General features: G+C 45.3%; 2 protein-coding genes and 1 pseudogene across 6 annotated transcripts; all 3 read left to right on the forward strand.

The window, feature by feature from the left end:
* Positions 1–25,769: 25,769 nt before the first annotated feature.
* GGTA1 (glycoprotein alpha-galactosyltransferase 1 (inactive)) lies at positions 25,770–92,782 on the forward strand. Of its 5 annotated transcripts, none has more exons than XM_060101443.1 (8): positions 25,771–26,105; positions 60,903–61,018; positions 70,602–70,690; positions 76,815–76,850; positions 78,599–78,664; positions 79,354–79,455; positions 85,773–85,910; positions 90,227–92,782. In XM_060101443.1, exons 3-8 carry the CDS (start codon positions 70,611–70,613, stop codon positions 90,918–90,920), a joined length of 1,116 nt encoding a protein of 371 aa, XP_059957426.1. In that variant the 5' UTR covers positions 25,771–26,105; positions 60,903–61,018; positions 70,602–70,610; the 3' UTR covers positions 90,921–92,782. The 5 variants fall into 5 exon arrangements, with proteins under 5 accessions (XP_059957427.1, XP_059957426.1, XP_059957425.1 ...); XM_060101440.1 differs by lacking the exon at positions 25,771–26,105 and adding an exon at positions 39,994–40,046; XM_060101444.1 differs by lacking the exon at positions 60,903–61,018 and having other exon boundaries at positions 25,770–26,105.
* Positions 92,783–107,103: 14,321 nt separating this feature from the next.
* LOC132491589 (N-acetyllactosaminide alpha-1,3-galactosyltransferase-like) lies at positions 107,104–120,256 on the forward strand. The gene is made up of 3 exons (XM_060100454.1): positions 107,104–107,153; positions 114,868–115,005; positions 119,563–120,256. Exons 1-3 carry the CDS (start codon positions 107,104–107,106, stop codon positions 120,254–120,256), a joined length of 882 nt encoding a protein of 293 aa, XP_059956437.1.
* A 21,824-nt stretch (positions 120,257–142,080) lies between these two features.
* LOC132491905 (kunitz-type protease inhibitor 2-like) lies at positions 142,081–142,878 on the forward strand (annotated as a pseudogene).
* The last annotated feature ends 1,301 nt before the right edge of the window (positions 142,879–144,179 follow it).

Here is a 144,179-nt window from a genome sequence, read left to right on the forward strand (position 1 = left end):
CCCCAGCCCGGCGAAAACAAAGCTCAAGTTAAGGTCTCCCTATGGTCTTCATGCCAATGATGGCATCCACAGCCCGTGGCCGGTCCCCACCCCCGCCCCTGAGAGGTGGGGTTTATGAATCCACTTTGGAGATAGACCAGCTCTTCCATAATGGACTTCATCATAATCAGAAAGGCTGTCACTTGCGAAGTGCCCAAGAAACACCTCTTACGTGTGACCCACATCTCAGATGGCACTGCCCATCCTGGAGATCTGTGAAAATGTGTCCAGCGCCCTCCACCCCAACTCTCCACCCCGATTTCGTAGTGCTTGGAGGTCTAAACCTCCTGCAAGCTTACTGTTTTGAGTAGGCTAAACTTCTTTAGCCATTAGACCCAGAATGTAGTGACCTAACACAATGGAAGTTTATTTTTTTCTCTCATGATAAGATCTAGGAGGTTTGTTCCAGGTTGTTGGGATGGACATGGGGCCCAGGCTGATGATGGATCTGCCATTGTCAACACAGGGCCCCCAAGGTCAACCCACACACAGGAAGGGGATGAGCAGGGTGGGGCTGGGATGGGAGGTTTTCGGGGCCAGGCCTGGAAGTGGCACTCATCACATCCTACCGGCTCCAACGCCATCATTTGGCCAAATCTAACCTCGAGGAGGCTGGGGAATGTAGCGAGCTGTGAGCTCACTACACAGGAGAAAGTGGGTGTCCATGGGCCCAGTGGTCTCTGCCAAACCAAGCTTTCTCAGATCCTTAGCTTTTTCTTCCTTGCATATGATCTCTGTTTTGTACTGCCTTGCCTCAAACAGGAAACTTAGCTCTCTCTGAGTTACACACACACACACACACACACACACACACACACACACTCTTTGTATCAAGCACTCGTGGGACGGGCAGATGTTACTGATGATTTGTAGGTAGAGAGGGGACGGTGTTACAAACAACTTCTGGGGAAGAGTGGAGAAGCATCGTCATTCTAAAACTCTCCTTCGGCCACTCCTGCTTGCCTGGAAGTCTGGCTGGTCCCCCCTCCTTGGTGCTGGCTTTCTCCATCTTGCTGGGTCTTCTGTTTGCCCCTTCCGCTCCCTTCCCCCAGCCCATCTCTTATTCTCCCTTTCAGGAACTCCCACCTCAAACAAAGCCTTTCCTTGTGTCTTATCACCCCCAGCCTCATGAGTCTCTCCAGGAAGTTTATCAAGGTATTTTCCCCAAAGATAGTTCCCAGCTCTTAAGATAAGAGCTTTGTTCACATTTCCAGTAACCCCTCATGAACTTGACCTCTGACACCAAGAGAAGGAAAGAACTTGCTTAATTAAAGAGCTGGTAAGTAACAGACTCCCCACCCACTTGGCTAATAGACCTGACTCTTGGACTGCAGGCTATGGGCTAGGTGTGGCTAAAGAAGGGCCCTGACATTTCTTAGGTGCTCTTCACAGTTCTAGGCCTTGACGTTTCTTATCTGACCTGGAAGTTCTCCTCATTTCACAGATAAAGAAAGTGAGCATCAGACACAGAGAAGCCACTTGCCTGAAGTCAGCGGTGGGCTGGGCCGCTCTCTCCTGCCCAGGTCCCTACCTGGGGACAGAAGCCTAGAAACCTGGGTCTCAGCTCCAGCTCTTCTGTTTTCTCTGTGACCTTGGCTGTATCCCTTCCCAGAGTTGAACCAGTCCGGTTGGACTGAGCAGTTCCTCCCAGCACTGATGTTTAGGAGGCCAGGATTCTACCTCTATCGACTCTGCTGATGCTTCTTTAGCCCAGAGACTCCCCCGCCTTTTGCAGGCTCTGTGGCTCCCAGTTTCGACCCCAGGTTGCAGGCTTGTGATGGACTTTGTAGGAAAGCAAACGGTATTCCCTGCCACCCCTGACCTCACACTTCCTCCTACCACCGTTCTAGGTGCAGCCAGCAAGCCCTGAGCTCTGCTGGCCCCAAATTGCTTTCCAAATAACCCAGAGGGCTGAGTTCCTGAGGAAGGAAGAAATTAGACAAATAAAGCCAATCCAAAAACTTTCTTCTTATTCTGGTCTTGGGGAGTAGCGTAAGTTCAGTGCTTCAGGATGTCCCCTCCCTGGCTTCTCAGTGCCTCTCCCATCTTTAAACAGCCAGAGCACTTTTCCAAAGGTAACCAACGCGTTCCAGTTTGCCTGGGACTTACCCCGGTTTTCAAACTGAAAGGCTACCGTTCCAAGAACCCCCGCTCAGTCTTAGGCAAACCGGGAGGTCGGTCACCCCACGGTCACCTTTAATATTTTCTACCTTAAGAATTGCTTAGTGATTAAGACTGCAGTCTCTGGAGTCAGCTAGACCAGGGTTGAGTCCTGCCTCTGCCCCTATGAGCTGTGCATCACTGGGCAAGAGACCACTCTTCCTGGAGTCTTAGTTTCCTCCATTATTGTAAAATAGAGACAATAAAAGCATTTTGCTTCAGAGGGTTGGTGTGAAGGTTGACCGAGATGATGTTTAGTAGCATCTAGTCCCTTGGGTCACAGAGATGATACAGATCCAGCCTCACACGTGAGCATCGAATAGATGTGAGGTGGCTGATGGAGGCTGGTACTCAGTGTCCCTGGGGCATGGAGGAGGGGTTGATGAAGCCGGCCCATGGGTGACAGGAGACACTTGTGGGCTGGAGAGCCGTTTGGGTGGGGCCTTGATAGATAAGTAGGAGTTACTCAGCAGGAGAATGGAGAACATTCTCAGCAGAGGAAACAGGATGGGGAAGTGTGTGTCTGGTCAAATTCAGCTGAGCTGGAACTACGTTTCTGGAATTATCTCTGGGTTGGGGTTGGCCATAAGAAAAATCCGCATGAGGCTTGGAAAGTGGAAGTGAATGTTGGAAGTGGCCGTGGTGTTTATGGTCAGATGATGAGTACAGACATTGTTGCAGCTCATGCATGCTGGCATACCTCTACAGGGTCTCCTTCTCTCTCTCTCTTTTTTTTTTTTTGGTGTGATGTAGCAGCCAGACCCACACCTGCTTCAGCTCCCATTGGATTTTCTCCTTCAGTTTCTTCTTCTTCTTGTTTTTTGTTCTTGTTTTTTGGTTTGGTTTTTGGAGGGTTCTTATTTATTTTCTTAGGAGGTAATTGAAAGCAGGTTATCTCAGAGTCACTTTTGTGATTTAGCTAAGAAACTACTACCAGAACATAGAGTGAAAATTTTCTTCTTATTTTTTTCTTTTCTTTTTTTAAAAAAATTGAAGCATAGTTGCTTTACAATGTTTTGTTAATTACTGCTATGCAGCAAAGTGATTCAGTTATACACATATATATACATCCTTTTTTAATATATTCTTTTCCATTATGGTTCATCATCGGATATTGGATACAGTTGTCTGTGCGATACAGTAGGACCTTGTTGTTTTCCTTCCATTTCTTCTTCATCTCTTGGATCAATTTCTTCAATGAAGGCTCCACTTCTGCCGGTCAACCCCTTGATGGAAGCTACAGGTTCGGACACAAGGAGAGACAGCGTGGGTTCCAGTTCATTTCCGTAAGCACCAGCTTGCCCTTGCTCTCCCCAACTCCTGACCATTTTCCCTCTCTAGTGCCTGCCCTGCTGGCCTCTGGTGCAGCACTAGATACAGTGACCACAGCTATGTGTAAACAACTGATGCGCTGTTACACTCCCATAATCGCATCAAGTCAGCTCCCTGTAAGATATCCCAATTCTCTCCCACGCCTAGTGGTTCTTCTCCCAATGGACCCAGACTGATTCACTGAGTCCTGTGTGACTGGGGGCTGGAGAACCGGCAACACGGGGGCAGTGGGAATGGTGGAAAATGAGGATAGAGAGGCGGGCTGGAGCCCCAGGAGCTGAAAGGCATGCATGTCTGGGCAAGGGGCTTGCAAATTTTCCTGCCATTAATGAGGAGCCATGGGGATTTTTGAGCAAGGAAGTGACGTGGCCGGATTCCAGATGTTCTTCCCCACCCTAACATTCTTGATTCCTATGATTATATGTTTATGATAAGCCAAGCCCCAGGCTGGGTCCTGGGAGAGACACAGAGAGGGTCAGACATGGGTCTTGCCCCCAGGGGCTCATAGGCACATAAGAGTTATTTCTCTCACTTGAAGAAGGACTTCAAAGCAAAGAGTGGTCAGAACAACAGGAGGAGACCTGGCAAGATAGTGCATTTCCTCAGCTAGAATATGACTTTCTTAGACCACATTTCTTCAGTACTTCCCCTTCCAGGGTTGACTAAATAGCAGTGGCTCCTTGCATTGACTTGAAAACTGCTGGTTCTCTCTTTATCAGAAGGAGACCAAAAAAAACAAACAAACAAAAACTTAGGGGTTTATACTTAACAAACAGAGGTTTCAAAAATTGTCTTTTCTTTCCTTGTCTTCATTTACCTAAAAGGGTGGGTGAATCTGGTTATTAACAGGGGATGGGACAGGGAGACCATCAACCCTGTGTCCTGGGGGTCCTGACTGATCAGAGCTGGGATTCAGACCCCTTAGTACGTGTGCCCACTCAGGCAACATCTTCCACCCACCCTCACGCTGTTGTACCCACTGATTTACACAGGGCTGAGGGGCAACCTGGGAGGGATATCTGTGTTCACAATCAAGGTTCAGACGTGTACGAGTGTGTGTGTGGCAGAGCGGGGGCGGAGGAGGGAGGGACCGGCTGGCAAGGCATTCAAGGGCAAGGGATCTGGTGTGGTGTAGCAGACTCAGCCCCAAGGCCAGGGAGGGGGACACAGGGGATTAGTGGCTGCTGTTGGAAACTGCCCTCATCCTAGTGGTCCTGGGGGGAATGTTGGAGCCGCCTCTGTAAACTCTGTAACACGTGAGGGCCCAAGCAGCCCCGCTGTGGGTCTCTGAGACAGCGTGCAGCCCAGAGAGGAAAGAGCCTTCTGTTTTACAGCCACATGACAAGCTGTGGTGGCTCTCTGAGGTCTGTGAGTGTGGGCGGCGGTGCTACAGACTGAATCGTGGTGGCGGAGCCCTGGAGAGGATAGGGGTGGCTGTGTCGGATGATGGCTTCTGCTCAGCTAGTGGCAGTGTCACCATCGGCATTAGTCTCTTTCTACTCCCGAGAGCCTTGGCCGTGGCGGTGACATAGAGTGGCAGCCAGGACTCTTAAGTGACTGTATCACACTCCTTGGGACTGGAGTTCCTGTGTGAGCAGGTAGAAGGTTTCCAACTTGCAGAACTGAAGGTTCACTGTTAGCGGGACATTGCTCATACCCAGAGTTGGCCAGATCTGGGAACATTGGGTTACACTAAAATAAGGACGGAGGTGGCGAAAGGATAGCAAGCAGATGGGGAGAGAACTGGAACTCACGTCTTGGGTGCGGGAGGAAGAGGTAGGATTTGGTGGAGCCTGGGGAGCGGAAGCAGATACATAGGTTGGGGTAGGGGTGGGGGAGAGCCATCACTCTCTTGGTATAGAAGGTGCAGGCATTCTACAGCACCCAGGGTGTGGGGAGGAGTTGGAAGCAATGAGAGAAAGCCATGGGGAGGCAGATTCTCCTTCAACTCAAGGAAGAACTTTTGAGACCCCAGATGCCTTCAGGTTACAGTGGGTACCTGGCCCCACAGGATTCTAGCAGAGGCGGGACGACTGAATGATGAGGATGCTGAGGACCCGCAGACCCAAGCTCCGGGTCTCATAAAATTTAAAACATTATTCTTGGTATCAACCTAAGTTTAACACCAAACAAGGGAGGAAGAACATACACATAGGTTTTCCCAAGAGAAGATTTATCAATCATATACCAAGGAGGGAAAAAAACAAAAGGGAAGAAAACATAATTTATGTATCCAGTTTCTGTTCCACAAGGGACTATTATAAAGCAGTGAATATGAAGGAATTACAACTGGAAACAGCAGCATGGATGAGCCTTAGAAACATAATATCAAAGGGGAAAGAAGAATCACAGAAGACATACAACATGATACCATGTGTATAAAAGTTTCAGCGTGAAGCAAAACCAAAGAATATATAGTTTAGGGATGGACACATCTGTGGGAAAGCTATTTTTGAAAAGCAAAGGTATCAGAAGCACAACTTTAGGTCGTGGTTACAGTGGGGTGGGGAGGAAGCTGGGGTCTGGGATGGGGGAGCACACAGGTGGCACTGACAGTATCAGCAACTTCTAGGGTCTAATGCATGTGGTTGAAGGACAGACACTTGCTTCGTTGCAATGCTTCGTGACTTCATAAAGTGACGTACGTTTTCATCTGTGTAACATTTGCAATACAAATTAGAAAAAAGCAAAAACAAAGGATATATGCAGACGTACACAAAAATGAGTATATGTATTATTAAACTTTTTTTTGGTACTTTCACGTTTGCTAGTGCTTTTGGTAGTAACGATTTTAAAGAATTGTTTTAGACACAGAATTCTTTCCACTTGGGCATTGACATGGACAGTGACACAGAAACAAAGCTCGAATGTCCAACTTGTTCTAGAACTTCTACTTTTGTCAGTCCTTTTCATCAATTCAGTGTCGCGTGGGTATGCGGATGCCCTTTTGCTCACTCGTGCAAACGCAGGAAATTGAGGAGCCATAGCTCTGGCTGGCAGAGCTGGCAGGAAGCGGGCCACAGGGCTGGCTGGGGACGCTGTGCAAGGTGAAAATGTGAACCCAACTTGAAATTTGGAAACCATGGTGGTGGAAAGGAAGAGAGCAGTGAGGAAGGAGCAAGGGGAGGGGATTGCTGAATGACCTTCAGGGAGGTGCTCTTAGAGCCGGGGCAGAGTCCACATTGTGTGCCGGTCCTCCTCCAGCTGTGCCCTCTCTGTGGAGTGAGGAGTCTCTGAGGCCAAGGGGTGTCTTCTTGGAACCCTATCCTGGGTACCTGGAACCCTGGAATTCTCTGCCCGGTGGTCCCCCTGAGGGCAGAACACACTAGCCCATGTGCCAGCGTGCACAGGCCTAGGCCCATGGTGGCTGTGCAGGGAGCAGGTGTGGACACGGCTGAGACCACCTGAGGCTGCACATGCACGTAGGCAAGACCCCTGTCGTGGTAGGGAGAGGGGGAGGGGCGAGGGCTGGGGACCGTCACTGGTACTCCTGGCCCAGCTCCACAGCTCTTAAGAGGGGGCTTGTCCAAAACTGTCTTAATTTCTAATAGTGGCCCCATGTCTGGGAGCCAGTCCCAATAGCTGAAGGCAGGAGGTTGGATTGAGAGATCGCTCAGGCCAACATGCCCATGTCAGAAGCTTCAGGGGGCAGAGATCGGGATGTTCCACGTGCTTGCGTTAGCTCCTGTCCACAGGACAGGACAACTTAGGTGTGAGCTGTTCTGTAGGTCCCAGCCAGACGTGGGTCAAGGGCCCTGAGCTCTGGGTTCTCCCTGACTCTGTCAGCAACAAGCTTGGACATGTCTGTTGCCTTCTCTATACAAGGAAGGTGTAAGATGGCAGGAGCTCCAGCGGGTGCCAGGGAAGCGTTTCAGTGGGGGAACTGCTGTCCACCCAGGTGTCACCCCTCTGCAGCCACCCGTCTCTCACTCGGGTCTGCCCTGTCCCCTTCCAAGATGGCTGCCCCCAGCGAGCTGAGCCCATTGCCCTCTTTACACCCCGTCTCAGCACCATCCCGAAGAAATATTTCAGCAGCAACGATTAGATGGCTGTAGCAGACAGCCTCTAAGAGGACCCCCAAGAATTCCCACCTCTAGTATCCATTTCCTCATGCAATCCTCCCTCTGAGCGTGAGCTGCACCTAGGAACTCGCTTCTAGTGACCGGAATATGGAAAAAGTGATGGATGTTCATCTGAGATTAGATTTCAAAACACCTGTGGCTTCCATCGCTCTCCCATTAGGGACGACAGACCCAGCCAACACCTCAATTCCAGCCTCCAGAGAGATCTGAGCCAGAGGCACCAGTTAAGCTGCTCCTGGCTTTCTGAGTCTAGAAACTGTGAGATAATTAATGTTTGTCATTTTAAGCCACTAAATGTTGGGATAATTTTTAAGCAACAATAGATAACCGATCCAATGGCTTTTTCTGTCCCTTTCCAACACTGATGGCCCCTGGTCTTCTACTTTGCTTACCGTCATCAGAGCAGTTCTCCAGACATCTGTCCCTCTATTTTCTGGGCTCTTCTGGGTCAGGGTCAGAACCTGTCTATCCAACATGGTCTGTCTGTGCCAGCCTCTGACTCTGGGGCATCCTACTTTGATGGAGGGTGACAGCCCAGCCCAGAGTTGGGTGGTGGGAGGGTGCTAGTTCTGAAAACCTCTGCAGGTTTGCTGTGTAATGCTGGGTGCCCTCCATCCAGCTCCCTCCCTCTGGGTGGCAGGATTGCCTGATTACTCTCTCATTACCATTGCAACAGTGAGCACAGGAGTGTCCACAGCTTCTCCCTGGGTCACTGGTCTCCTGGGCCACCTGCTTCCACTGTTGCCACGGGAAGCAAGGATTATCACGGGAAGCTCAGGGAAGTAGCCAAGTTGTGGGGCATGGGGATGATACGGCCAGAGGCCAGCCTCCTCTTTTTGACCTGCAAAGCTAAGTGCCTGTTCCTCATTGCCTCAGAAATGCTCCTCTGAGACCACCTCCGTCTCATTTCTCTTCCACCGTCTTCACTGTTCCTAGTGCAGGGTCTACCTCAGAGTAGAAGGACCTTTGGAAAGAAAGGAGGGAAGATATTAGGAGAAAAGGACCCTGGATTTAGAGTCAGACCTGGGTTCAAATCCCAACTCTGCTATTCTCTAGCTGTATGATACTGGGCAAGTCAATCAATCTCTTTGAGCCTCAGCTTCCTCATCTGTAAAATGGGGTGAATCATCTCTGCTTTAGGGTTTTTAAATTTTGTATTGTGGTAAAATATATGTAACACAAATTTACCATTTTAGCCATTTTTAAGTGCACAATTCATTGACATTAGTACATTCACACTGTTGTACAACAATCTCCATCCTCTATCTCTGGAACTTTTTCATCATCCCAAACCCTGTACCCATTAAATAATAATTCTCATTCCCCCTTCCTGTCACCCCTGGTAACCACCATTGCTACTTTCTCCCTCTGTGAATTTGACTCTTCTGGGTACTTTATATAAGTAGAATCATACAATATTGGTCCTCTGTATCTAGCTTATTTCACTGAACTCCTTTAGGGTGTTTTGAGGGATCATTGAAAACTATGTGTGTGGGACTTCACTGGTGGCACAGTAGTTAAGACTCCATGCTCCCAACGCAGGGGGCCTGGGTTCGATCCTTGGTCAGGGAACTAGATCTCACATGCATGCCGCAACTAAGAGGTCGCAGGCCGCAACTAAGAGATTGCATGCCGCAACTAAGACCCGGTACAACCAAATAAATAAATAAATAAATAAATAAATATTTAGGGGGGAAAAAGAATAAAACTGGCTAATTAGCTTTAAAAGAAAAATGAAAAAAAAAAAAGAAAACGTGTATGTGACAACTCCGACTGGGGGTCAGCACATTACAAGTGCTTAGAGACATTTGTGGATGAATAACTGTTATGACTATCACATCTGTCTCCTGTGTCTCCAGGCAGAAGGAAGAGGACTGGAAGAGGGAGGAACCCACCCTACATGTGGGGAATCCAAGCCCTGGGAAGGGAAGCCCAGCTGCCCAGGGATAGCCCTGTCCCAAGGAGGCCACGTGGTTGATGATAAAACCAGGGAGGTCTCTCATGCATTCGGCTCCACTGCCTGATACTCTGCCATCATTGTTCTGGGTCTTAATGGGGTTTGATTCCCAGCTTGCTCACATCTGTTTCTCCTCCTGCCTAGAAGCTCTTCAAAAGCTGGGGCCCTCGTTTCTTCACCACCGTGTCTCTGAAATCTTCAGGGCAATGCCGTGATCAGTACCTACCAGCATTAACCGGTGTGGACATTGACCTTATAGGATGCAAGTACTCCTGGGACTGGCCTATGTCCATTTGGGGCCCCTAGAGCAGTGCCTCTTCAAAACCAGAGGCCTCTTTCACCAATCCTTCTTCTGCCTGGGCTGGAGAGGTGTATTCCTACAGCCAAGCTGGGCTGGGCACTGCACCAGAGTTATCAGGGCTCTTGTGGGTTTGTTTTCTACTGCTGCTGAAACAATTACCAAACACTTACTGGCTTAAAACACACACATCTATTAGCCTATGATCCTGATGTCCAATATCTGATGCAGGTCTCACTGGGTTAAGATCAAGGTATCGGCAAGACTGTGTTGCTTTCCAGAAGCTCTAGGGGACAATCTGTTTCCTTGCCTTTTCCAGTTCCAGAGGCTGCCAGCATCCCTTGACTGGTGGCCTCTTTCCACCCTCAGATCAGAGATGAGGGTTTGAATCCTTGCATCTCATCACCCCAACCTCTGCTTCCTCCTCAGCCCCTCTTCTGCCTCTGTCTTCCACTTTTAAATATTCTTGTCTTGGGCTCACCCAGGTAGTCCAGAATTTTTACATTTTATTTTTAAGGTCAGCTGATTAGCAACTCTAATTCCATTCACTACCTCCGTTCCCTCTTTTCTTTTTCTTTCTTTTTTTTTTTTTTTTGAGGTATGCGGGCCTCTCACTGTTGTGGCCTCTCCCATTGCGGAGCACAGGCTCCGGACGCACAAGCTCAGCGGCCATGGCTCACAGGCCCAGCCACTCCGCGGCATGTGGGATCTTCCCGGACCGGGGCACGAACCCATGTCCCCTGCATCAGCAGGCGGACTCTCAACCACTGTGCCACCAAGGAAGCCCCCCACTTTTCTTTTCTTTTTTTTTTTTTTTTGGTATGATAGAATTTTATTGAAATTTTGCTTGAGACAAATGGAATTACTCTGTTAGGAACCTAATTAGAAATAAACTTTGAGAGAGTCAAAGATTATAGATAGTTTGTACTTTAAAAAATGCCCATCTCCCCAAATAAAATTATTACATTGTCTTTCTAAGAAAATGTAATCTTTACATAAACCCTTATGTGACATTTTCCAGAAATCAGAAGGAAAAAAGTTGAGCCACAAGAAGTGAGTTGAGAATTTGCTGTGAAAGTTGAAAATGAGACTGTAAAAATAAATGAAAATTTTCTATAATCTAAAACTAGGTTGTAAAATATCTTAAATGATAAAACCATGCAGATTGGCTTTCCTTTACCTTTATTTTTAGAGTTTTTGTTCGTTTCTTTCTTTCTTTGTCAGATATGTTGCATGCATTTGGGGGCAGTCTGTTTTCATTTTATAGTGAGTTTATGATTTTCAAATTATTTTTGCCAAGTCATATTTATTTTTACAACCTCCATTCCTTTGTCATGTAATGTAACACACTCACAGCTTCGGGGATTAGGACGTGGATGTCATCAGGGGCCGAGATTCTGCTTCCACACCACACCTTGCTGCGTTGCAGACTCCTGGGCCCCGCTGCAGACATGGATGGAATCACAGGCTCAGGAGTCTGTGTTTTACACCCAGGCAGTGGGAAGGCAGGAGGTATGGACGTGGGAGAAAGCAGACCGGGTGGAACTGATGTGGGGGGCTTCCTGGTTCCATTCGCCTCCAGTGAGCCTCCTTCCCTGCCCAGAGATGGCCAGGGCAGGCCACGTGGTGTGTCAATTAAAACCCAGGCCTTCTGTGTGTCTATGTTTTCACATGGGAGGTGGGTCATGGAGAGACAGACAGGGCGCCCAAGAGGAGAACCCCAGGCTTCTCAGGTGGGTTCTTCTGACTCCCGGAAACTTGCTTTTGTGTTCCCAGACCCAGCATCACCCTGGTCTCCTTCAGGCTGTTGAAGAGACCTTGGTCTTTGATGCAGCTTATGGCGGCAACAGTCATTTCTAGGTGTGTCTCTCTGAGATCTCGAGATGCCTGTGCTCTGAGTCACGCAGGGGTGGTGAGGAGAGCCTGCAAGGGGCCTGCTGGAGCAGGTGGAGGAATCCCGGTGGTAGAGGGGATGTTGCAACCAGGTGGAAAGGAGTCATTTTGTCATGAGAAGAATTGGAGGACAAGACTGATGATCTGAATGAGGAGGGCCCTGCCTAAAACCCTCAGGCCTTGATGTCAGAAGGGGTCAGCCTTGATGTCAGGTGTCCCATTGTGCCATCAAGGAAGTGGAAGCTTGGAGACTTTCAGTGACCTGTCCAAAGCCTCCCAGTTCAGCCAAGGGTGGAAGCTGAACTTGAATCCAGGTTGTCTGCCTCCAAATCTCTTGCCCTGTTCAATCCTGCTCTGGATGCTGAGGCTCCCCTGGCGGGGGAAGGGACTGGTCAGCAGGGGGATCTGGGAGCACCACGGGATGGGGCACAAGAGGGGCTCCCTCCTTGGGGCAAGAGCCATGGTGTTTCCTCCAGACCCTCGGCATCAGGGTGTCAACCAGCCTCAGTGGAGCTCTTGCAGGCTCACGCCTTCTGGTTCCCACAAAGGAAGTCCAAATAGGCAGGTGAGTGAGAGCTGTTAAGAGGCTACCCTGAGCCCCCACTGAAATGAAAAGGGAACCGACTGATGGTACAAACCACAGGCATTTCCTGACTGGGGGGAGGGAAATCAAGCCCAGGGCTACCAGGGTCCCTGTACATGTGGGTGCCTAGGTGCACCCCCCCTCACAGCACACACGCATGCACACGCACATATAGCCATACACCAAGACGCTTGCTCAGGCACCACCCTTGCAGGCAAGCTCACGACTGCACACAAGCACACACTCCCTGACACTCAGCCCTGCGGCCGAACACACTGAAACACACACTCACCCTTCAAAGGCACCCACACACTTATGTGTGCAGACACACAGCTACAACACACATCCAGACACCAATATGCATCCCTGTCTCACCTCCATCCCAGGCACGAACGGGCACGTTCAGAAGGACATACAGAAATGCACAGGCAGCCACACATACGCCTGACTATCAGAGCCACTCAAGGAGTCACACACGTACTCTCGGGCATATTTGTTCAATGATCAGAACCAGAGAGGAGTTAACGTGTGCCCGGCACCGTCTAGGCCTGCGGAGACGTGGACTCACAGACCCACATTCAAACGTATCCGTGCACATACACATGCATACTCAAGCATACACACAGTCTCAAAGGCAGACACGTATATGCACACTCACACACACGTAGACAACAAATACACACAACTGTTCTCCAGGCACACAGCCAGGTTTTCTTTTCTCCCCCAGCTTTATTGAGATATAATTGGTCACACACAGTTTGATTTTTCAGTGAGTGAAAATAACAAGGGGTGTTGTTTCTTGAGATGTCTTGCCTTGGTGGCCTCTTCTTGCCGCCCCCTCCCTCATCCTTTCTCCCTTTCCTGCTCTCCCTTCCCCTTTCATTCCTCCTCTCCTTTCTTCTCCCAAAATCTGTCTCCTATTTTAGTCAGGAGATGGGTGGCTACAACCCTGTTACAGTTATAAGAAATTCAACCTGAAAATCTGTGGGCTTGGATTTCTTTCTTCCCTGGCATTGCTCCAACACTTTTTCTTTCCTTTTTTTACTGAAGTATCGTTGATTTACAATATTGTGTTAGTTTCAGGTGTACAGCAAAGTGATTCAGTTACACATACATTTTTTTCAGATTCTTTTGCATTTTAGGTTATTACAAGATATTGAATATAGTCCCCTGTGCTATACAGTAGGTCCTAGTTGATTACCTCTTTTATATATAGTAGTGTTTATATGTTAATCCTAAGCTCCTAATCTATCTCTCCCGCTCCCTCTCCCTCTCCCCTTTGGTAACTGTAAGTTTGTTTTCTATGTCTGTGAGTCTGTTTCTGTTCTGTAAATAAATTCATTTGTATCATTTTTTAGAGCCCACATATAAGTGATACCATATGATATTTGTCTTTCTCTGTCTGACCCACTTCACTCAGTATGACAATCTCTAGGTCCATCCATGCTGCTACAAATAGCAATATTTCATTCTTTTTTATGGCTGAGTAATATTCCATCTCACACACACACACACACACACACACACACACACACCATCTTCTTTATCCATTAGTCTGTTGGTAGATACTTCACCAAACCTTTTTTTGTTCCGATCAACCTGACTGCTTTTAGCTGAGGGTAGGGCCAGATGCTGATGACATCCTGGAAAAAAAAAAAAAAAGTAAAATCTGTCCTGGAACCAAAAATTTGAAGAATTTGGTTGGAAAGCTAGAAGAACGAGAAAAGGATCTAATCTTTGGCCACAGGGTACACCCTTTGCCCCAACTGTCAGACCCAATTCCCTCACTTTAGGAAGAAAGGATTGAGGCTGTGGAAGACACAGAAACTTTGCTTAAGCAAGGGCTTGTACCCAGGTGTCTCTGTATCCTGTTCTGAGCAATTTTCCTCACACCAGGCATACCAACCAACAGTCTAATGAGGCTGGATGATGAGGAGGATGGTGGTGATGCTGATGATGGTGATGTTGATAATGGTGATGTTGATGATGGTGATGTTGATAATGGTGATGGCAGTGATGCTGGTGATAATGATGATGATGGTATTAGTGGTGGTGATGAGGGTATCAACTCGCATATAGTATCTACTTCATGCCGGGCTCTCTTCTACACTCTTTAGTAAATTATGACTCACATTTTGCAGATGAGGTAGCTAAAGCACAGAGATGCCATCACTTGCTCAGGATCACATAACTAGTAATAACGGCTGGCACATTCAGAGAAGGTATTGCCTTGACTCATAAATGCTCCCTAGGCAGGACGCTAGAGCAGAGAGGGCCTGGAGAGACCGTCCCACTCCATGGGGTCGCTGTACAGACGGGGCGTCTGGAGTCCAGGGGAAGGGACTTCCTCAGGTCACACAGTAAGACAGCAGCAGAGTCTGTTTCAGGGAGAGTTCCAGTGCTGACACTCAACAAAGCCAGGACTCTTCAAGATGGACAGTCCCACTTTACAGAAAAAAGAAAGCCATAGTTATAGTCAACTCCAGTCTGGATGAAAGCATTGACATCCTCTAAAAATGACCCATGATCAAGGCAGCCGTTCAGTTTTGTCCAGAACCCCAGCAAGTGCCGTGTACAGCATGGGGAGAGACCAGTTGCCATAGTGAGCATTCAAAATGAGGGACTTCCCTGGCGGTCCAGGGGTTAAGACTGCGCACTTCCTTGCAGGGGGCGCCGGTAGGATCCCATGTGCTGCAAAGCGTGGCCAGAAAAAAAAATGGAGGTCATCCCCCCACCTTCTGTGCAAAAAGAGACACAGGACTGGATTCTTGGGTACCTTGGTTTTGCCTACGGTTATGATTTGAGATGACCCAAGGATGCCCATCCACCCCCTGTATCTTCCCAACCGCCCCTTCTAATTCCTGACGTTCCACCATTTAAGGTTCATTCCTCTGTGTCCTGATAACCATCACAGCCACCATACACTGCCAGGTGCCTCACATACCTCATCTCATTGGATCCTGGGAGGGAGGATTCCTCATTACACAAATACAGAGACTGAGGCCCTGAAAAGGGCTACATCTTGATCAAAGACTCCAGCTAGTAATGGTCAAGCTAAGATGGGGGCCCAGGTTTGTTAGAATTCAGGAGTTTCTCTCTTTACTGGGGCAGCCACTGGTAACTTGGGGTCCTCCTGGGTATGACTTCTGCCTCTAGAAGTAGGGTGGCATGGAACATTCGTGTGGGATGCCTCCAGGTGTGTGTGAGTCTGGGGACATGACGAATGGGAAGATAGAAGGTGAAGCCCTGGAGGAACTAGGAAGCTGCCTAATGGGGACATACAGAATCAGGCGCAGAGCCTCAGGGCAGGGACCTCCTGACAGTGTTGCAAATCAGAAAAACAAACCAGGTTCCCAGTGCGTCTTTCTTTGACAGCCATAGATCAAAAGCCAGGACCAATGGAGACAGATTTTAATCAACTTTTTTAGCTAAAGAAGTGTTTGTGTTTGGTTTTTAATAAAAAAAAAATCTAAGGGCTTCCCTGGTGGCGCAGTGGTTGAGGATCCACCTGCCGATGCAGGGTACGCGGGTTCGTACCTCGGTCCGGGAGGATCCCACATGCCGCGGAGCGGCTGGGCCCGTGAGCCATGGCCGCTGAGCCTGCGCGTCCGGAGCCTGTGCTCCGCAACGGGAGAGGCCACAACGGTGAGAGGCCCGCGTAACGCAAAAAAAAAAAAAAAAAAAAAAAAATCTAAGAAATACATGCTTACATTAAGTAGTGAAGTGACTATGGGTGGGGGGAGCATCCCAGGCAGAGGAAACAGCAGATGCAAAGGCCCAGGTTTGGACTGTACTTGACCTGTTTGAGGGACAGCACAGAGGAGAGTGTGGCTGGAGCCTAGGGGGCCCAAGAAGAGTGGTGGGAGGTGAGGGACCAGGCAGCCAGGTTGTGCCTGAGCTGAGATCTACAGGGTGAGGAGGGGTTAACAAGTTGCAGAGGGAATAGCATGACCGGGGGGTGGGGGGACCTCATTCCCACTGGGTTTAGTGATCCAAGATTTCAAAGAAAAACTTTATATAATTGATGATAGGAGCTCACATTTCTTTGGTGCCTTATTATATTTAGAACCTCTTTTGCAAGAACACACTTTATCTCATTTTTTATCTTAACATACCCCTGGGAGGTAGAGATAATTATCCCCATTTTATAGATAAGATAACTGAGGCTCAGGAAGTTGAAGTGGTTTTTTTTCCCCTCAAGGTCACCCGGCTTGTGGAATTGCAGGAACAAAGCTTGAAGCTGAGCTGATCCCAGGCTTGTTGTACTACAAATTTTACTTTTTAATTTATTTTTAAATTTATTTTGGCTGCTCTGGGTCTTAGTTGCAGCATGCGGGATCTAGTTCCCCGACCAGGGATCGAATCCAGGCCCCCTGCATTGGGAATGCGGAGTCTTAGCCACTGGACCACCAGGGAAGTCCCTACAAATTTTATTTCTAACGCCCAGAAGGTAACATTCAAACCCTTGAGAAGACCCAGGACATTAGCTTAAGTTGTGTTTTTATTTTATTTATGTGCTTAATTTTTAAAAATAGAGGAGAATTCCCTGGTAGTCCAGCGGTTAGGAATCTGTGCTCCCACTGCAGGGGGCATGGGTTCTATCTTTGGTTGGGGAACTAAGATCCTGCATGCCATGGTGTGCCAAAAAATTTTTTTTCTTAATAAAATAAACTATTAAAAAAATAAAAAAATAGATAAGACATTCTCAGGGCATAACAATCCAGAAGTATAAAAGGGTTTACAGTAAAAGTGTCTTCCCACCCCCTGCCCTTTGCTCAAGTGGATTATTTCTTTGATCTTTTTCGAAGGTTGAGAGGAACATACTTTTAACACTGGTGAAATGTAGCTTTATAAGTTTTGGTTGCAAAGGTAAAATTTTATTTCAACTGGTAGAATTCTTTGGCCCTGGAAGCACTAACGGTTTTCCGAAATGAACCCAAGAGCCTTAAAATATTTGGCTTTCTCCCTGTTTCTGCCTTTTGAAATTAGATGTATGTAAATGCCAGAGGTGGAATTTAATATCATTAGAAAACAAATGACTTCCAAGTACAAAATGAAGTAAAAAGGATATTTCCTCTCCTGGAGATGATGATTTTTAATAGCATTTCCTTGGATCAATAAAGGCTGGAGAAGCTGATGGGCCTGTAAGGAGCCAAGTCAGCCTCTGCTCTCCTGGGCTTGTCAATTCCTCCCACCCTATTTATTGTCAATTCCTCCCATCTTATTTATTGTCAAACTGGAAGAAGCAATTATCTGTTGCGAGTCCCAAGTCAGAAAGCCTTTCTTTCCTTCCCTCTCTCCCTCCCTCCCTCCTTCCTCTCCCACCCACTTCCTTCCCTCAGCAGGGGAGGAAAACACTTTTCCTTTACCCTCTTATGTGCTGTTCGTGCAGCCTGCAAATTAAACTGACAACGATTAACAGGAGAAAAAGGCATATGTTCCTTCATTGATGCTAATAGTTTTACGTGTGCGGGGGCTTCACAGGAAAAAAGGTGAAGACCCAAAGAAGTGGTTAGACTTGGGGGACTTATCCACCATTTTAACACAGGACAATAAATGGTGGTGAAGTGACTAGACAAAAGAAAAGGAGTTGGGGCTACTAAGGGTGGTAAACTGTGGGAAGGTAAATATATCTGGGGGAAGCTAATGGAAAATAAGGGTCATTTCAATCAGGTTCGTTTATGCAGACTCACCTTGATCTCTGCTGATAAAGGTTGTTATCCTCTTCCTGGTATGAGTTGGAGGTGGGGAGGTGGGGTACCTCACAAGGAGAATTCATGTCACCTTTACGAAAGGAAATTTATGCCCTGCTTTTAGACAGAAAGATAAGGGGGGAGGTGGTATCAGAGTCTTTCCTGTGTCTGCTGCTTCTCACTTGCCTTCAGCTCAAAATAATCTTTATGCCAAAGTGGCATATTTTTGAGGGTGGCATATTCTGATTACCTTAACTAACTTCCTTTCTCCCTCCCTTCCTTCTTTCCTTCCCTCTTTCCTTTCTGGCTCCTGCTCTCTCCTTCCTTCCCTTGTGACCTTATTTTTCAGTGACTGTGACAGCCCTGGTGGGACTATCCCTTCAGAGACAACCTCCGTCATGCCACCCTCCCTTCCCAGGGGTACTCCAGAGGCTCCCTTCTCGGGAAAGGGTAAAAGGCGAATCCCTGGTCTTCCCCTTCCAAGCTTCTCTGCTTCAGCCCCTCAGCCCCAGGCTGGTGGCCCCGTGGCCCCCAGGGTGGACCTTGCCTGTCCCGTCCTCAGACCTTTGCACAAGCCGCTCTCCGCTCTCCTCCCAGCTGCCGTCCCGCATCCCCGCTTCCTCAGTGCTCAGGGTCGCCTACTTCTCCTGACTAGCTCAACCACTTCTGGAAGCTGCTTTAAAACGTTTTCCCACTCTGGCCCTGGGAGTTTCCCCTCCTGTCTGGGGCTGAGCAGCATGTGAGAGAATCAGGAATGAAACCCAGCTCTGAAAAGTTCTACTTAGTGATTTTGAGGAAGCCGCTCCCCCATCTGAATCTCATTTCCTCATCTGTAAATTGAGCCGTGTGACTGGCCATCTCCTGGGGCGCCAGGGCCCTGGGTGTCTCTGGTTCTGAGGAAGCTTCGCATTTCCTGGAGCTGGGATTCCTGTGGGAAGGGCTCACCAGACTCTGCGGACCCTGGTCCTCCCCACCAGACCACCCTCGCTGATAGGCTCTTCTCCACAAAAACCTCAAGGAGGTAATTTTCCTTCCACCGAGAACCTTCTGGATTCACATTCCAAACCCTGCCTGCCAGAGGTCACCTCGCCTCAGTGTTTCTGACACGGAGAATCTGAGGAAGAAAGGGACCTCTTGCTGACCGTGTGGATGAGGCAGCGTATGAAGACTCTAGTTAAGTGTTCTTCATCCATCTGGGCACCCGTCTCTCCACTCAGTCAGCACGTGCCCCTCACACGTGTCTTGTGTGCCAGGTATGTGCTGGGGGTACGAAGTCACAGGATAGATGTGGCCAGGGATGGATGGGGCATGCAGCCAGATGGAAAGTTCTGTTCATACAGTGATGATAAGTGACACAGAGGGGTCACCTGGGAACCCTGACCCAGTGACATTTCACTCAGGACCTTAACCAGGTGTGAAAATTGAAGAAGAAGATGTGTCTTTTCCTGTTTATTTGCAGGGGTTCCTTGTAGACTCTGGATACCAATCCTTTTCTGTTTTCTATGGTGCAAACATCTTCTCCCGGTCTCTGGTTTGCCCATTAATTCATTGTGGTATCTTTCCTGTATGTTTTGTATTTTAATGTAGTCATGTATCCATATTATTCTTTAAGGTCAGCACACTGTGTGTGTGTGTGTGTGTGTGTGTTTAAATAAACTCTTACCTGAGGTAATAATGATACTTTCCTCTGAAAGTTTTAAAGTTTCTCTTTTCTTTTAGATCAGTTACTCATCTGTTAGGTGGCCTGTGTGTGTGTGTGTGTGTGTGTGTGTGTGTGTGTTAGGAATCTGATTTTATTTTACTTTTTGTGTGGATAGCCAGTTGCTCAGAAACACTTTTTAAAATCGTGATAAAATTTATATAACATAAAATTCACATTTCAAATGGGTAAGCCATGTTTACGTGCACAGGTCAGTGGCATTTAATGCATTCACCGTCTTGTGCCAGCCTCACTACTATCTAGTTCCACAGTCCAGGAGGAAACCATGTATCCATTCAGCAGTCACTCCCACTCTCCCTCCCCAGCTCCCGGCAACCTCTTCTTTGCTTTCTGTCTCTGTGAATTTGCCTCTTTTGGATATTTCCTATAAACGGAGTCATACAATACATGGCCTTTCGTGTCTGGCTTCTTTCACTCAGCATAATGTTTTCAAGGTCCATCCATGTGGTAGTGTGAATCAGTATTTCATTCCTTTTTATGCCGAATCATATTCCATTGCGTGGATGTACCACGTTTTATTTATCCAGTCATTGCTTGAAGGACACTTGGGTTGTTTCCACTTTTGTGCTACTATACATAGCGACGCTATGAACATTCCTGTACAAATTTTTCTTTGCACACCTGTTTCCAATTCTTTTGGGTCCAGCAACACTTTCTGAAGTCTGTTCTTCCCCTGCTGATCTGCAGTCCCACTTCTGGTCGACACTGAGTTTCCACATGTGGGTGGGTCTCTTTCTATGCTCCCTATTCTGTTCCCTTGGTCCAATAATCCATCCTGGCACCAACCCTATACTGTTAGAGTTTCATGGTACGTCTTGATATGTGGTCAAGCAAGAGCCCTTCTCTCCCCCCCTGCATTGTCAAGACTGTCTTGGTTACACTTGGCCCTTTGCTCTTCCATTCAGATTTTAAGAGCTTCTCCTCATCAAGTTCCACAAAAACCCTGTTGGCATTTGTTTTGAGTGTATAGGTTGATTTTTTCGGAGAATGGCTTATCTTTGAGATGCTGAAGCTTTCCAGCACATACTCATGGCTCTTTTTCCTCCCACCTAAAGACTTTTGCACATGGCTCTGCTTGGGTCACTCTCGCCCAAGTCTTCACCTAGCCAACTCCTCCCTCTCCTGGTCTCAAGGTCCTCTGCACCCTGTATTTATCCCTCAGAGCCCTGATCACAATGGTCCTGAAATCACTGATTGGGTGGGTCTTGGTTTAATGTCTGGGCTGCAGACTCCTCCAGGGCTATCATGCTGTCTCGCTTGTTTGCCTGGATGTCCTCAGCTTGAAGAACAGGGGCTGACAGAGAGTAGGGTCCCAATAAGTATTTGTTAAAAGAAGGAAGGAAGGAAGGGAGGAAGGTCTTCTGGACCCAGAGCACTTTGGTCATACCTAGAGAGAAGGTTGAACAAAATTACTTAAATCACCTGCGCCTCGGCTTTCTTCCCTGGAAAATGGGGATGTGATTAGGGTGTGCAGAGGATGAAGTGAGCTCAGGTGTGTTCGAGGCGCCTGGAGCAAAGCCTAGCAAGTGATCAGAGCTACCTGTGTTTACCTGGCCCCCGCTTCCCCTCCGTGAACTCCTGTGATGATCCTGTAGGCTCTAAAGGCTTTTCTCCAAACAGTTATCCCATTTTGATTTTGCCCCTCCCATGAACTAGTCATCTTATTCCCGTTCAGTATGTGATGCAAAGGAGTCTCAGAAGGGAAGAATGACTCATCTAAGGCCTTACACCTAGAAACCCTGATCCCAAAGCTAACGTATGTAATCTTGAAGGTGTTTTCCAGCTCAGCGATCCAGTCACTGGAATTGCCAGTTAGATTTTGAGGACTATATATAGCTCCTCCCAAAACAAAACAAGACCAAACAGCAACAACAACAACAACAAAAAACCCTTCCAGATCCATAGTATTGACTTCAATTATTTTTATTTTATTGTTACCGAAATAGGTATCAACCTAAAATGAAGCAGGAAGTCCTCATGCTCAGAGCTCTATAAACAAACCATAAAACCAAAACAACACTTCTAAGTAGATACAAACACAACCTCAAAACCAATAAAATCCAAACTAACAGCATTAAATTAATGTGACTGACGATGTGTTGCTGAAATCAAATCTCTTGCATCAAGTTTAATGGGAGCAGAGTGATGTTTTTACATCTCATCTCCTGTGTCATCATCTTTTTTTTTTTTAACATCTTCATTGGAGTATAACTGTTTACATTGTTGTGTTAGTTGCTGCTGTATAACAAAGTGAATCAGCTATACGTATACATATATCCCCATATCTCCTGCCTCTTGTGTCTCCCTCCCACCCTCCCTATCCCACCCCTCTAGGTGGTCACAAAGCACCGAGCTGATCTCCCTGTGCTACACGGCTGCTTCCCACTAGCTATCTATTTTACATTTGGTAGTGTATATATGTCCATGCCACTCTCACTTAGTCCCAGCTTACCCTTCCCCCTCCCCGTGTCCTCAAGTCCATTCTCTATGTCCGCATCTTTATTCCTGTCCTGCCCCTAGGTTCTTCAGAACAATGTTTTCTTTTTTTTTTAAGCAACAAGGATATATTGTATAGCATGGGGAATTACAGCATTTTTTTTAACATCTTTATTGGAGTATAACTGCTTTACAATGGTGTGTTAGCTTCTGCTCTATGACAAAGTGAATCAGCTATACATATACATATACCCCCATATCCCCTCCCTCTTGCATCTCCCTCCCACCCTCCCTATCCCACCCACCTAGGTGGTCACAAAGCACTGAGCTGATGATCTCCCTGTGCTATGCAGCTGCTTCCCACTAACTATTTATTTTACATTGGTAGTGTATATATGTCCATGCCACTCTCTCACTTCTTCCCAGCTTACCCTTCCCCCTCACCATGTCCTCAAGTCCATTTTCTACATCTGCATCTTTATTCCTGTCCTAGGTTCTTCAGAACCTTTTTTTTTTTAGATTCCATATATATGTGTTAGCATACGGTATTTGTTTTTCTCTTTCTGACTTACTTCACTCTGTATGACAGTCTTCACTCTGTATGACAGTCTCTAGGTCCATCCACCTCACTACAAACATCTCAATTTCGTTTCTTTTTATGGCTGAGTAATATTCCATTGTATATATGTGCCATGTCTTCTTTATCCATTCATCTGCCTATGGACACTTAGGTTGCTTCCATGTCCTGGCTATTGTAAATAGAGCTCCAATGAACATTGTGGTACATGATTCTTTTTGAATTATGGTTTTCTCAGGGTATATGCCCAGTAGTGGGATTGCTGGGTCGTATGGTAGTTCTATTTTTAGTTTTCTAAGGAACCTCCAAACTGTTCTCCATAGTGGCTGTATCAATTTACATTCCCACCAACAGTGCAAGAGGGTTCCCTTTTCTCCACACCCTCTCCAGCATTTATTGTTTGCAGATTTTTTGATGATGGCCATTCAGACCAGTGTGAGGTGATACCTCATTGTAGTTTTGATTTGCATTTCTTTAATGATTAGTGATGTTGAGCATCCTTTCATGTGTTTGTTGGCAATCTGTATATCTTCTTCGGAAAAATGTCTATTTAGGTCTTCTGCCCATTTTTGGATTGGGTTGTTTGTTTTTTTGATATTGAGCTGCATGAGCTGCTTGTAAATTTTGGAGATTAAACCTTCATCAGTTGCTTCGTTGGCAAATATTTTCTCCCATTCTGAGAGTTGTCTTTTTGTCTTGCTTATGGTTTCCTCTGCTGTGCAAAAGATTTTAAGTTTCATTAGGTCCCATTTATTTTTGTTTTTATTTTCATTTCTCTAGGAGGTGGGTCAAAAAGGATCGTGCTGTGATTTATGTCATAGAGTGTTCTGCCTAAGTTTTCCGCTAAGAGTCTTATAGTGTCTGGCCTTACATTTAGGTCTTTAATCCATTTTGAGTTTATTTTTGTGCATGGTGTTAGGGAGTGTTCTAATTTCATTCTTTTACATGTAGCTGTCCAGTTTTCCCAGCACCACTTATTGAAGAGGATGTCTTTTCTCCATTGTATATTCTTGCCTCCTTTATCAAAGATAAGTTGACCATATGTGTGTAGTTTTATCTCTGGGCTTTCTATCCTGTTCCATTGATCTATATTTCTGTTTTTGTGTCAGTACCGTACTCTCTTGATTACTGTAGCTTTGTAGTATAGTCTGAAGTCAGGGAGCCTGATTCCTCCAGCTCCGTTTTTCTTTTTCAAGATTGCTTTGGCTATTCAGGGTCCTTTGTGTTTCCATACAAATTGTGAAATTTTTTGTTCTAGTTCTGTGAAAAATGCCAGTGGTAGTTTAATAGGGATTGCATTGAATCTGTAGATTGCTTTGGGTAGTACAGTCATTTTCACAATGTTCATTCTTCCAATCCAAGAACATGGTATATCTCTCCATCTGTTTGTATCAACTTTAATTTCTTTCATCAGTGTCTTATAGTTTTCTACATACAGGTCTTTTGTCTCCTTAGGTAGGTTTATTCCTAGGTATTTTATTCTTTTTGTTGCAGTGGTAAATGGGAGTGTTTCCTTAATTTCTCTTTCAGATTTTTCATCATTAGTGTATAGGAATGCAAGAGATTTCTGTGCATTAATTTTGTATCCTGCTACTTTACCAAATTCATTGATTAGCTCTAGTAGTTTCCTGGTAGCATCTTTAGGATTAGAATTACTGTCATAGTTTCCTTTAAAAAAAAAAAAAACTCATTTATTATCCAGTTTGGTCGGCTGAGCAATTTAAACAATGCATTCTCGAATGCAATAATGAAAATTGGGAAATAATGCATTTGGTATAACATCACTCATTGTATATTTACTGTGATACTCACCACTAATGAACTATTACAAGTGACTTCTCCAAAGACAATAATGGAGCATTTTATGCTTTTGCAAAGTATTTATTGTACTGATTGCCATGGAACTCCTCCTTGCTGAGCCACTGTGTGGGGTTGATGATTCAATTCTCCCACTGTTTACTCCACTGCGCCCATCAGGAAACTTTGTTCTCCCAAGCTCCAAGACCTCACCTGGCCCCCTGCAGCCTCTGTGTATCCTTCAAGTATTCAATCAGGCCTTGTTCTTTTCTCATTAGCACAAAACAATTAAAATTATACACCACACCCAGGCTCTGTGCCATCTTCATGGTGTCAAATTATAGTTCCAATGCATTAAAGTACTTGAGAAGCTAATTTCTTAGTGTCTGAAATTGAAGTTCAATGGCAAATGATCCTGGCAAAAGAAAATGTTGAGTTTTGCACCAGCAAAATAGATGGTCTGGGAGCCCAAGAAGTGAGGTGACCGTCGTGGTTGCCAGTGTAGGACTAAGTGAGCCGGATGTACCTGCATCAACTCACCAAAGTGAATGGTTGTCATACTGGCCACAGAAGCACAAACTCTGAAATAGATTTTTTTTTCTTTAGTTCCCTTCTAAAATAATTCTAGTAGAGACCCCCAGGGCGTGTGTAGAGTTCTGTGTGAGAAACTCTGGGCCCAAAGACCACTAAGTCTGCGAACAAACCTGGGCAGGGGCCGCGCTAGGTGCCCACTGACCAGCCCCTGCAGTCGGGATCTCAGGACTTGGAGGACTTGGGTCGGGGGGAGCTCAGAACTTGGCGGGGGGGTGGGGAGGTCCGGCGAGAACAGCTCCAGCCCGCAGGCCTGTCGCTGTCTACCTCTGCGCCCTTCCTTCCCCAGGAAACAAATGGTGGATCAGACCTCCCAGGCTCTCCGCTCCCCCGTGTTTGGCGGGGCGCCAGGGCACCGGGGCCTCTCCCTGCGGTAAGGGGAGACAGACCCCACCCCACCCTCCGATGATCCGGGTCCCCGCCACCCCTCCCCCACCCCTCCCCACCCTTCCCCCACCACGTGCAGGCCCGGGAAGGCAAAGAGGCCCAGCCACCGTCACCAGGGATTTTCTTTTCTTTTTTTGCTGGTTTCAGGCTTTTTTCTGCCTGAGTGAAAATGAAACAAACACCCCCTGCGCCTCCCCGCCACCAGACACACACGCGCACCGGCAGTCGCGCACTCGCGCGCCCGGCCTCCCAGCCGCCGTGTCCGGGGCGGGACCCTCTCTGCACAAACAACCGCGGGCCGGGCCGAGCGGGGAGCTCGCCGCCCGCTGCCCAGCGCCCGCCCGCTTCCTCGCGCCCCTGCCCGCCGCGCGCTTCCCGCCGCCCCGGAGGAGCGCCCGGTGGCCGGCCGGCCCGAGCGCAGGCGGCACACCCCGCCCCGGCACGCCCCGCCGGGCTCGGGCAGAGGCAGCGCGCCGACTGTTCGGGCAGCCGAGGACGACGCCGGGGCCGGGATCCGAGGCGCAGGTCAGCCCCGAGCGCGCCCAGCTTCTGCGGATCAGGTGGGTCCCGCGGGGCGCCGCCCGAGCCCCCAGGGGCCGCGAGCCCGGCCCGGCCCGGGGCGGCGGGCGCCGAGTGAGGGCGGCGCGGGGAGAGGACGGGCCACCGCGCCGGCCCTGCCCTGTTGCTGCCCTGCCTGTGTCCCCGCTTTTGTTCTTGTCGCTACCACTGCGCCCAACTCCGACCCCGTCTCTGTCCCCATCCTGTCCCTGTCGCTGCTTCTGCCCAGCCTTCCAGACTCGGGCCTGAAGGGCCGCGGGGAGGGCTTCCCACGGGGTTCGCGAGGTGGAGGCGGGAGAGGGCAGGCTCAGGGGGCGCGGGGCCGGACCACCGAGGAAGTCTCGAAAGGAGAGAGGGTTCTGCCCCCGTGTATGGAGCAGGATGGGGGAAGGGCTCCATCGCCCAGGACCAGATGGGAAGAGGATGCCTCCGGGAAGGGGGAGCCTGGGAGGGTGAAGTGAGGGGCGCAGGAACCCCCGAGAGCCGGGGCACGGAGCGGGAGAGGTCGGGGAGCTCAGAGAGCCGAGGATCAACCCAACACCCAGCACCGGGAAAGTTTCAAACATTTTAACTTTGGCAGCTACCAGGCCTGCTGCATCGGGGTGATGGGAGGCGAAGCCCTTCAGGTCTTCAAACCACCACGTTCCCACTCAAAGGGACACCACTCCGCGTTTGAAAATGGCAGAAAAACAGCTAAACAGAATGATTGCACACACTCTTGAAAGGCGTCCAAGAAACAGTAAAGTGGAAAAAAATGTCAGCGCGCGAAGAGAGAAAGCAGAGCGACTTGAGATTCCCCGATCTTCCCGCGGGCCAGGGAGGGAGGGAGGCGTGGAGGCTGTCTGCGAGCGCGCTCCTCCCCCAGGAAAGACCCGAGACCCCGGCGGCTGCGTTTGTAGCTCTGCTTGTCGTTTGCGCTCCTTCTGGCCCCTGAGCAGGCCTTGCTGCCTCCTTCATTTACTTAGAAATAGGTGGGTCTCAGGAGGCAGGATGTACGGGGTGAGGGAGGGGGTAGCCCTGGCCTCGCCGCCTCCTAGCTGGGAAACCCTTTCCCAGGGAGAGCCTCAGTTTCCATAACTACGAAATAGAGATACTGCAGTGAGTAAGGAAATGCCAAGTGCCAAGGGGCTGTGTATGTGCGTGTGTGTGGGCGCGCGTGTGTACGTAGGGGAAGGATGTGGATGTTCTGTTGTACTTCTGCGCTTCTTTGGCTACACTCAGCACTTTCTACCTTGCTCGGAGTTAATTCTGGGTGTACCTTGCCTCCTCTACCAGGCTTGGGGGGCAGGTGCAGATTCCCAGTTATTGTTACATGTAACAGGTGCGCAATGACTGAATAAGACAGAGCTGAAAAAGACCCTAGGGTTTACCTGGTCAGGGAGATTTCAAACTTTGTCCCTGGGAAGCCTAGGGTCCTGGCTCAAGGGGCACCATGGTGGGGGAGGGGAGCCTAGGCAGCAGGGCTCTGGTCCTTCCCTTCCTTCTTTCAGACAGAACCGGTTCAGTTCTGCCTTTGCCTCTTCTATATATTAGGAAACCCCAGAGGCTGTTTTTGGTATCAGATTCTTCAGATCCAGTCTGATCTGGCCATCTTTGGTGGAGAAACTAAATCTAGAGGTGTGCACAGTGATTTGGGCAAGGTCCGCCAGTGGCCAAGCCTAGCCAGGAAACCTGTCTCCTTAGTCCTAGGTCAGCAACGCCTTTTCCTGGCCCTGGTGGCTCTGAGGCACCGGCTCACCTCTTAGCACCAACCAGCCTAAACCCTAACTCCAGGGCCCCAGGGCTGCCTCCCTACCCTTGAGGGAGAAGAAGCCCAGGAGTCTCATCCTCTGAGCTTTTCCAGGCCTTCAGTGGGCCTTTCACATGCAAGTTGGTTTCACAGGCTGAGGTCAAAAGAATTAGGTTCCCCAGAAACTAATCAGCACACTGCCCCTTTCTTAGCCCAGCCCAACAGGTATCATCAACCTCCTTTATAGTTGGGGAAATGAAGGTGTGGAGAGGCCAAGTAACATGCCCGTGGGCACTCAGCTCCTAAATTGCAGCCGGGATTTGAAAGCAGCTCTGTCTGGCTCTAAGGCTTCTGCTCTTTGCATTACATCATCTCTCATGATGGCTAGAGAACGGTTAATGGACAGATGTCATTGAGATGGGGGCAAGGGTGAGGGGAGAATGGCTGAAAGGGGGGCTGGGTTAAGGGGGAGGCTGGACATGAATATAGGTGCATTCACAGCATAAATATAATTATTGATATATTTGAACTGAATGTATTTTCCACCCTGTACATTGTCTTTATTTTAGCTTTTATTTTCTAGACACTTTAGAATTATTTTCTTTTCCTAATTTTTAACTGAAGTATAATTTCCATGTGATAAAATCCACAGATGGTTAAGTATTGGGTTCAACAAGTTTTGAAAGTTGTTTGCACCTATGTAACCACCACCCAAAATGAGATATGAAATATTTGCATCATCTTAGAAAGTTCCCATTTCCAATGAATTTTTCTTCTGCCCTTCCAAGCAGCCATTTTCTGATTTTCCTCGCCATTGATTAATTTTGTCTGCTCCTGGACTCCACATAAATGGAATCATACTGTGTGTCTCTTTCACGTCTGGCTTATTTCATTCAATGTGATGTTTGTTAAATTCACCTGTGTTATTGTGTATATGAGTAGTTTGTTCCTTTTTAGTGCTGAGTCGTATTCCATTTTATGGATATACTATCATTTGCATATTTATTCTCCTGTTGATGAATATTTGGGTTATTTCCAATCTGGGCTATTCTTTCTTTCTTTCTTTCTTTTTTATTTTTGGCTGCATTGGGTCTTCGTTGCTGCGTGCAGGCTTTCTCTAGTTTTGCCGAGCAGGGACTACTCTTCATTGAGGTACACAGGCTTCTCACTGCAGTGTCTTCTCTTGTTGCGGAGCACGGGCTCTAGACATGCGAGCTCAGTAGTCGTAGCGCATGGGCTTAGTTGCTCCGCAGCATGTGGGATCTTCCCGGACCAGGGATCAAACCCGTGTCCCCTGCACTGGCAGGCAGATTCTTAACCACTGTGCCACCAGGGAAGTCCCTGGACTATTATTTCTCGTAGAAATCTTTTGTGGTCATTTGTTATCACTTAGAAGTGAAATTGTTGGGTCATAGAGTATACCATTTTACATCCCCACAGCGATGTATAAGACATAATTATTCCACATCCTTGACAGTATTTGGTATTGTCTGTCTTTTTTATTTTAGCCACTTTAGTGCCTGGGTAATGGTGTCTTATACCTTCTGGGTTTTTTTGGGTTTTTTTTGCGGTACGCTGGCCTCTCACTGTTGTGGCCTCTCCCGTTGCGGAGCATAGGCTCCGGACGTGCAGGCTCAGCGGCCACGGCTCACGGGCCCAGCCGCTCCGCGGCACGTGGGGTCTTCCTGGACTGGGGCACGAACCCGTGTCCCCTGCATCGGCAGACGGACTCTTAACCACTGCGCCACCAGGGAAGCCCCCCAAATCACATGTTTAAGTGCCCTTTGGGTATCTCTTCTTGGATGTCTCAAAGGCACTGCAGACTGGACAAATCCAGAACAGAATTCATTATCTCCTGTTGGCTTTTTGTCATGGGTCATTGGATGGTGCCACTAGCTGAGAAAATATGGAAAGAGGAATGTCTGAGGTTGGGCAGGGAGATACTGAATTTAGTTCCAAGCTAAATGGTGTGGAGCAATCAAGGAAGATAAAGACTGGATTGCACTGGGCAATTAGGAGATTACTGAAATATACTGGGAGTGGTTTTGGTGGAGTGGAGGGCACTAGGTTGCTAGTAGGTGAGAGAGAAAGAACTGGAGATGGTGAGTAGAGTCAACTCTTTGAAGAAGTTTGTTTGAGAAAGTCAGAGGAGGGATTGAGCTATAGTTGGAGGAAGACAGGGTGAAGAAAAGGACTTTAGGATGGAAAAGATAAGGGAGATATAGGCTCAGGGGAAGGATTTAGTCCAGGAGAGGGAAGGGATGGCCAATACAGCAAGGTGCTGGGAGGAGTAGGAGGGAGTGGGGAGGGTTGGCTTTGAAAATAGATGGAGAAGCTTCATCAACTACCAAATTCTCTGTTGACTCTCCATGTGGACAACTCCTAATCATGACGTGTGAGGTTCTTCACCACCTGCTTCCATCTCATCTCATATATAGAGTGTATATCAGTTAGCTTTTGCTGCATAACAAACATCCCCCCCAACTCGTAGTTTATGACCACAAAGGTTTATTTATTACTCACACTACACGTCAGTTGGAGGGCAGTCGCAACTGCATGGTTTTGTAGATCTGCTCTGGGTGCCAGCCAGACAGAATATCTGCTCCCTGTATCTTCTCCTCCCAGGACCCAGGCTGAAGCTGCTGCTTCTACCTGGTATATGTTATTTTATGGTGAGAGCTAGAGGAAGAAAGAGATGATTTGATGCTTCTTAAAGTCTCTGAACTGGCTCATGATCACTTCTACCCATATTCCTTTGGTCAAAGCCAGTCATATGACCAAGTCCAAAGTCAATGGGACAGAGATATATGTCCTCTACCTATTGGCCTGGAATGGATACTTGGGAACAGCAATCCAGTTGACCACATATATTTGTTAGAAACTCCCTCACACAGGTCCCCACCTATCTTTATCTCTCCAAACTAATCCCCATCACACTGCTCTTTGGTACCATTGTTCCCCTTTCCTCAAGCATGGCAATGGCCTTTCAAGTCTCTATATCCCTCTATCTAGGCGTCATCACCCCCCGCCCCTGACCCAGCTGTGCCTGCTGAGTCGGCGTGCAGCTCGTTCATCCTGGACCTTGCTGCTTTGTGCTCCCTGTTCTCTGCTCCAGACTCGCACCCTCCCGCACACCCTCTCCTTGCAGCCCAAGTGCTCTTTCTAGACACCAAATTGATCGGCATTTTCCATCTTTCCAAGGCTCCCCTCTGCTCTCAGGATAAAGCACATATCCCTTTAGGTGACATCCAAGGTCTTTGAAATTCTCATCCCTCACCTCCCCACCCCTTGGAACTTCTGCTCCAGCCCGAGGGAACGACTGCAATTCCTGAAACCCGCTCTGGGCTTTTCCCCATGCTGCTCCCTCTGCTTAGAACACCCTCCCCGCCTCCCCCGCAAGCCCACTCACAGACTCCCACTCATCCTTCAAGACCCGGCTTAACCATCACCCTCTCTGAGATGGCAGTCTCTTCATCCTGCCCCCCATGAATTAGGCATTCCCCTTCCTCCCCCCAAGTCTCTGGGCACCCTGCAGTACACACCCCAGATACATTCTGTCGCATGTCATCATTCCTCCCCTCCTCGACTCTAAGCTGCTGGAGCGCACTGTGCACGTGACCACAGTGCTCTTTACCTGACCCACGCTGCTGGCTGAGAGTGGCCTCTGGAGGCCCACTGCCTGAGTTTGCACCCTTAATGCCTGTCAGACCCAGGGCAAAATACCTCCCCTCTCAGCCTGGGCTGAAAGGTCTGCTGATAAAAGCTTCACCCTCAGTCCTGCGAGAGGGAGGCCATGTAGGCCAGTCTGGGAAATCAAAAAGTAATGTACATTTGGACTGCGGACTGAAGGCAAAGGGGTCATCATTTAGTATACTTAACTCAGAATTATTTACAAAAGTCCTTGCAGGGACTTCCCTGGCAGTCCAGTGGTTAAGACTTTGCCTTCCAATGCAGGGGGTGCGGGTTCGATCCCTGGTCGGGGAGCTAAGATCCCACATGCCTCACGGCCAAAAAACCAAAACAAAAAACAGAAGCAATAAGAAGAAGAAGAAAAAAAAAAAGAAGCAATATTGTAACAAATTCAATAAAGACTTTGAAAATGGTCCACATCAAAAAAAAAAAACTAAATAAATAAATAAATAAAAGTCCTTGCAGTTCTAAAAAAGGGAAGTAAAAATATGTCATTGAAATCTCCAGCCAAGGAACTAATCTGCTCACTTTGTCTCAACACTGGTGTGGAGGCCACAGACCTCAGCTGCCTACGGTCAGGCTGCGGCTCTTGCCAGGACTTGGGCTCTGGCTTTATTGCCAAACAGAGTCTCCTAAAGGAGAGGCGGCGAGGGCAGCAGGGTGGAGACCCGAGGCAGTGTGCTTACATTTTGTGTCCCAGGGGAAACCGAACCCAGGCGTTCTCCGGGGAGCTGGTGTAGGGCCTGTCCTTCCTGCAGTGCCTGTCTCAGGCCGTGTGGGGTGGGCAGAAGTGGAGGGCAGGAGAAAGCATGGAGCTGCTGCTTGGGCCAGGTCCTAACTGGAGAGTGAGTGGTCTGAGACAGAAGGAGCACATCTGGGAAGGCAGAGGGAGAAAGGATTTCTAGAAGCATGTGGTCAAGAGGGTTGCATGGCTGAGAGGATGGATAGAGGATTGGGCTCTGGAAGAGGTCGGCTGGTTATGGGTTGATCGCAAGACCCTGGAGGGAACGGAAAAATACTGTAGAGTTGTTCTCACTAGAGGTCCCTACACTAGTGGACAGTTAGACAAGTGAGATCGTATATCCACCTTGCTTGAGGCTCACAGAAGCCCTGTGAAGTCGGCAAAGCAGGAATTATTTCCCCCATTTTACATGTGGGGAAACTGAGGCTTAGAGTTTTGATCTTTTGGCCAAAGTCTCTCAAGAACGAAGTAGCAGAACTAAGGCATGAAAGCCCAGTCTTGACTCCACACCTAGTTTGGCTTGGAGACTCTGGTGGGCTGTGGGCGGGGGGGGGTGAAGGTGATTCTGAAGAGGGGCCAGGGGGCTGGGCCACAGATCCATGCCCAGCCCAGCTGAGGGCTCCTGCCTGGCTCAGCCCGAAATTAGCCAGAGAGAGTGAAAAGTAGCAGCTGGAAGAGGTTGGAGAGAGAGAGGTAAGGTCTTGTAATTAGTTTTATTTATTTATTTATTTATTTGGCTGTGCCGGGTTTTAGTTGTGGCATGCAGACTCTTAGTTGCGGCGTGCGAACTCTTAGCTGTGGCATGCGTGTGGGATCTAGTTCCCCGACCAGGGATCGAACCCGGGCCCCCTGCATTGGGAGCACGGAGTCTGGACCACCAGGGAAGTCCCTTATGATTAGCTCCCTCTTTTTTTTTTTTTTTTTTTTGCGGTACGCGGGCCTCTCACTGTTGTGGCCTCTCCCGTTGTGGAGCACAAGCTCCGGACGCGCAGGCTCAGCGGCCACGGCTCACGGGCCCAGCCACTCCGCGGCATGTGGGATCTTCCCGGACCGGGGCGCGGACCCGTGTCCCCTGCATCGGCAGGCGGACTCTCAACCACTGCGCCACCAGGGATGCCCATGATTAGTTCTTAATAAAAGTTTCAAACTCCGTCCCAGTCTGGGTGTTCTTATCTTCTGTAGACTTGCTTCACGTGCCCTGGACTTGGCCCCATATGGGGGGTGGGAGGGACACTAAAAAGAGCTTTGGGCTGAAGGTGAGCTCGTCTTGCCCCACTGAAGCTGGTGCCGCCAGCCCCAGGAGCTGTCGGAGCCTCATTTTCTCTGTCAACAAAATGATACAAGGCTATATGATCTGGCAAACTTCTCTCTGAGCAATATCTGCTGTTAAACAAAACGCAGAAAAGTCCAAACCAACAGGAAATGAACATGCAAACTAAAAATGTGCAAGGGAGAAGCAGCTGCTTTGGGCAGAGGGATCAAGTTTTGAGCCCCCATTTGTGAGTTTGGGTACCAGGAACTGTGGTTCTAAAAGATACACCTCTTGCCAAGACTCATGCTTTGAATCACATATTCATTCAACATTCACTGAGCTGCCAGAACTTCATTCTCTCATTGTTAAAGCATCCAGAATTTATTGAGCGTCTGCTACGTGCCCTGCTAGACACCTGAGATTAGCAGTGAATAGAGAGGTACAATCCCTGCCCGTGCAGCGGTAGAATTTAGCTTGGGAGACAGTCATTAAACAGCCAAGTGCACAGAGAGAGCCAAGAAGGAGAAGTACAGGGTGGAGGGTCACAGGGGCCTGTAGCTGTCGGGGCAAGTAGTCAGGAAGGGCTTCCCTGAGGAAGTGACCTTCAAACTGCAGCCTGCAGGAGATAGAGGCTGAAGAGGGAAGAGTATTTCAGGCACGCACGGGGAAGAGGCTCTGAGAAGCAATCATCCTGATCTTCCCCCTGGCTGTTCCAGAATCCAGATGGCCCTGGTGTCTGAAGCGACACCGAGGAGGGAGCGAGCCTGGGGCAATGGGTCAGCTGCCCAGCGGGGTGAGGTTGTGTTTGGTAGCATCTGCATGCAGAAGCGCAGCTATCCTTTCTCCTCCGTCAGGGAAACCACGAGTCCTCAAGTGGCTGGCCAGCTGTCTCCGAGAGGAACTTGCCTGGCATCTGTGGGGAACGACAAGACACTTTGCAAAATCAAGGGCGGGGTTTTCTCTAAGGGGAATATGGCTCCCGGAGAGCAGGGACTGGGTCTGGATTTGCTCTCGGTTGATCGATGGTGGTTTGTAGGTTGGTATTTTTATTGCGAACTCTATTTTCATATGTTAACCAGAGCTGTGCAGAGGAAGGGGGAATTCATAGTCTCATGTGCAAACTGAGTGCTTAGGAATTCATTCCCTGGCATGAAAAGGCTTAGTAAATGTTTGCGGCTGGTATATTAAGAAGCACCTGAGAAGAGGTACCGGTCAGAAGTCATGGCTGCAAGCAGCCGAGGGAGATTATAGCTCGCTGGGGCGGAGGAGGCACACATTGGAAGAATTTTTTGTTATTGCTCACAGTATCCCTGGGGAAGCTGGAAAAGCAAGCTGCGCAGAACCAGTAGAGGTTGGACAACAGACAACACAGTTAGGGTCTCCCAACAGGAGCTAATTGTCACTTTTGCTGCCACTGGAGCTGCTGTAACATTTCACTGGCATCTGAACCTTAGCGCTACTTCTTTAGGACGCAAAGCTGCCCAGGCCTGGGTCACTCTCCTGCATTCCAGGTGCAGATGAATGACCAGGGGGAGTGTTTGGTTCGTTCTGCTCTGGTGGTGGAAGAGGGTTCCTGACGCTAAGCTGAGAAGTCACAGAATCCTCCAAAGTCACCAGAGATAGGGGGTCCAGTAGTGTCACAGAATCCTGCAGGTCTAAGGAGAGTCACAGGACCACAGCTATGGGAGGGAAAGGTGTTCTGGGGAACTTCCAGAGGGGCAGCCTGGCCTTAGTCAAGTTATTGAACCCCTGAACCTCAACATTCTCATGTGTAAAATGGGTTGGTGTGGATTTAAGAGATAACCTGTGTGTCTAGTGCCTGACATGGTGCTAGTCAATGGCAGCTACTGTTATCATTATTATTGGTAGAAGTAATAGTAACTTCACTCCGCCGTTATCAGAACAGTTATGTTCTCGAAGGAAGAAACCCAACGTACGAAAATCTAGAGGAATTCAGAAGTGACCACACACATTTACACAAACAGATTCTCTGCAGGGTGTTCCTTTAAATGTTTACCTCCCCAGTATACTTAGGATAGGATTTAACTTATCAAAAATAAACCAGAGGAGTGAATGAATCACCATCTTACAGGCCCTCATTAAATACTGTTGAAGAGAGCAGTTCTTTTACAGGAATTGACAGATCTGTTTAGAGATCCCAGACTCGCTTCCTCGCTGTGGAAGCCTTAAAAAAGGAAGAGGGAAGTTCACGGCCATAGGACTGTAGCCACTGCCCTCACACACAGCCCCAAGAGGGTTGGGCTGCACCACCATACACTCTCCCCAGAAAAACAGACTCCCACAAACACAGAAGGCCTGGATTAGAGCTGAAGGCCATGGTATGCTAGTAAATGTTTCATGACCAGCTCTTTGAAAAATGAAAGCCCAGGGACTTCCCTGGTGGTCGAGTGGTTAGGACTCTACGCTTCCACTGCAGGGGGCACAGGTTTGATCCCTGATCAGGGAACGAAGATCCCTGCAAGCCGCACGGCCAGGCCAAAAAAAAAAAAAAAAGAAAGCCCTGATACTACATGGTATTTGCCAATTCCCATAGTATAGATATTTCCACTGTGACCAGTTTCAAGCTACCACTGGAGGAGCTGGGAGCATGCTGCTGTAAAGTATTTGTAAAGTATTTTCCACTATGTCTAGATACAGCAGATGTAAATAACCTCAAGGGTATAGCATGTAGTAAAACAATTAGGAAGTGATGAGTTTTGATTCCTTTTTTTTTTTTTTTTTTTTTTTTGCGGTATGCGGGCTTCTCACTGTTGTGGCCTCTCCTGTTGCGGAGCATAGGCTCCGGACGCGCAGGCTCAGCCGCCATGGCTCATGTGTCCAGCTGCTCCGCGGCATATGGGATCTTCCCAGACTGAGGCATGAACCCGTGTCCCCTGCATCGGCAGGCGGACTCTCAATCAGTGCGCCACCAGGGAAGCCCTGATGATTACCTTTGATCTTACTGTAATTCACTTAGTTGTGAGTTTATAGAATTTAATTTTTAATAATGGCTGTGTTTAACAACTTGCTCGCCAAGTTGCTAAAAATTTAACAGCTGGCTCTTGCAAGTCAGCATGAGCCAGCTCCAGGATGCTACTGGCTTGGGAGGTCCTTGGGGACTCCAGAGGACCCAGTGAAAATAGGCCATCCCGCCAAACAGCAGCTTCCCCTACCCTCAGGCAGTCTCTAACATGCCAGCCTTTTTATTGGCTTTATTACCCTTTTCCCCACCTGAAATTATGTCTTTAATGACTTGTTAATTATAATTATTGATTTTGTGTATTTGTTTACCAACTAGAATGTGAGCTCTGTGAGAACAGAAGACTTTCCTGGGTGGTTCGTCGCCAAATCCCCAGTGCTTAGAACACTGCGTGCGTGTAGTTGACCCTCAATAACCATGGATCAACTGCTCAAGCAGAGGCAGGGCTAGGACCCTTCGAGGGTTCAAATCCTGCCTCTGCTATGAAGTGCATCTTTTTTTTTTTAATTGAAATAGAGTTGATTTACAATTGTGTTAGTTTCAGGTGTACAGCAAAGTGATTCATATATATATATGGTTTTTTTCCTTATAAGTTGTTGAAAGCTATTGCATGTAGTTCCCTGTGCTATTCAGCAGGTCCTTGTCAGTTATCTGTTTTACATACAGCAGTGTGTATATATTAATCCCAAAACGGTGCATGTTTCCTTGAGCCTCTTCATCTGTAAAAGAAAAGAGTTTGAGCAGAGACCCCTAGGGTTCCCTTCAGGTATAAAAAGTCTCTGTACCTGATAAAGGCGTCCCTTCCCCACAGTGCAGCCAAACAGGGATTCTCAACTGAGCAGCCTCAAGGGTAAAAGCCAGTGCACTGGTTGTTAGGACCGTCGGTTTTATTCTTTTCCTCCGAGGACGGCTTTCAGCACTGAGTCCTTGAGCTGCCATGACTGGCCCCATCCAGCCCAGCCTTCTGGGCTGTGCAGAGAGAGAGCCAGGGCCTGCCTGTTCAGGGGCAGCAGATATTTTGAGGCCTGTGGCATTTGCAGCTGGGTGAAATGCTCTAGGGTGAAGGAGAGAAGTCTGCCTGGGTGAGTCGTTCCAGCAGGATGGGCGCCCACAGCTCCACCTGGAACACAGAGCCCGCTGGAGCCAAGTGGGGCAGCCCTAGGAGGGAGGCAGAACAGGGACCCTACGTGTCTCCTGCATCATGCTTTACATCTTAGGACAGTGAGGTAAAAGACCGGTCCTTTCTTTCTTCCTTTATTTCTGGTCTGCCGTGGACCGGCCCTTTGGTAAAATACCATAAACGTGAATTACTCTCAATTTCTGTCCCTCCTCGTGGAGGAACAAACAGCATCTGTCAGCAGCCCCACTTTGAGACTCACAGCAGCTGGTGGAAACAGGTGTTGGAGTCTCCTCCCTTTGCAGGTGAGAACACTGAGGCCAGGCGGGGTTCAGGACCCTCCCTGGGTCCCTGAGGAGTGGAGGGAGATGGTGAGGCCCACACCTCCATGTCCCCACGGGAGAGGCCACCAGCGCTGTCTGAGGGAATCATCCTCATCCCTTCTCTGTTCCCTGTTCCCCTTGAGGCTGAGATGACTGAATCCAGCCTCCTCTTCCCTGGGAGGCTCCGGGCAGAAGCCGCATCTTCTTCTGCATCTCATTGCCCTCCTCCACAAGGTCGTCCCCCTCCAGGGCAAGGTGGAGATGGGCGGGGACCCTCCCTCTACTACTGACTCTGGGTGCAGCTGGAGATCTTCTCTGGTGCGCAGCAGCCCCAGGGAGCAGCCTATGCCCCCAATGCATCTGCTTTGGACAGGCATCTGCCTTTCCCTGCATAGTTCCCTTTTCCTACGGTGCGTGGCTCACACTGAGACTCAGGTTGGCTTTCCCTGAGGGATGGGGCTTGGACGTGGACTGCCACTGCCGGGCAAGTAGGGCTGTCTAGGTTCTGCCTGCCCCCTCTACAGTCAGCACACTGGGAAGAGGAGCGATTCAGAAACCAGAGATACCATCAAACAGGAACAACTCAACGCTTCCTGAGCACTTACTCCAGACGCTGTTCTAGTAGCTTTACAGGAGCCCTGCCTTTTCATCACCCAGAAACCTGTTTTTTTATAAATGAGGCAAGGAAGCACAGAAAGATTTAGCGATTTCCCAGGGCCACATGGTAGGGGAGAGATCTGGGACTCAGGTACGGGTGAGATGATGGGACCCTTCATCAGGGCCGCGTACTGCCTTCATAAAGAAGATGTCAGAGCAAGCAGGGAGCTGGCATAGCCCCCAATCCAGCCCTCTCACTCAACTGGATGGGGAAACCCAGGCCCAGAGAGGGGTGGGGACTTCCCTAAGGTCACACAGGGCCTGCGCTGGAGCCCAGGAGTCCTACACACCACCTTGGGCTCTGTCCTGAGGTTTTACCACCTTGGGTCAAGCATCAGAGTAACAATTACAAGGTAACATCGCCAAGAAGGCTCATCTGCTGGTTCTGTGCTGCGGGGGGGCCCCCTGTGGTTACGTGGGGGCCGGAAGGGCATGGGAGGCCCAGCCAGACCCCAACAGCGCCCTCTGCCTACACTGCTTGAGAAAGGTCTCGGGCATGGAGTCCCGGCGTTAGTTGGAAAAGTTCAGAGACTCTTTGCTCCCCCGCCAGCCCCCCATGCTGTAGAGAAACAAGCGGCCCATCCGCTCCTGGATGTCACATTTCCTGTTTGTGAGCCTGGATTGAGGTAGAGTCCATGGTGAAGGGCAAGGGGAGGGCGGGGCCTTCCTTTTGGGAATTAGAATAGCTGGAGGTAGAAAGAGCTGGAAGATTTTGCCTAAATGCTTCATTTTGTCGATAGGGACACTGAGGCCCCCCAGATGTAGGAACCTGGCCTAGGTCATAGAGGATGCTGGAATCACGCTGGCTTTTGGTTTTTGGTTTTAGGGTTTGGTTTGGCTTAGGTTTTTTTGTTTTGTTTTGTTTTTTCTTTTTGAGACAACGCAATCATAGAATGTGTGAGCTGAGCTGGCAGAGATCTATTTAGTCGGTGCCCCAGTTCACCTCTCCAGGTTGCTTAGGTGAGAACCTGAGACTGGGGTGGAGGTGGGTGGGGATGGAAGAGTACTTCCTTTTTTTTTTTTTTTAACTGTGTAATGCTTTATTGTATAAATGTTTTCATAATATATTTAATAATTACTTTATTGTTGAAAATTTGGGCCACTTAAGAAACTATTGGGTTGGCCAAAAGGTTCATTTGGGTTTTTCCATAACATCTTACAGAAAAACACGAATGAACTTTTTGGGCAATCAAATATAATTTTTAAAATTATTTTTTATTGGATTATAGTTGATTTACAATGTTGTGTTTCTGCTGTACAGCAAAGTGACTCAGTTATACATATATAATACATATATCCCCTCTTTTTAGAGCACTTTCTTAAGATCCTAGAGCTGGCTGCTGGCAGAGCCCTGAGGAGAACTGGTTTTTTGAATCAACGTACAACAAATACCATTGAATGCCACCTCTCAGCCTGATGCTGATTAGCAAAGAACTTTCCATCTGGTGGGGAGGTGGGTATTAATCAAACAATCTTGCATATTTGTCCAAAGAGTGTTCCCTGCCCTCAAGGAAAAGAACAGGAAGCTACAAGGAGAATAAGACTCTTCCCTTAGGAAGTGACATTGGAGCTGAGACCTAAAGGACACGGAGGGAGGGGGTAGACGGGTGTGAGGGGGGTGGGAAAAGGTGTCCCAGGCAGCGGGAAGAACACGTGCAAAGGTCCCAAGGCAGGAAGTGCCTCATTTTATAAATGAAAAAACCGAAGCCCAGAGATTGGAGACCGATCTAGCTTAGTGCCCCAGAGAATCTTTCTCTTCCCCCACCCCCAAGTTCTTTAAAACTTTTTTAAAGGAAAGAGACAGAAGATAAACAACTAACTAAACAAGTGAGTCAGTGGCAGAGCTGAAAGTACTGGGACCCACCCCCCTTTGCCTTCACGCCAAGGGAATTTTAGAAAACCCTCAGACTGGCTGTTTACGAACTGTGGGACCTTGACTAAGACAGTTAGCCTCTTTGAGCCCCTGTTTCTCCATTTGTAATATGGAGCCCACCTACCTGCTCTGTGGATCCCACACAGACTTCTTGTGAAAGGGCTCTGTGCTGGCCAGTCAATGTGGGAGGGAGACCCAGGACAGCGGGACTGCTGGTTCCCCTCCCATGTCTCCTCCAGGGCTGGCCCTGGGCCCCAGATCTGAAGGAGCCTCTCTCCGCCCCATCATTTGACTGTAATCCTATAATCCACCAGTCAGCATTAATCACATATGGTACCAATGCTCCACCAAGACACATACGTGCCTTGGACAGTGAACTTATAGGAAATAAAGGAGGAAGCTTGGGAGCACCTGTTATGCATCCAGCATCTCAGCAGACACTCCACACAAGCAGCACTGTTTAACCCTCCTAGCAACCCTGCAAGGGTTCTGCCTATTGGCTAGGGAAGGACACTGAATCTCTAAAGGACACTGCCTAAGGTCACATAGCCAGGGAAGGGCCACTCCAGGGGTAGCCCCAGCCGGCTCATCTTGGAGGCTACCTTCTGGTCTGTCTGCCCTTGAGCCAGCCCGGAGCAGAGGGCCCAGGCACCAGGAAGGTGGACCCACGCGACCTAGGGCAGAGGGCACCCTGGCCGGCAGACACATTGGCTGTCCTTCAAACCAATAGTCTTTATATCTTTGTTCGACATTTATCTGGGGTGAAAGGTGCTGGAGGAAGTGGATTTGCAGTGATGCAGATGGCGAGCCTCTCCTGGATTCTGAATTCATTCTACACGAGAACGTTTTCCAGAAACAGAAGGGATAGAAATCCACTGACAAAGTCACTTTCCCAGCTGCAGTGAGTTAGTGTCCTAAAAAAACACCAGCTGTTCCCCATTTTTCTTTCTCTCTTCAGTTTGCAGTTTGAGCTTTTCCAAGCCAGACAGCTTCTTGGGAGGCTCGTTAGAGGATTTGTTTTGGTTCCTTTTTTATTTGAAATTTATTTAAATATAGACAAGAACAACTAGCCTTAGAAAGGGGGACTGCTCTGCCTGTCGTTTATTTTGACTGAGCAGCTTGGTGTATTCTTTAGATGGCATCCTTGAACTTGGCTGCTTTTATTAAGTACAGAAAGTATTGCTTACATTTACATAAAAGACAACAATGCATCTTGGGAAAGTACCAGAGAACCACTAGTTTTATTTAATTAAATTGCTCTTCATCTGGCTTTGTTTTTTTTTGTTTTTGGTTTTTTATGGGGGCCACACTGCTCGGCATGCAGGATCTTAGTTCCCCGGGCAGGGTTCCGCCAGGGATCGAACCCGTCCCCCCTGCAGTGGAAGCATGGAGTCTTAACCACTGGACTGCCAGGGAAGCCCCTGCTTTTTGGGTTTTAAAAATAACGTATTCTCATTGTAGCACATTTGAAAAATGCAGAGAAGTGGAAAGAATAAAGTGATCACTTTGCCATAATCTCACCGCGCAGAATTCACCGCTTTTACCACATGAAGCTAGGTTTTGTTTTTGTGGTAAGCATAAACATAAACCATTTTAACACTTTTTGAGTGTACAATTCAGTAGCACTAAGTACATTTACAAGTTGGACAACCATCACCAGTGTCCATCTCCAGAACTTTTCCATCATCTCAAACCAATTAAGCAAATAATTTCCCATTTCCCACTCCTTGCAGCCCCTGGTAACTGCTATTCTACTTTCTGTCTCCATGAATTCAACTACTCTAGGTACCTCATCTAAGTAAAATCATACAATATTTGTCCTTTTGTGTCTGGCTTATTTCACTTAGCATAATGTTTTCAAGTTTTGTCCATGTTGAAGCATGTGTCAGAATTTCATCCCTTTTTAAGGCCAAATAACATTCCACTGTGTGTCTAGACCACATTTGTTTATCCATTCACTCATGGATGGACATTTGAGTCGTTTCCATCCTTTTGGCTATTGTGAATAATGCTGCTTGAACATCGGTGTACAGGTATCTCTTTGAGTCCCTGCTTTCAGTTCTTTTGGGTGTATAACCAGAAGTAGGACTGCTGAGTCATATGGTAACTCTGTGTTTAATTTTTTGAGAAGTTCCCCTACATGTCCAGTAATTCTGATGTGTAAGATCCATAGTGTAAATCATAGTCTCTGTGCAATTTTGTATCTGATTTTCTCACTTCATTTTCCATTGTATCAACTATTCCTCAACAACGTTTTTTAAAGGTTGCATAATATTCCACTGGGTTGTTATACCACATTTCCTTTTTCTCCACTCATTGATTTCTGGGCCACAGCAAAAGATTTTAAAATACAATGATAAAATAAATAACTTGCTTCTGATAAAACAGCCTTATGTTCTGTTCGTACTTGTTCAAGAAATACTCACCAAAGATACGTTGCTGCCCTCAAGAAATTTTTTAATTTCTCCTTGGGAATTCTTGGGGATCATCCAATTCAGTGGTTTTAAAAGTTCTTTGAAGCCAAGGAACCTTTACTACAAACAAAACAGCAAAGAGATAAAAGGAGAGATGATCTAGAGGAGGGTGGGTGGGGCTCAGACTCCTGTCCTCTCAGCCTCTCCAGCTCCTCTCTGTCTCTGAGGGACTTTGGGAGATTCTGGGGTTTTTTTGGAACACAGTTTGAGAACCACCAGGCTGATCCAGCACCTTTATTTGAACAAAGGGTAGGCATCTTGAGAGAGGAAGGGACTTGGCTGAAGTCAAGTTCATTTTTTAATTCATTCATTCATTCATTTCATTCATTCATATTTTTTCTCAACCCTTAACACCTGCTGCACGCATGTCAGTATCACTTAGGGAGCTTGTTAGAAATACAGGTTCCGGGGGCTTCCCTGGTGGCGCAGTCGTTGAGAGTCCGCCTGCTGATGCAGGGGACACGGGTTCGTGCCCCAGTCCGGGAGGATCCCACATGCCGCAGAGCAGCTGGGCCTGTAAGCCATGGCCGCTGAGCCTGCGCGTCCGGAGCCTGTGCTCCGCAACGGGAGAGGCCACAACAGTGAGAGGCCCGCGTACCGCAAAAAAAAAAAAAAAAAAAAAACAGGTTCCCAGGACTCTTCCTTCCAGACTCCAAAGCAGTAGATGTATGGAGAGACCAGGACTGGAAACCCAGCTCCACAGTCCACACTGCGCTCCACTGGGGGTCTTCCCCTTCCAGCCCCTGCCTTTGCAGATGCTGGCTCTTCGACCCAAGTGCCCTTCCCCACCCACCAGACTCCTACTCACCCTCTGAGGCCCAGTTCAAATGTATCCTCTTCCTCTTTGAAGCCTTGCTACACAGCCCGTACACCATGGCTTAGTCCTTCCTCTGTGGCCCCAGAACACAACACGGGGCCTCCATCCCCACTCAGCCACTCACACATCTTTCTGTCGTGCATAATAGTTAATTGCTTCCAGGCCTGGCTCCCTGACTAGAACGTCAGCTCCTTAGGGAGTCTGTATAATCTCTGCATTCCCCACAGTACCAGGCATAGAGTGGGTGCTTTGTTATTGTTTATTGGCTGGACTTGGATCTAGTACAGACCCATATTTGGAGGGTAAGAAAACCGAGGCCCAGATGGAGCCTGCAGTTTATGGAAGGTCATACAGCCCATGGGGGCAGTGCTCGACTGCCACCCGGGTGTCCTGAGGCTCAGCACTCAGACCTGGCCAGCTGGCCAGGAGGGCAACTAGCCGTCTGCTCTGGGCAGAGAGCACTGGCCCCACTACCTTATCCCTGACTCCTATAATAGCCCTGGTTTTCGGAAATCCAGAGAGCTCTGCCTTGCTTGTGATTCAAGTGTACGTGTTTGGATGCCTGGAATTAAGTAAATTCTAGTTTCAAAAAGTTTTATAAAGTATAAAACTTCAACATATACAGTGTGGGATATTATGTGAGTGCTGCTTGGACCAAGCCAGTGCTCAGAAGCTAAGAAAGCAAATCTAATAGGGACTGTCTGGGGGTAGGGCCAGCCAGCATTCTATCCAGAGGTGGCTCCTACAAAGCCCTCCTGTTGTCCTAATTTGTGATCAACAACTGCTGCTTTTCTAATTAGCACGCGGGATGCTAAAAATAGTTTTTTTTAAATTGGGGAAACATGCCTTGTTTATTATGATGAATGTTGTACACAGGCTCACACTGCTGAAATCAAAGTAGTTATGTTATGTATGTATTTATGCTGTGGGGATGGGATAAAGTAACTTCTATTCACTCCCCACTGTTGCATGAAGATGGTATAGGGTTCCTTACCCCATCCCAGCCAGGAACTCTGGGTTCTATGGGACAATGTGGGACAGAACCCAGCCTCTGGAATCCTGCCATCTGCCTCTGCAGGGGTTCTTAACCTTTATTGTGCTCCTTTATGGACTCCTTTGGCATCTGGGGGAGCCTATAGACTCCTTCTGGGAATGTTTTAAATGTGAAAAATAAAATGAATACGATTATAGAGAGAATGACTCAAATTGAACTGTAGTTATTAAAATATTGGGCTGGCCAAAAAGTTTTTCCATACCATCTTACCGCAAACCCATACGAACTTTTTGGCCAACCCAATATTAATATTAGGGATTGATTTTCAGCTCAACCAAACTGAGATGCTTCCTCATCTGTAAAATGGGGATGATTCCAGTACCTGTCTCTCAGAGAGCTTAGTGAGAATTGAATAATGAGTGTAAAGTGCTTAGAACCCAGCTCAGCATTCAAGAAATAGTAGCATATGCTGCTGTTCCTGCTTTGTTGCTGTTGTTATTATTATTATTATATAAGGTACAGATTCCTGCTCTTCAGAAACTCACAGCCTGGACTGGGATATATATAATTATATGTAAGTAATTAAAGGTAGAAGTAAAGGTGCAGAAAAGAAGCCTGATCAGGGGCTAAGGGGAGCTCAGAGGGAGTGCAATGTCTTCCGGCTGAAAGAGCACTGGGTGGTGGCTAAGCTTTTGTGTCAGCCAGACTTGGATTAGTTCTGGCTCTGATCCTTAGCTTGAGCAAGAGATATCACCTTTCTGAGCCTTGGTTATCCTCCCTGGGAATACCAGTAGAATCTACAGGGATGCTGTGAGCGCCACCTCCTTCCCTCCCGTGATCAACCAGTTAAATCACACATCCTTCATTGCCTTGAACCACATGCCCTCCTTGTCTTTCTAGCCACCCTCACTGCCGCCTACCCTGGCCAGACAGCCCCTAACTGGGGAGGAATCCAGCCAGTTGCCGTCCCTGCCACTGTCCTTGGGCTGGTGTGGCTCGCTTGGTTACAACCCCAGCAGGGTTGCAGAGCTGCTTGACACCCTATGTTCTCATTCCTGGTCAGTGTCCTCTCCCAGTGCCCAAGGCATCTGCTCCTAACCTGGGTGGCTGTCACATTGCAAGCCTGCAAGACATTCTCATGAGTGACCTAGCTTCCTTATCTCATAGGAAAGGGAAGCCACAGAAGACAACCCGCTGAACTTCCTTCTCATTCCTTTCAAATGTAGCTGAATCTTCAGCCATCTTTGAAACCTAAGGAGGAAAAAATTTCTATAGGACACTGGAGAGACGCTCTTGCCTCCACTTCATTTTCCTTTGTTTATGCAAGGCTCTCATTGAAGAGGAGGGTAAAGATTTTTTTTTTTTTTTTTTTTTTTTTTTTTTTTTGCGGTACGCAGGCCTCTCACTGTTGTGGCCTCTCTCGTTGCGGAGCACAGGCTCCGGACGTGCAGGCTCAGCGGCCATGACTCACGGGCCCAGCCACTCCGCGGCATGTGGGATCTTACCAGACCAGGGCACGAACCCGTGTCCCCTGCATCGGCAGGCGGACTCTCAACCACTGCGCCACCAGGGAAGCCCGGGTAAAGATTTTTATAGGGAAGAGGGCAGACTAATATCTAGAGAATATCCTACTCTGTGTGAGATGGGCAGTGTATTAGTCAGGATGGAGTACGGTACGCTGCAGTAACAAACAACCCTTGAATCTTAGGGGCCAAACCCATAAAGGTGGTTTGTCTTTTTTTTTTTTTTTTGGCTGTGCCTCCCAGCTTGTGGGATCTTAGTTCCCCAACCAGAGATTGAACCGGGGCCCTCAGCAGTGAGAGCACAGAGTTCCAACCACTGGACCGCCAGGGAATTCCCTAAAGGTTTATTTCTTACTCTAGTTAATATGAGCATCTTGGGTCAGCTTGGGGCTGTGTTCCTCATTCAAGGAATCGGGCTGATGGAGCAGTTACCTCCTTGAATGTACTTCATGGCACTGAGAAAGAGAGCCCTAGAGGGTCTTCCACTGGCAGTTAAATGCTTGGGCCATCTCACATCTTATTGATCAGACTAGTCACATGGCCCTACTCAACCACAAGGGGACCAGGAAATGAAAGCCTACCATGAAGGTGGAGAGCAGGAACTATTTAGTAGAACAGCGTTAATGAATACCCCAGGTGGGCCACTCCTTTCTTTGTTTAGCTGCTAGGTCAACTCTGCAAGCTGAGACAACCAGGCAGATGGCACAAACAGAGTGGGCTGTAGGCTCTTCTTTGTGAGTGCTAGGAAACCACACCCAGAGAGAAAAAACCCCAAAGGCACTTCTTAGCCCCAAGTGCTAAGCAGAACAAAAAGACACATGCAGCTGCCAGCCTCTCTGGGGGAATAAAAAGCAGAAGCTCAGTGAAGAAGGCAGCGGCCCTGAAGAGGGCAGGTGATACCTGCTGGGAGCTCCAGGTGCTAAACGCACAGGGAAGGCAGAGGCAATGGTATTGAACTGGGGTTCGCAAACCACATTCTTCATCACAGACCCATATGACGTTTTGTAAGTGTCGCACATATTTAGGCGTTCTCCCTCCATTTCTGAGCTATTTGATGTTTATGAGAGGGATGTTCCTTCTGAATTGGGTGCCTCACTTGTCTCCAGTCCACACACGGTGCTCACCTTTTCCCTACGATGCTCACCTTGTCCCAGCTGCATTTCTGTGTCCCATCGTGGCATCCAAAATCATTCAAGGGCAGTGAGGGTGGAAGGGGGAGGGAAGGACAGAGACATGGCCATCCCTGGCAGAGGCTTTTGGGGTTTTCTTGGGCATAAATAAGGAAACTCTGGGAGAAGACTATCGACTGCAGCCCTCAGCCCCTCCCTGAGTTCTTGATTTCCTGTGCTTTGTTAGGAGGCTTCTCGTCCTTGTCCTGGAGAGATGCCGGCCACCTGGGTACTAGCCCCAGCCTCCTCACTTCATTGCTGAGGGGCCCTGGATAAGTTATTTCCCTGCCTTGGTGCCTCCGTTTTCTTATCTAGAAAATGAAGCAGCTCAGAAGACTGAGGCCAGGCCTGAAAGGAGAGTGACCCTGGGTGGCGGGGGTGTTCCTGTAGCCACGTGGGCAAAGAGGCAGGTGAGACTGCTCTCTGAGTCAGCCAGAAGTCCGTGGAGCCTAGAGTAAGGGGGTGACTCATTGCTGTCACAGGACACTCACCGCGGTTGCAGGATGTATATGGTGGCATGAGAGTTGGATTCTTGGCTCCACTTCCCACTACACGGAGCTCCGTGAGAGGGAGGCTGTATCGGCTAATCCTTGTCGACCTAGCAGCCTGGACAGTGCCTAGCACTTGGTAGGTTGCCAAGGTTGACATTAAATAAATACTTGCTTAATGAATGAATGAACAAACGAGCACATCATTCCCTTCAACTCTGAATCAGTGATTTGCAGACTTCCTTTGGGACAGGAGGAGGTTGAAGAAATTCTGGGCTCTACCCAAACCCAGCTTCCCACCTTGGGCAAGTCACCAGACTCCCTCTGTATGCAGGGACCCATCCTGCCTCACGGGCTGTGTCAGAGGCTTCAGCAAGCAGGAGGCCTCCTAAGTGCCCCGTGCAAAGGAAGAGCTGGTTGTTTTTAGGACATGAGGACAAGTCCTTGTTTGACACAGAGCAGGTGGTGCTGGAGCCTGTGAGGTGGAGAGTTCTGGAATAATCATCATTAGGAATTGAGTAGCTACCGTCTATTGGGCACTTGCTCCAACATCAGGCCTTATGCCAAGCACTTGATGTGCACTATCTCATTTAAGATGGTCTAAGAGAGACATGGTTATTCTCGTTTTACAGAGGAGAGAAATCAAGTCCCAGGAGGTCAAGTGACTCACCCAAGGCCACACACTTAGTCAATGCCCAGGCTGGGTTCACTCAAGTGCAGGCTCTAACCTCTATGCTCTACGGCCTCCTGCTGCTATGATGAGGTAGGGACAGTGCTTGTCTCTTAGGAACCAGTGATAATAATACAAGTTGCCTTTTCCTAAGTGCCTATGAGGTACCAGGAACTTTACAGATGTTATTGTTCATCCTTTCAACAACTCAAGGAGTAAGGAATTATTATCCCTATTTTACAGATGAGTAAACCAAGGCTCAGAGTGTGAAGTGACATTTCCAGGGCCACACAGCAAGAAAGTAGGGAGCGGGGCTGGAATTTGAACTCAGGACTGGCTCATCCCAAGAACAGGCAGAGAAAAAGTCATCTCCATTGTGGGCTCCATTAAGAGATTGTTTTTTGGTTTTGTAGCTGTTGTTGTTTTTTAGCTTCCCACTTTAGGTTCCTAGAACGTCATCATTAGAGATTATTTCTTGGAAGGCCTTTTAGGCTCAACTTATTACAAGAAAAAAATCTAGTGGAGGGGAAAAAAAAGAAGCCCGAGGCAAAAACAACCTCAGGATTTTTCAGTAAATTCTTAGACTCTTAATACCTCCTAGCCTACACAGGGGAAGCAGGGTGAGCTGAGATGATCCCAGCCGCAGGCGCTAAGGGGGACAAGTTGGGGGTGGGGGCAGAAATGCGTCTGGAGGGACTGGGTTTGTACCACCTCTTGTACCACAAGCGGCCTCAGAAAAGAGTCTGGCTGCTGAAGCGGGTATCCTAAGGCACCGGTTGATAGTAAACACAAGCTCTGCATCCTAGAGGGTCCGAGGGGACTTCGTTGAACCCTCTTTATTTTATTGAACAGTTTTTACATAGAGTGACCCTATGATTTATCGCCCAGACCTGCACACCTTTGAGAGTGAAAGGGGGCACTAAAACATTGACCTGAAAACTGATCCACGACAAGCATAAATCAGAACTGTCCTAGGGAAAGCACCTTGATTTTACAGGCTCTGAGAAACTACCCACACCAGGAAGGGTTGCTGTGAAAAGGCAAAGCCCAGATGTCAAAAACAGGAGGATGGTAGGGCCTCCCTGGTGGCGCAAGTGGTTGAGAGTCCGCCTGCCGATGCAGGGGATACGGGTTCGTGCCCCGGTCTGGGAGGATCCCATATGCCGCGGAGCGGCTGGGCCCGTGAGCCATGGCCGCTGAGCCTGCGCGTCCGGAGCCTGCGCGTCCGGAGCCTGTGCTCCGCAACGGGGGAGGCCACAACAGTGAGAGGCCCGCATACCGCAAAAAAAAAAAAAAAAAAAACAAAACAGGAGGATGGTAAAACAAAACAGAAGAACAAGACAAGGGGTAGAGAGGAGCAGTGACTTCCGCCAGGGGACACCTATGCAGCCCCGGCTCTGTGCCAGCACCAGCCTGGTTAACACAATGGCAGTAGCTGAGGTCCACAGAGAGCACTTGGCATTTGTGGGCACACATGTCCCTCTCACCAGACCTGGGCTTGACAAGTGCAGGCAGTGGATGTGATTCATTCTGTGCCCACCCCAGTCCCAGCAGTCCCAGGACTGAGTAAATGTCCTCCAAGTGTTTACTGATGGAATAAATGCTTGTGGGCACGGCTTTCCTGAAGTGTGCCAGGGAAGATGATGTTTTGCTTGGAGAGGAAAGAGCCAAGGGTCCTATCTCTGAGGAGCCGTTAGGGTGAATGGGAAAGGCAAGGCTACACGGACAGGTAGAACTTATTGGTTCTGCTATCTGCTGGTCTGTGTTACTCAACCTCTGAGCCTCAGATTCCCTGTCTGGGGAATGGAGGGCTCATTAGTGATTGTAGAAAGGATTAAATGAGATGGTGTACGTAAATGAAAGGCAGTCCTTTTTTTTTTTGGTACGCGGGCCTCTCACTGTTGTGGCCTCTCCCGTTGCGGAGCACAGGCTCCGGACGCGCAGGCTCAGCGGCCATGGCTCACGGGCCCAGCCGCTCCGCGACATGTGGGATCCTCCCGGACCGGGGCACGAACCCGTGTCCCCTGCATCGGCAGGCGGACTCTCAACCACTGAGCCACCGGGGAAGCCCAGTCCTTATTATTAATAATAACATTCTGGGAAGCAGAGCTCAGTTCCACACTGAAAAGATGTGTCTTACAATCAGAAAAGTCCAGAGATGAACTAGACGACTCGGGTGGGTGGTGAGTTCCCCCTCACTAGAAGGCTTCAGGCAGAGGCTGTCCGGCATGGATGCTGTAAATGGTGTGACCACCTTTAGGCGGGAGGCTGGGCTAGCAGGACACCGGGAGAGGCAAGCTGACAGATTACCACTGGCGTCAAAGCCTGAGGGACTTGAACTCCTTTGGATGAGAGTGACTTGTTTATGTCACTGTTCATGTCACCTGGAAGACTGTGCTGTCGGCCAGCCAGGGGAGCAAACGGGGGCAACAGGCTGCGACTGGGAGCTGGCCCCTTGAGAGGGGGGATCTCCTTCTAGGAGGGAGAAAAGTTTTTAGAGGTCCCTGAAAACTTTCACTTCCTCCCACATGAAACGGCCCCTTGCTGGTTCCAGGGCCTCCCATTTTGGCTGAGGGGGAAGGAGTCTTCTTTAGACCTTGACTGCTCAGCTGTTCTGATGGGAACCAGGTAGAGCTTTGGATTCATCACGCCTGTTGGCTCGGGCTCCCGGCTCCCTCCCCAGGGTGCCCTCCCTCCACCCAAAGGCTGTGATCTCCCCTCTGACTCTGGTTTCTGGAGCCTCATCACATGCTCTGAACGCACCAACTGCTCCTCTGGGGGGGGGGGGTCATTCGCTGAGAGCCTGTGGCTGGGCATGAGGGGTGCCGTGAGCCCCCAGAGCTGTCAGGCATGCGATGCAGAGTCTGAGACACCAGCCCCACCTTTTCATCTGATTGGGAGGAGGGTGGGAAACAGCGAGGCACACACACACGGAGTTGCTCAGAGTTGGAGGCACAGCAGGCGACAGGATCTCTGTCTGTTGCCACCCTTCATTTGCCTGGCAAACCCACTCCTTGGGATTCTCAGGCAGCAGCACCCTTGCCCGGGGAACACAACCCTCCCTCCACAGCCTTCCCTCTTCCGGGGGCAAGTGAGGCCAGAGGCAGCCAGAGGAGTGTCAGCGGGCTGAGTTGAGCTGAGAATTCAGATGGGGCTAATCCCAGCATTTTTTTTTTTTTTTTTTTTTTGCGGTACGCGGGCCTCTCACTGCTGTGGCCTCTCCCGCTGCGGAGCACAGGCTCCGGACGCGCAGGCTCAGCGGCCATGGCTCACGGGCCCAGCCGCTCTGCTGCATGTGGGATCCTCCCGGACCGGGGCACGAACCCGTGTCCCCTGCATCGGCAGGCTGACTCTCAACCACTGCGACACCAGGGAAGCCCCCAGCATTTCTTTTTTAACATCTTTATTGCAGCATAATTGCTTTACAATGGTGTGTTAGTTTCTGCTGTATTTTAACAAACTGAATCAGCTGTGCATATACATATATCCCTGTATCCCCTCCCTCTTGCATCTCCCTCCCACCCTCCCTATCCCACCCCTCTAGGTGGTCACAAAGCACCGAGGTGATCTCCCTGTGCTACACGGCCGCTTCCCACTAGCTGTCTGTTTTACGTTTGGCAGTGTATATGTGTCCATGCCACTCTCTCGCTTCCAGCATCGTTGACGACTTTTGCGCCTGGCTCTCCTCCTGCCTCTCTGCTCTGTCCCCCAGGCTTCAGGGCGGTGTCCGTTAAGGCTGCCCTGCTCTGTTCTCAATGCTCCCCTCCCTCGGCGCACAGCAGACCTGCCTGCTCTTGCCTGACGCTGGCAGCTCCCAAATCGGGCTCTGCCCAGGCTCTCTGTCTAGGACAGCATTACTGAGCTGACTTCTGAAGGTTCTTCAAACTCAGCGCTTCCAGAACAGAACTCACCAGCTCCCCCTCCTCCCAACCCCTCCACTTTATTTTTCAGGCAACCATCCACTCTCCTGCTAGACCTCTTGCAGACAAATTCCTGGGCCACACCCTGGGCATCCTGATGCCTTAGGGCTGGGTTGACCTGATGCCCTGCATTTCTAACAAGCTCCCAAGTGATGCTTGGTGCTGCTGGTTGTTTGATCCACACTTTGATACAATACGAAAGTAATTGTAAATCCGGGACAGTCTCTCCAAGAAGGTGACATTGAAGCAAAATTTGAAAGAGAATTTAGTTCCTGTAACCCAAGGTCTCAAGATGCCACTTCTTTCTTGTCTTCCAGCTCACCCCATGGCGTCAGGTTTCCACTCTTTCCCCTGGACATTGGCCAGCAGCCTCCTGGCTGGGCACCCTGGCTGGAGATTTAACTTCTCCCACCCACCCTCACCCTGCAGCCAAGGAATTCTTCTAAAAAGCAAATCATGTACCTCTCTTTGCTTAATGGCATCCAAGGATTCCCCAGCACCTTCGGGAGGAAATGCAGATTCCTCAGGTACAAGGCGCGGGGTGACAGGATTCTGCACGGCCCTCCCGCTTCTCTGTGCCCCTCCCCCAACCCCACTTCAGCTGCTCTGGATTGGAGCTTGTCAACTTCCCACTTTATCCCCCCACGGTACCAACTCGCCCATCCTGTCTTCTCACTTTTTTAGTCATTAATTAATTTTTATTTTTGGCCGCGTTGGGTCTTCCTTGCTGCACCGGGCTTTCTATAGTTGCGGCGAGCGAGGGCTGCTCTTCGTTGCGGTGCGCGGGCTTCTCTCTGCGGTGGCTTCTCCTGTTGCGGAGCACAGGCTCTAGGCGTGCGGGCTCGGCATTTGTGGCTCGTGGGCTCTAGAGCGCAGGCTCAGTAGTTGTGGCGCACGGGGTTAGTTGCTCCGCGGCATGTGGGATCTTCCCGGACCAGGGCTCGAACCCGTGTCCCCTGCATTGGCAGGCGGATTCTTAACCATTGCGCCACCAAGGAAATCCCCTGTCTCCTCACTTTTTTGCACAAGGGGAAGCACCTTCTGCCTGTCTTGGTGGCATCCCCACCCCCATCCTCCCTGAAGGGATGCTCTTCAGCACCTGTCCTTTCCCTCCTCTGAACCTTCAAACCCTCCTCTCCATGGCTCTGTCTTATCAGGGGTTTCCCATCGTCTGCAGTGTACTCAGGAGTATTTCCCTTTTTCTCCATGGCTTCTCTCACTGGACCCTCTCTCCAGCCCTTCCCAATGCAAGCTGCTGGCAAGAGGTCCTTGCCCTCACTGACGTCACTTCCTCGCCTGAGGTTCTTTCCTCAACACACTGCAACCTGGTACCCGGCTCCAAGCTTCCGTGGGTTTCTGATGCCAGCTGCCCCCGGGGGCCCCCTCTTCTATCACATCCTTCCTCTCCTAGGGTGATCTTACCCACTCACATCCCTATGTTGCCCAGAACTGAATATTGGCTGACCTGCAGCATCTCTACTGGCCATCCCACAGAGCCTGTCTCAGGGAGGCATTTCTCTTCTTCTTATAATCCTGATCAAATAGAGATGCTCTAAGGATTCCATCCACTTTCCTCTCTCTCAAGACCACCTCCACGTCCCCACCCACCTCCGGCCTTTTGCTCTCAGCTCTGTAATTGTACGCAGGTGGTTCTGCGAGTGTTTATAGGCTTCCAGCCAATAGCTATTTGGATAACTGTCTCTAGTGGGTAGAACTGTGTCTACCAGAAAGATGTGTTCAAGTCCTCACGCCCGATGCCTATGAATATGAGTTTTTTTGGAAATAGATTCTTTGCAGATGACTCAAGCTAAGATGAGGTCACACTGGATTTGGGAGGGCTCCAATCCAGTGACTGGTGTCCTTATAAGAAGAGGGAAACTTCGACACAGACACACACGGAGAACACTGTGTGGCGCTGTAGAGCATTGGGTTATGCTGTCGCGAGGAACATGCCAAGGGTTGCTGGCAGCCACCAGAAGCTAGGAGAGAGGCATGATGGGTTCTCTCTCATGACCTTCAGAGGGAACCAGCTCTGCCAACACCTTGACTTTGGACTTCTGGCCTCCAGAATTGTGAGAGAATAAACTTCTGTGGTGTTAAGCCACCCAGTGTGTGGTACTTTCTTGCGGAAGCCTTAGCAAGCCAATATACCATCCATCTGTCCATCCATGCACCGATCCTCAGGACCGCCTCTGTACTGGACCCTGTATGAGGACCACCAGAGACCTTGAGTTAAAGCAGAGCTCCCTGCTGTCCTTGAGAGCTTGCATGTGGAGGGCGAGATGGACACTTGCACAGCAACCTGTGCTCCAGGTAGGCTGCACAAGGGCAGTGGGAATTTGGGAGAGAGAATCAGCTCCAGCCGGGAAGCAGATCTCAGAGGAGGTGACGTTGAACTCTGAAGGCTGCACATTCATCAGACAGGTTTGCAGAACGAGTGAGAACAGGCTCTTCACAGCCACCAAGCCCACGTGGGTCCCCTCCAAGGAGCCATAGGGATCCTTGGAAAGTTCTGCTTCAGCTTGGTCAGCGCCCACATGGGGTGTAGGGCCCAGATGGGGAAAAGGATGTGCCTGGAGCCACATGGCCTGTGGAAGCAGGTCATTGGATTTAGAAAGCACTTTCTTGGGCTTTCTTTTATCTGGTTGTATTATTAGTCTTCAATTTTTAAAACATTTTCTTCACTGCAATCCATCCCCTTCCACAGGCTCTTTGGAAAGAGATGCTTCTGGGGCTGGGCTGGGCTGAGTGGGGCAGGCCTGCCTTTCCTCCTTACCTTCACAGTTGCTTGAGTCCTCACCCCGGCCTTGCAGTGAGCCAGGTTGGGAGAAAGTTCTCTGTGGCTCTGCCAGACTCGGAGTCCCCTCTCTCAAAAAGCTGGTTTCCCCTCTCTTTGCTTGGCTGAGTTTCTGTTTTGTGGCCAGAATTGTGCCCCATTTCCTCTTTTCTTTCAGCGGTGTGTTTGGGGCCTCTTTTGGGAGGGTTCAGCAGGGCTCCTGAGTGGCCTGGAGGTTCTGTGGCATCCTGGCCCCTGCCTCCAAAAGCCAAAAGGTTCATAAGATGACCCCCCACAGGACCTCCTGGGGGGACCGGTCCTGAGCAGAAGAGGATTTACAAATCCTGAAGTCGGCGGGGGGGGGAGCTGCCTGCCAGCCTGTCTTTAGTGAGAAGGAAGAGAGGGGTGAAGGCCTGTGCAGACAGACATGCCAGGTCCCTGGGAGGCAGAAGCCCACCTAAAAAGGTCCAGTCACATCACCTCCTCCATGAAGGCTTCTGAGATTCTCCTGGTCAGATTTCTATAGGAGCCTGATTCACAGCTGTACCCCCAGATTCGGGCTCAGGCAGGGCAGAGTGGAATTGGGAGGGACCCTCCACTCCACAGATGAGAAAACAGAGGCACAGAGAAGGGAACTGGACATGGCTGCATCACACAGGCTGGTGATAACGGAGCAGGGGTTCAAATAGTACTTTTAATTTCTGGTACAAAATGATTTCCCTTAAAAAAGGAGTCATCTGTGGCCAGTATATCACATTCCGTAATCAGAGAAGTGCTGTTTAGGTGCAGTTATTTTTCTCTTATTATAATTATTTTTTTATTTTTTATTTTTGGCCGCACTGGGCAGCTTGCAGGATCGTAGTTCCCCGACCAGGGATCGAACACGGGCCCCCTGTAGTGGAAGCGCAGAGTTCTAACCACTGGACCACCAGGGAATTCCCAATTTTTTTTTTTCTTCTTAAAATCTGATTTCGATCTGATTTGGGCAGAAGTACCCCAGTTTACCACAGACCCCATCACTCCCTATTGCATTATACCTGGTCAAATTCACACAATTCTGCTGCCCACCTGGCTCCTGGCTTTCACTCAGCATTCATTCAACATATATCTATTGAGCATCTAATAGGTGCCAGGTACTGTTCCAGGTACTGGGAAAACCCAGAAGTGACCAAGATGGAAGACAAGCACCCCCCGCCCCCCAATAGCACTTGGGTTCCAGTGGCATTTGGTTCACAGCCCCCGCCTTGTTCTACATCCATTAGCATCCCCAGTTTGCTCTGGCTTCACCACCATTGGGGGTCTAAGAGGTTAAGGTGGGATAGAATCATGGAAAAACCCTAAACTTGTCTTCCATTCCAGGGTTAATGACTCAGATCATACACTTCTGTAAGGTTCTTCCTTTATCTTCAGTTCCCTTCTTTATAACTTGGGACTGTACTCTTCACCCTACTTACCCTCCTAGGGTTGTGTAGAAGTATATGGGTCGTTGTAGACAGCAGTGGCTCTAAACAGGGCATGACTGTGACCTTGAGGGACGCTGAGCTTCTCACCTGTTCAGGAAGTAGTTCTGCTCTGAGGTAGGGCACTGGCCTACTGGCTTCAAGCCTCTCTCCATTCAGGGAAGGGTGAGAATTTCTAGGGGAGTCGAGGGCACCCCCTGGCACCCACCGCCCGATTGTGATAAGAACCACCAGGTGCCTCTTTTTCACCTCCATCTGGGGCCACCAGCCTGAGGCAGCAGTGAGAGGAACCAAGGGAGGGTAGAGGGGGAGGGGAGACTCCTTGGTTGGGGAAATCCAGCCACCTGTATTGGGGGCTCAAGCCCAGGCTGTCCTCAGAACCCAGTCCTTGCCCCTCGGTGGGAGCTCCTCATACCTTCCAAGCTGTCAACAAAAACAGCATCTTCCTTCTCTAGAAAGAGTCTGACCTACAGCATGAAGAACCAAGGTTAGCCCCAGGAAGGGTCTTCCTGGCACAAGGGGTGTGGCTGAGGCTCAGGATGGAAGCTTGTGGAAGCAGGGGGAGCGCTCCAGCATGGCTTTGGTGCAGTCTGTCCTGGAGTTAGGTGGGATGGAGGCACATCTCAAGAAGGTTTGCTCTGTGTTGCTTGGAAAGAGTCATCATGATTTCATTTTTCCAGCTCTTCTCAAGGAAATAGACTTAGAGGTGCAGACTCTCCTCAGTGCAGTTATTTACTGCATGGGCTTTCACCAAGATCATTTCAGCACTGATGCTCACAGGTGTGTGGCAGTACTTAATGGTAATGGAAACATTGGCTGGAACCTCTCCTTCCCCACGTTTCCCCAACCTGCAGGAATACATGATCAAAATTTTTATTTCATACACCAATGTAAAATCGAGGGAACGGCCACCTTGGATTAATTGAACACTAGAGAGTATCAGTGATTGAGAACCTCAAGCACTTTTCAAGGAGTATCTCCTTAATTCTTGCAATAATGGGTAATATGTATCTCTATACCCTTACCATGTGCCAGCTACCATACAAGTACTATTATCCCCATTTTATAGCTGTAGAAACAGAGACACAGAGAAGTAAATTGCCCAGGATTGCATAGCATACAGGGCAGAGCCAGAACTCAAACCCAGGCAGCCTAGGCCCAGAGTCCAAATTCAGAACCACCATGCTCTAAGCTCCTCGCCTACCCTGAGAGGTGGGGATTATGATTATCCCCAACACAGAGAAGAGGAAACCAACCACATTGCTCCATCACTCATGAGCATCAGCAAGAATGTCTTTTATAGGGCTTCCCTGGTGGCGCAGTGGTTGAGAGTCCACCTGCCGATGCAGGGGACACGGGTTCGTGCCCCGGTCCGGGAAGATCCCACAGGCCGTGGAGCAGCTGGGCCCGTGAGCCGTGGCCTCTGAGCCTGCGCGTCCGGAGCCTGTGCTCCGCAACGGGAGAGGCCGCAACAGTGAGAGGCCCGCGTACCACAAAAAAAAAAAGAATGTCTTTTATAACTGCCCTGAACACATTCAGGATTCAACAAACAGTGACAGCCTGACACTTTTGTGTCTGTAGCATTCTTTGCCAAGAACACTTGATCCTCACACTTCCACAGAGGTAAGCAGGGTGGGGATCTGACCCTTCGTGATTCCCAGCCGGAAGGGGTCTGGGATGTGAAGCCAGGGCATCTCCACACCTGGGCTACAGCTACCTTGGCTGCAGCTCTGACGCTGTGTGATCCTCTGACTCGGGGTGTGGCAGACAGACAGGCACTGAATGCTGGTTGTCATCTGACAGGCCCGTGGACTGTTAGGGCTGGAAGGGACCTTGGTGACCATCGAGTGATGAGATCAGTCAGCCCAGCTGGGATGCCAGGTTCTCAACCTGGACAGCCTCTGGCCTCCTTTGATCAGGAGAGCAACGTGGCCTGAGGCTCCCTTGCTCCAGTTCCCCACCTCTCAATTAAACACTGACCACAAGTATATGCTCCCTTGTTTTGAGAGTCTGTGCTTCAGAGAAGGAGGAATTTCATGTTGGATCCTCTGGAAGTTGAATTTTCTGCCTTCCAGGTTTGCATGCTCTGTCGAGCTGTGGGTAACCAACCTGGAGCTTCTGATTCCACTAACCTGTAGAGTGTCCCCCGGGGGCAGCTCAGGAGGAAAGGCAGCATCAGACCCACCAGCTGGTGACCTCGAGCAAGTCACCTTGACCACTGGGTGGGTGAGCCTGAGGATTCACTGAGATAAAGGAGAGAGGCTGCTTCGTAAACTGTAAAATGGAAGACCCTCGTGATCAGTGCTTGCTTGTTGAAAGGACCGGTTTATCTTAGCGCAGCTCCTTAGCCTCCAAATGCTGTTATCTTTCCCTTCCCTGTTGACCGCAGTACAGACGCCTGGATCCTTTAATGCAACAGATCTTCCCTGAGCCCATAGTGAGGTGCTCCGTGGTGCTCGGTATTGGGGTGTCCACCCCAAGAGAAGGAAAAAAGCAGGGTCTATCCATGACCCTGTGTCCTGAGAGCCAGAGTCAGGGAAAGACAGAATGCCCCAGAGAATGCAGTTTCCAGCAGGAGGGTTTCTGTTCACTTTTGCTCTTAACATACACACAGAGAAGGGACATTTGTGATGAATTTTCACAAAGTAGACACACCTGGGTAACCACTACCTGGCTCAAGAAACAACATGGACCTCCCCCGGGGCCCCTTCCCAGTCTCTACCACCCCCCTCTCTGACTTCTAGCACCACAAGTTGGTTTTGCCTATTTTTGAACGCTCAATGAATGGAATCATCCAGGCCTTCTTTTGCTCAGTGAGAAAGAAGTGTGTGTGAGGTTCATCCTGCTGATGTCAGTGGCTGTAGCTGATTCCTTCTCGTTGATATACGTGGACTCCCATGCTCGATCACATCCGATCTGTCTGATGGTGGGCCTTGGGGTCGTTGCCAATTTTTGGTGCACTGTGAATGTTCCAGTCCGTGTCTCTGTGTGAGCTTATGTGTATTTTCTTTGAGGTATAGACCTGGGTGGAATAACTGGGTTGTAAGGTGTGGCTGGTTTAGCTGTAGTAGATGCCGGCGGGAAGGATTTTAGGAAGTAGTTAAGCAGGACTTCCAGACCCTGGAGACTGTGGTCGACTAGCTCATGCCCCCAGAGGAGGGGGCTGTGAAAGCTCTGGAGAACAAGAGGAAGAGGCTGGATTAGGCATCCCTTGGAGGCTGGGGGGCAGTCCTTGGCCCCTTTCTGTCTGGTTTTGGTCCCGTCTCCTTGGTCTGTCTGGGGTTTCCAGTCTGTACTCCCAAGGAGGTGTCCAGGGCCACTTGGGAGGGATGGGTAGGGGGGCTTTAGGCTTCATTTCCCTGCATCACCCACAGCTCCCTGTGTCCTCTGTTTCACATAGGGGTTCTGGGAATGACTTCATGTGCTTTTTTTTTTTTTTTTTTTTTAAAGCTTTCGCTGTTTCAACATTTGAAAATCCACCGCTGTGAGGTCCCTTCCAGCTGGGAAGTTCTATTTTGGGACCAGGAGGTGGGTGTGGGAAGGGTTAAGCATTATTCAGCCAAAGAGCAGGGTTGGGCCTCAGTGACCTTTTAAAGTTCTTATAGCTCGGCTTGCAATGCGGGCGATCTCAGAACATTCTATAAAAATAGCGCTCAAACAAAACAACTTCTGAAGCCTAAAGGATGTGGATGAGAGGCTCGATGTGGAGGAACGTTTAGGTGGCATTTCAACAGGAGTCTTGAGGACTCTCTCCTTCAGGCACCCCTCTCCATTTTTTTCCCCTTCCTTTTTAATTCTCCATCGGCTGTTCCTGGTAGCTGTCACTTGAGGTTGTTTGGGTTCAGAACGGTTCTCATTTTCGCCCAGGAGTGGGTGACGCAGGTGGCCGGTACGTCTCTCCCAAGGGTGGTGGCCTTCCCTCCTCCAACACCAGCCCTAGTTTGGACCTGTAGTTTCGCTTGGTGAGGGAGGCCGGGCCGTTCCTGGGCCCAGAGAGGAACGTCTCTGCCTTGGCATGCAGCTCTGAGTCAACAGGCCTGATAAACGGCCCACTTCCCAGGGCCAGCAAGGAACAAAGCCCTGACTGCTGCTGCGGGATCCGTCTGCCCCCCTCTTCCTGAAACAGCTGTTTATTCTTTTGACAGGAGTTGGAACGGAGCACCTTCCCTTCCTCCCAGCCCGGCCTCCTTCTGCAGAACGGAGCTCAATAGAACTTTGTTGTTTTGCCTTTTACTCTGGGGGGAGAGAAGCAGACGATGAGGTACGTGACATGTTGAAATGATTTACCTCTGCCTTGTCGGGGTCACTGGGGGTTTTGTGAGCCGGCTGCGGCGTGCATGCCCCTGGGGGAGGAACCCCGCTCTCCCCCTAACTGCTTGCTGGTCCCCTCGGTAGTTCTAGAAGAAGACAGAGTCCTCCTCTCCCCAGCGTCGGATCAAGAAGTGGGTGCTGGCGGGATGCTGGTCCAGTCCCTGTTAGTTTGCTGCCCCTGGCAGGACCTCACAGGGCGTGACTGCAGCCTGGGGTTTTCTGTGCAGGACTCAAAGTGCCATTGCAGGGGCAGGAGGGCGAGTCTTGGGGCCCAGGACCTGCGTTGCGGGTGGATGCAGAGCCCTCTCAGGGCAGCGCTGACCCTTCGTTTACCTCCCCTTATTTCTCTTGGAAAAACTCTTGCACACTGATTTCTGGGCCAGGCAGCAAGGAAAAGCTGGCTGGATCCAGGTTTCAGATTTCCTGAAGGGGATTCAAGAAAGGGCACTACAAGACGTCCCTCCGAGAACAGGTTGTTCCATCTGTGATGGCTGGAGCGACAGCTAGTTGTATATTTAGTCTGAAGCTTGTCTCTTATTTTCCTCCGTCTGTGTTTACTTTGACCCTTATAATGAAAAACATAACTGGAAACAGCCCTCCATGCACGAATTATAACATGTTTCTTCCAACAGGGAGCATTTCCCCATAATGCCCACTAATTTAGAGAGGTTTTAGGATAAAGCAGCATTCTCCCTCCTCACCCCCAGCACCAACCCCCTGCCAAGAGCTGGGCCTGGAAGGCAGAGGGTCTGCTTTTCAAACACACCACCCACCTTGTGGGTGAGCCCAGTGATCTCAGCCTTTGCTAAAGCTCAGTTTCCTCAGCTAAAAGCCGCTGCGCTGACCAGGATCAGGGATGAACAGGATGGAGTGAGTGCAGAAGGCTCCCACACCAGGCACACAGGAGGCACCTGGAAATGGCAGAGGAGTTGAGCCAGTGCTCACCAGCTGGTCCAAGGAGAAGCTAGCCGCTCAGTGAGTCTAGCCTGTGATTAGCTGGCTTTGGGTCAATTGCTAAGTGGTAATCATGAAAGGCAAAATGAGAGGATGTCGCAAAGAGACATGGGTGGTTAGTCCATGGGTAAGCCTGCATGTTTACTGAGAACAAAAGAGTTAAAAGGGTGGGCACTGGAGGCCAACTCTCTGGACCTGAATCCTGGCTCCACCACTTTATGCTGTGTGGCACTGGGCAAGTCACTTAACCTTTCCGAGCCTCCATGTTCACATCCGTAAAATGAGGATGATACTAGAATGACTTCACAGGGTCGTAGTGAGGCTTACCTGAGAGATTACTGGTAAAGCATTTAGCCCGGGGCCTGGCCTGGTTCAGTTGGGGGGCATCCAAGTGTTGCAGGGCCAGAAGCTTATTCAATTTTCAGGGTCCGCTTTAAGAAAAAGAATGCAAAGTTGCAAGTATAATATTAGGGTGGAAGTGAACGCAGTCGTCCCTCGGGGTATCCACAGGGGATTGGTTCCAGGACCTCACAGATACCAAAATCTGAAGATGCTCAAGTCCCTTACATAAAACGGCATAGTATTTGCATATAACCTACACACATCCTCCTGTTTACTTTAAATCACCTGGAGATCACTTACAATACCTAGTATGATGTAAATGCTATGTAAATAGTTGCGTGTACGCAGCAAATTCAAGTTTTGCTTTTTGGAACTTCCTGGAATTTTTTGTTTTTTAACATTTTTGATCCGTGGTTAGTTGAATCCGTGGATGTGAAACCCATGGTTATGGAAAACTATTTAGAATGTGAGGAGACATCCCAACAAATAACAAAAATTGACAAATACTCTACATAGGACAAAATCCAGAAAACATCCTCATAAAATGTGAAAGTAATATCAAAATGATCAGTATTACTCAGCTGTCTGATGCACCTGTCATATTTTGGCTGCCTACTCCTGGATTGCCTCTTTGTCTGATGATTTTGTAGTATCATTTTTAATAGAGGCAAAAGGAAGACAAATCAGTTTTGCCTCTAGCATGGTTAGTCAATGGTTGCTTTTTATAACTGCCGAGTTTAGAAGTTTCTTTCAGCTTTACAACTTGTTATCGGTGATGCCACGGCTGTGAATCTTTTGGCAGTTTCCTGCTCAGGGGGCTCCAGCCAGATCTCTGAAGAACTTAGCTCTTCGATCCTGGATGGCGGGAGGTGGGTGTGGGTACCAGGTGGCTGTGAGGTATGGATCACTGGGACCCCTGAGCAGGGAGCAGAACAGCAGCTAGTTCAGCTCCTTCTGTTGTGGATCTAAGTGGGAGGCTCCTGGGAGCTCAGCAAGGCCTACCTGGAGCAGGTTGTTACTGGGACCCAGGTAGGTCTGCAGGGAGTGGGGTCAGGATTCAGGCCCCACCTGCAGCCCTGGGACAGGCACCCAGGCTGGAGTGATTCCCCCAGGCAGGAGCAGCGCCTTGCCTCGGAGCAGCATTTGGGCCTTCCCCACTCTCCACCCCAATGGGAGAGCAGGCCCAGTCTTGCCCGGGGTCCTGACTCAGAGGTTTCATAAGCTTCTGGATTAGTTGGCCTGTGGGCTCAACATGAGTTGGTTGGCCATCCTCTCTCTTGATCATCACTTCCAGGAAGCTGCGGGCCGTTGCAGCAAAACGAGCTCCATGTGGCTGAGTGAACTTGTCCTCATAAAATGAGACTTCCAGCCCTGTGGCTGATTTCTCATCCAGGTCCTCGGTCAATCAGGAAAGCCTGTCATGGAAAGTTAAGTCCACAGGACTTGTTTCAAGGCCGGGGAGACTGAGGCCAGAGGAACCCGTGACCCTGGTTCCCAAAGCCGCTCTGTGTGGGAGCTGGGGTGATGTTTGAGCCGCCGCTTCCTTCCCTGGCCATGGTGAGCCATGGGGGCAAAGGCCATGCGCAGCGGGACCCCGAGCTGGGGGGCGGTGGGGAGCCGAGCTGACTGTCACAGCAGTCACAGCGTGGCCCGGAGGGCTCTCCCTTGACTCTTCTGTGTGGTGCTGCCCTGGAGGGCCAAGACTCCTCTCAGAGGGAACCACAGCTCTGCCCTCAGAGCCACGCATTTCTGAATCTCTCCCCTGAGAAAGCATCATCCTTTTACCACTGCCATTGGTGGAGCATTTACTGACCACCAGGCACAATGTGCTGTGTAAACATGTCTCCTTTTGTCCTTTCAAGAACCCTAGAGGAGGGTGTTTGAAGCTCCATCTTGTCTATGTAAATAGAGGCTCAGAGCCAGAGAACTTGCCCGGGGTTGTGCATATAGGACTGCACATTCGCCCGGCCTAATTTCTGCCTGGAATGCTGGATCTAAGTGTTACAATGGAGGATGTGGAAGGTGAAAGATTAGGAGTTTTGTGCAGGGTGACTAATGCCCAGTCAGCTCCTGAGCCCTCTCCCCACCCCCTTTAGCTGCTTTGTTTTGTTTGCAGCACTTGTGGGTTCCAGGGGCAGGGGGAAGAATCACGGGCAGAGAGGAAGATTCTTCAGCCTACAGGAAGGTTTGGTTTCCTCTGCCACTGCTGTTCCCATTCTCTCCCAAGATAATGGCTTTTCCAGGGCTTCTGAGTGCCTGTGATTCAGCTGAGATGCTCACCTTTTCCCCTGACACGGGATGGAGAGAACAAGGGCCACTAGAAATCCTTTCAGAGAGGAATTCTGTTTGGAAGGAATACCTTGACTTAGATCAGTTGGGGTGAAACTATAAGATTCTCTGACGTCGTGGGTGTGTGTATCATTCTGTGTGGAAGAATTAATTTATGGGCCACATGGAAACATCTGACACTCCAGGCAAACAGAAGCGGAAGAGGAGGCGGGGGTGGGGAGGGGGCGAGGACGGCGGAGGAACGACAGGCTTACAGTGTGACCCTGCCTTGCGAAATGCACCCAGGTTTTTAGCACAGTCTGCACCTGTTGCAGGAGTGGGGACGGTTTCCTGTGGAAACCGTTGCAGGGACTGAGTTCTGGGAGTGGCCCAGGAGCAGCCCGTGTCGGTGTTGGGATGGATTCAGAGGGAAATCGCAAACACCATGACAAGAGGGCCTGGGAGATGCTGGGAGGGCTCAGGTGGAACTGGGCCTGGCTGGGCTCACATGATCCTCTGAGGGGTGGGGTCCAGGTGACTCAGCTAGTTACACTCTCCCATATAAGGCAGGGTGTTAGTATTCTGTAGGTCCTAATTCTGTGCTCAACCCCTTAAATGGGATATTTGTGGGGGGGTTTTGGGTTTTTTTTTTTTTTTTTTTTGCGGTACGCGGGCCTCTCACTGTTGTGGCCTCTCCCGGGCCCAGCCGCTCTGCAACATGTGGGATCTTCCTGGACCAGGGCACGAACCCGTGTCCCCTGCATCGGCAAGCAGACTCTCAACCACTGCGCCACCAGGGAAGCCCTAAATGGGATATTTGGAAGCAACCCCAACTTTCCTACTTGGTGGGTAAGAGAGTCAACCACGAATCTTCAGAATGACACAGTTTTGAAAATTCTGAGAGACAAACACATCAGCGAAGGGCTTTTAGGCCGCATTGGCTGCCAAATGCCTCATTTTATCCAGAGAGAAAAATAAAAATGTTTTAAAAGACCCGCTGGCCACCCTGCCAACCCTTCTGTCCCCAGAGACTTGGGTTCCAGATTCCAGGAAGCGTGTATACACCCGTTTCCAGTGCTTTGCTAAAGGATGTGAGATTGGCTCATTTGCACAGCTTCCAACTGCAAGTTTCCAACAAGAGTGATGCCTGGCCACAGCAAAAAGTAAGCAGAGTCAAGTCATTTATAGAGTCCAGAAAGAAATGGGCTTCAAGAGTTGCCTCTGAGGCTAATTTCTGAAATTAAAAAATCAAACAGCTGCATTTGGAGAGGGGATTAGGGGGTGTGTCTGATTTTATATCAGGCTCTCCCTGATGTAAGCGTCAATGTTCTCTACCATGAGAGCTTGCGCGTTTCTCTATTTAATGTTTCTTACACCAGGAGAAAATTTGCGTTTGATCCTCAGCAGATGGGGTTGATCAAGCTTCGGATGGCCTGGGCTTGATCAAAGAAAATCAAAGTCGCCTGGCATTGCCAAGGAGCTCTTAATCAGGCTGCAGCACAGAACAGATGGATAAACTTTTAGAGTCCCTAATTTGCATCCGTTTGCACTTTATTGTTTAACATGTTCTTATTCCAAAACCCTTATTCTTTTCTCTCAAATATGCTTTGAGCTCTTGCTAACTACCAGGCACTGTGCTATCTTCATTGGATCCTCCCAACAGCCTGTTTTATGGATACCAGTAATAAGAACTAGCATTGTTTGAGCATTTATATGGTGCCAGGCACAATGCTAAATATTTTATGGATGCCAACTCTTACAGTCATCACCATTTTTAACCCCATTTTAGAGACGAGGAAACCCACCTAAATGTGATCCGTTACAGGTCCACCATCCCTTTTCTGAATCCCTAGGGCCAGATATGTTGGAATTCAGAATTTTTTAGATGCAGAGTATTTATCATATTATGTAATGCACCCAGTGCAGCAGCAGCAAGCACATAACAAAATACATCAATATTTATGCAAAGAAACATTTAAACAGTCTCACTAAGTGGGATAAAGTTTATAAATAGCCTCATGTCAGTTAGGGCCTGGGTGCCAATTGAATTATAAACAGGCTTTTGGTTTTCAGAGCTTGGAGTTGGGTGAGGGTCTGAAAAGATGCTTACATGTTCGGAGTTACCCATTTTCGTGTGTCTCAAATCCCCGCCTCATTCCCAAGCTCCTGTGTTCTATCACCATCCACACTTCTCTGGGAGTGAAGACAGTGGCAGAGAGAGATGGCCACAGTCTCAATCCAGATCTGTTTGCTTCCACACCCAGGCCTTTCCTTGCACTCAGTGCTAATGCTGTTGACATAGAAATCAAGTGGCTTTTTCCAACAGCGGGGCCGAGTTGCATGCAGCCCTCTGCATTTCGTAACTTTGCTGTGGGCCCTGGGCTGTCTGTGCCAGCTCACGAGGTATTCACAGGGAAGAAGCTTGAGACCGAGGTTTCCCTGTGGCCCAGCAGGCTCATATTCTCACGGTCTCTGGAACACCACCGATCAGTTGTATCTGAAAGCTGGAGGTTGAGTTATGACCTCGAGTTCAGCCCTGGCTTTTCCATTTCCAAACAGAACACACCTTCTAAGCAAGAAGGAATAGAGTGTCATGGCTGATCCCATACTTTTTCTTCTTTTTTTTTTTTTTTTGTGGTGCGCGGGCCTCTCACTGTTGTGGCCTCTCCCATTGCGGAGCACAGGCTCCGGACACGCAAGCTCAGCAGCCATGGCTCACAGGCCCAGCTGCTCCGCGGCATGTGGGATCTTCCCGGATCGGGGCACGAACCTGTGTCCCCTACATCGGCAGGCAGACTCTCAACCACTGCGCCACCAGGGAAGCCCCTTTTTCTTCTTTAACTGGATTTAATAATAAAGGTGATGGAGCATGTGAGATCCAAGCCGGGAATCATCTCAGAACGTTCTTTGAAAAGAATTGGAGAATAACCTGTCCCCTGAAAGGACACATCTCAGTGCCATTCTCATTTTATTTCATGTGCTCACCAGACATTTATTGACAGCCCCCTCTGCTGTCTGTGGGGCACTGGGGATTCAGGGTTGAATAAGAAGACATCCTTCCTGGGACTTGCCTGGCAGTCCAGTGTTTAAGATTCCATGCTTCCAGTGCAGGGGACATGGGTTCCATCCCTAGTCAGGGAACTAAGATCCCACATGCCACGTGGTGTGGCCAAAAAAAAAAAAAAGAAGAAGAAGACATCCTCTTGGCCCTCAGGAAGCTCAAATGAATGATTAGGAGAGACAGAGCCAAACGTGAGCTGCCTCCCAAGGTGATGTGTACAGCAACGTAAACAAAGTGATGGGGGGTGCTTCCCTGGTGGCGCAGTGGTTGAGAGTCTGCCTGCCGATGCAGGGGACACGGGTTCGTGCCCCGGTCTGGGACGATCCCACATGCCGCGGAGCGGCTGGGCCTGTGAGCCATGGCCGCTGAGCCTGCGCGTCCGGAGCCTGTGCTCCGCAATGGGAGAGGCCACAACAGTGAGAGGCCCACGTACCGCAAAAAAAAAAAAAAAAAAAAAAAAAGAAAGTGATGGGGAGCTGGAGAAGAGAAAGGGGGCTTCGCTGGTGGTCAGGGTGGAGTGGGAAGTGGCTTCACAGAGGCGGTGACATTGGCTCCCACGTGTCCACGCTTGTGTTTTCTCCACCTCCTGGTCCTCTCCTTCTCGCCCCCTCCTCTATCCTACCTCTAAGTGTCGGCATCTTCAAGCTTCAGCCCAGGGCCCTCCTTCCTTTTTTTCTCTCTACATTCTCTCCTTGGTAATCGAATTCATTCCCTTCATGTTAAATACTGTCCTGGGTCCGTGGACAGCTCCTCCAACTGCACAGCCCGCCCACATCTCTCCCATGAACTTCAGACTCGGAAGTCCACTTGCCTACCTGTCTCCATTCAGGTGTTCACACACTCCTCGAAATACACACATCCAAAGGGCAATTCATGATCATTATCCTCCAAGCCTGTCCCTCCAACCCATTTGAGGAAATGCTACAACCCACCTGCTTAAGCAGAAACCTTGTTTCTTCCCTCATCCCTGATGACTAAATTACCAGCCAAATCCTATTAATTCTGTCTCCAAAGTATATTTTGAATGAAGCCACCCTTTGGGGCAGGCCACCTCCTCTTTGTGGCCATTAAAATAGTCTGCTCTTGTCCTCTTATCTGTTCTGCATACCCAGCGCTCAGATGGGTCTCTCTGAATGAAGTTGGATGAAGTGATTCTTCAGCTTCGGATGCTTTGGTGGGTCCCCACCCACTTTCCATGCCTTTCCAGGCTCTGACTGCCCCTGCCCACCCTCTGGCTGCCTCCTACCACCACCCCGCCCTCGTTCCAGCCACTCAGGTGGGACAACTTCACTGTTTTTTTCTTGTCCAGGTTTTTTGCTTTTGTGTTATTCCAAACACAAGAAGCTTTTTCTCGGTCAGCCTGGTATAGATGCTGTTTCTGAAATATTCTCACCCTTTCTCATGGCACTTTCCATCCTTTTCCATCCTATCTTCATCCCATGGGAAGCTTTAAAATCACCTCCCCAGTGAGGCCTTCCCCGACCACCCAAATTAAGGTACTTCCCAAAGTGTTATTCCACACCCATCACCCCTTCCCCCTTCAATCACCATTTCATGCAGCAATCAAGAAATATTTATATACCTACTGTGTGTCGATTGTGTGGGTGTGGTGGAGAAAAGCTGGCTGGGAAGTGGTTGATTGTAAAAGACCAGAGCGTTTTCCCCTCTGAGGATGGGCATATAGGCAGTATATCAAGGGCAGCAGAGCTCAGGAATGGATGGTTCCCCAAAATCACATGCCAAGAGGTGGGGCGATCTGAGTCAGAGGCAGCTGACATCCATGGGAAACATTAGCTAGACCCTCACTCTAGAAAAATGGTACAGATGAACTTATTTGCAAAGCAGAAATAGAGTCACAGATGTAGGAAATAAACTTATGGTTACCAAGGGGGTAAGGGGGGATGGGATGAAGTGGGAGATTGGGATTGACATGTATACACTACTATGTATAAAATAGATAACTAATGAGAACCTACTATATAGTACAGGGAACTCTACTCAGTGCTCTGTGGTGACCTAAATGGGAAGGAAATCCAAAAAAGGGGATATATGTATACAGATAACTGATTCACTTTGCTGTACAGCAGAAACTAACACATCATTGTAAAGCAACTATACTACAATAAAAATAAGTAAATAAATAAATAAATAAACAAACAACCCCCCACTCTCCCACGTCCATGGTGAACCTTGTGATCAATTAGGATACTTTCCCTCTGAGCCTCCAAGTGGCCTTAGCGTCCTTCCCAACCCAACCAGCCCCGTCAATTCATTGAACTGGCTAATCTGCCAACACAGGCCTATGCAGTTTAAGGTAGAACCTGCTCCTTAGCTCTCATTAAATATTCATCAACTTTTCCTTTTAGAAAGGATATGGGTAGAAGCATTTCTTTTTTTTTTCTATTTTTTTTTTTTTTTTTTTTCTTTTTGCGGTATGCGGGCCTCTCACTGCCGTGGCCCCTCCCGTTGCGGAGCACAGGCTCCGGATGCGCAGGCCCAGCGGCCATGGCTCACGGGCCCAGCCGCTCCGCGGCATATGGGATCCTCCCAGACCGGGGCACGAACCCGTATCCCCTGCATCGGCAGGCGGACTCTCAACCACTGCGCCACCAGGGAGGCCCAGAAGCATTTCTTAAAAACCATATCCCGGGACTTCCCTGGTGGTCCAGTGGTTGAGACTTCGCCTTCCAATGCAGGGGGTGCAGGTTCGATCCCTGGTTGGGGAGCTAAGATCCCACATGCCTCACAGCCAAAAACCCAAAACATAGAACAGAAACAATATTCTAACAAATTCAATAAAGACTTTAAAAAAAAAGGACCACATCAAAAAAATCTTTAAAAAAAAAAAAAACTATATCCCATTCTCAATATTTAATCTATTTTTCCCCCTCTTCTTTTCTTTTCCCAGGAGAAAATAATGAATGTCAAAGGAAAAGTGATTCTGTCAATGCTGGTTGTCTCAACTGTAATTGTTGTGTTTTGGGAATATATCAACAGGTAATTATGAAACATGATAAAGCAATGTTAATGAAAGTCTCCTCTAATCTCCAGGTATCAGCCAAGTCAGCAGGTTGAATTAAAATTAGGATTAACTGACACCATAAAGAAGGGATTCCATCTTTCCTGTATCCCTGAGCCCTAGACTGTCTTTAAAATCATTAGATCCTTTTTTTTCTTTTTTTAAAGATTTATTTATTTTACTTTTGGCTGCGCTGGGTCTTCGTTGCTATGCACAGGCTTTCTCTAATTGCGGCGAGCAGGGGCTACTCTTCGTTGTGGTGTGCGGGCTTCTCATTGCGGTGGCTTCTCGTTGCGGAGCACGGGCTCTAGGCGCGTGGGCTTCAGCAGTTGTGGCACGCGAGCTTAGTCGCTCTGCAGCATGTGGGATCTTCCCCGACCAGGGCTTGAACCCATGTCCCCTGCATTGGCAGGCGGATTCCTAACCACTGCGCCACCAGGGAAGCCCAAAATCATAAGATCTTCATGCACCTTCTAAGTAATTAATTATCTTCCTTCCTGCCATGTTCCTAATGTCTTGATTTTTATACTTTTGCGGTTCTGGATAAGAGTAAGGTCATATTAAGACCAAAATGTCATATTAAATTATTTATATGACCAGATATGGAAATTACCTTAAGAAATTTCAGACAGGAATTCCATGAGAAATCCACCCTGATTTTTGCAGTCCTAAAATATTTGCAAAGTTTAAAGGAACAACTCAAGCTTGTTGACTTTGGTGCAAAATACACTCTGAATTGCTGGTGATTCATTTGTGCCTGGCAAAACTTTGGGGTATTTTGTCTTTCTTTTAACCCTGGAAAGCAAAATGAATTAAATATTTCTGAGTTTTCAAGTTCATCCGTGGATTCACCCCAAATATTTGAGCTGCTTCTGTGTTTTTGGAAACTACCAATGCCTCGGAGATTCCAGCTGCAGAGGCCTCTGACAGAAAGGAATCTCCGCAAGTGGCTACAAAAATGCACGATGGTTTTGACTTAAGAGGCATTGGTACAGCTCAGCCTTTCTTTCAAAAAGGCCACCTTAGGGCTTCCCTGGTGGCTGGCGCAGTGGTTGAGAATCTGCCTGCCAGTGCAGGGACACGGGTTCGGGCCCTGGTCTGGGAAGATCCCACATGCCGCAGAGCAACTAAGCCCATGAGCCACAACTACTGAGCCTGCGCCTCTGGAGCTTGTGCTCCATGACAAGAGAGGCCGCGACAGTGAGAGGCCCGCGCACTGCGATGAAGAGTGGCCCCCGCTCGCCGCAACTAGAGAAAGCCCTCGCACAGAAACGAAGACCCAACACAGCCAAAAATAAAATAAATTTTAAAAAGGCCATCTTACAATTCTGGGCCAGGAGAGCTGTCTCGTCACCACTGATATTTTCATGGTGAAGTGTCTTAGAAGCCTCCCAAGTTCAAGATGATGGCCTGGATGAACATTAGAATGTCTCTTTCAATTCTTAAATTCTAAGATTGGATGAGCCAGCAGGACAATCTTGGCCACTTATAAAGGAACTGCACCTTCAGGTACATCAGTAGAAGGAGGATTCTCTAGACTCCAGAGCTGTTATTCCCCGGGGTGCTGCATAGATCTCACGGCTTCTGGAGTGTTATCCTGTTTCATTCTGAACAAATTTTAAGAAAAACAAGATAAGCTAGAGAGTGACCCTGTTGAAGTGGTCTATAAACCAGGTCTTTTGAATTGAAACTGGGTACTTAGTCCAAAGAAAAGATGACTCAGTGTTGGATGCAGGGACCCTGGGGCTTCCTTAGATACTTGAGGGCTGAGGAAATATCCTCACTGGAGTCTGGAGCTAGGCTGCCTGGGGCTGGTCCTGTGCCACCACTTACCCCCTCTGTGACTTTGGGTAAGTTACTCAGCCACTCTGTTCCTCAGTTTCCCTATCTTTAAAAATGGGAGAACAAACTTATGGTTACCGGGGGGAAGGGTGGGGGGAGGGATAGTTAGGGAGTTTGGGATTGACGTGTACACACTGCTGTATTTAAAATGGATAACCAACAAGGACCTACTGTATAGCACAGGGAACTCTGCTCGGTATTATGTAACAACCTAAATGGAAAAAGAATTTGTAAAAGAACAGATACACGTATATGTATAACTGAATCACTGTGCTCTACACCTGAAGCTCTCACAACATTGTTAATCAACTATACTCCAATATAAAATAATAAGTTAAAAAAAAAAAAGAAACGACCGATGAATAGGGGGCTCTTCTCCCTGTCTTAGTGAGTGTATTTGTGGAGCAGACCAGTTTGCATACCTGTAAAAGCTTTAGTAAACCTGGATTATTTTTTTTTAAATGGGCATAACAGTAGTACCTGCTTCATAGGGTTGGTGGATTAAATAAGTTATTGTGTATAAAGCGCTTAGGGCAACACACTCAGTAAATGCTAGCTGCTATCACCATTATCATCATCATCATTACCGCCATCCTCATCATCTGCTCAGAGGGGAGAATAGGACAGGGGATTTTGGCAAATAATAGAAGGAAGAGCTCTAGCAGTTGGAAGAATCCAGCAGAAGAGCAAGCACCCTTTGGGTTCCTCCCCTGAATTGAGTTGCTTGTGTCGGTAACCTTCAAGCTCTGAGCGCTTGGTTGGATAACCTTGGTGTTTTGAATTGCAGCCAGAGTCATACTTCCATATTTTGGGTACTTCACAAAATTAAATTATGGGAGCCAAAGGCCCAAATGTGCATCTTGGCACTGGCCTCTCATAAAGAGGGTTATTTTGCAGTGCTGGGCACACTGTTCTCTGCACAGTAACTGGAGTAGGTTCTGGCTGCTCTTCAGGGCCATAGTCTGGCACCCAGACTGCAGCCACATAATTCTTCAATGTGAGGAATCTATTTGAATGTCTGCAAGAGGTTTAAAAGGGAGCAGATTCTTCGCCACCCTGTGAATTGGCCATGTGATGATCTGAGGTGAGCTGAGGGCACTAACCTTAGACAGGTGGGCAGCACTGTAGCTAAAAAGGGTTGTAAAATAACTCAGTTGAACACATCAACTGATTAGGAAAGAGAACTATTGTCAGTAGAGCATCCTGAAAGAATGTTTGATTTGAGGCTGGATAAAAAAAAATTCTTAGAATTTTAGAGATGAAGAAACTTTAAAAGTTATAATAAAGTAATGATAGTGAGGGTGATTTTGATGATAGCAGCTACTAGTTATTGAGCATTTGCAGGTGCCAGGAACTGCACTGTACATTCCCTCCAGTTCTTAAAATAGGCCTGCAAGTAAGTATTAGTCAGCATTTCCAGATGAGGAACACTGAGTCTCCACAATGTTAAATGTGAATGTTCAAGGTCACATTTTCAGGAAGATTTAGGTCTGGAGCTGTCTGATTGCAGCCCATTCTTGACCCACGATTACAACCCTTCCTTTAGTTGAGAGTTCCCATTTTTCAAGTGACAAAATGGAGATCAAATAGGTGAAATGACTTAACAGTGAATTTCTGTCCAAGTTCTAACTAGAATTCAGATCTGATTCATCGTCTGGGGCTCCTTCTTGAGCTGGTTGTTCATGCCGAGTGCTGTGAAGGATACAGTGTGAGCCAAGGAGAATTCCTACCCTCAAGGGGTTATGCTCTGGATGGAGCAAACAGACGTACACACCAATAAACCAAAAATGCAGGACTTCCCTGGCGGTATAGTGGTTAAGAATCCACCTGCAAATGCAGGGGACACGCGTTCGATCCCTGGTCCGGGAAGATCCCACATGCCATGGAGCAACTAAGCCTGTGCACCACAACTACTGAGCCTGTGCTCCAGAGCCCGTGAGCCACAACTACTGAGCCCGCGTGCAATAAGTACTGAAGCCCGCGCGCCTAGAGCCCGTGCTCCACAGCAAGAGAAGCCACCGCAATGAGAAGCCCATGCAACACAACGAAGAGTAGCCCCTTCTCGACGCAACTAGAGAAAGCCCGTGCGCGGCAACAAAGACCCAACACAACGATAAATAAATAAATAATTTTTTAAAAGTTAAATTTAGAAAATCAAACCAAAAGCCTAGATAAAGTTAAATTAAAAAAAAAATAGCCAACAATGCGAAGTGGAGGAAGGACATCAGAGGGAGAGAAAAGGGACCAGGAGAGTTCAAGAAGGCAAAGATTATGTTTGGCTTAGAGAGGGATCTATTTTTTTTGCCTTTATTTACAAATATTTATTGAGCACCTACTGTGTGCCAGGCACTGTGCTAAGATCATACCAAGGAAGGCACAGAAGAGGTGGCATTTGAGCTGTGCCTTGAAGGATGAATATGTGTCAAATGCCATACACTGCAGCGTGGGTGTTGCTGTGACCTGAGATGTCGAAGGCTTCTGGGAGAGGAGGGTGCAAAGGGCAAGATGGCAAAGTAAAAGGTTGGGACAAGGTGGTGAATCTGAATCTACAGATTGACGCCCTGAGTGCCAGGTGGGGGTCTGAGTGCTGAGCTGCAGCGGGCCCGCCCCCTCCTCTCCCCTCTTCCTTCCTCCTCTTGTAGGGCGTGGAGTCAGATTCCCCAGGTTCAAATCCTGTTTCTTCTCCTAGCAGTAGGACCTTGAACAAAACCACTTAATGTGTCGGTGCCTCTGAGGAAGAACAGAATCTCCTTCACTGATTGTTGTGAGGATTTAATGAGCTAATACATGTCAGTTGCTTAGAACAGTCCCTGGCCAAGTACTAGCTATTATGAATATTGTCAGATCAATAAACAGATTTAGAAACAAGGGATGTTAGAGCTTGGTCCACAAGTATTGAGCTCAGAGGGGAAACCATAAGTGGAAAGAGAGCATGCATTTTACTCCTACCAGGAGATGCGGACCCCCAGCAGGGGCAGGAGGCAGAGTCTGAAACAAATATTAGTCATTTATTTTTTCCAGAGATGAGGGCAGCTGGGGCCAGAAAGGCGCTGAGCCAGGGCAGGTGCCTGAGCCCAGGTCCAGAACTCTTTCTACCAGGCTCTCTCCTTTTTATTCACAGGGAGGAGAAGTGAGCAAGTAAGGTTTAGCCATTGGGCACAGCTTCCGTGCACAAAACAATGGAGGAATCTAGTACTACAAGTCCTGTCCCTTTACCCCCCAAATGTCTCTCAAGTCAGTGCAGTCCTCTCCCTCCATCTCCCTGGCTGCCTTGACCTGGGCCTGGACCACTGCCAGCACCTCATGACTAGTCACCCATATCTACTCTCACAAGGCCTACAGATAGGACCCTATTCGTCTCCTGCCTAAAATTCTTCAAGGGCAAAATCCCCAGCAGGCCCCAGCGAGGGGACCTCTGGCTACTTCTCTGTTTATTTCCTTGCACATTTAAGTGCCTCCTTCCTTTCTCAGGGCCTCTGCATATTTTTGTCTCTGTTAGGGACACGCTTCCCACTTCCTCTTCCCCTGGACTCCTATTTATCCTTCAGAACTCAGCTAAAACATTATCCCCTCCTCCGGGAAGCCTTCCAGGTCTTCCTGTTAAGTGCTCCTGGTTACTTATGCTTTTTTTTTCTTTCTGCTCTCTCCCCACTAGCTTGTCTGTATCCCAAGGACGCATAGGGACTGTGTCTGTCTCAGTCAGTACCATATCCCCAGCACTTAGCATGTAACACACTGTCAGCAAGTATTTGTTGAATGAAGGGAGGTGGTCCCCTAGAGGAGTCATACAGTTGCTGGTCCAGTCTCGTAGGTGCCTTCAGATGGTCTCACTGCCTTCGTTAGCTAAAGAAATGCCCTTTGAGGCTGCTCTGTAGAAGGCTCTGAGCTGGTGGTATGCTGACTCTGCAGTCGTTGGTTTTAAGATAATCCTGGGTGATTCCTGAGCAGGTGGCAGGAGGGGACCTGTCTGTGGAGCCTCTCCCTCAGCAAGGCCACCCTGGACAATGGAGAGCTGCCATCTTTTTTTTTTTTTTTTTTTAAACTGAGATTTGAGATTCTCCAGAGACCTTCCCACCCCTTGTTCTGAGTAATCCAGAAGTGACTGAAGTCCCTTGATATCATTGGTTCTATCTCAAAGGAAGGTGGAAACCTGGGAGTAGACAAAACCCAAGCTCTCAACTCAGCCCAGGGCTTCAATGATAATGGTTTTCTCCAAATTAAAAGTAACATGATATGTTTTTATTTCTCATTTGCTTTTAGCCCAGAAGCCTCTTTGTTCTGGATAAACCAGTCAAAGTAAGTGCTTTGAATTCTAGATATCTACGGGATGCCTCCCATGTCCACTCTGGCACCCCTACAGTCCATTCTTAACATGGCAGGTGGTGATGCAGCTCTGGTCACAGGTGGAGGGGAGGGGTCCCAGGGGTCTGGCCTGTACTCCTCCAGCCCCCTAGTCTTGCCTTTATAGAACCGTGACTCTTGTTTTGTCCTTGCTTCTCATCAACTATCTATCTCTTTAAGTAGTGTTGTCTGGAGGACATTCCTGCCTTGCTCATAAAAATAATCAGGGTAGATATTGTCCATTATGCAGCCCACTACATGTTGTATAAAGACCCCTGCAAGAAATTTTGTTGAGACAAAGGATCAGGAAAAAAGTTTGGGTTTCCCAGTGAACTAGTGTGTGTAGGAGGAGGAGGAGGAGGAGGATGATGGTGATGATTGGCAGTTAGGACTCTGAAAGCCTTCATTTTTCTGTCTTTGTCTTGGTTGCCAAGAAGCTCAGAGCAAAGTGTTGTGCTTAGCTTAACTTGCACTCTCCTCGGCCTTCATTTCTGATATAATTTCTCCCCTGGTGTTAAATCCTGGCTTTTGTGCTTACATGCCATGGGGTCTTGGCAATTTGCTCAAACCCACTCAACCAATATCTCAGCCATAAAATAAAAATAAAGGTAAAACTTTTATTCTCACAGAGTGGCTGAGATGACCCAAGTCATGTGAAAACACCTACCTGAGTGACTAAAATATTCCTCTGTTTCCTTTTGTTTTTGTTTGGTTTGTTTAGTTTTGTCTTCATTCTTGTATTGTTTCCCTATTTATTGTAACCATACCTTCTTTTTCTTTTTTTTAATTTTGGAAAATTTATTCATTTTATGCAAGTGGGAAAAAGAAAAGTAACTATACCTTCTTAATCATAAACCATCTCAAGCACTTCTTGAAAGTAGATGGGCTTTAAAATAGGCTTCTTATTGTTTATACCCATTCATGCCTCACCACCTTATTTGTCCAACCGAAGAGCATTGTATCCCCTGGCTTCCCCCTCTTTTCCCTCCTCCGGAAGGTGCCCCCCTTGGAGAGACTCTTACCATGAATGTGGACACTTCAGCATGTGCATGGTGAAAGTGGTTCTGATTACAGATTGCTGAGCTTCTTTCTGGTTTAGAGACCCTCAGATTTCCTGAGTCTGTCACTGCTGACCTTTGTAGCAACTCAAATTCTCCTCATTTAGCAAAAGAGATCATTCTTGGAAACGTGCACTGTTTTCTTGAAAGATGCCGACTTGCTACAGTAATTTTCAACTTAGAAAGCTCTCTTACGTATGCTACTTTGTTTAGTCTTCAAAGCCACCTTCATGGTAGATTTATTATTGTTGTTGTTATTATTAGCATCTGACTTTTCAGAGGAGAAAATCAAGCTTCAGAGAGGGAAAATGTCCGATCACAGTCACACCACTAGTAAGTGGCAGATCCAGGACCCAGACTTATGTATTAGTTACCTCCACATCTTGTCATTCTTCTCTCCTTCTCTCCCTGCTAGGGCTCCCTGGATGAGCTGAGCGCCAGGGGACGCCCAAGGGAGGGGAGATCCAGGGAGTGTCAGGTCCATCCTCTCTCATTCAGCTAGAGCGGTGTCGCTTCGGTTCATTTTATGAATTAGTGATTTAAAAAAAATTTTTTAAGTGACCTGCCATAAAAAGAGTTTGGAAACCCCCCAGTTTGGGACTGCCTTATTTTCTAAAAACGTTTGTCATCTTTTTCACTTCTTAGAAACCCAGAAGTTGGTGACAACAGCATTCAGAAGGGCTGGTGGTTTCCAAGCTGGTTTAACAATGGGTAAGGCGGTCAGACGATAGTCTGTTTATCCACCCGACACTATAGAGTCCAAATAAAATGGTTTCATCTGGGGATATTTGTATATGTAGAGCTGATTCACTTTGTCATACAGAAACTTAACACACCACTGTAAAGCAATTACACTCCAATAAAGATGTTAAAAAAAAATAAAGACAAAAAAACCAAACAAACATGGTTTCACAGCCATAAACTCAGTCATTTGTCTTTCTGGCCTATTGGAAGCACCCAAGGACTCTATTTCATGGTTGGGGCTGGGACATTAAGTTTGGTTTTCATGTTTTTATTTTTTCCCATTTAACTTGAGGATGAGTGAAATTCAGGCTAAAGTTGGGATTGCAGGAAAGACTGTCATACTCTAAAACGTTTTCATGAGGACGGTTTTATGAAGTTTCCCTCCCCCTGAAATAACCTGATGGTTGTTGGGTCATTAAATTGCTAACTGCGCTGACCTGGGAGGATAATAAGAAAGGTGAGTACTGCACCTTTGCATCAAAAGTACGTCTTTATGAATAAACGTTTAGTATCATGAACCTTTCTCCAGACATTCACTTGGTGCACATGTTCTCTGCCTTGGCACCCGTTTTTGCAGGATCCTCACTCACCTTCCTGCCTTCCTCAGCTTGTTTTCCCTCCCTGCCTTCCTCAGCTTGTTTTCCCTTTGTATGTAGGACCCACAGTTACCACGAAGAAGAAGAAGACATAGACAAAGCAAAGGAACAAAGAAAGGAGGACGAAGAAGAGCTTCAGCTCTTGGACTGGTTTAATCCACAGTAAGAAAAGAAGCATCGCCCCAAGTCCAGTAAATCCATAGCTCAGCAGTGGTGGGGGGCTGCATAGGCAACGGTGCCGTGGAGAGTGTTCCTGACTGAGGAGACAGAGTCTTAGCATCTATTAGACCTTGAAAACAGATTAGATGAGAAACTGAGAGGCTGGATATTTTGACTTAAATGCTTGAGCAACAACTACAGTGATTCTGACAGCAGTTAGCCAGCGGCAGCAAATGAATCACAAAATACTGGGGCTGGAAGTGTTCTTACAGGCCACGGGGTGTTGTGGAAAGCCACAGAATCTAGAGTCAGAGCAAGAAAATTCTGTGATTCGGTGAACTCATCTGTAAAATGGCAGTGATGATCCAGAATCTCATAGGGCCATGCACGCATTCTTTAACATACAACAAATATTTATCAAACACCTGTGATATGCTAGCTGGTGTTTTTCAGACTACTGGTCACTACCCATTAATGTGTTCAGAAATTAGCTGAATGGGTTAAAAACAACTTTTAAAAAAATTGAAATCAAATAGAAAATCAGAAGGTATCACATGAAGTAAGTATAGGTATTGTTTAGTGGAATTTTTGCTTCCGTATATATGTGTATGTGCATATGTGTTTGTGACAGAAGATGTATTTCTCACTATGAGTCATGGTCAAAAATTCTGTACTAGACATTGTGTTAGGCACAGGAGACAGTAGAAATCAATCAGTATGGTTATATTCAAGAAGTTCACTGTCCTGTAGGGGCACTAGGTGTGCAACTAATATTTGCCATGATTAGTAAGGAGGTGTGATCAACCTGACTTAGAAGGATGCGGTTTGGGGGTAAGGAGGTAGGAGCTGTCTGGGATGACCGTGAGGCCTGAGAGACTGGTGGGTGGTGGTGCCATTGACCAGGAAAGGGTTTGTTAGTGGTGGTGGGGGCGTGAGGGGCGATGAGCTCAACTGGGGATGTATGTGGATTCAGGTACTTGTGGGGCATCTGGACAGAGATTCACAGGGTGCCTGTCTTGGTCATTCAGGCTGCTATAACAAAATACCATAGACTGGATGGCTTATAAACAACAAAAATATTTTTTGTACAGTTCTGAAGGCTGGGAAGTCCAAGATCAAGGCCCCAGAAGATGTGGTGTCTGATGAGGACCCACTTCCTAATGTATACACAGTCATGTTCTCACTGTTTTCTCACGTGGTAGAAGGGAAGAGGGAACTCTCTGGGGTCTCTTTTCTAAGGGCACTAATTCCATTCATGAGGATTCCACCCTCATGACCTAATCACCTCCCTAAGGCCCCACCCGCTAATACCATCATGTATGGGATTAGGTTTCAACACATGAATTTTGGGGGGACACAACAGTCAAGTCTATAGCAGTGCCCATAAGTGTGGCAGAAGATACGTAGTAGAGATGTAGGAAGAGGGGCCATCAGAGTACAGGTGGCAATGGGATCTGCAGGCCTGGATGAGGCCACCAGGTGGATGTCTGACATCAGCCTTTACAGAGCCAGTGGAGGAAGAGAAGTCTGAAAAGGAGCAGGAGCGGCTGTAGAGGTAGGAGGAGGATCAAGGGAGAGTAGTATCTATTCCAGCATGAGGGGGCTTGGGCTCTGGAAAGACTGAACATGTTCTGGCAAGTTCTCTTATTGTTTTGGGATAAGGGATCCATGTCAGTGTGAAAGGATGGGGAATTTTGGCCTCCCATGTGTCATTTGAAGAGCTGGACAATGACATAGGGTAGCCATCTATGAGATGCTAAACCATTCCTGGAAATGTAAGAAGATGGAGGCACTGTAGCTTTGACAAGCTCCTTAGATGTGTGTGTATGGGGGGGTGGTGAGACACCCTGCCCCCATGCCCCGTGCCAAAGGCCAGCTAGATGAGCTAGAGATGGTCGCCAAGCTCCCTTCAAAGGAGGGCGGCACACTTTTACTGTGATACTTGTGCTTTGCTGAGTGGGACTTGGAAGGCGGGGCCGGGGCTGAATTACTGGGGTCAGAGAAGAGGAACAGCTCACAGCCACCAGCTGTCACTCTCTCCACTCTCCCCCACGCACGGCTCAGTTTCTCCTCCAACAACTGGCGAACAGATATTTAAAGAATATTGATTTGTAGTGACACCAAATCTAAGCCTTCTCAGGAACTAAAGTATATTTCTTGCATAACTGAATGAAAGATGAACAATTGAATAAACAAATATATTTATAGGAATGTATCCTTTTCTGTAAACTGTCTGAAACATCTTAGTATACTGTGTATACATTTTTACATCAATATCACTTACTCTCTGTATCATCACATCCTCTTAATTTTCCTCCTACTTCTTCCATTTCCCTTCTCAGTCTCCTTAATTGGGGCCTCTCCCTCTTCCCAGCCATCAAATATTAGTTTCTGGAGGTTGAGTCCAGTATCCCCATCTCTTTTCTTTATACCATCTTCCAATGTGCTCTCACCCATTTCCATGGCATCAGACACCATCCATGGGAGAAGGACACCCACATTTATATCTTTAGTCCAAAGGTTTTCCCTGATCCCCTGCTTGTGTCTGACTGCCTGCCCGACACCTCTGTGTGTCTCACGTGACCCAGGTGGAGTTCTTGATCCTACCCCACCCTCATTCTTCTCATTCCCCATCTCAAGCCAGAGTGCAGGAGACCTCTCTGATTCCTCCTTCATCCGCTCCTTCATCCATCCCACAGTCTAATTCATTTACATGTTCTGTTAACTCTTCCCTGCAGATTCTTCCCACATCATCTCCTTCTCGCCATCCCACAGCCACCACCCTTGTTCATGTCACCATCAGCTCTTGGCTACGTGCTGCTGCCTGGAAGGAGTCCAGTAAATAACACGTTGTATGCATTCCACACCTGTTTTGAACTGCTGCATGATTCATAGAACTTTAACGCTTCCTCTTCCCCATCCTTGGGGACCACAACGTACCCATAAATAAGTACACAGAATGTAAAAGCTACCAATTACTTAGCTAGGTGTGTGTTTGGGTTATGGAGGCCCTTTTATTTTGTGGGAAACCTTTAGCCTGTACTGGTGGAACCCCACAAGCTGAAGTAACACAGTGGGTGCCCTGCTTGGAAAGAAGGCATTTGGGCAGTTTCCCATCTTTCCTGGTACTTTTTCCTCCTTTTAGAGCCCCATCTTGGTGACCTTGGACATCTTTGGCTCTTACACATGTGTGGTTTGCCTGCTGTCACTTGTCTTTTTTTTTTTTTCAGGGTGGGGTGGGGTGGGTGTCTGAGCAGAGATTCATCCAGGAAGCTGATCTCGATCATCTCCCCACACCCCATCTTCCTCCCCACGGCCTGCGTTTTCAGCCTGTCATCTGGCTTCCTAGTCAGGGTCGCTGACATGTTGGAATTGCCCGTGGAATTTAATAATTCACAGCTGGGAAATAGAACATTTTAATTTTTAATGAAACGTTAATTTTAATACTACTGCTTTTTTTTTTTTTTCCTGCTCAAAGGACTCTTCCCAGCCAAGTAAACAAACTGGACACTGGTGTCCTGACTCAGTCTTTCTAGAAGGTGTAGACTGAGTGGTCGTGCGGTGGAGGAGCATGTGGTAGACCACCTGTCAGGACTGTGAGACTCTCAAGGGGTAGGACAAGTCTCATTCCTCTGATCTCCGTGCTCAGCTCTGGGCCTGGCACAGAGCAGAGACTTAGCAGATGTGCGTGGTGGGGCTGAGGGCCCTGGTCTGGCCCCTCCTGTTGATTAAATGGCGAGAGATGTCGTTCCCTTCTCCTTCTCGCCTACCCCCGCTTTCTTTATTTGTGAAACGGGTGAGGACAGCACCCGCTCTAGAAGGTAGTTGCGAGGATTCAGTGAGAGAATGAAAGTCAAGGACAGCCCCTGTACCCAGAAGTATTAAATAAGAATACCGGCCTTTACCTCCTTTTTCTCTTCCTCTTTTTCTTCCTTTTCTTAAAAATGATATTACCGGCTTGCCAAGTGTTCAGCTCACGCATGGCTGCATGGCTTAGCTGATGGCCTGGGACAGAACTGCTGAGAGATCCTTGACAGGCAATGGATGAGGTGACAACGCATGGGAGGGTTTGTTTTTGTTTTTGTTTTTTTTTGCGGTACGCGGTCCTCTCACTGTTGTGGCCTCTCCCGTTGTGGAGCACAGGCTCCGGACGCGCAGGCCCAGCAGCCATGGCTCACGGGACCAGCCGCTCCGTGGCATGTGGGATCCTCCCAGACCGGGGCACAAACCCGCATCCCCTGCATCGGCAGGCGGACTCTCAACCACTGCGCCACCAGGGAAGCCCTGCATGGGAGGGTTTATGTTCAGAAACATTGGTTATAGAAGGATAAGTCGTGTGTGTGTGTGTGTGTGTGTGTGTGTGTGTGTGTGTGTGTGTGTGTGTGTGTTGGTTTGAAATCCAGTCATTCAACAAAGCTGGGAGTTTTATCTGACTAAAAGCATCACATAGGCTTCTAAAAACAAAACAAAAAACCTCATCATTTCTCATTCTGCACTGATAAAAAATGCTGAAGTAGTAAGTTGAGTGGAAATGACTGACAAACCTGTGTTTTAACCCCAGTTCATCAGCCTAGCAAATAAATAAGCAATATAAGAAGCAATAGATACAGTGGTTCAGAGCACAGACTACAGAGTCAGGTTATCTGGGTTCAAATCCCAGCTTGGCTTCTTACTAGCTGTGTGACCTCAGACAAGTTATTTAACTGCTCCGTGCTGCAGTTTCCTCATTGATAAAATGGGACTCAAAATAGCACCTACCTCTGAAGGGTGAAGCCCTTGGTACTGTGCCTGGTTCCATAGGAAGTGTCCAGTGTGTGTTCGTTACATCATTAGCTGTTTGGCCTTGGACATGTTAACAAGCCTTTCTGAGCCTTGGTTTTCTTATCTGTACAATGAACATAATACACGGCAGGGCTTTTGCAAGGACTACATGAGAAAGTGTATGTGAAAGTATCCCACACAGGTTGGTGCAGAGTCCAAAATAGCTTCTTTCATGATGGAAGGAAACCAAGAGCAGCTCTCCCTGTGCAGCCATGCAGCCATGCAGCTGTCTTACCCGGGGTGGGAGGGCAGAGCTGGGGTGGGGTTTGAGACTCCAGACAAGGTGAGGAGGGCTGCGAGAGCAGCCTGGCAGTGTCCCTCCCCATCTCTGGAGGAGATTCACTGTGTGGGGAAGAAGGAAGCAGCCCTGAAGCTGAAGCAGGGCACAGGGCAGGGGTGGGAGGGCTGAGTCAGCTCCAGAATAGGAGTGCAGAGCTTGGGGACAGAGAGAGAGGAGGCATGAGTGAGACTCTACTGGGGGTTGGGGTTAGCAGGGGGTGACCCAGCCTTGCCCAGCCTCACTGGAGAAACTCAGCTTCGCCCATGGGGGTCGAGTCTAAATGACTGTGTTTCAGTTGCTACTTCCCAACAGGCAAGTGCAGTCACTTCCAGAGCAAATGGGGGTCAGAGCTGAGTCTCCGCCGTCCCACTCCCATCCCCCCACCCCGCCTCGGGCTGGGCCCCAGCTGCTACTCAGCCTTTCTGCATTTACTCTTCACAGCTTGGTGTTTTGTCGTTGTTGCTCTTACGTTGTTTCCTGTGTTTGTGTTGGCTCTGCCAAGTCCCTTTCAAGTGTTCTGAGTGCAGAGAACATCCTCCCCCCCCCACCTCCCCCAGCTTTGTGCCTTTAGTAAAGAGGCCACGTGGTCTGAGAGAGGTCAGAGCAAGAGCCACAGCCTGCAGGGTCCCTTCTTTCCTGGGTGACTGTCTCCTTGTTTGTCAAATGAACGATAAACACCAGAACCCCCTTAGTCTGGGGCCCTTTTTGCCCTATAACCAGGTTCAACCCAGAGATCCCCTTCTAGCAAAAGGCAAATTGAAACAGCGGCTTCTTCCTCTTTCAGCTCTCATGGCACTCTCTGGTCCCCCTGCATCAAGCACTAGGGTTTTCTCAGGGTCAGATGGCACCCACAGGGATGAAGAACACCCAGAGATGCCACTGGCAGCTTAGGAAGGGGCTGGGGAGACAGCAGGAGAGATTTAGAAGGAAGATGAGGACAAGGAAGGCAGGAAGGCGGGGAGACAGAGGGTTTGAGTTGTACAGGTAAGGTCCCCACAGGGTCCCCCAACGCAGCCCTCAGAGACACCTAGGCCAGGGTCTCCTGTCCCTCGCCCAGAAGATGATGCAAATGTCGTACCACCAGCCGACTGTTTGAGGTTAAACTACAGTCGAGATTCAAGGACAGTCACCATAAGCCACGGCTGACCCATTTTCCCTCAGAGCGTCTCTGCCCTACCTTAAAAGCCATCCTGATTCATGGACTCTGTTTTGTCACCAGTAAACGCCCAGAAGTTGTGACCATGACCAGATGGAAGGCGCCGGTGGTGTGGGAAGGCACCTACAACAGAGCTATCCTAGAACATTATTATGCCAGACAGAAAGTTACCGTGGGCTTGACGGTTTTTGCTGTCGGAAGGTAGGTGTGGCCAATAAAACTGACTTTAACTTTTTCTTGTTCCACTGTCAGAAGGTTGGCGAGGGGCCCCCTGGGCGTACGGAGGCTGTTCGTGACGTGTCTGAATTGTTAGACAGGAGAATGGAGTAATAGGACCATTTCAGGCTCATTTCTGCTGAGGCCCCAAAAGGCTGAGAACAAGACAGTGATCGGGGAGTCGACAACTTCCCACCTCACTGAGGGCCTCGGTTGCAGGTAAGAATGTCTGCTGCACCCACTGAGCCCGGAGTCTACAGCACGCCCACAGCCACCTCTGCCCTGACCTCCACAGCTCTCTGGAAATTCCAAAAATGCCAGCTGTTAGACAGCCCGAATGGGCGTCATTGTTTCTCCTACGCTCTCAAGACCCCGGACCAAGGATCAGGGAGAGAAGTGACCTAAGTGCGGTGGTTTTCCACATCAGCATGGCTGACCACTCCTCCATGGGTTCCTGGGCTGCTTCCTGCCCCATTCATCCTGGAGGCTTTGGCCCCAGGAGATCTGGCTGGTCAGAACTTCCTCTTCCAGAGGTTGGATAGGTTCCTGTTTCAGCTTCCATTTCCTTGTTTAGAACATTTCTCCCCAAACTGCAGTCATTCTTACTTAAAAGTAGTAGCTGTAATCTTAGTTTAAAATACAATATAACCCATTTTGTTCTTTTGGGTTATATTGAAGATTTTATTTTTTTCCAAAACAAAATTAAAAGTTCACTTTTCCTATTAGCCTCCTCCCTCCCCGCCCCGCCATGGGCCTTCCCATCTGTACCTTTTTCAAAAGCCACATGGAAAGTTGATCTCTCGCCTGTACAAAGAGAGGTGAAGGCCCAGGATGATCTGAGTGAAGATCTGAGCGTTCTCCCGAGACCTCCAACCCAGAGCCCAGAAGCCATTGCCATCACCGTACTGATCAAGTCCTAATGTCACTGGATGTGCTCATCCCAAGGGCCTAGGCGGCATCTCTAATTGAGAAGGGTGACTGGAGTTTTGACATTTTTACTAGAAGAATCTGTACTGAGTCGGGAGCAGATGCTCAGCTCACCTTGTCCTTTGGTACGAGAGGGGACAAGCCAGCCACACTGCTGACAGATTTAATCCTGATGTTTCCAAAAAGAGCAGAACGTTGCCGGCGGCTCCACAATGGTTTCTGCCATCTCCTTGCAGCTTCTCAGGACTAAACTGTAAATCGCATATCCTGGTGAAATCCATGTGCTCTCCGCTCGGGGGCATGAGAGGACTGTTTGTACTCAGCAGCAATAAATCCTCCCAAGAGTGGATTTGGACTTCTAGGAGGTATGATGTTTGGTTTGTTTTCAAATAACAATGCACAGAGCCAACCTCAGTGCTTTAATCTCTAAACAATGTTAAACCTAACAAAGGCCCCCTCCCTTCCCCTGGGATTGTCTCCCAGGCTTCAGGGTGCAATAGATTGTTCTTAAAGTTCCAGAGTATGGAAGGATTTCCTGGCCACCAGCCCCAGAGTCATGTTGAAGCCCCTCTTAATATTGCTCCGATATATTCTCTCCATTTAAAGAATCAATACTGTCAACACTGGGGTTTCCGGAGACCAATATTAAAAGCACAGTTTATTTTTGTAGTAACGAAAGGGAATCCAAGCAGCAACCAAAAAGCAAAAAGAAGTGCCACTTATTATTACTCACAAAACACCATAATTGGCCATTAGTGTGATCGGCAAATTACACTTATTCCACCTTCACTGAGCATGAGTCTGGGGGTGGCATGAGTTGTGTTAAGCCAACCAACTACTCCTCCTTCCCCTTCTCCATCATCTCCATGGCTTCACAAGATAGCGTGTAGCTTGGCTTACAGAAGACACAAACATGATGTTCTGTTTTGTTTCGTTTTAATTTATTTATTTAATTTTATTTTTGGCTGCTCTGGCTCTTTGGTGCTGCGTGTGGCCTTTCTCTAGTTGTGGCGAGCGGGGGCTACTCTTTGTTGTGTGCAGGCTTCTCATTGCGGTGGCTTCTCTTGTTGCGGAGCACAGGCTCTAGGCGCATGGGCTTCAGTAGTTGTGGCGTGCAGCCTCAGTAGTTGTGGCCCACGGGCTTAGTTGCCCCACGGCATGTGGGATCTTCCCAGACCAGGGATCGAACCAGTGTCTCCTGCATTGGCAGGCGGATTCTCAACCACTGCACCACCAGGGAAGTCCCAAACATGATGTTTTTTGAATGAATAAGTAAATAGCTAAAATACCACTGCACATCTATTAGAATGACCCAAATCGAAACCACTGACAACACCAACTGCTGGCGAAAATGTGGAGCAAGAGGTACTCTCACTCACTGCTGGTGGGATGCAAAATGGTGTAGCCACTTTGGAAGACGGTTTGGCAGATTCTTACAAAACTAAACATGCTTTTATCATACGGTCCAGCAACTGCACTCCTTGGCGTTTACCCAAAAAAGTTGAAACTTTATGTCCACACAAAAACTTGCATACAGATGTTTATAGCAGCTTTATTCATAATTGCCAAAACTTGGAAGTAACTAAGATGTCCTTTAGTAGGTGAATGGATCAATAAACTGTGGCACACCCAGATGGTGGAATATTATCAGTGCAAAAAAAAAACCCAAAAACTATCAAGGCTTGAGAAGACATGGAGGAACCTTAAATGCACATTACTAAGTAAAAGAAACCAATCTGAAAAGACTACATACTGTACGATTTCAACTATATGACATTCTGGAAAAGGCAAAACTATGGAGAAAGTAAAAAGATCAGTAGTTACCAGGGGTTGGAGTGGGGAAATGGATGAATAGGCATAACACAGAATTTTTAGGGCAGTGAAAATACTCTGTATAATACCATACATAATGAAAGATACCTGTCATTTATATATTTGTCCAAACCCATAGAATGTAAACTGTGGACTTAGCCTGATAATGATGTGTCAATGTGGGTTCATTGACTGCAATGCATGTGCCACCCTGGTGCTGGACGTTGATATTGGGGAAGCTGTGGGAGGGACAGGGGAGCGGGGGGGGCGCATATGGGAACTCTCTGCAATTTCAGCTCAATTTTGCTGTGAGCCTAAACATGCTCTAAAAAATAAAATCTATTTTTTAAAAAGGAAATGAGATAGTTAAAATAAGGTTAAATCAGAGCTTGTTTGCTCTGGTATTGGGATGGGTCTTATAATGGTGGTATCTGGTTAATGGATTGGTGTTTGGGGTGACCAGAGGGAAATTCACAGGGTGAATGTGTAATATGGAAGGATGTCCATGTCTCATAACCCATTCTCTGGGTCCCAGAGAAGGATAAGAGAGTGGCGATGGTTAGACTTAATGCATCCCCAAAGGACCCAAGGGTCACGTCACCCTTGCATCTGGTAGGGCAATAGCAACACTGGAGTATAGGTTGGGGTTTTCAAGGGAGGCCTGAGAACTAGTGCCCCCTGATGTTGATTGAAGGGTACAAACCTGCAGTTATCAGAAGAATAAGTTCTGGGGATCTAACATACAGCATGGTGATTATCGTTAATAATATTGTGTTATAGACTTGAAAACTATTCAGAGAATAAATCTCAAATCTTCTTGCCACAAAAAAGAAATGATAATTATGTGATGTGATGAAGGTGTTAACTAATGCTACAGTGGTAATCATTTTGTAATATATGTGCACCAAATCAACACTTGGCACATGTTAAACTTACACAATGATATATGTCAATTATATCTCAAGAAAGCAGGAACAAAAAAGAACTAGAGCCCCCTCTGCCTGCCCAAAGTCTGAATCAACTGATAAATAAGACAAGGGGCTAAGTAAGGCAGGTGGTAGTGAATATCACCTTCATTACAGTTAAAGCTGATACTGGAGAATGTGGCTTATATCTGAAGGCCCTGGGCCTCCTAATGTTGAACCACAGAATTAGAAAGACTTGGGCATCCAGGCACCTACAGCACAAGAAACTGCAAGCCTCTGGTTGTGGGAGCAGGGCCTGTACCACTAAGCTACCGGTACAAGGCCCAGAGCAGTTGAGAACACATGTTCTTTCCACCTGGCCAGCTTCCAAGAGTGAGAGAAGAGGGGGCGGGGCTGGGCATGCCCAGTCACCCTTCTAGAATCATCAGTCAGGTAAGTCACTCCACCTCCCCAAAGTTGAGAGATTGAATGGTGGAGAGTGGCGAGGCACATCCCTCTGTGAAAGCACTTGTCTGGGATGGGGGAAAAAATAATTCCTTTCCTAAACTGCAAAATACAGACAAGATGATGAGAATAGCATGTCGCCTCCTGCAGAAATCCTAGAGGTTACATGTATCCCATTCTTCTTTCTTTCAGATACATTGAGCATTACTTGGAGGAGTTCTTAACATCTGCTAATAAGTACTTCATGGTTGGCCACAGAGTCATATTTTACATCATGGTGGATGATGTCTCCAGGATGCCTTTGATAGAGCTGGGTCCTCTGCGTTCCTTCAAAGTGTTTGAGATCAGGCCTGAGAAGAGGTGGCAGGACATCAGCATGATGCGCATGAAGACCATCGGGGAGCACATTGTGGCCCACATCCAGCATGAGGTCGACTTCCTCTTCTGCATGGACGTGGACCAGGTCTTCCAAGACACCTTTGGGCTGGAGACCCTGGGCCAGTCGGTGGCTCAGCTACAGGCCTGGTGGTACAAGGCAGATCCTGACGAGTTCACCTACGAGAGGCGGAAAGAGTCCGCAGCATACATTCCATTTGGCCAGGGGGATTTTTATTACCATGCGGCCATTTTTGGGGGAACACCCACTCAGGTCCTAAACATCACCCAGGAGTGCTTCAAGGGAATCCTCCAGGACAAGAAAAATGACATAGAAGCCGAGTGGCATGATGAAAGCCATCTAAACAAGTATTTCCTTCTCAACAAACCCACTAAAATCTTATCCCCAGAATACTGCTGGGATTATCATATAGGCCTGCCTTCAGATATTAAGCTTGTCAAGATAGCTTGGCAGACAAAAGAATATAATTTGGTTAGAAATAACGTCTGACTTTAAATTGTGCCGGTAGGTTTCTGAATTTGAGAGAGTATTATTCTGGCTACTTCTCCAGAAAAGTAACACTTAATTTTAACTTAAAAAAGAAATACTAACAAAACACCAACACAGCAAGTACATATTATTCCTCCTTGCAACTTCAAGCCTTGTCATATGGGAGAATGAACCTACGGTAATCAGATGTAAATTCCTAGTGATTTCTTATCTTTTCTGGGTTGGGGGGATATACTATCAGCTAAACCAAAAGAAAAAAGAAAAAAAGAAAATTGTCATGGGCAAAGAAAAAGCCAGAAACACTCTACATGCGTCAGTTGACCTACCAGAGAAGAGTATGCATAGGGAAGTTTTTGGCAACAAGATACAATTGTGAGCCGTTGTCCTCTTGATTTCAGTGTCTTCCTGTCTCTGCTGAGTCTCTAGCAACAGGGTTGCTTTGCAAACAGGAGAACTCTTAGTAGGACACAGTTAACCTTGGCAACCCTCAAGTGGTTTCAACAGCAGAGTACTTCAGGCCGTTTGTGGTCCATGTCCTTTTCTTATCAGGACATTGTTTGGCTTCCGTGCAAAGACTGGTCAAGACTCCCAGTGCGTATCATAGTGACGAATGTTGGGGGTCACAGGGAATCTGATGAGCCAGTGGGTGCTCGGCATGAAATGAAAGCAAGGCCTCAAAGTAAGTTTGCCATGAAATAGCGGAGAGAGAGTAGAAAGACAGGGGGCTGATCACTGTGGGGGCAGTGCCACCTCTGAGGGGAACAGGGCATGGGGTTGGCACATAAATACAGCAGCATGGATCCAGGCGCTGAATGGGAGGCAATGTGGGTGGCCTCCAGTCTCCTCAACCGTTACGAAGAGAAGTGTTGTCTTAGAAGATGCTTCTTGTTTTGGCCAAGTCATATTCGGTCCCCCATGCTCTGGAACTTGAGTCTTCAAATCCTTGGCCAGAGGAAGTGGGTGGTGTCAGAGTAGACAGAGACCCACAGGGGATTGAAGAGGCTTGCAAGGGGTTTCGTTTCCCAGACCTGGGCTTCAGGACAGCCAGTCATCAGCAAATCCGGCCACCACCTGCTCTAACCCTCAGCCCATCATGCCCCAACTTGGAGGGCTAACATCAAGGAACCTCTTGTTTTCCCCTGCCCCATCTGCACTACTGAAGTGTAACAACCAGATGTGTATAATAAAACAGTTCATTGATTTTATATCAAAAGTAGAGGGGATGGAAATGGGAGACCCAGTCTTCGTGACTGACAGCTTAACATTCAATTCCTTTCTCTAAGAGAAGCTATGAAATCTTACATATTATTTAAAGTTAAGCAATTCAACATAAAGGAAGTTAGGAGGCAACGTTTACATATGTAGGCACGTTTATATTTTGCTTGTGTTCCAGTTTAGGTCACTGGTTTCCATTTTCAAGCAATTTACTTGAAGAGCCATTGCACTGGCTTGATGTTCAGCACATGGGCTTCTTTGATAAAATCAAACCTCCATTTTCGCTACTGTTTTTACTGTGCCTCCTAGTCTTTAATTCTTGCCAAGAATTTTCACAACCCAGCAGAACAAAACAAAACCAACAAAAATCCTGAAGAAGTGCCCTTGTAAAAGAAAAAGGAGATTGCAGGTCAGTTAGGACTCTTGCTTCTCTATAACTTAAGTTTTCTGGGATCCATTCTGGAGTAGGGAGAGTTCATGGTTTAAGTCCCAAAGCAAAGAAATGATCTATCCTCAGAGATTAAAGGACTGTTTCCTTTTGAAGGAATCTTGATTTTTTTTTAATTCACTTAAATTCCAAATGGACAAACTCAAGATGTTATTAATAGTTCGGTATTAAAAAAATAAATAAAATTCCTGATTTACAATTGAATAAATTATTTTCTCAGTATATTCTGGTCCAGTCATGGAGTGTGCATTTTCTCCCAAAGATGTTCAGAATTGTCAATTGCAGAATTTTAAATACTTAGATTCCAAATAGTCCTTGTGTCCTTCTAAAAATTTGTCCACTGTTACAAAGATAGAAAGAACATGGTTGAGATTCGCTCACTTTTATAACAATGAATGCTTATAAAGAGCTTCCCAAAGTGATACGCTGAAGTAATTAAGTGCCAGTAGAATAAGGCTTGCCCCTGAAGGTCTGGGTGGGGCACGAGGGCAGAGGGAGAAAACAATGCCATAACTATATCTGGTGGTTACTAGTCCTGACCTCTGGGGAATATATCTGGCCAAGGGAGCCCTGGGAGAGACTTGCTGAATTTCCAGCAAGACTGGGTGGGTGTATTTATAATAAATACAAAAATTGAAGTGGAGCAGCCTGATGTAGTGTGGTGCCTGGGATATGCAACAGGGCATGATTCCCTCATAGTAGAGAATTATTCCCATTTTGTAGATGAGCAAAGTGAGGTTCAGAAAGGTTAAGCCACCCAGCTGGGAAGCAACTGAGCTGAAGCTCACACCAGAGAAGCTGATGAGGATAAATGTGTTGACACCATGCATATGGAGGGCCATGTTTCCTATCAAGGAAAATGCTGCTTTATAGAAGAATCTGATAAAGGGGAATTTTTGCCATAAGAAGTAATATTTTAAAAGCTAGGTATGCTCCTAGGCCCGTACCACTTCCCAATTTTTCTGCACGAAACCTGCCCCAAGTGCATTAAATTAGTTAAAATGGATCATGTAAAAATAAATAAAGACTGCGACCATTCTCAACTTTATGTTGTGCCTGCAGGGCCTCTATAAGCCCAGTGGGCACTCATAAGCTGTTATACCAAGGAAGTGCCTCAGAGGGCAAAGCTGGTGAGGGGGTGGGTGGAAGGGACAGCCATGCCTCCTCCTTCCACTCTGGGGGTTCCATGCAGCTGGAGGGGGAGAAGTTTCTGTAAGGCTAGAAGGGCCTGACTTCTCTTGTCCTTCTTGTAATGACTCATTTTCTCTCAGCCAAAGTCACTATGTGATTTACTGATAGCTATGGCAGTACTTACAGTTATAAGAATTTATTAATCACTGTTTATTAAATGTACCTTATGTAAATGAGTAACAGGCATGGTAGCATACTCACAAGTGTGAAACATCATAGAAAGCATGAATGCATAATATACAAGGCATACTTCTTTTAAGGTGAGAAAGCTGGGTTAAGTGGGGATCCATTGGTCAAAGCCTCAGGTCTATAAGTGTGGATTCAAACCCAGGACTGTCTGACTCCAAATCCTTTGCTCTTCCCACAGCTCTAGTCTGCTTCCCTTACTCTCTCTTTCACATATGTGCATACACACTCTCTCACACACACACACACTTTAACCATCTTGTTTTTGAAATCTGGACAGCAAGGAATCACCACCAAAAGCTCTCAATCCTTGTCTTAGGAATTAAAGAGAGAGAACTTAGTAGACCCAGACTCTTCAGAGGCAGAAGGTAGGTCTAAACTCATCCTGGAGCCACGCTGGAGAAAGTCAAATGGAACCTGAGCAATATGAGGCCCAGGAAAGTTCAAGGGCCAAGGGTGTACAGAGGAGGAAAGGATGTCTGGGAGGTGGAAATAGCCTCAGAGGGGCTGCCTCTGAATTGAGCTTTGCGAGAAGAGAAGGGGGTCACTGAAGAGTGGACATGGAGTGAGGACTGTGATGAGACTTTCACGGAGACCCACCCAAATGGTGCCAAGGCCTTGGGACTGGGTGAAATCTCATAGCACAGCCTGTGTGAAAAGCAGCAAAGAGCTTGAGAGGGCTTTGGCTGGTTGAGGGCCGCACATTCGTCCAGCATCTGTGGCTCTCTTTCTCCCTCCCCAGCAAAGCCTGGTCTCCTCTATGGAGTCTATGTGATTTCTATGGAAACTAGTGCCATAGTTGGACCAAGTGACCCAGACTAAGCCAATCAACACTTTCCCTCCCCCTGGTGGCAATGACTGATTCGGGGGTGGGCAGGTGATCTAAACTAATGCAATCAAATTGAATCTCAGGTCTTTTACTGGAAATACGGACACGTAACATTAGAAGCCACTAACACTTCTGGGGATCACAAGGGAAGTCAGCCTTAGGATGAAACTGACAATAGGACAGGAGGAGCAGGGACACCGAAGGAACCACAGTCCTTGATGACAACCCTGAGCCACGGGCTCCAGCCTTACCTAAAGCCTGAATTGCCTGTGGACTTTTCGAATGTGTGAGCCAATGAGGTCCCATTATTAAGTCACTTGGAATCGGGGTTTCTCTTACAACTGCAAATATCCCCATTGAACCCTTCTAGAACTGTGAGTTCCTTAAAGGCAGGACCATAGTCTGCCTTTGCATCAGCTCCAGCACCCATTACATCACCTTTCTCAGAGGCGCTGCTTAACGAATATCTACTAGGTGAATGAACGAATGAATCGTTACATCCACTCCCGTCATGCCTCATAAGAAGTGCTTTTTTTTAATTAAAAAAAATTTTTTTTGGACTGTGGACTCTGTGTCCTACTACAAAGCAGATGCTTTTCTATCAGTATGGGAACCCGAGTCGAGGTCTGAGCTTCAGGCTCTAACCGGGTACCCTAACCTACTGAGTTCAGTGCTGCTTAAGGTCTGTGATGCATGGGACGAGCTTACTCCATCAGAGCAGAACCGTCGTTCTCAACCAGGATGATTTTGTACAACCACCGCCACTGCTGCACGCCCACGCCCCACCGCTGCACCGACCCCAGGGACATTTGGCAATCTCTCAAGATATTGTTGGTGGTCACAATACTTGGGGGGGGGGGGGCGGTTGCTATGCAAATCTAGTGGGCAGAGGTCAGGGATGCTGCTAAACATCCTACAATGCACAGGGCAGGCCCCACACCAAAGAATCATCTGGTTCAAAATGTCAATTGTGATGAGCTTGAGAAACCTGGTGTAAAGTTCCCTTGAACTTCATGAAGAAAGAAACGTGGGGAGCCAATTTGCATAATACCCACCTGTCTATACCCAGGGAATAGTCCCTAATGGGTGCCCAAAGCTTCAAACTCACCTGGTCTTAGTCCCCCTGTAACATTTCACAGCTCAGACAAAAGTAGTTCCCCATACTGGACACCAGAGGGCAGGAATTTCCCAAGACAACACTGTTATCCTAAGCAACTGCTTAGGATAAAAACATCGAATAGGGTTAAAGACAGTCTTTTCTGGACCTGGCGAGGACTGCACATTTGTAGAAATAGATATGAGCTTTGCATATAAATGAATATAGCTATAAGTATTTAAAAATCAGCCAAAATTGGAACACACTTTTAGTAAGTTGACTGTAACTGTTCAGAATAAAAGGTGGTTATGCTAGCTGGGTGTTTTAGTTAAAGATACTTTGGTTGCAAAGAACAGATATTCCCCTTGATCTGTATAAACCCAAAAGGGAGATTACTGTGAGGCTACTGGAGAGTTCTACTAAATACAAGGGAGAGGTGGCAACCAGACAGTGGTATACTGAAGCTGGGTCATACCTGCTTGTGAGAACGTGTTGTGTGCAACACTTCCCAACCCTGTTCAGTGACTTCCCTGGGGTAGCTTGATATCGGCCATGGTGGGAATGTTTGCACCATGGGAATCAGCAAACACTAGAAATCAGGGTTCCATCCCCTTCCCTTCCCTTCCCTTTCCATCTTTCTAAGGAGGTGATTGTGTACAAATTTACTAGCACATCACTACAACCAGGCCATAAGCAAGAGCCAGGGAAGTACAAGGGCTTCAACAGTTGAAAACTGTAAACTTCCCCTAAAGGTCTTCAAATATGACCAAGCTCCAACTATCTCCAGACTCAAGATTTCTTCCTTCAAAACTCTAAATTCCTGGAAAAGAAAACCCACGTGGCACAGCATCCACTCATGCTCCCAGCAGCTGTGCCGTGGGGTAGGTTTACTGGAGGGTAGGTTACACTCTGAGGAGGCTCTCAGAGAAGGATATACTGTTGTGAGCTCGGTAGATGCCTCTAAAAGTGTCTATACCACGTTCACTTATAGCTGTCTGGCTGTCGGTCACTTCTTTCCACATATCTAAAATATTCCCTGCTACCATGATTCAAAAACGTTATTCACAACTCTAGCACAGACCCCTCTCCTAATAGCAGGCCACAGAATCCCCAGCAAATGTCAGAGGGCTAAGCTTCTCAGAGCCTACTATCTCCAGGTAATAACTATTTATCCTTTGGTTCCTTAGAAAGCCCATCTGACTATTCTGCAATCTGTGAAATAAATGGTAAATTTAGCTCACACCCAAATACACAAGAGTCAATAGTGAGAGACATGGAAGGAAGAGGGGGGGAAAGTTACACTAACTCCTACTTAAAAGGAGAGGAAAAAAAAGGAAACTAAAAGGACGGAATGATGGTTACCTGCTCAAGGGGCATTTCCTTACTCTGGAATTCAGTTGACCTCTGCTGTTAAGTTTTCTATCAAGGCTAGCAACAGTCTTCATCCATCATCCCAGTCTACTTCAGACCCTTTGAGCTATGTAAGATATGATTGGTCACAAGAGTCCAGTGGCAGGGTAACTTGTCTGCAACATGGACCAGCTGGAGAGCTTTCTCTTGTCCAAGGTCCTACTGGAAGCTTACTGCTTTTACACTTATCACACAAGTGGGAGGTAGCTGGATACCCTTATGTGTGGGGGCACTGCCTACAAAATCCAAAGTATCACATAAGAGTTATGTGTCCCTTTAGTAATAGGAGACACAAAGCTGCATTCTGGTTCTCAAACTTGGCTGCATTCTGGAATTACCTGGAGAGCTAATATTGATGCCTGGTTCCAACCCCAGAAATTCTGATTCAGTTGGTATGCGTGGGCATTGGGACTTTTAAGGGCTTCCCAGGTGAAGAGGATTCTGGTAATATGGTGGAGTAGAAAGCACCAGGAAGCTGTCTCTCCACCTAGACTGGCAGAATTGTCTGATGTAACTATTTTGGAACTCTGGAGTCTATTGAAGGCTTGCAACTTCCAGAGGAAAACTTGAATGGTAAATTAAGATTAATTGCAGTCAATTTCAGCTCTTAGCACAGTAGCAGCCACCCATCCCCATCTTCCAGCCATTTGGCAGACAGCTGTGCATGTGTTCCTGCGGTGACTTACCCACAGCTTGTGGAAGCCAGAGTGGGCAAAAAGACCCTGTTCTCCAAATATTGGGTATCTGTGCTCTGATTGCTGATTGATGCTTCTGATCACAGAGGCGAAGACAAAGAGATAGGCATTCATTGTTGTTGCAACTCCCCCCATTGTTGCAAGCCCCTCCCTCTCCGGCTGAAGTAACTTTCAGGGGATTTAAAGGGTCAACACCCATTACCTCTCCTTTCATTTTTCTTTTTCACTCTTTGGGACCAGATATTAAAGACTAGGACATTCAAAAACAACACATATAATGGGAAAATTAGTAAGTGACCTCCTTTGGAGGAGCCCCCGAAGGAGAGGAGAGAGAAAATATTTGAAGAAATAACACCTGAAAACTTCCCAAGTTTGATGAAAACCATGGCTGTAAACATCCAAGAAGCTCAATAAACTCCAAGTAAGAGGAACTCAAAGAGACCCACACTGAGACACATTATAATCAAACTTTTGGAAGACAAAGGGAAAATCTTGAAAGAAGCAAGAGAGAAATGACTTGTCACATATGACAGAGCCTCAATAAGATTATTGGCAGACTTCTCATTGGGAACTTTGGAATCCAGAAGGGAGTCTTGCAGGGTGAAATGAAAGGACATTAGCCAGTTATGCAAATCCATATGGAGAAATAAAGATCTCAGTGAAAGTAAATATATGGGCAATTATAAAAGCTAGTATTGTAACAACTGTTTGTAACTTCACTTTTTTTTGCTACATTATTAAAGAGACAAATACATATTTTTTTAAGTTACTGGTCTAAAAGGTAGTATTATTATAACTTTGGTTTGTAATTCCAAATTTTGTTTTCTACATAATTTAAGAGACTAATACATTTAAAAGAATTATTAGTTTACGTTTTGGGGCACACAATGTACAAAGATGTAATCTCATGACATCAACAACCACAAGGGATGGGGACAGAGATATAAAGGAACAGAGTTTTGGTGTGTTATTGAAGTTAAGCTGGTATAACTTCTAATTTGAGTGTTATAACTTCAAAATGTTAAATGCAATCCCCATGATAACCACAAAGAAAATAGCTGTAGAATGCATACAAAAGGAAATGAGAATTTCTAATATTTCACTACTGAAAAATCAACTAAACATAAAAGATGACAGTAATGCAGGAAATAAGGGACAAAAAAGGCTATAAGTCATAAAGAAAGCAAATAGCAAAATGACAAGTAAGTCCCTCCCTATCAGTACTTTATTTTAAATGTAAATGAAAATAAAGGTAAAACCATTATTCTCATGGAGTGGCTGGGATGAACAAAGTCATGTGAAAATACCTACCTGAGTGACTAAATAGATGTTTCTCTCTCTGTTCCTTTTTGCTTGTTTTGCTTGTATTGTTTCCCTGTTTATTGCAACCACACCTTAATTGTAAGCCATCTCAAACACTTCCTGAAAGGAGGTGGGCTTTAAAATAGGTTTCTTTATATTATTATGCCTGTTCATGCCTCACCACCTCATTTGTCCTACTGAAGGGCATTGCATCCCCTGATTCTCCCCCTCTTTTTCCCTCCTCCAGAAGGCACCCAACTTGGTGAGATTCTCACAGTGAGAGAGTGTGGAAACTTCCATATGTGGGTGGTGAAGGTGGATTCTGAATACAGTTTAAATGTAAATAGATTTTAATTTCCACTCTTTTTCACAAAGGATGATTAACATTGATCTAGCTTTCATTTCACTGACCTTTCCTTCTATGGTATTCAATCTGTTTGTAAGCCCACCCACTAACATTTTCATTTCAAATATAGTGTTTTTAAAGTTCTAGTATGCCATTTTTAATTGCTTCCATTTATTTGCTTATCCTTATCTGTTCATTCATTTTGACCAAGTTGTCCATTAAATTCTCAAACATTTTCATAATAGCTGTTTTAAAGTCCTTGTTTACCATAACCAACATCTGAGTTATACTGGGGTCCATTTCTCATCACTATGTGTCACATATTCCTGTTTCTTTGCATGTCTAATAACTTTTTAAAAATATATGTCTGACATTATGGATGACATGTTGTAGAGACTCTGGATTCTGTTATTTTCCTCTGTAGAGTGCTGGTTTTTGTTTGAACAGTTAGTTAACTGGTCTGGACCCAAATTCCAAACCCCTTTTCTCCTGCAGGGGACATCAACTGAAATTACTCAATTTTTATAGCCTCTTAGATATTCGTATTTCCTGGGGAAACTGAAATCTTTCCCATGCATGGACAGTTAAGTTGTCATCCAAGGTTTTGGTCAGAATTTTTTTTGGGCTGTATTGGGTCTTCGTTGCTGCACGTGGGCTTTCTCTAGCTGTGGCGAGTGGGGGCTACTCTTCATTGCGGTGCACAGGCTTCTCATTGCAGTGGCTTCTCTTGTTGTGGAGCATGGGCTCTGGGCGTGCAGGCTTCAGTACTTTCAGCACACAGTCTCAGTAGTTGCAGTACGCAGGCCCTAGAGCAAGCAGGCTTCAGTAGTTGTGGTGCATGGTCTCAGTAGTTGTGGCACACGGGCTTAGGTGTTCTTCAGCTTGTGGGATCTTCCCAGACCAGGGATCAAACCCGTGTCCCCTGTATTGGCAGGTGGATTCTTAACCACTGTGCCACCAGGGGAGTCCCTTGGTCAGAGTCTGTATGCCGACTTTGGGATACCCCATTTTGTGTATCCCTCTTTCTGGGATTTCTCTATTACTTTTCAGCCTCTTTACATCTAACAACTCTACCCTCTGACTCCTCAAGTCTTTCTATGTGAGTTCTAGCCACCTAGCTCTGTGTGAATTGAGAGATAACCTCAAATGAAAAGCTGTATAAATGTGAATTTTACCCAATACCTTCCCTCCTTTCAAGGATTGGTCTGTTTTTGTTCCTCTCCTTTGCCTTCAGATAATTTTATTTAATTTTTCTTTAAATTTCATCCAGAGCTTATGACTGTTATCTATGGGAGTATTAGTCTGGTATAATCTAATCAGCTGTGACCCAAAATAGTTTCTAATTCTGCACTAATTTAATTATCCTCCTTCACCACCTCCTTTTTTTCTTCTAGGAAGAATGGAAATCAATGGAAAATTTCCAACATTGATATGGATTTTATTTCCTGTATGGATCATGTATGGTATATATTATTTCAGGTAACTATAAACCATTGGTGAATAGTAATGGCTTCCTTATTCTTTTTCTGAATGGTGTCTTTTGAAGAGCCGAAATTTTTCTAATTTTGATGAAGTATAGTTTATCATTTTTTCAGCTGTTGTTTTCTGTCACCTAAGAGACATTTATCTACCCCCAAGTTACAAAGATATTCTCCTGTGTTTTCCTCTAAAAGCTTGTGGCTTTAGCTTTTACGCTTAGATCTGTAATTCATTTTGAATTAACTTTTTGTATGGTGTGAAATACACACAACAACATGGGTGAGCTGAAAAACTTTGGAGTGAAAAAAGCCAAATGTAAAGAGTGTATCAGTACAATTTTATGTATATGAAGTTTTACAGCAGGACTAACTCAGCTATGGTAATAGAAATCAGAAAACTGGTTTCCTGGGTAGGGGAAGGTAGTGACTCCAAGCGGCACAAGAAAAGTTACTGGGATCATGGAGATGTTGATATCGTAAAGTGGTTTTTACATACACATGTACATTTGTTACAAATCCAATGAACTGTACACTAAATTGCATGTGTTTTACTTTATGTAAATTATACTTCAGTTAAAAATGTATTATGAAGCTTTAAAAAATCCCCAAGGAAAGAAAGAAACTTAAGTTATCCTATTTTTTTTTTTCTAATTGGACAAAATCTAGTCCCCTGGTAATGACAAAGAGGAGCTACTGGCATATGAATTGTTAAGGCTACAAGTGTCTAATTCTTTCATCATCAAAAAAGAATCTGATGACATCATCAGTCACAGAAGACTGAAATAATAAACACACAAACTGGAGAGTATCACCAAACAAATACTAGGTTATCTGATTCACGATTTTTCAAAGGTCTCAAAATGTCCTGCTTGAAAACCGCCTACCCTCTTAGGATTCTCTACATGAATTCCCAACCCATTATACCATAAATGTTAAATCTCTAAGAAGAAGCTATATAAAATTACTATGTGATCTTTGTAAAACAAAAGGTAACAGTTTGTCCTTAAGTTCAACCATCAAGCCATATCTAATTCCTTTCTGCACACAGAGAATTTCATATTCCATAGATTACGTATCACAAAGGAGTTCTGTAAACTTGATGGCTCAAATTCCAAGGTCAATGCACAAATAATCTAAAAATTATAGTTTAGCCTCCAGCCAGTGGTCTGAATCAATTTTATATTCAAATGCTTTTGAGAAGGGGCACATATGTTATGCTGTTAGCAATCCTATCACCTTTCTTAGAATGATCTTCATAATATTGTTTAATTAAAAATAATAACTTCCTTCATAACTATACAACTCTTTAGAGTCCAAGTAAGTATTTTCATAATGATCTCTTTCTCTGACACCCACCCTGTGAGCTAGGCTTGGAAGTGGCATTTATACTTTTATTTTCTGTAGGAAAAGCCCTTTGTACTTTAGAAAAAGACAAATAAAGGTTGTAAGAGCTCTTGTATCAGGTCAGCTTATGCCAGCTAATGTCCTAAGTCTTTGGGCAGCTAGCTCGAATAAACAGTGTTTCTACTGACTTAAGTCTATTTTCATATAGACAGATATCCAAGGAGCAGAGGTGCCTTACATCCCAGCCAATATCTATCACCTCACATAGTTTAAGTCATGGAGAGGTAGGATTCAGCACCGCATACAGTGTACATTGTGCTTTATTTAATCTCGTTTTATCTGTTTCTTTATCGTCCCAGGAAAGAATGAGATACCAAAGGAAAATAATTCAATTGTTATTAATTTTATTGTTTCTATGGGCCTTGCATAGAGCGTATCATTTCAGGTAACTTTAAAAAATTAATGATATTTTATTCTGGTGTTGGTAAGGATCTGGTATGTCAGAAAGGTGATAGGTTTTCCCCCTGAATGGATCAGCATCTAAATATATTGATCCTAATATACCCAATTATATCCAAATAATATCCAAGTATATCAGCATAAACATAGCCTTTGGCATAAAAGTTCTTTGTTTCTAATGTGATCAGAGTTAAATGTAAATTTTATAGGCTCATGTCTGTGAGGAGAAGAAATGTTAAGCCACCAATACAGTTACCATGTAATTATGGCAGTGTAATGTTAGTACATGTTATAGAGAAACTGCCGTTTTTAAATAGGTGGCATTTTATTTTATTTTATTTTATTTTATTTATTTTTTTGTGGTACGCGGGCCTCTCACTGCTGTGGCCTCTCCCGTTGCGGAGCACAGGCTCTGGATGCGCAGGCCCAGCGGCCATGGCTCACAGGCCCAGCCGCTCCGCAGCACGTGGGATCTTCCTGGACCGGGGCACGAACCCGTATCCCCTGCATCGGCAGGCGGACTCTCAACCACTGCGCCACCAGGGAAGCCCAATAGGTGGCATTTTTTAAAAAAAGAAATGTCCCTAATATTGTTGACTTCAGACACTAAGTGTGGTATTTGCCCTCCACATATTTGAGCAAAAAGAAAGACTTCATTGGCAGTTAGCAAATTTCACTGGGGGTTTTTTCGTTGGTTAGTTGGATTTTTTGGCCTCGTCATGCAGCTTGCAGGATCTTAGTTCCCTTACCAGGGATTGAACCCAGGCCCTCTGCATTGAAAGTGCTGAGTCTTAACCACTGGACCACCAGGGAGTTCCCACAAACTTTGTTGTTTAAATGTTATTAAGTGAGTTTCTCTGTCATTTGTATCTCAAATAATTACTTTATTTTTTAAGATATAGCATATGAGGTCATAACTACAGTGACATTTATCATGTTTATTACTGTATCTCTATAACCAGCAATGTATTTGGCACATAGTGTATGTCTTAGTCTATTCAAGCTGCTATAACAAAATACCATAGACTGGTTGGCTTATGAACAACAGAAATTTCTCACAGTTCTGGAGGTTGGGAAGTCCAAGATCAAGGCACCAGCAGATTTGGTGTATGCTGAGGACCTACTTTCTAGTTCATACACAGCCATCTTTTCAACGTGTCCTTCCATGGCAGAAGAATCTCTGCCATGGGATCTCTTTCCTAACGGCACCAACCCCATTCATGAGGGCTCCATCCTCATGACCTACTCACCTCCCAAAGGCCCCACCTCCTAATACCGTCACACTGGGGGTTGGAACTTCAACATATAAATTTGAGAGGGACACAAATATTCCATGCATAACATTATATGTTCATTAAATATTTGGTAATATTAAGTAGTAAAATTAGGTAATAAAATTAATGGATTTATAGGGGTATAACTCTAGTCATCTTAAATGTGGAAGCCCTTTATTTTAAAATTAATACAATGCTTTTCATTTATCCTAAGCACAAAGAAACTACAAAGGATATATCAGTGCTCGTAAGTCTTTATCTACAGATATGCTATGACCTCTTCTTTGAAGATGAAATCAGTTGGAGGGCCGTGGACTACATGTAAGTCCTTGGTTCCGATGGACAGGATAAACCAAAGCAATTGTACAAATAGGCATTGGAGATATTTGTTTAAGGTCAGAGTACTAGGAGTCAAAGAAAGAGCAGACTGGCAGAGCGCCACCTCTGATCAGAGGAATGAGACCTGGATAGAGGAAATGTGTTACAGAAGCCAGAACCCTGCCTCCAGGAACCTTGGGTCCTTTAAAGGACCCAAGCTTTAAAGCTCTGGGAAAACACGCAGGAGCCCAGTGTTGGCTAACAGACTCTCAGGTATTAACCACATACCACCTACAAAATCATGCTATCTGAATGTGTGCAGAGAGGAAATTCCCCGAAGACTGTCCAAGATTCAATATCATAAGATGTTCCTCAACTTCTCCCTACAGTCATGGGAACAAACCTAGTGAAGTGAAAGCAACTTTCCTTTCTGCTGCTCATTGTGTCCAGGGACTGGTGTCTCTGAGGGGTCCATGATTTTTAACACCCCCACTAAGACCAGGACTCCATACTTGGGTGAGCGGTGCTCTGCATGAAAGTAATAAAGAAGGTTTTCATGTACCAGGCAGAGTATGTTTCCCCTATATACAGCCATGGCTAGCAGGGCACTGGAACTTTCAACCACGTGAAAAAAGCAGGAAAATCCTAAGCAAAGGTGGGAACATTCAAGGAAAGTCTGCTACAGCAGACACTGATAGAAAGAATGGATTAAAATGTTTTCTGCCAAAGTGTATTTAATGCAATACAATCTAACAATCGTTCTCTCTGTTATTAATGTTAGTTCTCCTTAGCATCAGGATTCTATAGCCTTAGCATAGTAATACTCCTCATCCAAGGCATCACTATCAGTGGAAGCTGGTGCCTGGTAGAATGTCATGTCTCAGCCACACTCTGCCGTAGCAGTTACTCCCATCTGTGTACACAGGCACAAAGACAGTCTCATGACATACGACTCAGCTCCATAGCTACCTCATCCCCTCGTTAACTCAGCCCAGGATCCGCTCTCTAAGGGTGTCCTAGCCAGGGTGCTATTAGAGTATTTAGGAAAGAGGAAGGGTAAGGACTCAGGCATGATTGCTTGTCTTTTCACCTACTGTGCAACTATGGACAAGATAGTAAAAGCTCTCTGTGCCTCAGTTTATCTCATAGTGGTGAATTAAATTTGATAATATAAGTATTCAATAAGTATTAGCGATTAATGAAGGGAATCTAAACTCATCTGGCAGATTAGGGAATACTCCCCTTAGGCAGGGATATTTAAATGAGACCTAAAGGCTACGTGGGAATTAGCTGGTGGAACCTGTGGCATGTTTAAGGAAATAACAAAAGGCCGGTGAGCCTAGAAGATTGTTGGTGTGGGGTTAGGTAAGAGAGGTGGATGGAACCGTGTGAAGGGCCAGATCGTGCAGAATATCGTGGCCATATAAGGAATGTGGACATGATCCTTATGACAAGGGGAGCCACTGGACACTGTTAAACAGAATAATAACGGCAACACTGGTGCTTCAGAAACATGCTCTTGGAAGCAGAGTGTAAATATATGGAGAATGAGTTGAACAGGGGCAATGCAAGGATAGGCAGAGGGGAGCACATCACTAATTATATGGATAGTAATACGAGGGTTCATTATATTGTGCTCTTTACATTTGTGTACCTTTGAAATTTTTCATACTACAAAGTCTTTTTTAAAAGTGTACGGTGAGGCCAGTTAGGAGGCTATTGCAGTAACCCCGACAAGAGATGATGCTGACTTGACGTCATGTGGTGGCAGGGAATGGAGATAAGGGATAGATGTGAAAGACGTTTTGGAGGTAAAACCAGCAGGGTTTAATGTTGGGTTTGATGTTGGGATTCAGGGAGTGCTCTGAGTGTAGAAGGACTCTCATATTTCTGCCTTGCAAATCCAAGCAGACCCAGTGAGTTAAGGCAACATATGAAGAGGACCTACTTTGGGGAAGAGATGATAACTTTAACATTAAACATCTGCATTTTGTAGTGTCTGTGCAAAATTCAAGTAGAAGACATCAGGACACAGTTGGATATACTAGTCTTAAACTGATGGAAAAAGTATCATTATACATAAGGACTTGAAGCCACAGGAAAATGGCCAGAAGATTGTCAGTTGATCCAACAGAGGGCTTAAGAAAAACCCTTCTGAGAATAATTATCAAATCGAGGCTGCTGAGCAGACAGGGTATTTAAGGCTAACCTTAGATGGAAAATAGGGATGTATTTTCATTATGATAGAAAGAAAAAATATTCAGCACTATAGGTAAATTTGGAGGTGCAGTGGTAGAAAGTTGAGGGAGCTTTCATATGATGGCTACAATTTTCTCTGTGAATTTAGAAGCTGAGAATGAGAACTCGGAAACAGATGAAGACTTCTGGGAAGCACAGAGAATTAACTTGAGGGTGGAAATCATGATGTTTCCATGCCACCAACATCAAAATTCATTATTATTTTTCTTACTCCTTCATGCTTGTTTTGCATTTTACCTCTGATAATACAGCTCATGACTTGAGAGACACTCATTTATCTCAAACTCTAGTAGATATAATGTGACTCTTTGCATTATTTTTCCTGATAGGTCTATGAATACTCAAACAGAAGAATTAAAGCTGTCAGACTGGTTTTTTCCCAAGTAAGAATTCCAAACCTATCACGTGTGAGATTAATCCATAGATTGCTCAATAGAAGTTAATAGATAGCAACAATCCTATGATTGGCATTCCAAATGTTGGAGAGCAGATGGATTTTTGATTGTATTTTAAAAAATAAGCAGTAGCCAAGACCAATTGGGAATGGACATTAGTACCTACATCCTCAGTGAATGAGAATTTAGATGACAGAAACACAAAGGGTCCTAGAATGATGGAGGGTCAAAAACGTAAGGGTATATTTGAGATCATTTGGTTGATTCTCCTCAGTTCACCCATGAGAGAACCAAAGCCCAAATCAGGTAGACGGGCTATCTTTGCTCCTCATGCTTTAATATAACGGCTTTCTTCTGGCCTCTCTGCCGCCATCTTCTTACTCTACCCACCTATCTTTCACCTTGATGCTGTAGATCTGAGGACTTCTCTTAATTAAAACTTTGAAAGGAGACATCCAGTTATTGGATAATGGTCCATGACTCATCCTCCCATAATATCATGACATTTGTCAGATCTAATCAGGGCACAAAAAGCACACCAATTATTTAAACAGAGAATTTAGTATAAAGAATTGCTGACTAGTATAAAGTTGTTAACTAGGCTACTTGAAAGACTGAAAAGAGAACTCTAAGGTGTTATGGAGGGAACAACTATAGGAAGTAATTATTTTCCCCAGTGCTGAAGAAACAAAAGGAAGAGGCTGGAATTATTAAACCTTAAAAACTTAGAGAAGAATCTCACAGAGCTTAAACTCTGAAGCTGCTCAACTGGTGCTGGTGCCTCTGAGCTCTAGGGAGGCCTCTTGGGGCAGAGAACCAGCCCTCTAAGGAGGGGCACAGTGAGACTAGTTTTGCAGGTGCTGGAAAAACTGAAAGCTGGATTCAACTGCTGCTCAGGAAAGGAACTGCTATTGCTGCGGTGAAGACACATTGCTGGCATGGGACTTACAGGAACAGGACTAGCTATCTACCTTACGTTTGGTAGTGTATATATGTCCATGCCTCTCTCTCGCTTTGTCATAGCTTATCCTTTCCCCCTCCCCATATCCTCAAGTCCATTCTCCAGTAGGTCTGTGTCTTTATTCCTGTTTTACTCCTAGGTTCTTCATGACATTTTTTTTTCTTAAATTCCATATATATGTGTTAGCATACGGTATTTGTCTTTCTCTTTCTGACTTACTTCACTCTGTATGACAGACTCTAGGTCTATCCACCTCATTACAAATAGCTCAGTTTCGTTTCTTTTTATGGCTGAGTAATAGTCCATTGTATATATGTGCCACATCTTCTTTATCCATTCATCGGATGATGGACACTTAGGTTGTTTCCATCTCCGGGCTATTGTAAATAGAGCTGCAATGAACATTGTGGTTCATGACTCTTTTTGAATTATGGTTTTCTCAGGGTGTATGCCCAGTAGTGGGATCGCTGTCTCCCTCTTCTTATAAGGACACCAGTGCTATTGGATTAGGGCCCTATCCTATGACCTCATTAACTTCAATTACCTCTCTAAAGGCCCTATCTCCAAATAGTCACACTGGGGATTAGAGCTTCGATGTACGAATCTGGGGGAGACAATTCAGTCTATAACAAGTTCTGAAAGAAACAGCTAATAGAATCTTTTTCTTCCAACTGAACATCAATTCCTATTGCATTTTTCATTTTTTCCCTTTGATGACCATTAATGTTGAACACCTCTTCATATGAATATCGGCCAGTTGGATATTCACTTTTGTAAAATGCTAATTCATATCTCTTCCCCTCCCCAACCCTCATTGGATTGTCTTTCTTTTTTCTTATAGATTTGAATTCATATAATATAAAATTCACCATTTTAATAATTAAAAAATGTACAATTCAGAGGCTATCCAATTCCAGAATATCTTCATCACACCAAAAAGAAACTCTGTACCATTAAGAAGTAACTTCTCATTCCCCTCTCCCCAGTCCCTGACAAACACTAATCTGCTTTCCGTCTCTCTGGACTTGCCTGTTCTGGACATTTCATATGAATGGAGTATAATATGTGTTTTTTATGTCTGGCTTCTTTCACTTTGCATGTTTTCAAGATTCATCTATGTTGTAGCATATATCAGTATTTCATTCCTTTTTATAGCTGAATAATATTCCATTGTATGGATATTCCACATAACCAATCATCAGCTAACGGACATTGGGTTGTTTCCACTTTTTGGCTATTATAAGTAACGGTGCTATGAACATTCATGTATAAGTTTTAATTTGAAATCGTGTTTTTACTTCTCTTGGGTATATAACTATAAGTGGAATTATTGGGTCACATGGTAATTCTATGTTGAACTTTTTGAGAAACCACCAAACTCTTTTCCATGCGGCTGCATCATTTTACATTCCCACCAACAATGTATGAGTGTTCCAATTTCTCTACATCCTTTCCAACCCTAGTTATTTTATATTTTGTGGGGTTGTTTTTGTTTTTGCTTATGTTATGGCCATCCTAGTGTGTGTGAAATGATATCTTATTATAGTTCTGATTTACGTTTCTCTAATGACTAATGATGTTGAGTATCTTCTCGTGTGATTATTGACCATTTGTATATAGACAGAAATGTCTATTCAAATCCTTTGCTCATTTTTAAATTGGGTTATCTTTTTATTGTTGTACTGCAAGAGTCCTTTATATATTCTGGTTATTAGACTCTTATAAGATAAAGGATTTGCAAATATTTTTTCCATTCCATGGGCTGTCTTTTCACTTTCTTGTTAGTGTCCTTAGATGCACAATGTTCTGTGTTTTGAAGAAGTCCAATTTATCTATTTTTTTCTCTTTCAATTCCTGTGCTTTTGGTGTCATATCTAAGAAACCACTGCCAAATCCAAGATCATGAAAATTTACTGTAGTTTTCTTCTAAGAGTTTTATAATTTTGCTTTTACATTTAGATCTTTGATCAATTTTGAGTTTTTGTATATGGTATGAGATAAGCCTCTAATTTCCTTTTTTTCATGTGGATATCTAGTTGTCACAGCACAATTTGTTGAAAAGGATATTCTTTCCTCCACTGAATGGTCTTGGCACTTTTATTTGAAAGTAGTTATATGGGTTTATTTACAGACTCAATTCTATTCTATTGATCTATTGATCAATAGATGTATTGATGTAGACATGTATTGATTAAAGATGTCTATCCTTATGCCAATAACCACACTCTTTTCATTACTGTATCTTTGTAGTAAGTTTTGAATCAAAACGTGTGAATCCTCCAACTTTGTTCTTCTTTTACAAGATAGTTTTGGCTATTTGGGGTCCCTTGCAATCCCTATGAATTTTAGGCTCAACTTGTCCATTTCTGAAAAAAAAAAAAAAAGGCAGTTGGAAAATTAGTATTGTATTCATTTCCTAGGGCTGCCATAACAAACCACCACAAACTGGGTGGCTTAAAACAATAGAAATTTATTTTCTCTCAGTTCTGGAATGCAAAAATCCAAAATCAGGGTGTACCCAGGGCCGTGCTTCCTCTGAAAGTTCTAGGAGAGATTCCTCCAATCTCTGCCTCTGTCTTCACAAGGATTCTTTCTGTGTCTCTCTTCTATGTGTCCTTTAATCTTTTTATAAGGACACCTGTCACATGATTTAGGGCCCAACCTAGTTCAGAATGACCTCATTATAATTAATTCCATCTGCAAGACACTATTTCCAAATAAGGTAACATTCTGATGTTTCAAGTGGACTTTAATTTGGAAGGGACACTATTTAATCCTTCTACAGGTAAGGATTACATCGAATTGAAGATCACTTTGGGGTGTACTGCCATCTTAGCAATATTATGCCTTCCAATTCATAAACACCAGATGTCTTTCCATTTTTATGGCCTTTTTTAATCTCTTTCAAAAATGTTTTGTAGTTTTTATTGCACAAGTCTTACACCTCCTTGGTTACATTTATTCCTAAATATTTTATTCTTTTTGATCCTATTGTAAGTGAAATTATTTTCTAAATTTCATTTTCAGATTGTTCATTTCTAGTGTATGGAAACACAAATGATTTTTGCATATTGACCTTGTATCCTGCAACATTTATTAGTTCTAATAAATTTTTGTAGATTTCTTAGAATTTTCTCTGCTAGTAGAGATAGTTTTACTTCTGCCTTTCCAATTTAGATGCCTTTTATTTCTTTTTCTTGCTTAATTGCTCTGGCTAAATTGCCAGTACAATGCTGAATGGAAGTGGATAAAACAGACATTCTGGTCTTGTTTCTGACTTTAGAGGGTAAGCTTTCAGTCTCTCAACAATAAGTATGATGTCAGCTGTCAGTTTTACAAAGATGCCTTTTACCATGTTGTGGGAGTTCCTTTTTATTCCTAATATGTTGGGTATTTTTATAGTGAAAGAGTGTGGGATTTTGTCAAATGCCTCTTCTGCATAAGTAAAAATGTCCATGTGTTTCTTCTTTCATTTTATTAATATGGTGTTTTACATTGATTAATATTTGTATGTTGAACAAGCCTTGCATTCCTGGAATAAATCCCAGTTGGTCATGGTGAGATTTTAACACGCTGCTGGATTTAGTTCATTAATATTTTGTTGAGGATTTTTTTCACCTATATCCATAATGGATATTAATCTATAGTTTTCTTGAGATGTCTTTGTCTGGCTTTGGCATCAGAGGAGGAATGCTGGCCTCATAGATTGAGTTAGAAAGTTCTTCTATTTCTTTGGAAGATTTTGAGAATAATTGGTGTTAATTCTTTAAGTGTTTGGTAGAGTGTAACAGTTAAGCCATCTGGCCCTGTGCTTTCTTTGTTAGGAGATTTTTGATTGCCTTTACTTGTTATCGGTCTATAAGATTTTCTAGTTCTTCTTGAACCAGTTTTAGTAGTTTGTGTGTTTCTAGGAATTTGTCCATTTCATCTGAGTTATCTAATATATGGTGTATAGCTGTTCATAGTATTCTCTTATAATCCTTTTTATGTCTGTAAGGTCTATAATAATGTCCTCACTGCCATTCTTGATTTTAATAATTTGAGTCATGTCTGATTTTTTCTTGGTCAGTCTAGTTAAAAGTTAGTCAATTTCATTGATCTTTGCAAAGAACCAACTTTTGGTTTCATTGATTCTACATTTTTTTCCCTCTGTTCAGTTATCTCTGCTCTAATCTTTATTATTTCTTCCTTCTGCTTGCTTTGGTTTTAGTTTTATCCCCCCTTTTTTTCCTAGTTTTTTCTAGTTTTCCATTTTTTTCCCTTAAGGTAGAAGGCTAGGTAATAACCTAAAAAACTTTCTTCTTTTTTTAATATAGATATTTACAGCTATATATTTCCTTCTGTGTACTGATTTTCACTGCCTCCCATAAGTCTTGGTATGTTGTATTTTCATTTTTATTCATCTCAATGTATTTTCTAATTTCCCTTATGATTTTGGGGGTTTTTTTGCTTTTGTTTTTTCCCTTATGATTTTTCTCTCTGGTGCATTGGTTTTCTGAGTGTGTTGTTTAATTTCCAGATATTTGTGAACATTCCAGGTTTATTTCTGTTACTGATTTCTAATTTCATTCCACTGTCATTGGAAAAGATGGCTTGCATATTTCTAGTCATTTTAAGTTCATTGAGATTTGTTTTATGGCCTAACATTTGATGTATCCTGGAGAATGTTCCATGTGTATTTGAGAAAAACATGTATTCTGTTGATGGGTAAAGTGTTCTGTGTGTGTCTAATTCTTTCTTTTGCCTACTCAGATCTGCTGTTGAAACCCTAAAGTGAATTTTTTCATTTCAGCTATACACTTCTCAATTTCAGAATTGCTATTTAGTTTGTTTTTATAATTTGTATCTCTTTATTGATATTCTCTATTTGTTGAGACATCATTCTTTTGGTTTCCTTTAGTTCTTTGCCCATGGTTTCCTTTTGCTCTTTAAACATATTTTAAATAGTTGATTTAAAGTCTTTCTAGAAAAACTCAATGTCTGGACAGTTCTCGTTAATTTTTTTCCTGTGAATGGGCTGTACATTCTTCTTTATTTGCATAACTTAAATTTTGGTTATAAACTAGACATTTTGGGCTTCCCTGGTGGCGCGGTGGTTGAGAGTCCGCCTGCCGATGCAGGGGATGCGGGTTCGTGCCCTGGTCCGGGAGGATCCCACATGCCACGGAGCAGCTGGGCCTGTGAGCCATGGCTGCTGAGCCTGCGCGTCCGGAGACTGTGCTCCGCAACGGGAGAGGCCACAACAGTGAGAGGCCCGCGTACCGCAAAAAAAAAAAAAAAACAACTAGACATTTTGAGTATTATAATATAGTCACTCTGGAAATCAGATGCTTTTGCCTCCTCAGAGTTTGTTGTTCTTGTTTGTTGTTGGTTATGGTTGTTTGTTTGTTTAGTGGCTTTTCTAAACTATTTTTAAAGACTGTATTCTTTGTCTTGTTTGGTCTCAGAAGTCTCTGTACCCTTAGCTTGTGGTCAGCTAGTAGTCTGACAGAGATTTCCTTAAGTGCCTAAAGCCTGAGAGAGAGAGATGTATTGGAGGGCAGAAGGAGGAGGAAGAGGAGATGAAGGGGGAGGAGAAAGAGGAAAAGAAGAAGAAGGAGAAGAAAAGAGAAAAGAAAAGAAAGGAAAAGAAAAAAAAAAAAAACACTTACAGTCTGTGACGATTGTCTCTGTGTTTGGGCCCTCCTTCAACACAGCCCAGCTGTTTACAACTCTGCCTTAGCCTTCACTTCCTGTGTGCCTTGAGCCTAAATATCAGACAGAGGAGAAAGCCTAGGATCTTCAAAGGTCTTTTCTGAACATGCATTCTTCCCTGAACATGTGCATGGATTTCTCAATTCTTTGTTACACATGGGATCTTGTCAAAGCCCTTACTTTCCAAAGAACTGTCTTTCAAATGTTTCCTCCCCAGGCTTTCAGCATATCTAGTGTTTATTCTAACTGTAATCCTTTGACCCAGGTGGCAGGGACTTGTTCTTTTTAAAAATTTTTTCAAGGAATACCCTCCACTTAGCCACTTTTCTATTCTGAGAGAGTTCTAAGTGAAAGAAAAGAAAGCACTATGAGTCAATCCTTCAAGGAACTCTCATATAGGTCAAAACAGAAAAACATAATGCCTTGGGAATTAGATCTACTCTTCTCTCCTCAGAATCAGATACACTGAGAACATGGTTTGGTGTTTTCAATGCCACAGCTATACTGGGAAAGGAGTTGGTGCAAGTTAAAATACCACAAAGCTTTTCTACTCCTACGATGTTGAGTCTTTTTTTTTTTTTAAGGTAACTTTTGCTTGGCTGCTCTAAACCTTTGGCTATCTTCCAAAGTTCTGACAAAGTTGATTCTGACAGTATGCAGCAATATTAACATTGGTATAATTTCAGATTATGAAAACTGGGAAGTTCATTTAAAAAAACATGGCCTCTGTAAATAATCAATGTCCAAAAGCCTAAGACAGTAGATTTTGTCCAAATATAAGAGAAATTGTTACTTTAGACTTTGGGCAACATTTTAACTATGTGTCCTCAAGGACCTTGGAAGCACATTATAACTAATCAGTACATGAACTTTTGTAATGATCTAGCCATTTCTGATAAACTGTTTCTTCAGTTTATCATGACCATCAAGGCTTTGGGTTAGAAGTAAGGAAATGCTGCAGTCAGACACAGGCTTTATACATTAGCAATATCTACTACAGTTTTATTAAAAAGTATTTTGTTCATAGTTCTTACATCTTCCTTACAGTGCATCAAGTCTCTCAAACGTGACTACCAACTGGTCAGCTCCAGTTGTGTGGCATGGTACTTACAATGAAGTGGCACTGGAAAATTATTATGCAAGTCATAAAATTACTGTGGGGCTGACTGTGTTTGCTGTCGGAAGGTAGGTATTGCCAAATGTCCTTTACATTCAGGCTTTTTATTGTAGAAAATGGGAGATTATCAATAAATCCCATCTCAAGAATTTATAAAAAGTAGAGCAAAATAAAACCAAAGAAATCAGAAGTAAGAAAATAATAAAGGTAAGAGCAGAAATCCATGAAATTGAAAACAGAAAAGTAGCAGAGAAAAATCAATGAAACAAAAAAGCTGGTTCTTTGGAAAAAATCAATAAAATCCATAACCATCCAGGAAGACTGGCAAAGAAAAAAATTAATGCAAATTACCGATATCAGGAAAGAAGCAGGGTATATCACCTCAGACCTTGCAGACGTCAAAAGGATAATCAGGAAACACTATAAAATACTCTACACACATATATTTGACAACTTAAATGAAATGGACCTTGAAAAGCACAGACAACCACAACTCACCCAACATGAAATAGATCATTTGAATAGCCCTATAGCTACTGAGGAAATAGAATTCATAATTTTAAAAACTCCCTAAGTCTCCAGGCCCAGATGGCTTCACTGGAGAATTCTACCAAATATTTAAAGAAGAATTAACATAAATTCTACACAATCTCTTTCAGAAAAGAGAATAGGAGGGAACACTTCCCAAATAATTTTATGAAGTAAGTGCTGCCTTGATATCAAAATCATACAAAGAAAGTACAAAAAGTATTAAGTTGAACAATGTACGTATCACCCATTAAAATTATAAAGTTTATCAACCTTACAGTAACTTGTTATTAAATATTGATAGTAATTTATTGTTAAAAAAAAAAAAGAAGAACACAGAAAGAAAGAGGAAGAAAGGGAGGAGGGAGGAAAGAATCCTTTCAGAAGCTTCCCGTGTACCTCCTTGCTAGACCCATTCTGATCCCTTCAAGTTGCTGCCCCAGGATCTGTAACAGGGCATAGAGAGTGACCCCATGCTGGGGCAATGCTCCTACCTTCAGGACACAGATGGAGTTTCTGCTTCCTTCCCACCCACCCTCAATAGAACACACTGAGTCTTGGAAGGATCCTCTGTAAGGGAAGGGGCACTGAAACAAGAACCTCATTCACCTCACCATGAAATCCCCTCTCTGTGTTAAAGAACCCCCAAAGTTTCAGGAATAATGGCATCAAGTTCCCCTGAAATTAGGAATATAGGTGGGACTGAAATGGGAGGAAAGATTGAAAGTAACTATATGGAACATTTCGACATGAATATCTGCTACAGGGATGAACAAATAAGCCAATGTAATAAAACAGAAAGCCCCATGCAAATGTTAAAGACTTTCTATTTATTGACAATGACATTGTAGACCTGTAGGGAAAGACTTCCATAAATGATGCTGGAGAAAGTCAGTGTCAATACAGGAAAGCTGAAATTGTACCTCTATAGCACATCATGTACAAACATATACAAACATCAAATACCAGTTAGTTTAAAGACCAAAAGTTAGGGCTTCCCTGGTGGCGCAGTGGTTGGGAGTCCGCCTGCTGGTGCAGGGCACATGGGCTCGTGCCCCGGTCTGGGGGGATCCCACATGCCGTGGAGCGGCGGGGCCCGTGCGCGTCCGGAGCCTGTGCTCTGCAGTGGGAGAGGCCGCAGCAGTGGGAGGCCCGCGTACCGCAAAAAAAAATAAATAAATAAAAAGACCAAAAGTTAAAGGAAAAAGTATAATATACCTTGATGAACTCAAGATAGAAAAGGACTTCTTAATCAAGACATGGAAAATATTAATCATAAAGGAAAAGGTTGATGAGTCTGACTGTATTAAAATTAACTTTACTTAAGAAAAACCCAAATTGAGAGCCACTCTACAAAATACATGGTCAGGGTCATGACCAACAAGAAGAGAAACTGACAGAGTGGAAGAGACTAAGGAAACATAGTGACTAAATGCAGTGTGTGTCCTGGATTGGATCCTGGAAACTAAAAAGGCCATTAGGGGAGAAACTGGTGAAATCCACATAAAATCTGTGGTTTAGCTAATAGTATTTTACCACTGATAATTTCCTAGTTTTGACACATGTACTATGGTTATATAATATATTAACATTAGGGGAAGGTGGGTAGCGTATAGATGGGAACTCTATAATATATCTGCAACTTTTCTGTAAATCTAATAGCATTCCAAAATAGAAAGTTTCTAAATTGAAAAAAAAAAGTTTGCCATTGTAGTGACAGTAAGCTTTTTTTTTTTTAAAAAAAAGTAAATGCCTGACATTAAGCTTTTGATTGATTGCTGAGACATCCATTTTCTTTTATTTATTTATTTATTTATTTGTTTTTTAGCCGCACCTCGCGGCTTGTGGGATCTTAGCTCCCTGACCACGGATGGAACCCAGGCCATCTGCTGTGAAAGCCCGGAATCCTAACCACTGGACCTCCAGGGACTTCCCTGAGACATCTATTTTAAAGACATCTATCTCAAATAAATATATTGCCAGCTGTGTGGCACGCTTACTAGTTAAACAACTAGATAAAGAGCCAGGTCATCCCACCCATGAAATTTCCCTTTTAGAAAGCCCTGGGTGATCTGATCTACAGAACTGATCGTATGCATGACCCCGCTTTTTCCCTCTGTTGCCTTAACTTTTGCTCTTATGTTTAAAATTTGCCAATTAAGAGTGAACTTGCAAAACCCTAGGCATCCTACCCTCAACCCCAATAAAGGCAGAACCCCAGGTCCTCGTGTTTCTCTCTCTCTCTCTCTCTCTCCGCCCCCTCCAAACTGTGACCTCCCTGTGTGGCCTCACGCATACCAGGATTTGTGATTAATAAAGCTTATTTTCTCAAAGTTCCCTGATGGTTGTTGTTGAGGTGCATCTTGCAATTATAATAAGAATGACAAGCGCTGGTCCAGCCATAATGTAGGCTCTGGTAGTGTCTGGCGGGGAGTGGGGTTGTCTCACCACAAGTGGTAGGGACTCAAGTGAGTGCCCCTAGGCATTCCTAGCCAATAGCATCACCATCTATAGGCTGAGATGGACACAAAACAGCCCTATATCACACTATACACAAAAATTAATTCAAATGGATAATAGACTTAAATATGAAAGATAAAACAATAAAGCTACTAGAAGAAAATGTAGGAGGATATTTTCACTACCTTAAGGGGGCAGAGATTTCTGAAGTATGACACAAAAGCACTAACCATAAAAGAAATATGGATAAATTGGACTTTGGATTTGAGTTGCTAGCTTCTAGCTCAATACAATATTTGAAGTGATATTTGTCATAATGTACCTAATAATTTTAGATATTCCAAACTAGAAAGTTTCTCCTGACCCCATCTGTTATATTTCTTAAAACTCTGATCAATATCCAGATCTGGGCCTCCCTGGTGGCGCAAGTGGTTGAGAGTCCGCCTGCCGATGCAGGGGATACGGGTTCGTGCCCCGGTCTGGGAGGATCCCATATGCCGCGGAGCGGCTGGGCCCGTGAGCCATGGCCGCTGAGCCTGCGCGTCCGGAGCCTGCGCGTCCGGAGCCTGTGCTCCGCGACGGGGGAGGCCACAACAGTGAGAGGCCCGCATACCGCAAAAAGGAAAAAAAAAAAAAAAAAAAAAAAATATATCCAGATCTTATTTTTAATGATTATATGAACATCATTTGAACTAGTTGCGTATATTACCTTTCCTTTTTTGAATTTACCTGAGGCCATTTATTACTATGAGAATCTTTAACTGGCTGGAGAGACTGGAAATGAGAAAGTTTTGTTTTCCAGTCCAGCAATCTTAGCAAAAATATGGCAAAATAAGAAAGACAGTGCAGACAGTGGATACAAAGCATGTCACCTCTGACCTTTTATGCATAACTAACTACTCTAAAAGAAAGCCATGGGCTTCCCTGGTGGTGCAGTGGTTAAGAATCACCTGCTAATGCAGGGGACATGGGTTTGAGTCCTGGTCCGGGAAGATCCCACATGCCACGGAGCAACTAAGCCCATGTGCCACAACTACTGAGCCTGCGCTCTAGAACCCGCGAGCCACAACTACTGAGCTCGCATGCCACAACTACTGAAGCCCGTGCACCTAGAGCCCGTGCTCCACAACAAGAGAAGCCACCACAGTGAGAAGTCCGCACACGGCAACGAAGAGTAGCCCCCGCTCGCTGCAACTAGAGAAAGCCTGCGTGCAACAACAAAGACCCAACGCAGTCAAAAAATAAATAAATAAAAGCAAGCCACAAACATCAATAACTGCTCTTGCAATGACCCATGACCTTTCCTGCCTACATCCTCCAAAGCAAGCCCCCACTGTTCTGATAACCCTGAAAACTAGCTTTTGTTTTGTGCTGGGTTCTGTGCAGTTTCCTGATCTCACCAAGTTTCATTCTCTCTCATGAGGAATTCCTCTTCTCTCCTATAATCCATAAAACCTCATCAAGGAGAGGAAAGGCAGATAATTTCACTTTTATACTACTTAAATACAACTCAAAAAGCATATCTCATGTTTGGTTGCTTAGTAGAATTTTTGGATAAACTACAGTGTAATTTAAATAATATGTGTTCCACTAAACTATAAGAATATGAACTTAATTGCTTCTTATTTACTTCACAGATACACTGACGGCTATTTGTACACATTTATATCATCAGCTGATAAATATTTTATGGCTGGCCAGAAAGTCATAATTTACATCCTGATAGATGACTTCTCTGAGTTGCCTTGGGTAGAGCTGAGTCCCCTCCGTACAGTGAAAGTTTTTGAAATAAAGCGAGAGAAGAGATGGCAAGATATCAGTATGATGCGCATGAAGACCATCAGTGAACATGCTGTGGATCACATCCAATATGAAGTTGATTTCCTCTTCTGCATGGATGTGGATCAAATCTTCATAAGAAAATATGGACTGGAAACTCTGGGGGAGTCAGTAGCTCAGTTACATGCTCATTGGTATAAGACAAGTCCTACTGAGTTACCTTATGGGAGAAGTCAGTTATCAGAAGCATATATACCTATTGGTAAGGCAGATTTTTATTACCATGCTGCTGTATTTGGTGGTACTCCCATTCAGGTTCTCAATATTGCCAGGGAATGCTTCAAAGGAATCTTGAACAAGAAAAATAACATTGAAGCAGTGTGGCATGATGAAAGTCACTTAAACAAGTATTTCTTTCTCCATAAACCCACTAAAGTCTTGTCACCAGAATACTGCTGGGATATGTTTGGAATTAATAGTGAGATTAACACTGTCAAACTCTGTTGGGCTGTTAAAAATTATGACTATCTTAGGCAAACTGTAATTTTATAGCCCTTCCTTGTGTTTCTAAATTTAAAAGCATTATTTTGTCTTGTCTTTAGAAAATTAGTATTGACAAATTTTAGCACTAAAAAAAATCACTAACAGAATGACAAGCTTACCAACACAGTATATTTATACTTTTCCTCACATTCTTTTTGAATCATATAACAAGGGATATAGCAGTTGCAGAATGAATGTATTGACATCAGATGGAAATATAGTGTTTTTATATTTTGTGTGAATTTTTAGGACATATTATTTTTGGATCACATTGGATAACATAGAATCTGTCAGGAGAAAATGAAACCTGAAATATTTTCATTGATCCAAGTAGACGTATATTTCTTATATTGCTTAAGGAAAGGGATTGTCTAAAGGTGTAGATAAGGGAAATCAGTGCAACTATACTAATCTACTCTCTCTGTAAAATTTTGAGGACATTAAAGCTGCCACCAGAGGGGTAGACAGTTACTTAGAAAACTTTGAGTCATTCAAAAAGAACTATGTGTTTTGAAACTGCCAAGTTGTTTGTTGTAAAAACTAATAAGAAAATTTTAAATATAGAGAGAAAATTGAAAGTCTTCCTGTACTCTCCCTTTGAAAACCTATCACTCGCTATATCCTTTATATGCATTTATATGCCCACCACATGAATATACACACACACATGTGGATGCACATGCATATATGCTTATATACTATTTTATATATATTGACTTATATCACATACTTACACATGTACTTGCATGCATACACATTTTATCGGTAGTCAGGGTCTAGTTAGGAAAATAGAACTACTCTTCTAGGTATTTCAAACAGTGGTAATTTAACACAGGGAACTGGACATATAGGTGATAAAAGAGCTGAGGAGCAAATAAGTTATATATTATATATATATATATCTCACATCTTCTTTATCCATTCATCTGTCGATGGACACTTAGGTTGCTTCCATGTCTTGGCTATTGTAAATAGTACTGCTATGAATACTGGGGTGCATGTATCTTTTCAAATTAGAGTCTTCTCTAGATATATGCCCAGGAGAGGGATTGCAGGATCATATGGTAACTCTATTTTCAGTTTTTTAAGGACATTCCTACTGTTCTCCATAGCAACTGCACCAATTTACATCTCCAACAATACAGGAGTGTTCCTTTTCCTCCACACCCTCTCCAGCATTTATTATTTGTAGATTTTAAAAATTTATATATATATATATATATATTTTAATGAAGACAACAGCACTCCTAGGGCTAGAGAAAAAACTGTAGATGTCCAGAAAGAGCTAGAACCTAGCATGAATTGCCTGGCATGAGATGAGACAACAAAGAGAGGATTTTTAGTCACTGCTAGAGACACCACCCAAAGGAGACAGAGAAAGGCAGAGACACAGAGAGAGAAATATACAGGCTTCTCCCTTCTACCCTGCTCTCTTATGCCAGTATTTTCCATTTTCTGGTGCTGTACGATAATCAGATGCAAGAGAGTCTGGGAAATGTAGGTCCCTGCTACATTGGGCAGAGTGTGGGCAAAATGAGAAAGAGACCCAAAAGTAAACAGACCAATGGCTACCACAGCCCACCCATTCTGCCTTCCACCCATCCTTCTCATCCTTCCACCCATACCTAACTCATAAAACTTCATGTTTCCACTTTGCAGAATTCAACTAACTTTTGTGCAAGCAAAGAATCACTTTCTTCTCCAAAAGGTGAAACACAAATTACCACCTGACATAATTTCCCTCACCATATGCCCAGGAACCCCAGATGATAGGAGGTCCTCTCTCTCAGGATCATAATGTGTCTCTTCACAGTTTGGTGAGCTTTGATCTAAATTGTAAAGAAAAGAACGAACATTCCTCATTAAGAAAGAAATTGTAGAAGAAAGAAATAGGGGAAATAATTGGTTAACATATAAAGATATACATTTATATATAACTATATATATATTATGTTTCTATTTGTAATATAAATATAAGAAACATGTGCAGGCCTGCTGCAGTCTTTATTTCTGTAGCTGGTTACAAGATCAAGTTCATATTTATAATTTCTTCCTTCTACCACCCATTTCATATTGCTTACCCTCTGTTAGAAGCTCTCGGCTGAATAGGGTTCTTTACCTAGTGCTGTGGCATAAACCTTTGTTCTGTGGGATCTGAGTCTTTTGTGGGTCTTTATTTATTGGATTGCCGGTTTTCTCTTAACAAAGACTGTTGGATAAGAAGCTCTCAGGGAACACCCTGAGTTCTTAATACAGTCCTCCTTCCATTATTGTGTAGTAGCAATCTACTTTCATCTTGGTAATTGTGATCAATACCCCCCATCCAGACCCCTTCTCTGGCTGTTGATTCAGCATGATGAGAACATAAAATGGCCAGGGGAAGTCTCAGATTCCAATTCAACAGGACCATCACTGTGTTTCCTAGTGGAAACATTCCTTCTTTGTGCCCTAGGACCTTCCAAATTCACTGAGCCCAAGATTGTAGAGATGAAAGCAAATATTACTCCAGTGGATTAATTGGTGCAATTATAAAAGAAGGCCTTACATCTCTACCTCTTAGTTCTAGGACCCATGCATTCTGGCTTTGAGGAAGACAGTATGACATAGTGGCCACTATTTTGGGAAATATCCCACACCTTTAGGATAGCACCTCAACCTCACAGAATGTTGCCTTACAGCTGATACTACAACTGAGTATTCAGCCAGCCATTTCATAAAGTTAGCTGCTTCTGGATCATGAGTCACATGGTAAAACCAGTGGACCCCATGGACACGAGCCTATTGTAGCATTTACTTGACAATAAAATCTCCCCATCAGAGGCAATGGATAAAGCTTTCTATTAGTCCACAAGTGGTGGTGCTGACAAAAGCACTGTGGGAGGACTTCTCTGGTGGCGCAGTGGTTAAGAATCCTCCTGCCAATGCAGGCGACACAGGTTCGAGCCCCAGTCCGGGAAGATCCCACATGTCACTGAGCAACGAAGCCCATGCACCACAACTACTGAGGCTGCGCTCTAGAGCCCGCAAGCCACAACTACTGAAGCCTGCACACCTAGAGCCTGTGTTCTGCAACAAGAGAAGCCACTGCAATGAGAAGCCCGTGCACCGCAATGAAGACCCAAGGCAGCCAAAAATAAATACATAAATAATTTTTAAAAAAGCACTGTGGGGGAGAAAGGCAATCTGTATTCAGAATATATTTGTTTGAGGACAAATTCCTTTCCCTTCCCTGATGGAAAAGATCCAAGGTAACCAATAAGCCACTGGTGGCCAGCTGGTCCCTCAGAAGAAAGGCGCCATATGAAGTACTCTGGGTGGCCTCTGCTGTTGGATGGCTGGGCATTTAGCAGTGGAGCAGAGGCCAGGTCATCAGTGATGAAAGTGATACCAAGCAGGGCCCTGTGGGGCTCCTGGACACAAAAGCCTTTCTGTGTCCCCCATTTCTTTGATTACAGGAAATAGGCTTCATTCCAATGGGCAGATTCAAGCAGTTGTTAATTAGGGAAGGGAGGGGATGCAAGACAAGGGAGAAACACACAGTCAAGAGAAACAGTATTGTAGCCTTTGGGCAAGGTCCTGGTTCCCCATCAAAGGATACACACAGTATCTTTGAGCTGTTTTGCAGATACAGAAACCCCCACTAGGTGGAAGGAGTTAATGGTTAATGATAGTATGCTGCCCACAAGCACGTAGACCCCAGACCAGTTGGAACCTGAAAGTTGATGTTGCTGACTCCTACTTACCTCACCACCAACCAATCAGAAGAATGCCCACGAGCTGATCACACCCTCTTTGAACAATTACCATAAAACTCCTCACTACTCTCTCCAAGTGGGGACACACAGTTTTGAGGGCATTAGCCTGCTGTGGCTCCCTTTGCCTGGCAAAGCAATAAAGCTATTCTTTTCTACTTCACCCAAAACTCTGTCACTGAGATTTAATTCAGTGTCAGGGTGCAGAGGCCAGATTAGGCTTCAGATAGAAGTCTGTTTTACTAAGCCCGTGGAGAGCCTCCATCCCTGTCACTAAAGCCATTTCGTACACAGGCCCCTCAAGCAAGCACTGGGGTGACTACAGAAAGAGGCTGACCAACATCACAGAACAAATGATCTTCTCTATTTGATTACTGTGAATCTCCTCTCCTGAGAGCACTCTTTGGGGAGCATTTTCATGGGATACACATAATCCTTACACTCTGTGCCTATTTCAGCCCCTACAGGACCTCTGACCTTACCAATGTTCCAATCTACCAAGGTCCAGTCTCCTAGAAATGACTTCCATTTGATAATGGACTGTAGCTGCATATAGCTAAGCTTTTAGTTTGTTGGATCAGATAACATTAAGTTCATGGTGGGTAGGAAAGGTCATAACTCAGATTTAGAATCCCATGTGTCCAGCATTCATCTGCTACCTGAGCTATGCAAAATGTTCCATACAGTGTATTTTCCACGTGAATCTGCTAAGGGGCACAGAAGCTTCCTCTGCAGATTCTATCTTATAGAGAGTCTTCTCTCGCCCTGGGCATCACTCAAAATTGTCAGGGTTACCAATTTCTCAATAAATAGGTCAGAGCAGTGCACTCAAATACAATATATGTTGCCTCCAATATCCAAACAGTCCCACTGAGCTTGATGCCCCTGGTTTGCTGGTAAGTGATGCAATGAGCAGGAATTTGTTTAGAGCAGATACACCCTGCATGCTCCTCAGAAACATCAGTGGTGTGGCAAGCCACTGAACTGTGATGGGGTTTTTCTTCCACCTTCTGGTATACATTTGTATTAGCATGACATCTGGGATTCTTGCTCTCTTCTGCTCAAAATATTCAGCAAGATGCTAACAATGATATCCTGGGAGTTGTCCAGGTGACCAAGGACCCTGTGGATTATGTTATGACAATGCAGGAGAATTCACATAGCTCTAAGGTTTATCGATGTCTCTGCCAGGTAAAAGCAAGCTGCTTTTGATAATCCATATAACTGATATAAGGAAAAACATCTGTCAGCTACAGACCAAATACCAGGGACCATGTTCATTCACTCCAGGAAAAAGATGCAACACCTGGAAAAGTAGCTGTAATTGGAGTCACCACTTAATTAACTTTATAATGATCCACAGGCATTCTCCAAATTCATCTGGCTTTTATACTGGCCAAACAAGCAAGTTAAACAAGGATATGATAGGGATGAACAGCCTGTAATGTTCAAGTCCTTAATCGCTGCACTAATCTTTACAGACTCCACCTGATTTATTATTTAGTAGGAGAGTCTTTTACGTTGGCTTCCGTTTGACCCTGCTCACCACAGTAGCCCTTACACCATGGGTCAGAGACTGATGTAAATATTCTACCAGTTGCTAAATATCAGTATTTCATCTGTGAATTTGATAGGGACACACAATTAGATTTTGAGCCTTATCCTCAGCTCATGATCCATATCCTCATGATGACCACTTACACGCACACACACCAAATGACACCATAAGAGTGATCTTATTCTGTGCCCACGCCTTGAACTGAGAGTTTAAATTTCTAGACTTATTATTTTATTTCTCTAAGCTCTCCAGAACAGTCAGAAGCAGCAATCCCATCCCACAGACCTTGTCCTCATTATAACCATGAGGGCTCGTACAGCAGCTACATAATGTCTTTCCATTTTTTTTTTTTTTTTTTTTTTTTTGCGGTACGCGGGCCTCTCACTGTTGTGGCCTCTCCCGTTGCGGAGCACAGGCTCCGGACGCGCAGGCTCAGCGGCCATGGCTCACGGGCCCAGCCGCTCCGCGGCATGTGGGATCTTCCCAGACCGGGGCACAAACCCGTGTCGCCTGCATCGGCAGGCAGACTCTCAACCACTGCGCCACCAGGGAAGCCCGTCTTCCCTTTGATTGACACTTCCTACCAAGCAATAATAGGTTATAATTTAAATAATTGTGATGCCACTATATACCACAGATTTCTAGTAACCCACAAGTAGAACAGGGTTTTGATAGGGACAGAGTAAAGGGACAAAGTAGATAATTAAATACTTAATCCCACTAGGGGATTGTAAGTAAAGAAAAAGTACGGGAGAACCATGTAAGTTAATGATCACTCCAGAAAGCAGGTTTGCTTAACCACAAAACCAAGCAGGCTTGCTTAGCAACAAAACCATGCAAGAGAAGAATGAGACATGCCCCAAAACAATAAAACAATGGTGGCATGAGACCCACATCTTGCCCAGTGAGCTCAGTAAGTTAATGACCCATAGGACATGCTCTCTGCACACATAAAAAATAATTTGTGGAAAGGTGACATTTCAATGTGAAGGACCCTCATTGTACTGAGATGTGAAATAATTTTTCCATAGTGCCATGACAGTCCTAGCTTGACCACACAGGGACAAGAAAACTCCCCTGCCCAACCTGGAGGAGGAGCTGATGATGGAAGTGTGACATCTACTCAAGAATGAGGAAGGAAGTGGTCTTTTCCCCTTCCCCCCTTTTCCTTTGACTATAAAACTGTAGCCCACTAAGTTCTCGGGGCATGGCACCCTCTCACCTGCCCGCTTGTAAGCCTCACATGTGTCCTATTCTTTTTTTTTTTTTTTTGATTTTTTTTATTAGTTTCTGCTTTATAACAAAGTGAATCAGTCATACATATACATCTGTTCCCACATCCCCTCCCTCATGCATCTCCCTCCCTCCCACCCTCCCCATGTGTCCTATTCTAATAAAACGCTTCTTATCTATCACTTTGCCTCTCACTGAATTCTTTCTGCACTGAGACATAAAGAGCCCCCTGAAACGCCACCTAGTGGTTTCAGTTTCATGGTAGTCAAACTTAAATAGGTGAGCAAACCCAATATCAGAATCCCATTTTGAGAGACAATTGCTTAGGGTCTTTGGCAGATAGTTTGCAAAATGGACATTATCATCCCCTCTCTGTATCCATGGCCTTTCTGCATGGCCCTAGCTAATGTATTGAACTGCCAGATATGTGAATATAGACCAGCAATCCCCAAACCAACCGACCAGAGTATTGTAGATACATGATGTTTTCCCAGCTGAGATCAGCTGAACCTGGCCCAGATCAGCAAAAATGATGCATGGCCTCATGAGCAAAAATCAAGCATTGTTGCTTTAAGCCATTAAGGTTTGGGGTGGGTTTTTATACAGCAAAAGCTATTTGATACCAGAGTACCCCAAGTATATACTAGGAACTATATCAATCAGGGTCTAGTCAAAAAAATCTGGGTTTTTAAAACGAGGGATTTTAATTCAAGAATTGGTTACACGGGTGAAGGAATTGCTAGGGAGCTCAGTGGGACAGTGAGGTGACTGAGAAGCTGTGACCAACCCAAGAGTCAGAAGGAGGTGGTCTTACTAAAGGCCCAAAACCAGGGCCATCAGGAGAGTTGGAACCCCCTACAACTATGAAGGGCACAGCTATCTGATGGAAGGTGGAATCACAAAGGAGATTTTAACTCCAGCTTTGTGATTTTTCTTTAAGCTCTCTAGTGCCTTTAGATACAGCCATTTAACCTGCCAGTTGGTCCTCAATCTCTTTATGTCCTTCATTTCATTATATAAGTTAATATATGTATGTAGTGTAGTGCCTGGCCCATAAGTCAGTGTTATACCAGTTATCATCATCATCATCATATTTTTATGGCAGGAACTGTTGTTCCCCAAAGCCTTTGTCATCAGTGAGCACCTCATTCATGGGAGTCCAGGGATAATTTAATTAGCTGTTTAATGCCATATTTCATAGCCTGCCACATACCTCTCTCTGAATACTAATGTGATTTCTCAGTTGCCTTTAAGCCCCAAGCAAGGCCTAATAACCAATTCTAGAGTCCCCCAGTTTCCCCAAGTTTATGTTGCCTACAACCCCTCTTTCTTGTACCAGTACCCGAATTTGTCAGGACATTGAAAATGATTCTGACTCATCTAAACAGAGAAAAAAATTATGGAATGGCATGTTGGGTAGGAAAGTTGAACCCTCAAATCTTAGTGACCTTAACACAAAAAAACCCTTCCTTACTCACCATACATTACCAGTGAGGGTTGGAGCCAAGCAATCTGCTCCATATTGTCACTTGGGGACCCAGAATGGTAGTGGGTCCACTATTTGTGATATTGCTAGTCACAATGTCAGTGGAAGAGCGACTTTTCAGTGCCTCAGCCTGGACTTATCGCATGCCCCTGCCAAGTGCAAAAGGGCTAGGAAGTGCTGTATGCCATCTGCCTGGGAAGCAAGAGGGAACTAGATCGTAGTGAGTAAGAGCAATGTTTACTACAGAATGGTAGGAAGCAGTTCACAGTACTTAGCAATCAGCAGCTGAAGAAGTATAAAGGGACTTAGGAAGGAAATGCACAGATAAGATTATGCCACAGATATAAATCTCTTTGAGCACCAACCCTGACCGCATCACTTATTATCTCCCTGCTGACCTCCAAACCCTTGGAAACATCTGCCATAATGTTAGTCCTTGACTGTATTACAAATAATCTCAAAATGAACTCCCTTAAGTCTCAAAGTTCCAGGTAGCAGAATATGATTAGCATGGCAGGTAGTTTAGATCATGTGCCCATGTTTTAGCTGCAACTGGCAGGGAAAGGAAATTTCTGCCTATTTCAGTTTCCATACTGGACAGAAGGATGCTTTTGCTTCTTGAATTTAGGATTCCCTCTAAATGAAGGGTGTTCAGGTTTTGGGCAGCCAAAATATATATTGTATAGTTTGAATGTTTTGCATATTTAAGGATATTATATAAGTAGAATCACACAATATATGTTCTTTTTTGTCTGGCTTCTTCCACAGTATAACTATTTTGAGGTCCACTTATGTTGTTGCATATATCAATACTTTGTTCTTTTTTATTGCTGAATACTATTCCATTCTATGGACATTCCATGCCACAGTTTGTTTATACATTCACTTGTTGTTGAACATTTGGGGTGTTTCCACCTTTTGGCTACTACCAAGAAAGCTACTGTGAACAGTCATGAACAGGTCTTTAAATGGCCATATGCTTCTGTTTCTCTTGGGTAAATATCTAGGAGAGGAACTGCCAGATTGAATGGTAAGTGCTTGTTTAAATTACTAAGAAACTGCCAGACTTTTCCAGAGTAGTACCATTTTACTTTCCCCCCAACAGCATATGAGAGTTCCAGTTCTTGGAACCTCACGAACACTAGGTGTGGTCAGTTTTCTTAAATTCTAGCCATTCTAATAGGTATGTGGTGGTAAATACTGTGATTTTAATTTGCATTTGCCTAAAGACTAATGACGATAAAGACTAATATGGTTTTTTCATATACTTATTTGCCTTCTGTGTGTGTTTTATTTTGTGGTGAAATGTCTGGTCAAATATTTTGCCCATTTTTAATTGTATTTCTCCCAATCTCCAGTTTCCTTTTCATTGTCTTAACTGTTTTTACTCCTATACATTTTATTGTTTTAAATTTTACATTTAGGTCAGTAATCCATTTGAGTTAATTTTTCTTGTATGGTGCAAAGTGCTGACCAAAGTTCTTCTCTTTTTTTTTTTTTCTTTTGGGATATGGATATCCAATTGCTTTAGAGCCATTTTTAAAAAAATGAGTATCCTTTCTCCAATGAATTGCTTTTTCCTATTTGTCAAAATCACTTGTACATATAGGTGTAGATCTATTTCTGGACTCTTGATCCTGTCCCAGTAATCTTTTTGTCTGTCTTAAAACCATATGGTCTTAATTACCTTTAAATCTAAAATTATGTCTAAATAAAAAAATTTATATAAAAATTCAGAGACCTAATAGAAAATGAACAAAGGTATGGACAGTTTACAGAGAAGGAATTACAATGGCTTTTAAACATGCAAAAAGATGCTCAACATCAACCATAATAAAATAAATGCAAATTAAAACTCCACTGAGATACAATTCCCACATTTCAGACTGTCAAATACTAAAAATTATAACAACACACTATATTGATGAGGGTGCAAGGAACTGATTACTTTTATCCACTGATGGTACAAAGTTAAACTGGAACAATCTCTATGAAAAACAATTCAGTAACATTTATTTAAATTTTAAATGGGTTTAACCTTTGACCCAACAATTCCATTTCTAGGAATTTATCCTGCAGTATAGTTCAACATGTGCTCATAGAGCATGTTCAAGTATTTTCACTGTGGCATTTCTTAGAATAGCAAAGACTATAAGTAACCAAAATCTCTAGCAATAGAAAACTGGTGAAATAAATTATGATATAGACATATAACAAAATACAGTTTACCAGAAAAAGAATGAGTCAGATGTATGAGATGTACTGGAATGATCTTCAAAATATACTGATGAGTGATAGTTTGAAAGTACTGAAGAGTGTTTTTAGTATGCTCACATTTGTGTGAAAAGGGGTACTATTTACTTAAAACTGTATATACGTTTTCAGGGCACAGAATAGTTATGGAATAAAACCCAAGAAACTATGAACAGTGGCTGTCACTGGGGATGGGATAATCGGAAAAATCAGATGCTGAGGTAGAAGAAGAGTTAGTGTACATTATATAACTTTTTTTTCTGTTAGAATGTGTGTCTTTCTCTTTCAATAAGAAAAACTATAAAGAAGGCAAAATAAAGGTGCATGCTTATCTCAAACGAAGAGTGAATATCTCAGAAAGTGTGAGATGATTTGATCATTTTCTTCTTTGTGCTCTTTTGCACTTGAAAAATTTTATAACATGAAAATGTGTTACTTCCATAATCAGAAAAAGAAGTACTTTTAAGATATTCTTAGAAAGCATAAGAAAAAATTAGCTTTACCTGAGATAATTAGACAATGCCTAAAAGAAGATGCTGCACTTGTTCTATCATTTGTATACACACACCGCTCAAAATCTATTTCCATAAGCAAAAGTCATCAAAAAAAATGTAAGGAAGTACAAAAAAGGAAAGTAAAAGCAAACCATTCTTTAAGTCCTTTAGTTTTTCAAATAAGACAAAGTTCTACCATCTGGTAGCCTGAGAAAAACTTCCTACCAAATGTATCATTATGACTTTCTTATGTTCTCATCATCAAAAAGAGTGGCGACATCACCATTAGAATAAGACTCAAACACCAGGAAAGTATTAAACAATATCTGATTTTTTTTACAGAGACCCCAAAATATAATGCTTGGGAAACATCCTAGGACTTTTTCTCTTTATATCACCAAAACTAAAGGTGAGGCTCTTAGGAAGGAGCTGTATGAAAGTTTGGATGATCTGGCAAAATCACAGATAAGGATCATCCCCAAACCTCGGCCTTAAAAATATATTGTACAAAATAGGCGACACATCAACATACTCCTGACCTTTAAAAATAATGTCATTGAGGGCAGACTGTCAGAAAATAATTTGGCTAAGTGGAATCTTACCACATACCTAGGGCATTTCTAATGGTCTTGAATTTAAAAGGTGGTCATTTCGCATTGCAAGGACACTAAAATTGTGCCCAGTTAAAGCCTTCCCAGTGTAGTATTATCTATAGAAGAACTGTAAGAAACATAATGCAAGCCACATTTGTAACTTTAACTATTCCAGGAGCTACACTGAAAAAATGTAAAAGAAATACGAAATTCATTTTAATAATATATTTCATTTAACCCACTATAGCCAAAATTTCATTTCAACACGTATTGAATATAAACAATTATTAATGAGACATCTCACATTATTTTTTTCATAGTGAGTCTTCAAAGTCCACTGTTGGACTAGCAACATTTCAAGTGTTCACTAGTCACTTGTTGCTAGTGGCCACCATATTGGAAGGTACAGATCTGAAACATCTTGCTCATGAAGTGAGGGTCCAAAGAGTAAATATCAGAGACCTCCATTTTACTCCAACCTATAATCTAAAAGCGGGACCTGGTTTTGGATGATGCCTACTGAAGACCAGTTTATGCTTGTAAACGAAAATCCTGCCTAACACCTTCAACACAAGCTTGGTCATTGGCTGAAGCCAAATATTCCATTTTAGAACTTAATGCCTTTAATTTATATTTTTAATCACTGTTTACTAGGATATACCTTTGAAAGAGCTCATATATTTTTAGGTTTCTGGTCCTATAGACTTTGAATAAATTATCAGTCTTAATATCTTTGTGAGGAAAATACATAGATAGATAGATAGATAGATAGATAGGGATACATAAATCAACTTTGGGGGCAGAATATATCCTAATGCATAATGATGTCTCCCTTAGTACTCCATTTTATTGTCACAGAAGCCCAAGTGAAATAGAATGAGTTTTACTGAATTTCTTGTACACAAACAGGGTGGAATTTGATAAAGGAATACAAAAAGAATATCACAGACACTTTGCATCTAATCTAAAATGGATCCCTCCTAAAGGGCCCACCCTAGGGGAAATTTCTGCAGCACTTCAAACAGAATAGGTGGTTCTCCTGACTCCAGTCTGCCTTCTTCCTAAGGTTGAGCATTCTGGAATCAGACACTTGGATTGATGGCCAAGCTTCCACAAATTAGTCTGTTATTAGAAGGTGGCAAGAAGGTTGTTTTCTACTTCCCCCCAAAACTTTTTATCCTCTTTTTTTCTAGGAGGGAATGAATACCAAATGGAAAAAGCTGTTATTGATGGCATTTGCTTTATCCTTGATGTTGATTAAGCATCATTTTCGGTAAATACAGAAGACTGATGAGTTATCTTTAACGATTGGCAGAGTTGATCTAAAATGCTATGTGTTGCCCCAAAATATTAATAAATATTCCCTAAATTAATCAGAAATTACTTCTCCTTTGGGGAACAAATCAAATCATAAATATATTAATTCTTTCATTTTTCAACACTCAACAAATATTTATTGAGCACCTTCTTGGTGCTAGGCCCTGTTCTAAGTGCTGGGAAAACAGGAATAACACAAAGTGACTGCTCTTATGAAGCTTTACATTCTAGGTGGAGAAGATGGACAATAAGCAAAGAAATATTCAATATAATGTCAGGAGCATTGTATTTTACATAATAATACTATGAAGAAAGAAATTAGACAAGATAAGAGGATATAGAGCGTTGGGGGCTATTTCAGATACATTTTAAACTACATCAAAGTTCCATCTAATAGGAATAAGATTCAAAGTAACCTGCTACAGAAACACAACTATACTGGGAAACAAATTTTTTAACCTGCTAAAATTCTCTCACATAGAAAAACTCAAATTCTTCCCACCTCCATGCCTTCCTTTTTGATCTTTTTAAAATAAGCAATGCAATGCTACTGGTGCTATTTGAAAGTCAGCTATTTGTGGGAGCTAATGTCTTTTAAAATTAACCCTATAGCTTTGGTGTCATGTTCTACATGTTATTTGCCCTCCTGAGGTGTTGTTCCTTAATAGAAAGGACTTGTGGTCACTTGTAACAGTATTAATATCATCTTTTTGAAGATAATGTGCTATCTTAGTAGAAAAAGAAATAATAGATCATAAGCTCATTGCAGGCCTGGATTCCAGAACTGGAATGTCACATCAGAACTAGATGCCATGTATTCCAGAACAGGAGTATTGTGCCTGGCATATAGTAGTTTTGTAGTAATTATCTGGCTAACAAGTGAGTGAATGAATGGATCTGAATTCTAGATTTTTTTGTTATTCAATTGCAATAGGCATTTGTTCAAATTTAACACTAAAATGCCTTTTTTCTTGTATCTAAAGAGTGAAGAAGAACGTAGAGAAGATTAATCTCTGCTGGTAAGAATCTTTGTTCTGTAAGTACTTTACAAACTGTATGTAGGGCAAACTGGCTGGAGTCAGGTGGATTCTAATGGCAATGGCAGTCAGAAAGAACAGAAAACTAGACTGAATTCTCTAGAGGCAACCACTGACAAATTTCTTGGGTTATCAGTTCAGAAATATTTTGAGTTTATATGGACATCTCCCAGTTTTGCTCACTTGACACACTCATTTGCTTATACCAGACAAGTTTCTGACATTTTCTACAGTTTAAGTATCTCTGTCCAGGATGATATTTTTCTTCTACCATTGACCATTGTATAGAACCCAAGAATTAGTGAAACCAACCTTAAAAAAAACAACTTTTTTTTAAGTTCTCCATTTGTCATTGTATATATATATATATATATATATATACAGGCTCAGCGGCCATGGTTCACGGGCCCAGCCGCTCCGCAGCATGTAGGATCTTCCCGGACCGGGGCACGAACCCACATCCCCTGCATCGGCAGGCGGACTCTCAACCACTGCGCCACCAGGGAAGCCCCGCAATTACTGCTTTCGCCCTTGGTCCTGGTGCATGTGAGATTTTGTGCGCTCCCTTTAAGAGTAAAGTCTCTATTTCCCCCAGTCCTGTGGAGCTTTTGCAATCAAGGCACACTGGCCTTCACACCAAATGCTCTGATGGCTCCCCTTCCCAGGGCTGGACTCTCAGGCTGGGGGACCTGACATGGTTCTCCCACAGGAGAACCTCTGTAATATAATTTTTCTCCAGTTTGTGGGTTGCCCACCTGTGGGGTATGAAATTTTATTATATACATATCCGCTCCTCCTACTGGTCTCATTGTGGTTCCTTCTTTTATGTCTTTAGTTGTAGAAAATCTTTTCTGGCAGGTTTCAGACTTTTTCAGCCATGGTTATTCTGCAGATGGTTGTGATTTTGGTGTGCTAATGCGAGGAGGTGAGCTCAGGGTCCTTCTACTCCGCCATCTTGATCACTGTCCTCTGCCCTTGCCTCCTTTCAGTCTGTTCTCAACACAGCAGCCAGGGTGATAATATTAAATTGTACATAAGACCATGCTCCTGCTCAAAACTTTGATTTCCCATCTTATTCAGAATAAATGTGATGGTCCTTGCTGTGATCCCGAAGGCCCTCATCTCCTAATACTGTCTCCCTAGTTCAGTCTATTCCTCCCCACTGTTCCTTGAACTCACCAGGCATGCTTCTACCTCAGGGCCTTTGCACCATTCCCTCTACCTGGAATACTCCTTTACTATCTCTGTTTTTTACTCACAGGTCATCTTCTCAGTCAGGCCTCCCTGATCACCTGGTCTAAAATTATAGAGTCCCCTCGCTCCAAAATTTTAAACTTAATTCTTCCTTCCTTATTTTTTCTCTTTACCATTTATAACTATATAGCATACTATATATTGTATTTTACTTATTTATCTTATTTATTGTCTTTCTCCCCACAAAAATGTAAGCTTCCATGAGTTCAGGGTTTTTGTCCATTTTGTTCACAGCTGTAATCTCAATGCCTAGAAAAGTAACTGGCATATAGAAAGTATTCAATCAGTATTTGTCAAATAAACAAAAGAATGAATGGACATGAAATAAACATGACTGATGACTTTGGAAACTGTCTTCAGATTCTTAATTCATTTGCTTCTTTTTAAGCATCTAACTAGGACAAAGGAGTACATGAAAATTAACACTAGATGGCACAATATTACAAAGAAAGTAGCCTAATCCTTTCCTCTGGACTGGAATTGCTTCAAGAAAAGCCTAAATGTTGCCAAGTTTCCTCTGGCCTCCCCACACCCCAGCCTGCAGATGTTATGTTTTGCTGTAATAACTCAAATTTCACTGATTTCTACCCCACCTGCATAAATGTTATCCTGCCCTGTTGAGGATTTCAGTGCTCCCGGGTGCCGGTCCACGTTACCAAGTTCCTCCTCCCCAGCCCTTGTAATCTCCCAACACACCTGCAACTGAAGTCATTAATGCACTAAAGCCTTCAAGTTTCCAGAGCTGTGGGTGGTCTGTGGTGAGAAAGAATCTGTCCCCTCTGGGTCACACTCTGTTGTGGGGGGAGGTGTCACAGATTTTTACCCCCAACCTCCTCTCTCCCTAGAACTCACATTGGATCCATGGGTTCCAAGGGTTGGGGATGGATTTGAATGACAGCTACCATGGAGTCTTTAAGAATCACCATTTCCCTGCACCAGTTAAAGGCTCTCTTACTGGGACAACTTTAGCACATCTTGACTGCTCACTCCCTAAAGACTGGTTGTCCCAGTAGGTGACTCAGTGCTCATGCCAAGAAGCTACTGTCACTCATCAGTCTTTGCCAGTTCATATTAGGTTGTGGTGACCAACTCATTCCGGTTTTCCAGGGACTTTCCCTGTTTTAATGCAGGAAGTTTCACATTCTAGGAAATCCCTCACTCTGGGGCAAACCAGGACAGTTGATAACCCTACATTAATCCCAGATCTTACTCCACTCAAACTCAAACCAGAACTGTATCACATCTGTGTCAAATTTTTAATGCATATATTTTGTTCTCTCCTCCCACCCACATCATCAGTTGCCACATCGGTCAATTCCATCTCCCTTTTGTCACCTATATTCATTTTCTCCTTTATATTCTCACTGCAGAAGTTAGTGGGAAACTGCAGTAACCAAGACAAGACAGGACCACTGAAGATCCAGAGCCTCAGGAATGAAGCTTTGAACCACACCACCTGGTACAGGTGCTGGTTCAGAGTAAAGGAAATATAGAATGAGCAGGGGAAGAAGGAAGATACAAGTGTCAACTCCAGGCTCATGACCAGAGAGAAGAAAGGACTCATACCTAAACATTGGTTTCTTTTTTGCTTACTGTATGTCTGTATATGTGTGTGTTTATGTATTTGTCTATATACAAACTAATTTTTTCTTCTTTCGCAATGTAAGAATTAATGGCAGTGGTTAACTTTACAGTTTCATCTTTAGCGTACAGGATATTCAAGAGGGACTCTAACTGAACTTGAGGAGTAACTGACATCATTCAAAGATCAATAAAATGACATTTGCAACCTTTCCTTTCTGTGGAAAAGGTGAGAGTGCCTATTTCTACAAAGGACAGTTGTATCTTGTTAAAGAAAAGTTGAAATTGGTTATTGCTGTACAGGAAGTTGAAATATATGTAGAAGGTTGTGTATGGATATTGAATAATTAAAGTGATGAGCTGTCCCAGTTATTACACCATTGGCTCTCAGTTCAAACCCACACTTTTATACTCTGCTTTGTGATGCTAGGTTGGGACTATGAGAACCATATTTCTACTTTGCCACTTGACTTCCTGCAAGGAAGAGGAGGGAGAAAGGATGCACTCCTTTCCTGACAAGTGGTTATCAATTACAGTATTCAGCTTGGGGGGGGTCACTCCTAGAACCAGCCTCATCATGTCTAATCAAAGATATCGGCAATAGTTAGCTATTGAGACCACCTCGGAGGTCTCAGGATCCTCCCCTTCAAGCTTCCTTTTGTGCCCCCAACCCCAGGAGTGACAGCTTCATCATACAGTTCCTATCTCTGGGTTAGCTCAGTAGCCCCTTTTTTGCCTTTTCAGTTCTCCAAAACTGCTTAACTAATCCCTTATATTAACTTCTCTCTGTTGAAATGCCAAGTGTGTTTTCTGTTGTTGTGACTATATCCTGACGGATACAGTCACCTGCCAAGTAAAGAACACGAACCCCCTGAAGTGCTAAGGCTAAAAACAAAGGAAATATGGAATAAGAAGTAAAAGAGGGAAGTGATAAATATCAACTATGACCTTGTGACTTTATACAGCAGTAAGGATGGTAGCACAAGTGCCTATCTTTGTTATGCACCTACTAACCAATGACTTCTACTTCTCCCCCTTCCCTTTCTCCTGCAGTTTTGTATGGAGTGTTGGTGGAACTTAATTTACAATTGAGTTCATAGGTCACCAGGTCACAAAAAGTCACATCTGGAGCTGCTGGAGAGGAGTGAGGCTCACCAGTAGATCCTGAACATGAGTAGGAGACAATGATTAACGGGACTTTGAGTCTCTCTTCTCGTCTGGGGAGAAAGGGAGAGTGTCATTGTATGACAGGCAGAAGTATGAAGGTATTAAACATGGGCAGAAGGGTGAACTTAAATGTCAAGTAGCAAAAGGGCTGACAATTTAGATTCTGAAACTGCTTGTCCTCAAATCCATGCTTTGCCCTTCTGATGAACTTGCTCTGGACTGCAGGGGGCTGACCTCTGTTAACTGTGATACCCAAACTCACTATCAGCTGATTTCTGAAAGACTGGAAGACAGGGAGGGAAGGAATACGCCAGGACATTTCTCTCCTCTGTCTTCTAACTCAGGCACTTCTTTGGCAGGGACTGCACCTCCTTAGTGGACCCAGCTCCCACGAGACAGATCCTTAGAGGTCCTGGTCTCCGACAGATGACCCCGCAGCTCTGGGATTCAGTAACACGGTTTTTCATTTATGTCTCTCCATGCTACAAGCTGTGGCCCTTCTGCTTAACTTTCTCAGTTAGGCTCTCAGCTCTTCTATCACCTGGTAACCACTTCCCTGCATTACATTTTCTCTGTTGTAAATACTAGAAGTGGGTGCTATTTTTCTGGTTGTCCATGAGGATGTCCATTTTTTTTAAAATTTCACTTCAAATTCTAGCTGGAGTATCCAGTGACAGGCACTAATTCGCATACTATTCAATACCATTATACACAGCAACTGAGAAACACTTTGTAATATTAAATAATTCATATTACTCTTAAGTCTGTGTGTATATATGTCTAGATATAATAAGTGTGAAGCAAGTTATGTATTTTACACCGACAGATGGATACTAATTCTAGATTTGTAATTTGTTTTCGTTTTATAAAATGGCTAATATGATTTAAACAAAACGTTAAGTTTGAATTACCAGATAAGCAATAATGAGAGATGGAGCATGAGACGACTTCTCAGTTTTCTCCCTCGATGAGTCGTGGTTTCCTTAGGCAAGGTTTGCACAACAGGTAACACTTATCCAATGCTTCTCACACCAGAGGAAATTTCCTCCCTTGCTTCACCTGGGGGGCAGGCATTTGGCAATACCTGGAGACATTTTTTTTTTTTGCGGTATGCGGGCCTCTCACTGTTGTGGCCTCTCCCGTTGCGGAGCATAGGCTCCGGACGCGCAGGCTCAGCGGCCATGGCTCACGGGCCCAGCCGCTCCGCGGCATATGGGATCCTCCCAGACCGGGGCACGAACCCGTATCCCCTGCATCGGCAGGCGGACTCTTAACCACTGCGCCACCAGGGAGGCCCCTCTGGAGACATTTTTGATCGCCATGACTCAGGGATGGGGTGTTACTGGCATCTGGTAGATAGAGGCCAGGGATGCTACTAAACATCTCACAATGCACAGGGCAGCCCCCCAGAGCAAAATAATCCATTTCAAAATGTTAACAGTGCCACAGCTGAGAAGTCTGTTTTAGATAAACCTAGGAGTTTGGGGTTCTCTAAGCTTTGATGTCTCTCATATACTGCTATTCCACTTGTCAAGACCCCACTCTTCCTTAATCTAGCTTAACCTGACATTCATATAAAATGCTTGGCAAAGTATGTGGATTCACATACTAATATAATTTACCAAATCACAGAATCAGTCTCTGAATTTGGTTTTCAGTTACCTCAGCCCTATGACTACAAGCAATAAGAGATTTTTACAACACTATCCCATAAAGGCTTTTGAGTTTTATTCCATTAAGGCAACACTTTTGCAATTTGAGTATGTCACCTGCTTGCTTTAAATTACCCCATGTGATTAAAGGCACCCATCATGGTTCAGTCACACCTGTTCCCCTTTAAACTGAACTATGGCAACAGCTATCTGATTCCCCAGAGCTTCCTCCTCAGTGAGTACATAGTTCCATATAATCATACAAGATAACTTGATTGGCTATTTTTCCATTGCATACGGAATGCCACTTTACCATCATGGAATATGAAAGAAAGTCTCTGCATTTTGTCCGACCTCTATGTAATAACCATTTCCCTGAGGACATGTTGCCTGCAGCCCACTGTCTGGAACCACTAGATAGTAAGCTCCATGGAGCCAGGGACCAAGCCTATCTTATTAATCACTGTATTCCCAGCACCTAGGCTGTACTTGGCACATAGCAGGCACCTAGTTAATATTTGTTGAATTAATTAGTAAAGTCAAATGTCAATTCCTCTAAGAAACATTTTTATTAAAGTGCTTATTACATATGTTTCTTCATCTGTTTTTCCTCCTCAACTATGTCTCTCAAGACAGAGACCTAATAACAAAGATACTTAGTAACCTAGTTACCAAGGTACAGGAAAGACCTTTCAAACAACTCATACAATAAAACCAGCATCCCTGCTACCATCGTCAAAAGAGACAGTGTGAAAGAACTGAGAGCTTAAGAACTTATAGGCTCTTCACGTAGGGAAGTAAAACTGTGGAAAGGCTGAATAGCTTACGTTTCTAAGTACACGCAGAACTGGTCTCCAAGAGATAACCAAACTGCTTTCACTCCTATCCTCCCCCAAAATGCCCTCTTGAAATGGCCTGAATTTTTTTTTTACATCCTAATAATGAAAGAAATTCTTTCAAATTTAAATTCATTTGAACAGGCATTCTTCTTTAAAATAACAATTATACCTGAAAATGTTAAGAGGTTGGCTATTAATAATCCACGTACTCATTAGGGCAAATCACTACAGTAAAGTTACTTTTTGTCTAATATCAGAGACTCTCCAAAACAGGAATGTAGGTAATTTTGGTGCAAAGAGAGCTTTGACGGGAGAAGATGGGCTTGGATGGACTGGGGCAATGTGGTAACTAGGGTAGTTAGCACCAAGCACTATGAAGTAGAAGAGAAGCAGATAAGAGAAATGAAAGGATGCTGAAGACAACATACACCAATTTACAAACTGCCTAAGATCACTTCAAGACTTAGAGAACATAGGGCTTCCCTGGTGGCACAGTGGTTAACAATCCGCCTGCCAATGCAGGGGATACGGATTCGAGCCCTGGTCCGGGACGATCCCACATGCCGTGGGGCAACTAAGCCCGTGCGCCACAACTACTGAGCCTGCGAGCCACAACTACTGAAGCCCAGGCGCCTAGAGCCCGTGCTCTGCAACAAAGAGAAGCCACTGCAATGAGAAGCCCGCGTACCACAACGACGAGCAGCCCCCGCTCACTGCAACTAGAGAAAAAGCCCGTGCGCAGCAACGAAGACCCAACGCAGCCAAAAATAAATAAATAAATAAATTTATTTTTTTTAAAAAGACTTAGAGAACATCTTCGGCTCTTGTTTCTGCACTTCACTTGCTCTCTGGTTAGTACTGTGGTTCACCTGCTTCTAAATTAAGGATTACATGATGGATTCTGGGAGGAGGCTTCTTCTGAACATGAAGTCCACTAAATACCACCACTGTGCTGCTCACTTTCCTTGCAGCCACAAAACTGTGCATGCCCAATGCTCCTGTTAGTACCGTTGAGGCAACCATTAACTTTCTGCCACTTTGGAAGGTCTAGAGTTCTCAAAAAAGTCTTGTGATGATTTCATCACCTGACTAAATTACCTGACACAGAGCTAAGAATGATTCAATGACTGCTTACAGAGTATAAAAACGGATTAATTCCACTCAAGGGGAAAAAAATCACTGACAAAACCAAACACTTTTACTAATTACTGTATTGCCACTCCATAAACACATGGTAGCTTTTATAGTAAAAAAAGATAGTTCCACTATGCTGAATTACAGTCACTTAGTTGAATGCTAAGCATAATTTAATTTTATTAATTTTGAGGGGATTTGTATAAAATCACTCCTTAATTTTATGAAATGCAGATTAAAATACAGACTGTTTGCCATGATTTAATGCATAGCTTGTTTTTTTATTTTCCTTTCAGTCTATGTATATTTGATTAATAAATAATAAAAATAGAACCAAACACAGAAGTAGTTCTCAGCTTACCTTCTTCCAGTAGAAAAAGTTTCCATTTCTCCATGGATAAACCAATGTTTAGGGGAAGTGTGACAAAAAGTCACTTTGTTTTTATATTTCAAAAAAAAAAAATCCTCGGGGTGGAGCCCGTCATGGCGCAGCTGTGTGGGCTGAGGCGGTACTGGGCACTCCTCACCCTGCTGGCAACGCGGCCCCTCTCCCGCTGAGGCGGCCGACGGAGAATGTGGCGTCCACGGAAGCAAGGGCATCTACTAAGAGTGAGGTGTTTCTCCGGCCACACACAGCTGCACAGACTTTTGCCGAGTTTCGAAGAGTGTGGGGAAATGCCGGGCCTCCATCCCTAAGTGGTGGTACAATGTCACTGACGGATCCTGGCAGCAGTTTGTGTACGGAGGCTGCGGAGGGAATGACAATAATTGCATGACCACGGAGGAGTGTCTTGCAAAGTGTGCTGGTGTCACAGTAAACACCATCGATGATCTGTCCAGGAAGGGAGCAGATTCCTCTGTCCCAAGTGTTCCCGGAAGGCAGGATTCTGATGACCTGTCCAGAGATATTTTCAACCATGAAGAATACTGCACTGCCAAGGCCGTTCCTGGGGCTTGCCGCGCATCCTTCCCACGCGCTGGTACTTTAATGCCGAGAAGAACTCTTGTGATAACTTCATCTACGGCGGATGCCGGGGCAATCCAAACAGCTACCTCTCCAAGGAGGAGTGCATGCAGCGCTGCTTCGGCAAGCAGTTGTGTCCTGCCCTGCCCCGCACTAAAGCGGTGGTCCTGGCAGGGCTGTCCGTGATGGTCCTGATCCTCTTGCTGGGAGCCTCCGTGGTCTGCCTGATCAGGGTGGCACGGAGGAACCAGGAGCGCGCCCCCCGCTCTGTGTGGAGCTCTGCGGACGACAAGGAACAGCTGGTGAAGAACACTTAACGTCCTGTGAATGCCCTGTCGCCAAGGGGCTGCCCTCCTCGATCCCCCGTTAATGAAGAGAAGCTGGGAAGGGAGGGAAGACAAGTGTTGAACGCGTCTGTGCTTTTTCAAATAGAGTGATTGGTTTGTATTTGTGCGATCATTAGGGCTTTTGGTCTGTTTGTTAATCCAGAAGGTAAGAGGGCTGCTCCCTGGTCTCCCGGGATGGGTTTGCTTTGGAAATTCTCTTAGTGAAGGGCTGTGCACGTTGCAAATGGTCTTAGCCCTAGATCGGAGTCGGTTCCTCTTCGATTTATTTCTTTGCTCCACGTAGAGTTTTCGTAGCTTATGTTGAATCCTATTGTCTCCTTTCCGATCACAGAAGTAATGTTTAATAGTTTCCTTTGTTTGTTTTCTGTTTTTTTAAAGTAAGCAGAAACATGTTTTTTTAATTAGGATTCTGAAAGGAAGAAGTGAAATGTACAAGTTTAATAAAAACGGCCTTCCCTTAAAAAAAAATTCTAAAAGTGGAAGGAAAAAGCAATCATTAGTTTACTTCATATATATGGTTTGACTAACTTTTAGTAACCACAACCCCTATGTTCAGTACAGATTAGAAGAAACCTTATATTCAGACCATTTTAACTCTTCAGGGGATGTGGATTCTATCGGGAATAAACTTTTAATTTTTTTAAATTGAATCAGTGTTTACTATTAAAAAATCACATGGCACTGAGAAGCAGAAAAGAAGATTTGAATAAATGGAGAGAGATATACTTGTGGATCAGAAAACTGACCCTTCAGCTATCCATGCACTGCAGACTTCTGCCAGAGGTTAGCTTCCCGAAGCCTGTCATGAAATACTGACGGATTTCCTGCTTCCCTCAACTAGTCAACTGGTATCTTTGGATTTTCTCTTTCAATCTAATCCACCTGCCATCATCTCCCTGCCTTTCGAATTGTATACATCACTCTATCCCTTGAGTTTCCTTTGCCTAAAAAGAACCCTTTCTTCACCATTTTCTGTTCTTGGTAAGATGCAGCACTTTTTTCCCAGATCACACCAGCCCAAGAGTAAAGTATTAAGTCTCCCAAATCTGTATGTCTCTCACTCAGATTCGGACTCTACCTGTACTTCAAGAGCTCCAGTTTCCCTGCAACAGCTTTGGGTGCCCCAACGGCTGCCTAATGGATGCTCTACAGAAAAATCCTCTAGATTATCCACTTGGTTGGCGCCATTTGCTCTTCTGCTGCTGATGTTCCCTGGCGTTGCTAATGAACAAAACAGCAGCCATGCTGCCGTGGCCACCGACAGTACTATA

This window comes from Mesoplodon densirostris, chromosome 6 (genome assembly GCF_025265405.1).
Source record: "Mesoplodon densirostris isolate mMesDen1 chromosome 6, mMesDen1 primary haplotype, whole genome shotgun sequence".
Taxonomy (NCBI): domain Eukaryota; kingdom Metazoa; phylum Chordata; class Mammalia; order Artiodactyla; family Ziphiidae; genus Mesoplodon; species Mesoplodon densirostris.

Bases quoted from the DNA above. Each gene is read 5' to 3' on its own strand.
- GGTA1 (XM_060101440.1), top strand. From the start codon at position 40,010: ATGCTGATTAGCAAAGAACTTTCCATCTGGTGGGGAG. The intron at 40,047-60,902 runs GTGGGTATTAAT...TTCTTTTGACAG, and splicing joins ACTTTCCATCTGGTGGGGAG to GAGTTGGAACGGAGCACCTT. The intron at 61,019-70,601 runs GTACGTGACATG...TTCTTTTCCCAG, and splicing joins GGAGAGAAGCAGACGATGAG to GAGAAAATAATGAATGTCAA.
- LOC132491589 (XM_060100454.1), top strand. From the start codon at position 107,104: ATGAATACTCAAACAGAAGAATTAAAGCTGTCAGACTGGTTTTTTCCC. The intron at 107,154-114,867 runs GTAAGAATTCCA...TCTTCCTTACAG, and splicing joins TCAGACTGGTTTTTTCCCAA to TGCATCAAGTCTCTCAAACG. The intron at 115,006-119,562 runs GTAGGTATTGCC...TTTACTTCACAG, and splicing joins ACTGTGTTTGCTGTCGGAAG to ATACACTGACGGCTATTTGT.